The following is a 141,288-nucleotide window of genomic DNA, read 5'->3' on the forward strand; positions in this document are numbered from 1 at the left end:
AGGCTCATGGCAGGTAATGCCTTGGTCAGCCTGTAAACTGGATTCTGGAAGTGTGGTAATTTCATGAGGCTCAGGCAGCAAACATCATGCAAAGCTGTTAGAGGCTGTCTGTGAATCCTCAGAAGAGGCAGGGATGCTCTCTCTTGGTAGACTGGGGAGGGAGCAGAGGTGCAACTGAAGGATCCTTCCAAGGTGCCCAAGATGCCTCCATGCAAAGAGTTCTGTGGGTTTGGGGTGCCAGGGAGAAGCTGCAGACACAGCCTGGCTCAAGGAGATGTCACAGCAGGAGCTGCAGATGCTGGGTGTGTCTCTGGGCACAGACGGTGTCAACTCCTGTGGTGTCACTTCATTGTCCTGTGCTGGCAGGCTCCGGTGGTGCTGATGGTGGCAAGGGGCCAGGGAGCTCTGGGCTCACTGATCCCCCCGCCTGTTCCAGGGGCTCTGTGCCTCAGTTCCCCTGGCAGCCTCTGGAGAAGAGCAGTCTCTCCTCCTGGCTTTTACCCACAGTGAGAAAAGACAGTGAAAGAGGGACCTTCTCCACTGAGCAGTGACAGAGGGACCTTGCACAGGGGCCCTGGTCTGTCCTTCCCACCTCAGCTCCTGCCCCTAGGACACTCCTGTTGGCCTGTCCTTGCTGTCCTGTGTCTGTAGGGGGTGACCCCAGCCATGCTGAGGGAGGCAGAGGCACCACAGCTTCTTGGCTACATCTCTCACCTCTGCTCCTGTATCCTCAGAGCTTGTTCAGGGTGGGGAGTCCATTGCTGCACCTCCACAAAGCATTTGAGATGCAGAGCAGGGAGGTTCCAGTGCAGCTTGGAGGCTGTGACCCACCTGGATTTTGGCCTGCAGAGCTCTCAGCACTGAACCCACCCTCCCTGATGCTCATTCTGCTCTCCTGTATCCTGGCTAATGCCCTGGCCATCTCTCTGGTTTATCTCCTGACGGTGTATTGGGTCAGTCGTCTGGTGACTGCTGTGGCTTCCACGGAGCTGTTGGGCTGTTTCTCCTCCCAGGATTTGGTGATCATTCCTGAGGGACCAGGATGGATTCTGCAGCAGTGCTTGTAGAGCCACCATGGCCTCTCTGCAGGCAGCACTTGGTGCTTTTGGATCCTCCTGCTCCAGGAAGGGTTTGCTGAGCAGCTGGATGTGTCCACATCACTTGGTGGCAAGTCCTTGAGGCACTGGGACTTCATCCCAGAGCTCTCCCAGAGCCCCAGCTGCCCCAGTTTCCTGCTGGAGATGGGGTTGAACTAAGACTCCTTTCCACCAACTCTGTGGGTTGCTACAAAATCATTCCCCATCATGGGAGTGCCCTGTCCCTGCTTGGTGTACAGCACAAGGTGTTGGAGGGGAGAGGGGAGCTCTTGTCCTGGGCAGTCCTTGACCCACCAGTCTGTAGACCACGTTGCTGCTGGAGAGCAAAGGGTTGTTGTTCAGGAAACAGCTCCAGAATTGCTGTCCTGGCCCCACAGCCTCCAGGACGGGGCAGTGGGATGCTCCCAGCCAGGGTTCTCAGGTGTGTCTGTGTCTCTGGCCATCTCCTGGGTGCTGCAGGTCCCTGGAGCTGCCACGACTGCTCTTCCTTCCTGGATGTGCCCTTGGTTGGCTTGGGGTGTCTGTGTTTGCTGCCTTCACACTTGAGCATCCCCATGGACTCGCCTTTCCACAGCTCCGGTTGTGTTTGATTTTGGTGTATTTAAAAATTCTTTTTCTTCCCTCCTTTCTGTCTCCTGGCAGTCGGTTTTTTCATTGATACATCCTTTCGCAACTGTCTGCATCTTAGAGCTGCTAATTCGCTGCTGCCAACTTCCCCTGGGTTTAATTTATACAATATGTTTATTTTTACTGCAAATTTTTCCTTTTATTCCAAGCCAAGATAATTTTGAACTCAAGACGCCTTCTTTTATGATCGCAGATTTATGAGATTTTGGCAAAGCCGCCGTAAGCCGTAATTACTCTTCATTGTTTTTGTTTACATTTCCCCCCCCGATCAATTTTTGCTAATAATCCCTTTCAACTTGTGGAAATTGCCCTTTTTCCACCTCCGGGTGTGTTTCTTTTTGATGCATGCAAAAATGCCTTCCCACAGCCGTGGAACAGGATTAGGGCTGTCTGTCTGTACCTGTACCAGCGCTCATGCTCTGCTCACGGTGAGCTTTGTTCACATCCATTGTTCTGTCAAGGGAATGAGGCTCCACCAGCCTTGGGGGCTCCAGGAGCCCATCCCAGTGGCAGCCTGGACCCCGGCATGTTCTCTCCTCCAGCTCCAGGAGCCACACAGACACACCTGAGACTCCTGGCTGGCAGTGTCCCACTGCCCCTGGCAGCTGCTCACCCTGCCCCGTCCTAGAGCAAGGGCTGAGAGATTGTGGGGCCAGGACAGCAATTCTGGAATTCGCAAGCCCCTTGTCCAGGCTGGCCTGCAGAGCTGTAGGTGCATCCCAGAGTGGACATTCCCCACTCCTGTGCAGGTCCCTGATCCCCCAGCTCCTTGCTGCAGCCCCTGCAGGTGATGGCAGGTGGCCTCTGTCTGCTGGTGGTCCCACAGCCCATCTCCTGCCTGCTCCAGGGCTGCTCTGTTCCAGGGGGGGACAGCTGCTTGGACAGCACATGGAGGGATGGAGGGATGGATGGAAAGGTGGATGGATGGAGGGATGGATAGAGGGATGGATGGGTGGATGGATGGATGGATGGAGGGATGGAGGGATGGATGGGTGGAAGGATGGATGGATGGATGGATGGATGGATGGATGGATGGATGGATGGATGGATGGATGGATGGATGGATGGATGGAGGGCTGGATGGATGGAGGGCTGGAGGGATGGATGGATGATGGAGGGATGGAGGGATGGAGGGATGGATGGATGGAGGGATGGGAGAGATGCAGCACATCCCTTGCCCAAGCAGGACACCAGCACAGCGGCACCCACCAGTAGAGCATCCCTCAGTTTAACCCACTGCTTTTGAGAGTGAATGAGCGGGTAAGGGGGAGGAGGGAGGCCCTCTCCATGTTGAGGTGTTGAAGATGGGGCTTTCCCAAGGAAGGAAACATTGCCTCTCACTAAAAATTCCGCATACACACCGCTGCTGCCTCCTCTGCTCCATGGCTTTATCTGCCTTGGTGGGGTTGGAGGGCATGCAGGGTTTGCATCCCTGGAGATGGAAAAGGATGGCAGTGAGGAGATTCTTTGGCCTTGGGAGGGACTGGAGGAAAGCCAAGCTTCTTGAAGGAGTTTTGGGCTTTCCTGCATCTGTCCTGAGGAGAAGCTTCCTCCAGCCAGGAGGCTGAGCTGAAGCCCCCAGAGGATCCCTCCCGTGCTTGACAAAAACAAGGCAGCAGCTCCTCCCAAGCCATTCCCAAGCACATTTCCAGCTTGTCAGTAACAAGAGGCAAAAGTAGGAGTGTCAGGTAGATCCACAGAGCCAACATGTGTGATGGGGACCAGCCTTGCTCACCCTGTGCTCAGGTTTGTGGCAGATGCACAAGGGGGGCTGGCTCTGCATGGCACCTGCCAGAAGAGCAGGAGCATCCACAGGCTCTGGTGTTTGGGTGCCCAGGTTAATGTGGCACAAGCCCAGAGGTGTTTGATACTTGCTGTTTGCTGGGGGACCCTAATCCTGGATCTCTGGTGCAGGTGTAGCCTGGTAGCACTGCCTGTCCCTGCTGTCCCTGCTGTCCCTGCTGTCCCTGTGCTGCCATCCCCCCCCACAGCCATGCTGAGCTCTGACATGCACTTCCTGCAGGGGGAGGCTGGAGTGAGGGCACTTGGAGCTGCTGGATGAGCTGCAGGCTCTGGCAGGGGGGACAGCAGTGCTGGCAGCAGCTTTGGCCATCCCTGCTGCTCTGGGATCCCTGCTGCTGCTCTGCAGAGACCTGCTCACGGAGGGAGTTGCCCAGGTCCATCTGAGAGGCTTGGCTGCACTTGGGACTCATCCTGCTCTTCGATTCTTCTTCACTGGCCCCTGGTCCTGCATCCCCTCACTGGTGCCTCAGAGTGGCCCAGGCAGGCTGTGGGGGACAGCTGTGTGTCACTGCAGGGCAGTGGGGCTGTTGCTGCTGCTTAGGCTGCTTGGAGATAACATCTCTCCCTGTAAACGCTATTATCCTGTGTGTGTTCAGGCCAGGGAGACAGGAGGGTCACCATCTGTGTTTTCCAATAAAAGCAAATTAAAATTGAAGCCTATTAAGGATAGCTCAGTTGGGATTCTGAGCAGGACTCTGGAGCCTGCTGGGAACGAGTTGCTTGCAGCCTGTGCCACCAAGCAGGGTGACAAAACCTCATTTAGTGCCAGCAATGCTGGGAGGTGGCACTGGCTGTGCTCACTGTCCCCGGTGTGACTGGGGGTGGCCCCAAGGGGAGGAGGGACAGAGCTGGTGACAAAGCCTCGGTTTGTGTCACCCCTCCTGGTCTTCTCCATGCTCTTCACATCAGGTGATGGGCAGAGGTTAGTGAGGAAAGGGATGGTGTTGTCCAAGAGCCAGGTGTGTGCTCCTTACCCAGGGATGCTCTCCAGGCTTCCTGCTGCATCCCAGATCTCCTGAGGTCACCCTGCCCCTGTGCCTGGGACACGGGACAGTGGGCCTGGGAATGCAGGAGGGTGGCTGAGGGCATCAAAGGGGACTGGGCAGTGCTGCCCTGCACCCTGGGCATTACACCCTGTGCCAGTGGCTGCAGGGCACGGTGGTGGGAGCAGGTTATTATGGGATACAGCAGCTTTTCCCCAGGAGCTGCACGTGGCACCTGCTCCTGCACACCAGTGGCAGTGGCTCTGTGTTTGGGCAGCAGGGGTGACACCAGTGTCCATCCCCCGTGGGGTGGCTGTGCCACGCTCAGCAGGACCAGGGCAGCGCTTGGTGGAGGCTGATGGTTCCTTTGGGGCTGGGGCACCTCTAGAAGGAGCTTCCAACCTCCCAGGGCACGCCTGAGTCCATTCCCAAGAGAGGAAGACAGACCTGGAGGCTGTCTGTCCTGTTCCATCCTCTTGGAAAAAGGCTTAGTGGGGAATTGAGTCTCTGCTGGGATGAGACTGGATGCAACAGTTACCCCGGGTAACCCCCCTCAGGATATCTCACAGCCGGTGGGGTCAGTGCCACCACAGAGAGCCATCAGCAGTGACAGTAGCAGTGGCTGTTAAACGCCTGCATCTGTGTCTCCTCCGTGTGGCTCCTGCATTCCCAGCAGCAGCAGGAGGGCCTCTGCTCGCTGCCGTTTGGCATCTGCATTGTCTCTTCCCAGCAGCCTGCCCTCGCCTGAACTCAGACCACCTACAAGTCCCAGCTCCTTTCGGGACAGATGCTGCCAGTGGGTCCCTGGTGCTGCTGGAGCAGCTTCCCAGAGAGCCCTGGTGGGGTTATCCTGTTTCTGCTGCCCTCTGGAGAAACTGGGACAGACAGGATGCATCTGCAGCCGTGAGTTGGGATAACGTGGCAGCCAGGTGGAGAGTGGTGCTGCCTCACATCGAGCCTCACCTGCTTCTTCAGCAGGGGCTGAGAGATGACAAAATCAGAATTCCCTGCTGAGACTGGAGCTCTCCTTGTCCTCCCAGCCAGGCAGGTGAGAGGGACAGTGCTGGATGGGCTGAGGGTCAGCTGAGTGCCTGGAAAGCAGGACACGTGCTGGGGTGACCTGCAGGACCCCATGGGCTGTTGAGTTTGGCTTCTCCTTGTTTTGAGCTTCCCAGCAGTGGAGCAGTCAGCACCCTGCAGGGCAGTGCTTGCACAGGGAGAGGAGGAGCTGGGAAGAGGGTCTGGAAGCTGCTGGATTTGGGCTGTGACCGTGCTCAGCCCTGGCTCCTGGCTCACCCATTGGCATTGCCGTGGTCCCCATGGCCAGGTGCAGCTCTGCTCCAAGCCCAGCTTTCTGTATTTTCTGGTCTAGAAAGGCTGGGAGCCAAAGGTCAGCGGTTTCTTTCCGCACAGCAACATCAGCCCTGGGTTTGGTCTCCTGAGGATCAGACAAAGTGTGGGCAGTCAGAGTAAGGGAGGGATTTTGGTGGGAATGGGAAAGCATAGCCCAGCTGATGGCATTTCCCTTATGGAAATGCAGGGGGAGTTTCACCTGTGACTGCTGAAATGTTGTGCCAAGGGCAGGGCCTTGGGACCATCCCCTTGTTTGACAGCAGTCCTGACCCCGAGTGTCACAAGCAGCTGAGCACCATCCAGCAGCTGGGTGAGAGTGACCCAGCAGGTTCTGCTGAGCCCCACCAGCTTCCATCCCCTGTGCCCCTGCTGGCCCTGGGGCTGCTTCTTGTCTCACAGGGCTTGCAGGAGCCGTGACTGATGTCCTGGGGAGCTGAGGAGCCAGGACGGCTCCATGACTGCCCCAAAGTGAGAACATCTTTCCCCTGCCAGTGCTGTGTGGTGTCTCTGTGGTATCTCTGTGCTCTGTGGTATCTCTCCCTGCTCCATGGACCATCAGCCTGGATCCTGCTTGGCAGGTCAGAGGCACTCTGTGTGATGGAATGATGGACATAATCCTAATTCTTAGGTCTCTGAGTCTGGCTGGACCTGATTTTTCAGGGAAAGGCACTGAACGACCAGGTACCTCAGTGCTGGGGTCACACATGACCCGCTGTGGCTGTGACCTCGGGGTGGCCTTTGGGGCTGCAGGAGCGGGGCGTGCCGGGGTCCCCATCCCAGCTCAGTCCACCTCCTCTTTTCTCTCCCTATCAATCACTCTCCCTGTTGGAGCTGCAGTGGATCTCTGAGAAGGATCCCCAGTATCCCGTAGCCGTGGGCTCACAATGCAGCAAGCTGTTCCCGCGCCAGCGGCTCGGCCGGGGGGGGATTGGGTTTCAGCTTGTTCCGCTGGCCCCCGGCCAGGCAAAGCAAAGCTCAGGGCTGCAGGGAAGGGCCACTGGGTTTGCTCAGCCCCTCTCCGCTCTCGCTGGCAGAAATATCATCATCAGGCTCCAGTAAAGCACGGGAGGCAGAGAGAGGCCTTTCAACTTGGGGAAGGGTAAAGAGATCTGCGGCCAGGGCTCCTCAGGCGGGGACAGACGGGTTTCTCATTAGCCACCCCCCTGCCCTGGGATGTGGTGGCTGTGCCTGAGGCCAGGATGGGTCCGTGCTTCCAGGAGCACGTGTTCCTGCATGGAGGAGTTCATCCTGACCTGTGGTGTCTCCAGGGCAGATCCTGGTCTTGCTCCACCTGGCTGGGCTCTGACGTGATGTGTCCCTCCAGCTTGGAGCTGATGAGGTGTTTTAGGTGGGCTTCCAGGTCACGTAAAGGACGTGGTGACAAGGAGTGATCTCTCACTGTCTCTGCCTTAGGATGACTTTGTTCTCAACCTATCAGAGCAGGCTGGTAGCTTCTTGCCTGCTTTGCACATCCAGCACTGGCCACAGCTCAGAGCTCCACAAGAAGCTTGCTCCCTGCGTTGATAATCCTGGACCAGGATTAAAATCCTGGCAAATGTCCTACCCTGAGAGAGGAGCTGGCGTGAGGAGTGAAAGGGGAAGGGAAAAAGTTGTGGGTGGAAAAATGAGGGTGGAGGCTCCAGCTATCTGTGGGGCTATTTATTTGTCCAGCTGTTTCTTTATCTGGATGAGCTTGGAGCCTGTGAATGTGAAGCATTTGCCAGGACTTCTGAGAAACTCAGGTCCAGATGCTCTAAATTGGTCTGAATTGGCAAAACTCCATGGAACTTATTTTTCTGGACGGAGAGAAGTGTGTCTGCAGCATGCACAGCTCCTCTGTTAATCTCTTTCACCTCCAGCCTCTGCCACTGTCCCTTGGTCCTGCCACTCCCCATCCCTACTCCTGCCAGCAGCAGGACCCAGCATGACCCCAGACTTGTCCTCCCTTCCCAGTTCTGTCCACCACTCTCATTCCTGATCGGGCCAGATGGGAAAAGCTGCTGCAGCTGAGAACCCCACACTCATTTCACTTGTGGCTGAGCAGCAAGAAGACCCAGTGGAAGCACAGGAACCCCCACTCAGGTATTGTCACAGCAGATCCTCTGCGTGACACCGCCTTAGCGTGGCTTCGAGCATCTGGAAGTGGTGGGGTGGGGATGATGATGTGCCTGGAGATGCCAAGTGTCCCTCCAGAGCCACGGCGTGCCCTCAGAGCAGGCAGCAGTGCTGGGGACAGGCAGGAAGCTGCTCAGAGAAAACATCTTGAGAGTGATTCGGACGGGCCGTGGTGTGTGAGTGTCCCGTGGGGAGCAGCGCGGTTCCCGGTGGGAAGCGGGCCAGAGTTGCGTCTGCTGGTTTTGGAGCAGCTGCAGATTTATTTATAATGCCGTGGGCAGCATGTGAAGCTGCAGATAAACACGCAGGAGGGGAGAACAGAAACAACAACACTGAGGAGACGCTGCTGTGCGGGGAGTGCTGTGCTGAGCTGCGGCTATCGCAGCTGCCAGAGGTGGGCCAGGGGCCAGGCTCCCACCCCTGCCAGGGGTTTGCTCCGTGTCCTGGGTGCCTTGGGGATCTTTATGGAGCTGCCAAGGCACAGCCCCTCACCCTGTTATCTGGTGCTGCCAATCCAGCAGTGTGGCACGGTGACAGTGGCTGTGACATGAGTGAGGTGGCCAAGGTGGTGGTCACGGTGATGATGGTTGGGATTGGGGTTGTCCATTGATGCCATGGGGAGGCTGACCTGAAACAGAGACTGGACAGAGCTGGAGAATAAAGTAGGGATTTATTGAAAGGCCTTAAAGGGTACACCTTGGGCAGGACAGGGCCTGACCAGGGCTACCAGTTGTCCTTGATCTCCAGCAGGAAAAGGATTTGTTTTGTGCCCCTGCTCTGTGCAGAGCTGAGTGACACTGAATGTGAGGCTCAGAACTGCCCCCCTGGGCAGCATGGAATCTGAAAAACATGAAAGTTAAAACTCAAGGCATCACCATCCTGGAACTTGTCTGTGTTTTTTGTCACCAGCACAGGAGCTGGTCCTATTTTGTACTGCATGGGACAGCCCCAGGTAGGACCAGGGAAGCTGCTGGGGGAGCTGTGGCCGTGACACCCCGCCACGGGTCACCATGGGCACAGGAGTGGCAGGGACAGAGGGCAGCCTGGAGGAAATTGCAGGTCGAGGGGCTGCCTAAGGAGGATGGTGGGTTCCCGTGCCTTGGGGTTTATCACATTTCGTGTAGAACTTGTACCTGTGTCAGAACTTTGTCCAAATGATGTCCCTGGGCCTGGAGTCACCTGTCACTCAGAAGTGTCCATGAGCACCTGGAACAGGTTGCCCAGAGAGGTTGCCCAGAATCCCCATCCCTGGAAGTGTCCAAGGCCAGGCTGGACAGGGCTTGGAGCACCCTGGGATAGTGGCATGTGTCCCTGCCCATGGCAGGGGGTGGAATGAGATGAACTCTTAAAGGTCCCTTTCAAACCAAACTCCTCTGGGATTCTATGATTCATCCAAGATCCTCAAAGAGCAGCTGATGTCATTACAGAGTCTCCCTCGGTGATTTTTGAGCAGTCTTGGGATTTCAGAGAGGTCCCAGCTGATTGGAAGTTGGTGAACATTGTCCTAATTTCCAAGAAGAGCAAGAAGGAGGACCCTGAAAACTCCAGGCCTGTCAGTCTCACGTCACTGCCTGGTAAAATCAGTGGAGAGCGTTTTTCTGAAAAGTATTGAAAAACACCTGGAGGACAATGTAGTCACTGGTCACAGCCAGCACGTCTCCATGAGGGGAAGCCCTGCTTATGAAACCTGATTTCCTTCTATGACAGGGTAAACCCACCTGGTTGATCAAGGGAAGCCAGGAGATGGAATCTTTTCTGATTTCAGCAAAGCTTTTGATACTGTCTCTGTCAGGATCCTTCTGGACACACTGTCCAGCCTCCAGCTGGACAAACACATCACATGGTGGGTGAGAAACTGGCTCAGGGGTCAGGCACAACAGGGAAGGGTCTGGAGGGAAAGCCCGATGAGGAGTGGCTGAGGTTACTTGGTCTGTTCAGCCTGGAGGAGACTGGAAGGAGACCTCGTTGTGCTCTTCAGCATCCTCCTGAAGGGCACCAGAGGAGCAGGTACCAATCTCTTCACTCTGGTGAGCAGTGACAGGGCTTGAGGAAATGTCTGTCTGCAGCTAAGTCACAGGAGGTTTAGGTTGGATATTAGGAAAAGGTTTTTCACCCAGAGGTTGGTTTGGCACTGGACAGGCTCCCCAGGGCAGTGGTCACAAGGCTGTCTGAGCTCAAGGAGCATTTCAGCAATGCTTTGTGCTCTCAGGCACAGGCTGGGGCTGTTGGGGTTTGCTGTGCAGGGCCAGGAGTGGGGCTCTGTGATCCCTGTGGGTCCCTTCCAGGTCAGCCTATTCCATGATTCTGTAATTCTAAGTTGGATGGGGCCTGGAGCAACCTGGGACAGTGGAAGGTGTCCCTGCCCATGGCTGGGGATGGAATGAGTAGAGCTTTAAGGTCCCTCCCATCCCAAACCATTCTGTGGTTCCACAGTTCTGATTCACATCCACTTGTGCTGACCCTGCAGGGTTCACTGTGCTTCACACTGGCTGCACAATTATTCCATATTTTCTATAATTCAGGCACTCTGCTCAGTGTAACCCCATCTCCAAAAGGACTTCAGCTGGGCAGCAGCTTGGTGCAAAAACTGCCCCAAAAGGGGCATATTGGAGTGTTAGAACTGTGTGTGATGGTGACCACAGCCCTGGGACCCCCTGCACAATGAAGGGGGACAAAAAAGAGCCTCAAAGACAGGAACCTGGTTTAGGGAGGAAGAAGAAGGAAGCTGAGCTAATTTAGCTGTCTTGGAGATGGATCATTTGCCACCCGTGAGCAGCACAAGAGGGAAAGGTTTTGGACTGCAGAGTCTTTGTAGAAGGAAAAGGAAATCCAATAGCTGGCAGCTGAATGGTGTAAATCCAGACTAAAATTATTGGAATATCTGGTGCTTTTTTTATGGGAAGATAATTTGCCATTGGAAAAACTTGCTTAAAACCTGCAAATTTCTTCTCCTCTTTGTCTCTGGGCCAGGCAGAATGGATGCAGAGCTCCAAGGGGATCCTTCAGCTGAGGATAAGGAGGTGGGGGCAGTGGTGTACTGAGCACAACATTTCCACTGCACCGAGTTTTCATTAAGTAAAAGGCATTTAAAAATGCAAAATGCTTCAAAATACGAAGTTTATTTGGGGAATTCTTCGTAATGACTTAGAATATATCTTCTTTTCCATTTTAGTCACTGCTATTAATGTACTTACTATGCACCACTGTCATTGATAGTTAAGATAAAGTAACGAATTCAGGGTGTTTTTAAAGCTTCTTGCTAGCACTGGGTGAAAAATGTTGTTTTCCTTTCAGATCAAACACCACTGGTGTTTTAATGAAAAAGCCAGATCCTCTGATAAAGTAAACACTATTATTGACCTACATAAACAAATATTCAGTTTAGAAAGAAATTTCGTAAATCTGACCCACAACATTTCGGGATTAGCTGTTTTCCAGAACTCTTCCTAGTGGGAAAAATAGAAAAGAACTATTTTTTTGCTTTTTTTACTCTTGGAATAAAACCAAATTTCGAAATCCTGGTTTCCTGTGAACTGGAAACCGCTGGCTCGAACCGGGAGTAATGAACAAGCCACAGTCTGAGGAGGATTTACTGCCAGGGGTAGGTGCAGGGAGCACAGCGCTGCCGAGGCACTTTTTGGGGTGCCAGTGGGGAAGGGGAGGTCACAGGGTTGGAGTTGTCACCTCTGTATCCAAGCCTGGCTCTTCAGTGATGGATCTGCACAAGGCTGAGCTTTTCCTCCTTTGTTTTTGTTCAGTGGAGTGAAAGTGGAGAAGGTGGAGATGCTCTTGGGGGGTTCGTGGCTGAATGCTTGTTTTTCTGGTGGGGAGAAGGACAGCAGAAGGACATGGTTACATCCAGTAACTCTCCATTCCCGTTCTGACACTACCCTTGGCAGTGCCCAAGGCCACGTTGGACAGGGTTTGAAGCAACCCGGGATAGTGAAAGGTGTCCCTGCCCGTGGCAGGAGGGTGGTTTTGAAGGTCCCTCCAAACCCCAACCATTGTGGGACTCTACATGTGTATGGGATGGACACTTCCCAGCATCCCTGCAAGTGCAGTTGGCATGTGCAGAAATCAGAGGCAGATTCACATTGTCCCTGCAGAGCAGAAAGACAGAATTTCCTCTCTGGCTATCACCATGGTCTCAGCACAGAATCACTGGTCGTGTGCTGCCCTGTGCAGTCTGTCCCACCACACTCCCCTCATCTCCAGCCTCGGTGTTTGGAGGCCTTTGGGCAGAATTTCTCAACTGCATGTCCTAAACTCGGGAATATTGTCCTGTTTTCTTAAACTGTCAGCCGTGGGTGTGATGCAGAAAAATCCCAGTATTGCAATGAGCTGCAGACCTGGAGGACAGAGAGTTACCCACACTGTGGAAACCCCTCACAGAAGTGTCAATAAAAAGACTTTTGAGCACTCCCTGGGAAGTGTTAAAGAAGTGTGTAGATGTGCTTAGAACCATGGTTTAGTGCTGAACATGGCAGTGCTGCAGTAATGGCTGGACTCGATGATATTGGATGGCTTTTCCAATCATGATTCCATGCTTCCAGGTGTCTGTCCCATTTATTTCTGGTGGGGCTGGCTGATGTGTTCACCTGCTGATGTTGGCCCAGGTGTCAGGGTCCTCTAACCTAAGCACCCCTCCTTGTGCCATCAGTGGAGTTAAACCAACCCACAGCTATTTGGAATGAAAAGAATTCCGGTGTTGGAGATCTCGTGAGCTGCAGTAAGGGTGAGGAGGCTTTGCTGCTGCATGGCTTAGGAGGACTTGTCTGTGCTGGTTGGTGGTAGCATCACCTGACCTATTTCAACCCAAATCATCTGGAAAACCAGCTTTAACAGTGGTTTAATTTTTTAGTACTTTTAAGTCCTAAAAGTGCCGTTCCTTCCCACATTCTACTGCTTCTCTGAAGATTCTCCCTACTGTGCAAAGTGCTGAGAAAAAAAATATCCTGCTTTTGGCAAAGGAAACTAGAAGGTGATGGAGGATCCCTGCTCAGGCTGCTCCTCATGTGCAAGGGCAGAACTGGGCTGGGGGTAGCTGGATTTGGGATTGAGAGGAGGAAAATCCAGCTTGGTTGATGGGTGGAAGAGTGCCCATTCATAGCAGGAGACATTGCCTGTGCTGGGCACCTCAAGGTCCCACCTCAAATCCTGGGGTCAGTTTTGGGCCCCTAATAAAAATTAAGACATTGAGGGGATGAAGCATGTCCAGGGAAGGAAATGGAGCTGGGAAAGGGTCTGGAGCATCAGGAGTGGCTTAGGGAGCTGGGAAAGGGGCTCAGCCTGCAGAAAAGGAGGCTCAGGGGGGTCCTTCTGACTCTGCACAACTCCCTGACAGGAGGGGACAGCCAGGGGGGGTCAGGCTCTGCTCCCAAGGAGCAAGAGACAGGACAAGAGGAAACAACCTCAAGCTGTGCCAGGGGAGGTTTAGATTGGATATTCCTTCCCTATTCCTATATTCCCTGTTCTTTCCCTAAGCCCTATTCCTGGATAGGGAAAATTCCTTCATGGAGAGGGTGGTCAGGCATTGGCCAGAGCAGTGGTGGAATCACCATCCCTCGAGATGTTCAAAGAATGTGTGGCTGTGGCACTTGTGAACACGGTTTAATGATGAACATGGTTCTGGTGCTGGGCTGATGGTTGCACTTGACGATCTCGGAGGTCATTTCCAACCTAAACGTTCTGTGATTCCATGATTCTGCACGGGGGCCAGGCAGCAGTTGGGTGGAGGGACCAATACCTGGGTCCCCAGCTGAGGTGTGGCCAAAAGGCTCAGTGTGGGAAGGGCTCCAGCCCTGCAGGCCTGGGCTAGTGCTTTCCCACCTTTTCCTGTCTCCATCTTCAGTCCTTTTATCAGCATCCAGTGACTCTTTGTTTCCCCTTCCTTCCACAGAGACACTGATGGACTCCACAACGGCGACAGCAGAGCTGGGCTGGACAGTGCATCCTCCATCAGGGGTAAGGCATCACCTTAGGGGGGCCTGGAGCTGCTCTGGGGTCTCTTCTGTGTGGCAGCTTGGCCCAGCAAAAGTCAGGCACTGATGCACAGTGCCTTGGCCTTGTGGGAAGAGCACAAAAAGAGGTGGTAGTTGGGGTTTCCAGTAGTTTTCTAGGAGATGATACTCCAAAAAAAGCCCAGTGTTGGTGGGCTGTAATTCCCACCCCACAGAGTCAAACCAGTGTGGTGCTAGAGGAATCATGCTCTCCACAGAGCTGGCCTGCAGCCACCTAAAAATGAGGAGAGCAAGAAACAACCTGCCAAGGCCACCATCATTTGTCCACAGTGTCTCATTAGTTACTGCATTGCCTGTCACTTGGAGCAGGGTGAGGGCATTAGGCTCTGGTCCTGAAAGGACTGTCCAGCATCCCTGGCATCCCACAGGGAGATGTTTGCTGGCTCAGCAGAACTCTCTGCTTTACCAAGGTCAGGTGTACCCTGAGACACATCCAAAGACCACCCTGAAGAAGCTCCTTTAAAGAAGAGCTTGGGCAAAGCTTCATCATCATCAGGTTCATCCCCCAGAGGGTGCTGGGCACTGCTCAGGCTCCCCAGGGAATGGGCACGGCCCCGAGGCTGCCAGAGCTCCAGGAGTGTTTGTGCAGCACTCCCAGGGATGCACAGGGTGGGGTTGTTGGGTCAGGGTCAGGAATTGGACTCAATGATCCTTGTGGGCTCCTTCCAACTCAGAACATTCTGTGATTCTGTGATTTCTGCACCCTCCGCTCGTGGCAGAAAACCGGAGTGGAGCCACCTCTGTGTCCCTCGTGGGGCATCAAGGTGCTTCAGAGCATCCTGCCCACCTCTGCTGCAGTGACCAGAGCAGCCACAGACCCCCCAGACCTTGGGTGGCCCAATCCAGCCTGGCCCAAGCCTGGGGACACCTCCCATGCCCTGTGCATGGCAGCGGTGGCTCAGGCTCCGTCCCGCCTTCCATCCACCCTCCGCAGGGGCTGCATGAAGACGTTCCCGTGGCCCTCACCCCTGGGCTGACAGCATCCCCCCATCTGAGCCGACTTGGCAGAAGAGAAGAGAAGAAGCAGCCCAGAAGAGCCCGGTGTGGGGAGAATGAAGGGAGCAGGAGCGGCGTGGGCGCTGCCGGCCGGTCCCATCACCATGATAAAGGGCACGGCTGCCCCAGCCCCGCCGGTGCCCGCCGAGGGGGATGGCTGGCACACAATGGGCGGGAGCAGAGGTCAAGTCTTTTTCTCTCCTGGCCCAGCATTTCTTGTTTGCCGTGTTTCCATATGTGAAGCACGCCCTGCTCCCTCTCGGCAGCCCGGCCGTAATGAGGCCGGGGCCTGCTGGAAGCCGTCTCCCCGGGTTATTGTGCTGCTGCCTCCTTTTGAGCTCCCGGCATGTTAATTAGAGAGCCCAGAGAAAGGGAGAGGCTTCTAATTAAGCGTCGGGGAAGCGCAGGGGCTGGTGCACGGGGGTGATTTTCTCTCCCATCTGGGAAAAGGGAAGTCTGGAGCCAGCCGCTGGCTGTGGCAGGGATGTGGGAGGATGCTGGGGGACCCCAGCCCGGTCCCCAGGGTGCTCCCAGGTCCCTCATCAGGGTGGAGATGCTCATCTGGACAGTGCAGTGCAGTGCCAGTGGTTGGTGGGATCACCTCCTGTCTCCACCTCTGGGCAGGGCCCTCAGGGGGGGTGTGACACACGGTGCCCTGCTCTGTGCCCATCACAGGTGACAGTTCTGCAGTGCCTTCATGGCCTCGTATCCATGGGCAGGACAAGGCAGTGCATCCCATTCAGAGGTGACTGGCCAGGTTGGGTGCAGCCAGCATCACCTGGAAGACAGAAGCTGCTGTGTGCTCCTTTTCAGAGATTATTAAAGACCCCAAAGAGTTGCTTCATGTGTGGATCTGAAGCTCTTGTGGCGTTCATAGATGTCCCCAAGCCCTGCCTCCAGCTTCTCCTGTTCATCCCAAGCCCTGGAGACCCTCATTCCACAATGTGCTGCTCCTGCCTGAGCAAGGCTGAGCTCTCTGGGCTCGTGTCCTTACCCCCCCTGGGGGCTGGGCAGGTGTGGGTGGGGGGTCCCTTGGTCTTGGTGGCTGCCAAGGTGGGTGTCTGGAGTGGTCCAGGTGAGGGAGAGCCACATCAGAGCAGGGCAAGGGAAGGAATGTGCTTCTGCATGCCTTGTCCTTGATTCCCTCACCCCCCTCCCAACCAGTGCCCTGAAAAGCAGGGAGATCCTGCAATTTTCCACTAACACACCAAATTTATTTCTGGAAAACAAAGCAAATGCTCCGGCTGTGTTTTGCGAGGATGCTCTGCTCGTCCCCCAGCCCTGGCAGCAGATTTACAGCCACTGCCAATCTGAAGTGGTTGGAGCTGTTGGGGATCTTCCCTGACAGCCTTCTGTTGGGCTGTGAGTATTGATGTGCGAGGAGCAATCTGTCTCCCATCTCCTGAGCCTCTCTCCTCAGTCCTGGGTGCCCTTGTGAGCCCATTTACAACCTCAGGGGCTGGGAGTGCTCTGCTCCTGCAGGATTTTCCCTGGATTTGGTCCTGGCACTGCTGCTGGATCTGGGCTGTGCTGCTGCCCTGCCCTGGGTGTTGTGATCCTGCATCCAGGGCAGGGTTGTGCTTGGGGTGTAACATCCATGGGAAACAGCTCGGCTTCCACTTGAGGAGGTTTATGAACAAATTCAGAGGGAGATGTTCCAGCTGGCAGGGACTGTGTCACATGCCAGCAGGACTCTGGTCCCTGCTGCCAGGGTGCCCTGGGTGGGGATGGGACTGCAGGGAGATGCTCTGCACTCTGGCAGGGGCTGAGCTGGGGGAGATGCTCTGTGAGCTGAGGGTTCTTCTCCCACAAAGACCCTTCTCTGTTGCTCCTCCCAGAGAAGCAGTGGCCAGTTACACACTGCAGCTCATGTCCTGCATCCCCCACTCAGAAGCAGCCCCATCCTACACAGAATGGAGACAACAAGTGCTGGAGGATTTGAGGAAAAAAACCAGCCTGGAAAAAAGGCAAAAAGCTGGAGAAGGCCAGGAGATGTCACAGCAGCCCTGAGCTTTGTGGGGTCCAAAGGGGACAGCTGGGACTGTGTCAGGGGGGGTTTAGACTGGATGTTAGGAAAAGGTTCTTCCCCCAGAGGGTACTGGGGCACTGTCCAGGCTCCCCAGAGAATGGTCACAGCCTCAAGGCTGCCACAGCTCCAGGAGTGTTTGGACAGCACTCTCAAGCACGGGGGGAGATTGTTGGGGTGATTGTGCAGGGCCAGGAAGTTGACTTGATGATCCTTGTGGGTCCCTTCCAGCTCAGGATATTCTCTTCAGTAATTCTACAGAGCTTCCTCCAGAGCTGGCAGAGTCAGTCAGCTGGGGGGAGCTGGGCAGAGCTTCCCATGGGGAAATCTGTCAGCTCCGAGCTGTCTTGCTGGGAAGGATGTTGCTGTCATGGCACAGCTCACAGACATGTCTGCATCTCACAGATCCCGTTCAGGACAGATGGGGCTGGGAGGATCTGAGCACCTGCTGGAGGAACCCAAAGCATTTGACCCTCAAGGGGGCAGGGATAAGGGCTCCAGTGGCACTTACCCAGCACTTCCCTTTTTGGGAACACAGCGGGATTGGCCCTTCCTGTCCCTGGGAAGAGGCACTGGGTGCAGCCAGCCAGGAGGTTTTGTGGCTTGTGGGGTAGCAGGTGCTGTCTGCCATGTCTGTAACCACAGTGGCACTGGTGGGAATCCTTGTGCACAGGGCACCATGTTCCTTTGCCAGAGCACAGCCGTGGGCACAGCCCCTACTAAAACCACTTCTGCAGAGCAGTGGCCTTGCTGTCCCACCCGCAGCACAGAGGCTTGGCCGTGAATCCAGGCATGGTGCTGGTGGCACTGAGGTGGCCCCGAGGAGCCCCTTTGTCCCTACAGTGTGGAGCCTGCCTGGGGCATGGTGTGGGTCCAACCCTGCCCGAGCAGGTACATGGCACCTGCAGGGGGGTGCTGGGATGAGGTGCTGGGCACTCTGGGACAGCCTGAGGGATGGGATGGGCACAGAGAGGTGCTGGCAGAGCCTGCTTGGCACGTGGTGGGGATGGGAAGAGGTGAGGAGGGTGGGGAGCAGCCGTTCAGTGCAGCCCCTTGACTGTCTGTGTCCTGCCCGCAGTGGGAAGAGGTGAGTGGGTACGATGAGAACATGAACACCATCCGCACCTACCAGGTGTGCAACGTCTTTGAGTCCAGCCAGAACAACTGGCTCAGGACCAAGTACATCCGGAGGAGAGGAGCACACCGCATCCACGTGGAGATGAAATTCTCTGTGCGGGACTGCAGCAGCATCCCCAATGTGCCAGGCTCCTGTAAGGAGACTTTTAACCTGTACTATTTCGAGTCGGACTTTGACTCGGCCACCAAGACTTTTCCGAACTGGATGGAGAATCCGTGGATGAAGGTGGACACCATTGCTGCCGACGAGAGCTTCTCGCAGGTGGACTTAGGTGGACGGGTGATGAAGATCAACACCGAGGTGCGCAGTTTTGGGCCTGTCTCCAAGAATGGTTTCTACCTGGCCTTCCAGGACTATGGGGGCTGCATGTCCCTGATCGCCGTCCGTGTCTTCTACCGCAAATGTCCCCGTGTCATCCAGAACGGGGCCGTCTTCCAGGAAACGCTGTCGGGGGCAGAGAGCACCTCGCTGGTGGCAGCCAGGGGCACGTGCATTGCCAATGCTGAGGAGGTGGACGTGCCCATCAAGCTGTACTGCAACGGGGACGGGGAGTGGCTGGTGCCCATCGGCCGCTGCATGTGCCGGGCTGGTTACGAGTCGGTGGAGAACGGGACCGTCTGCAGAGGTAACCACGGGCTCACCTCTGCTGCTGGGGGATTTGCATCTGGGATCTGCATGAACCCGCTGGGAGGGACCTCTTTGGGCATGTGTGGAGGCTGACTCCTTCCCCAGCTCCTCACTCCCTGCCCTAGGCTGTGTGTGACCTCTGGGTCTCACGTTGTCTCACGTGTTGCTGGTGCCATCCATGCTCTCCAGTTTTTTGGAGGCACACACGTGTGGTGCATGTCACCAGTCTGCAGTGTCCTCCCAAAATACTGGGGCTGTTATGCTGTTGGTTTTGGTCTGTGCTTTGGCGTGGGCTGAATCTCTTCTTGGATGAGGGGAGTGGGAATGCAGGGCCCCAAAAGGGTGCAGTGGGAGGGAGCAGGTTGTCTACAGTGTTTTCCTGGTGTGGTGCAAATGGCCCAGGGTGGGACATGGCCATGGCTTGTTCAGAGCTACCTGACCCCTGTACTCCTCAACTGCCAGAGGTTTCCTGCCCTGTAAATGTTGTGCCTCTGGAGATGTTCTCCTGCCTCTGGAGATGTTCAGAGCAGACTCAGTGAGTGCCTGCTGAGCTCAGCTGAGCACCATGGTGCCAGTGTGGTCCCACGCCAGCCAGAGGCTCAGCACCCCCTCCCTGAGTTGATGTCTGTGCTCCTGTCCAGTCATACATGGGCTCGGGAAGGTTGAGAAAGCAGCTCCTGGGGTTGTTGGGAGGGAGGTGGGGACCCCAGAGCTGTGTGATGAGCACCTGCAGCTGTGCCATGCATGGAGCAAACCACAGAGTTTGGCAAACGGGATCTTTTTCCCCCTGTCCTGGCTGAACATCCAAATCCTTGTGCGGTTCCAATAGCATCGGCACACTCCAAGCGGAGCCAGGGCTTCTGAGATCAATTATAGATATGTCTGTGGCCACTGCAGAGCCAAGGGAGGAGCTGTGTCTCCACCCTCCTGGCTGTGAAGGGGTGGCTGAGTAGAACCAAGCACGGGGAAGGTGCTGCTAGCAGGAGACAGACACACTGGAGAGCGAAATGGACAACCTGATTGTGCTCAGTAGGGACTGCAGGGCTGTCTGGTCCCCTTGGAGAGGGCTCCATGTCTGCTTCTGGTGGCTGGGCTGCTCATGCACCCAAAACCCAGGTCCTGGTGTGCAGTGGGGATCATTTAATATCCATGATTTCAGCTGCTCCTCACTTAGCCACCGAATGCTTCTTCCCACCGAGCTCGGGCAGATCAAGTGTCTTCCAGCCTTAGCAGGGCCGGGGATGGGGACAGCAAGGAAGTTCTGCTGGAAGCTGAGCCCGGCTAATCCCTGCCTCGAAGGGCAGACGGGGCTTTTACAACTCCCAAGTGAAGCATCCGTGGCAGCCCCAGAAAGCCCCAATGGCTGGTTTTAACCCGAGCCGAGCCAGCCCTGCACGGTGCTTTGCTCTGCTGCAGCCGGGGTTTCGTGGGGAGCTCCCAAACTGCGAGCGCAGCCAAAGGGACCCCTCCTGCAGAGCCCTGTCCCCGCAGGCTGCGAGGGAGCACAGCAGGCCGAGGAGAGAGCCAGGAGGAGGGAGAGGCCGGTCCCCTCTTTGTCTGGGCAGCAGCAGGATTTTGGGAGGTCCGGTACCTCGGCAGCTGTTTCTGCAGCCGGTGCTGGCGAGCGCCGGCCCCGCGCTCCCCGCCCTCATTAATCACGCGGTGGCCGGCAGCCCATCGTCTCCGTGGGGCAGCTGGCTCCGGGCCTGCCTCCTTTCCCCTTTTCCCTTTTCCCTTGTCCCTTGTCCCTTTTCCCTTTTCCCTTTTCCCTTTTCCCTTTTCCCTTTTCCCTTTCCCTTTTCCCTTTCCCTTTCTCTTTCCCTTCCCTTTTTCCTTTTCCCTTACCCCTTTCCCCTTTCCCTTTTTCCTTTTCCCTTTTCACTTTCCATTCTCCTTACCTTTCCCCTTCTTCCCCTTCCCCTTCTGTTTCCCCTCCCCCTTCACCTTCCTCATCTCCTTCCCTTCCTATTCCCTTCTTCCCCTCTCCTTTCCTTTCCCTTCCCCTTTGCTCTTTGCCTTCACTTTCCCCGTTCCTTCTTTCCCTTCCGCTCCTCCTGCGGGGTGGAATCAAGGCTGGCTGAGCCCCAGGACAGTGCCCCACTGGGACACCCCTTCCATTTTTCCCTGGCAGCCCCAAGAAGAGGAGTGGGGACTGGGAGGAGAGCCAGACACAGAGTTGGCAGGACAGCCACGGCATCCCCATCTCGCAGCCCTCCCGGTGAGCCCCCAAAGGGCCGGGAAGGGGCTGGTGGCCCCGGCTCTGCTCGGGAAGGAGCCGCGGGATGTTTCCCTGCATCCCTGCCCTCCTGCCGCCGGCTCCCTGCCCCTGCTCCCCGCCGAGGCAGCGGCACAGCCGCCTGGCTTGGAGCGAGGACTCCCTCCTCCATGTGGCTGGCAGGTTTGCTCGTGTTTCCAGGGGTGGGAGGGAATCTGGGCCCCTCTCCAGAAGCAAAACAAAAGCAAATCCGAGCTGGCTTTTGGGGTGAAGTTCTCTCACACGCTCAGGCGCACAAACAGGACGTGGCAGGGAGCGTGGGGGGCCGTGGCCCTGCCCCACCGAGGCCTCTAGGTGCAGAAGGACATCCCAAGGAATGGACAGTCCTTCTGTGCAGCTGGAAGGAGTTGCTCATTTTCTCTGCCGGGCTTTTCATCTGGCTAATAGCGCACCAGCCCGCTGGCGGCGGCGTGCACGAGGGATATTTATGGAGGAAGTTCATGCATCTAACAGCTTAAGCTCTTCTAAGCTCGCAACCCCAGCACAAAAGGATTTGGGGGCAGTTAACAATTCTGTGTGGTTAAGAGATTTTCATTTCGCCGGGCCTGGCTCGCTGCTCCCGCAGGGCTCTGCCTGCCTGCTCCTCACCGGAGAGGGGCTCCACACACGCCCCGTCCTCCCTGCTTCACCTTCTGCTCCCTGCCTGCGTCTTTTCTCTCCATCTCCCTGTTCTTTGTCTGCGCGTCCCCCCTTCTCTCCCCTCCCCGTCCCTCCCATGCAGCACACGAAGCGCGTTTCTCCCTCTGCCTGCCGTATCCATTGGCTCCGCTCAGCCACGGCGGAGGCAGAGCCATTGTGCTGCCTGGGCAGAGGATGGACGCTGCCTGTGCCTGCTCAGGGACAGCAGCTGATGGCTGCTGCTCCCAGCAGTTCGGTCCTTCATCCTTCCTGCAGCTCCTCTCCATCACAGCGGGGATCTCTGCTCCCCGCGGTCTCTTTGTTGTGCTCCTACAGCACCGAGAGCGCCGGGAGTCCTGGTCTTGCTGGAGTGACAAGGGGTGGGTTTGCCCTGCAGAAGGTGGTGGCGACACTCATCTGACATCTGGTGTCATCCCTTGGGGTCACAGGCCTTTCTGAGGAGGAGAGGAGCTGGTGACCTGATGGGAAGAAGAGAAACCAGGTCAGACTCAGGCTGACAGCTGTCTTCTCCGTGGCTCTCTTCTCTGCCCCTCTGTTCCACTTCGGTGAGAGCCTCCTGCAATGCTGCCTTCAGCTCTGGGGCCCCCAACATCAGAAGGATGTGGAGCTGCTGGAGTGAGTCCAGAGGAGGCCACGGAGATGTTCTGAGGACTACAGCCCCTCTGCTCTGCAGCCCAGCAGGGAGAGCTGGGGGTGTTCACCTGGAGAGGAGAAGCTCCAGGGAGAGCTCAGAGCCCTGCCAGGGCCTAAAGGGGCTCCAGGAGAGCTGCAGAGGGACTGGGGACATGGGATAGAGGGACAGGACACAGGGAATGGCTTCCACTGCCAGAGGACAGGGAGAGATGGGATTTTGGGTAGGAATTGTTCCCTGTGAGGGTGGGCAGGCCCTGGCACAGGGTGCCCAGAGCAGCTGTGGCTGCCCCTGGATCCCTGGCAGTGCCCAAGGCCAGGCTGGATGGGGCTTGGAGCAACCTGGGACAGTGGAAGTTGTCCCTGCCCACGGCAGGGGTGGCACTGGATAGTCTTTAAGGTCCCTTCAACCCAAACCATTCTGCAATTCTCTGATTTTGCAGCTCAAGGAGGAGCTGGGTCTCCCCTGAGGGGAGTCCCTGGGCTCAGCAGGGTCCCCTCCCCTGCCATGACTTTGATGTCCAGGGCAGCAGACCTGTCACCACCCCACCTTGTATGGGGGACACAGGCTCAGGCGTGACAAGCACGTGTGACAACCCCTGAGCCATCCCTCCAGCACAGAGGGTGGGAAGCAGCCAAGCTGTCCTTGGGATTTGGAGGGGGCCAAGTATGTGCTGAGGGTTGAGAGCAGCTTCCCAGTGTGCTGGAGCAGGGCCTGTCCGAGCTGTCTCACACTCACAGCCCATGAGGACGTGATGTTTTCATGATAAGAGGCTATTTATGGCTCTGTGCCTGTTTGGGGTCTGGGCCTCCTCTGATAGTGCAGGACCCAGCCAATAAATTGTATGGCTCTAGGGGTAATCGAGTTCTTCCAGGAAGCATTCCTGGTTGAACTGGAGCAGATACAGCCAATTGTTCTGGAAATGTTTCCAGAGGCAGAGAACTGCCCGTTAAATGCTTCCAGAGGTTGTTCTTGCCTTCCTACTCTGCTGTGCCTGGCTCCCACCTCAGAGAACTTCATCCATCCCCACACCTCGGTGCTCCCTGTGCCTGTTTAAGGGTAGTCTTTGGCCCCTGGTCCTCTGGTAAGGTTTTCAGCCAACTTTTTTGGCTCTTTGCAGCCCTTGGCACTGCTTTATCCTTTCCCTTGGCAGATCCAGTTCCCCACATCCAGGCTGCTCATGGCAGTCAGCTGCGTGCCAGAGGGGATGCTGAGATTCCCTCTGCCTACACCCTCCCTTTGTACAACTCTTTTGGCAATGGCACTTTTCTGTGTGCTTTTGAAGGATCCTCATCTTTCCTTGTGGTACTGGGAGAACTGGGGCTGCATCCTTGTCCCTGTAGGTGTGATGTGACACATTTGTACTGAAATGCACATTCCTCGTGCCCGCTTCCCCGGGGAATCAGGATTGCTGTATCAGGATCCCATCATTCTCAGTATTTAGCACACCACAGCTTCCATGTCAACAGCTCACTTTATTGGGAGCACTTTGGGCTTTCTCCTGGGTCATTGATAAAAATGTTAAACAGCCCAGAGGCACATTTGTTGGCTGCAGCAGGAGCAGCCCCGCTCAGATGTGCGGCCGCACCGCCTTCCGCCTGCCAAGTTTTAATTCATCGAGGATGTCCCACGGTGTCGGTGGAGCCACTGATTTCAGAATCAAAATATCCCCTGTGCTAGCCAGGGAAAGGCTCTGCAGAGGTTTGGGTGTGTGGCATTAATGCCGTTACCCCCCCAGTCAATCTTGTAATTGCATCAAAAACCCATACAAGGCTAATTTGCCCTAATCTGTTTTCCCTAAGTGCACATAGGCTGGCACTACTGTCCCTACCTTCCTGTAATCCCTGGCTGACCCAGTCCTGGAGCTGTCACAGCCTCATTCGACTGGTACTGACATTGGAAAGGCTAAAATAGCCACAACTGCCTCGTTTAGCAAATAGCTTTTCCCTCCATCTCTGAGACACCCTGTTGCCTCGCGGTGTGTGGAAAGGGAGCAGTGAGCGTGCCCCAGCCCATCAGCCCTCTCCCTACACCCCTGAGGTAGGGGCTGCCCTGACAGTCTCATTTCGCCATGTTTAACTTTAGTGGCTGCTATTTAACATCTTGAGTTACTGCTGGAATGGAAAGTATTCCACCATCATCCTCGAAGATGATTACATCACCTGGCTCCTTCCCAAGTACAAAACAGGAATTTGTCTGCCTTTTCTACAGGCTTGTTGACAATATGAATGCTCCCAGCCGGCCGGGGGCTCGGTGGCATTGTTGGATACTGCTTTTGGGGCTTCTCCCTCTCCTCCCTCTCTGTCTGGGAAGCAAGAATACAGAGTCTTTCTTTCCATGGCTTTGATTCTTCTTGCTGACCTCTCCATGTTGTGAATCCAATTAGGGCTGTGGTGGAGGCTGCAGCTGCTCACTGGGAGCCACTCCACACCTGCCTGCTGCTTGTCCCCTGCACATTCCTGTTGGGCTTTGGGCTTTGGGAGGTTGGAATGGGCCCCGGGGGAGCTCGGCAGAGCACGGGGGTGTCAGACAGGGGGGTTGAGGTATTGATTTGCTGGCAGTGTGAAGCCCCAGGAGATGCTGATCTCACAGGGAGGGTCACAGATGATCCAGGAGTGAGGCAAGAGCTGTGCCCCCAGAGGAGGGAGATGGACCGCTCACTTTGGAGCAGGAAATGCAGCTTCTGAGGAGCTGCACCTTCTTGGGAAACGACAGGAATGAGAGTTCCTCTCTCATTTGGCTTTCGAGGCAAGGAATGGACTGAGACCTTCCACAGAAGTATTTTCTCTACAGAAAGGGAGGAGATGAGGTTTTCCAGGACGTGAGGGTGGATTTTGAGCAGCAGGAGGTTGCAGAGTTCTCCCAGCCCTGCTTTGATGGTGTAGGAAAGAACTCAGCAGGATGCACGAGGTGGCCTGAGAGCAGCCCGGGGAAGCCCAGAGGGGAACAGCATCTTCTCATTTATCAGTGTGGGCAGGTCACAGATCCCTTGGGTTGGAGGAAAAGATGGAGATCTCAGGTCCAGCAGAACCCAGCAGCAGTTTCCTGATGGAAATTGCTCAGAGGAACACGGTGGAGTTTTGCACTGCCTCTGTGTGCCACAGCTGCTGCTTCCCGGTGCCTTTGCCCCAGCCCCTTCATCCCTCTGCTCAGGGTCTCACAGTGATTTGGGTTGGAAGGGATCTTGAAGATCACACAGAGCTTTGGGGATGGTCTCTGCCCTCCTTCCCACCCTGGGACAGGCTGTTCCCCACATCCCACTGTGCTGGGACCAGCGAGGAGATGTGGGGAGTGAGTGAAAGCAGACCTGGGGCTGGTGACCCCTCCGGGGCACAGGGACACGCCGTAACTTTCCTGGAGCCGATGTGTACCCAGGAGAAAATCTCCCCCGGCTTATTTTTACATGATGAAACAGCATTTTGGATCAAACACCACATTCCTGATGCTGCTACACCCATGTGAGCAGGGAATAGCAGCTCTGGCAGCATCCTGTGCCAACACCAGTGGGAGAGCAGCGTTTATTCCTCTCTCTCCTTCATTGGCCTCCCCTTCCCCCTCTCCCCCCTTTTATTTTTTTTTTTTTTTTTTCTGAGAAAAGTGGTAAACATTAATAGGAGCTGGAATGAATAGCTGGGATTCAGGCCCAGGATTCCAGGATTTTAACTCATTATTGCCATAAAATGAAGGCAATGTGGGGTTTTTTTGCCATTAGTTTTTTCCTTTGATTGAAAGCGCTCAGAGATCTTGAGGGGGAAGGAGGATTTTTCCTTGAATTCCTCACAGTGCTGGATTTTTATGGGGCAAGAGGAGAATATTTTTTTCTTCTATGTTACTTGAGGAAAATTGGAGAAAATACTGCTTTTGAGGATTTTTTTTTCTTTTTTCTTTGAAATTTTTCAGCAAGTTGGGCCAAAGCCAAGAGACTGTGTTGAACATTTAATTTTGGGAAATACCCTCCAACATTCTCTGCGCTGATTTAGAGTTTTTCTGATGTCAGATGAGTCAGATGTGCTCAGTAAGATCACAGCTCTTTGATTTTAGCCACACAAGGTAAAAACCTTACAGAGAATTTAATCTATAAGCCATGATTAGCTTAATTAGCTCCAGGGAAACTCGTTATTGTTCCCCATATGCCTTAGAAACATAATCTGTCACTGGGAAGTGTACAGAAAAGTCCCCATAAAGGTTGGGAAATGGAATCAAAGTGTTCATAGCTCACACAATGGCTCTGTTAACACACACCAAGCTTCAAACGAGGTTTAATTAGGTTTGGCCAAGGAAAATACACTTTTACTGTCATGTTTTGAAGGAGACCTTAAGTTTGGTGGCGCTGCTCTGTGATGCCCAGTCCTTGTGTGGCTAGTTGGAACTCAAACACCTCCTGCCTCCCCCTCCAGACCCTTCCCCATTCCTGAGGACCTTCTTTGGATGCTCCCCAAGAGCTTAAACAGAAGAGGCTCTGAACCACATCCTGAAGTTCTCTGAGTTTTCCTCCCCTGGGGCAGCAGCCCTCTGCCCATCTGGCTTGGATGCTTTTGCTGGAGTCTGAGTACTGGGGAAACTGTAGCACCAGAGAGAATGGAAATTTGCAGGATGGCAAGTCTTGGAGACTGGAAAATGAGGAGCAGGGAATAGCATGAGCAAGAAAGGAGAAGTCACTGGGTCTGGAAAGCAGCCTGGGAGAGGGAGGCAGGAAAAGGTTGTGGTCAGACCTGGAGCCAGCAGCTCTGTGTGTTGGCACCCAGAAGGGGACCTGTGTGAACACATTGTGACAACCTGTGAAGCCTTTCCAGGTTTCTGCAGCAAGATCTTCAAAAGCTGAGATCTCTTCCTCTCCTCAGCGTGTTGAAATGACACCTGCTAAGGTGTTGGCATCTTCCTGGAGTCCTTGGAGGTAACCCAGGGATTTTGGCTTTGCTGCTTGTGTCAGAAACCAGAGAGACCTGAGCAGAAACTGGTGTTTTCAGTTGGCCAGTGGGAATCTTGAGTGTGGGGCTCTTCTCCCCAGGCCCTTGGGCTGGTCCCCAGCTCCAGGAAGGGCTGTGGGCACCACAGGGATGCAGCAGCAGCCAGGGATGGGCATCCCTGCACCATTTAGTGAGAGCCCTCTGTGAGATCCACAGGCTGGAAGTAACTCCTATGACCAGGAGCAAATTCAAACTGCATTTTGAGGGAATGTCTTGAGGATTTGGGCGCTGACAGTTTTCAACGATGACAACTTCCTACTTTTAGAGTCTTTTTGGCACTTTCAGACTATTGGAACTTCTGGAGCTCACAGAGCCCCTGTGTTCAAGACCGTTGTTAAGGCTGAAACCACAGCCAGCAATTTCCTTCCAAAACACGATGATCCCCAGAGTCCTGTGGTTGTTACACCCGCAGCTGGACAGGAACAGGAGCAGAGTGAACAATAAATGACCACGTGAGAAAGGGTTTGTCATTCAACCTGTCAAAACACCCAAACCCTCCAGATCAGTCAGAATTCCAGTGCAGCCTGAAGTGGAGCCCCTGGAGCAGTGACACTCCTGCTTTGCTCCCCCTGGCATTTCTCTGAGCCTGGATGGAAAAGGCTGTAGTGACCTGTGAGGTGGCTGCAGGAACAGCACACTCCATGGAGTGCCCCACATCTGCCTTTTATGGCCCAGGCTCTCCAGGAGGCTCCGGGGGGAGGCAGGAAGGGGCTGTGTTGGCTCTTGGGCAGCAGGGAGTGGTTCAGATGACACTGTTCCCCTTTGTGGCTGCCCCTCAGGACAGCCCGTGCTGGGCAGGGTGTCTGAGTCCCCCTGGGACCTGCAGGATGGATGGATGGGGGCTCAGGCAGTGGCCCCAAGTGCCCATGTGTGTGGCACAGGCAGGATGCAGGACATTGCTGGGCATCACACCTTTAACCTGGAATTCCTGAGGGACTGATCTCTCTCCTGAGACATTTCAGTGGAAACCAACTGGTTTTTTCCGAGCCTTTTTCTGCCCCTTTCCCTCCCCTTCCTTTTACCTTATCCCTCATCTCATGTATGGTGACAGTTCTGCAGTCCCTGTCCATGTTGCTGTCACCATGATCCCAGAGGATTATTTTGGCAGATTCCCTGTTCACTCCCACCGAGATGGTTTGGGATCTGAGAAGCAGCTTTGGCTCTCAGGGATCTCAAGGGAGGAGGATGAGGAGAAGGTGATTCCTCAGTGGATGCTGGAGCTGCTCCCTCATGCCAGCCATCACCCAGAGGATTCCCAAAGCTGAAGGCAGGAAGCTCAGGAGGGTTTATCCCAGTGGGAATACTCCTGCTGCAGACCTTTCCTTGCAGCACGGTGAGCAGAATTAATTCTGAGCCTTTCCCTGCATCCCTGCAGCCTCATTAATAAAACAGAACGAGCAAAAGCAGGGAAAACAGGAATAGAAGAAACATTTGGGGAATGACTCATAGACAGAGAAGCTTCTCATCCCCCTTTCCCTACAGTGCACCCCAATGATGGATTAAAGGCTGCCTTCCTTTGCCCGGGCAGTGCTGTTTGTCCTGGTCTGGGGACAGTGAGCGCTGCCATCCTGTCACCTCCACAGCTCCCAATGGATCCAGGCAGGAATGATGGTGTTTGACTCTCAATTTACACCCTGGGAGTGAACTTGTGGCACCAACTGAAGAGTAAGAGACGAGGGAGGCGTTGTAGGAAAAATAATAATCTCCAGGTTTTCTCCAGCTTGCTTTTCCATGCAGGCAAATCCCAGCCTGAGGACCTTCCTGGAGCGTGTCCAGAGACAGGAATAGAGCTGGGGAAAAGTCTGAAGCATGAGTCTGATGAGGAGTGGCTGAGGGAGCTGGGAAAGGGGCTCAGCCTGGAGAAAAGGAGCTCAGGGGGAACTTGGGGCTCTGCACAACTCCCTGACAGGAGGGGACAGCCGGGGGGGGACTGGGCTCTGCTCCCAGGGAACAGGGACAGGACAAGGGGAAACAGCCTCAACTTGTGCCAGAGCAGATTTAGTTGGATATAAGGGAAATTTCTTCATGGAAAGGGTGGTCAGGCATTGGCACAGGCTGCCCAGGGCAGTGGTGGAGTCCCCATCTCTAGAGGTGTTGAAACAACAGCTGGATGTGGCACTTGGGGACACGGTGGATCTGACACTTCTGATTTAATGACTGGACTCGATGATCTTGGAGGGCTTTTCCAGCCATAGGGATTCTATAAAAGGAGATGGCAGGAGGCTCTGGTTCAGCCTCAGTGAGTGCTTACTCTGCTTGGAGTTCTGCTTTCCAGAGGGGATTATGAGGCAGGAGAGGAATGCCACTCTGCCCGGTGCTCACTCACGTTGTCACCATGTGTACGGCTAATCTGGAAACAGAGTGACAAATCTGAGCGTGTGTGTCTTCATGATACCCTATAATTAGAACTGGTCTTTTTTTTTTTTTTTTTTTTTTTTTCCTTCTTTTTTTTTTTTTTTCTTCCTGAAAGTTTTGCTGTCTGGCACAGATGGAAGTGATCCCAGTTTGTTTTTGTGTCTCTTGAATTAGAGCGTGGCTGCTCTTTCCAGGATTTCCCAGGCAAAAATATTCACATGAGGACCTGCCCAACACGCAGGGTGGGTCCTCTGGGACGTGGTTTTGGGTTTTTTTGGCTCTCTGCACCTTTGCAGGAGCCATGGTGGGATTTACTCTTGTCCAAGGGCTGGTTTTCCAGCCCTTTCAGATGCAGGGCAGACATGGAGCACGTCAGGAAAGGGGACACGGGGGAAAAGAGTTGGAGCAGAGCTGAGCACAGGGTTCACGCTGAAGCCAGGTTTGCTGCTCAGTGCTGCCTGAAGAATCCTGGAATGGTTTGGGTTGAAGGGACCTTAAACAACCTCATCCAGGAGCACCTTGTCTTGGTAATGTCCATCACACCTTCCTCTACCCCAGCTTGGTCCCAGCCCCGTCCAGCCTGGCCTTGGGCACTCCCAGGGATGGGGCAGCCACAGCTGCTCTGGGCAAACGAGAACAGAGGCAGTGATGTTTCTCTGGCAGCAGAATTCCACCCTCCATCCCAGGTTTCCTGAGCCCGGGGCTCAGAAGGGCTGTGGGGAGCTCAGAAGGGGTTGCCCGGGCAGGGCTGCGGTAGCAGGACACGTGGCACCCCCAAAGCAGCACCAGACCGACTGGTTGGTGCATTTTGGGGATGCCCCCCTGCCGTGATGGGGTTTCCATGGGAACCAGAGTCGTGATTTCCTGCGTGCTGATGTGCTGGAAGGCCAAAAGCAAAGGTGGGAGGGAGGAAGCAGAGGATGGTGGGCAGCAGCTCTCCCTGGGGAGCCTCAGCCCCGGAGGATGGAGGAGAGGAGGGAAGGAGGACATTTTGCTGCTCTGAGCTGTGGTACCTGCACTTCAGGGAGACGCTGTGATGTCCCTAGTGCTCAGAGCATGGCCGGGAGCAAGGAGCAGCCCTGGAAAGGGCTTTGTGGGGACAGCATCCCTGCAGAGGAGGGGCTGGGGTGTGTCAGCTCAGGCTGTGAGCCGCGCTGGGGAGCCCAGCAGGAGCTGGCAAGGACACAGCACTGTGACAGAGCTCCATGGCAGTCCAGAGGGCTCACTAATAAGCAGGGTTCATTAATTAGAGAGGAGCTGCAGCAGCAGCACTCTTGGTGGCTGGTCTGTGGCCTGGCTGGGTGCAGTGACCAGAGCAGGGCTGAGACCCCAGCAGGGCTGAGGTGACACCTCTGCACACAGACTACGTGTCACCTCAGCCAGGTGCTCCAGGAGGGTGGCATCCCTCAGGCAGCTGCTGGGTCCCCACACGGGCACATCTGGCCCACATCTGGTGCCAAGCACCAGATCTGTAGGGGTCCCAGGCATGAAATCCTGCCTGCATCCTCCTTGGAGCGTGGGTGTGTCCCTCTCTGGGCACTGCCCTGGCACTGCCACACCTGCCCCCCGGGGCTGATGTCCCCATGTCCCCAGTGTCACCCGCCGCCTTTGAACCCCCGGCCGGGTTGTGGCTGCGGCGGCACCGAGTGCTGGAGCTGCGAGCAGACTGGAAATGTCTTTTGTCAAAGCTTGAGATGCCTCCAACCTCCTTTAATTAAAGACAATTACTGCTTTCAGCCCCTCTTCACAGCTCAGCTGGGTTGTTTGCAAACACACAGCTGCGGGAGGCTTTGTGCCCCTCTCCGAGTCCCGCTTCCCTGGAGACGAACAGAGGTTTCTTTATGATCCGCCTTGGGCTGGCAAGCAGCTGAGGGAGAGGAGGGCTGCCCTGGCTGCTGGGGTGGTTGCTGGAGCAGTCCTGCCTGCTCCTGTCCAGCCCCTTCTGCCAAACTTCTGCCTGGAGCGGCCAGCGGCTGCTGCCAGAGGCGTGGAGGGAGCGAAAGTGGGGATGGAGCGTGGGGAAGGTGCATCTTGCCCGCCAGCAGAGCAGCCCTGGCACCTCTCAAAGGGTGCTTTTCAATAACTCCGCCGAGTTAGCCGTGACTTCGCATCGCCTCCCTGCGAGAGCTGCACGGGCAGCCCAAATCTGGGCTTTTCCTCACCCGAAACAAAAGTCTGAACCCTCTCTGTGAGCAATAACCCCCTTTTTCTGTGCTTGAATAACTCGAGAGGCGGCCAAACGGAGCTCAACCAAACTTTCCAAAACATTTCAGGGCTGGCAGGAGAACAAGCAGCATCCAGTGCGGCCCTCTGGGATGCTGTTTCCAAAAATACGAGCCCCCGGCGCGTGAGGCTGTCTGGGAGCCCTGGCTGTAGTGCAGCCCCCAGCCCTGCCAAGGCCGTGGCTTCTCCCTTTTTCCAGGTGCTAATGGTGTCCTCGGGGACGGGGGAGGCAAAGGGGGAGGCCTCTGCCTGCCTTGGAAGCGTTTGGTTGTTAAATGTGCATGGTAAGTGCTCAGCCGTGGGGCTCAGGGGAGCCAAGATCCTTTTTGAGCCTCTAACAGCCTGACACTGCTCTGTCTTCTCAAATTCATTTTGCAGCTCCAATTCCCTGGCGAGCACTAATCACTGGGCTGAGCATGAAGGGAAACATACCCCTCGAATGGGAAGCCCAGAAGCTCTTTTCCCCTTAAACAGCCTCTCTGTGGACATCTTTGATCTGTTCTGGGGGTGGTTTCTTATTCCACAGCAGGCTCTGGGAGGCCAGCAGAGGATTGGAGCTTGCCTCCTAGGACAGGTTTAGATGCACGTGCAGGAGCTGTGATTTAGCACAGGGCGTGGGTGGGCAGGGTCAGGCTCCCAGTGCAGAGATCCTGCTGCTGTGCTCGTGTCCGTGGGATGCTGAGGTGACAGGGACACAGTCCACGTTCTGTAGTGTGACTTCACAGGGTGCTGAGGGCCACAGTCTGGTCCACAGTGTGATATCATGGGAAATTGGGCTTCCAGGGACAGTTCATATTGTGACATCATGGGATGCTGGGGAGGGTCTAGGGATACAATCCACACTCCATAGAGTCACCTTATGGGATGCTGGGGTCTCAGGGACACAGTCCATGGTTCATAGTGGGACACCATGGAATGCCAGGAGGTCTGTGGTATAGGCTGAACTCCATAGTGTGACATCCCGGGATGCTGTGAGCCTTGGGACGCAGTTCACACTCCATAATGTGACATCCTGGGGATCCAGGGACAAAGTCCAGGCTTCTCAGTGCAGTCTCCATAGTGCTGAGGGTCTCCTGGGGAGATGGCATCTGTCCCTTGCCCCACAGTCTCTCTGTTGGCAGCCCCTACACGATCAGTTCCAGCTGCTGGCACTGCTGACGTGGTTCACCAGGAGCTGTGTGTGGGGCAGGAGCGTGGACATCCACCAGCTTGTGTCTCCTGGAAGCTGCTGGCTGCAGCTCTTGGTAGCTGGAGGTCCCTGATGCCTTGGGAAGCTGACCTGGAACAGAGACTGGACAGAGCTGGAGAATAAAGCAGGGATTTATTGAAAGGCCTCCGGGATCCACCTTGGGCAGGACAGGGCCTGAAACTAAGAATGGTCACAAAAATGGCTGACTGATCATGAGATTTTACATTTTTATAGGTTCTGGTCCATTTGCATATTGGACTTTAAATGCTCAATTCCAACTCCAAGTTGTGAGGTCCCATCCTGCTTGTTCCTCCCTCCAGCCCACCCTTGTTTGTGCTTTGGGGCTGAAAGTTGTCCTTGGTGTGCAGCAGGAGAAGGGTTTGTTTTGTGTCCCTGCTCTGTGCAGAGCTGAGTGACACTGACTGTGAGCTCAGAGCTGCACCCCTGGGAAAACAGAACCTGAAAACATGAAAGGTAAAACTTAAAGCTTCATCCAAAGGGTGCCAAGGAGTTGGTCTGGGCAGACCCAGAACCATCCAGGAGGTGTCCAAGGGAGAGGTGCCCACACTGGGCAGGATGATGTGGGAGGGATAAATTTGACCTTTCCACGAACACGCTGGTGCTGGTTGGTTTGCAGAGTTCTCTACTGGCCAGACAGTAGAGAAATAAGGGATGGATGAGTGATGATTCTTTCTGTCCCCTGCCGTGCTGTTCATATTTCCAGTGCCCAGGGTGCCTGTGGCAGTAAGTTATGCAATTTAATTATGCACCATGTTAAAAAATATGTCCTTGCACGCTGTATGAAATTGCAAGCAATCTATTCCCATTCATGTCTCCCATATTCCTGATGGCTTTATATCCCTCCCTGAGTGGCCTCTTCTCATGTGGAAGCTCTGAGCTGATTGACTCTCCATATGGAGGCTGCTCTGTGTCCCTAATAATTTTTATCAGCTCCCTCACGCCCTTGTCTCAGGGTGACCACCACTGCCATCATGTTCCAGCCGTGGCTCTATGTATGGCTTAATGACATTCCTGCTCTGCACTGGGCTCCTTTCTTCATAATTCCTTACATTTTCTCATTTTTTTTGATGATGGATGAGCTTTGAACCGATGTTTTCAGAGCATTATCTCTAGTGCTGCGAGATCCCCTCCCTGCATGTTAATAGCTAATTTAGTGCCCATCATTGTGTTTGTATAATTAGGGCTCCTTTCCCCCAAGTGCATTTGTTTCCTTTTGTCACTGCTGAATTTCATTTGCTGTGTTCTTGCCCTGTTCATTCAGCATCTGGAGATTTTCCTGTCACTCAGCACCAGCGGCTGCAGCTCTGGCACACCCAGATCAAACCCCAAACCAGCCGATTTGGGGACGCCAGGAGGCTGTCCTGTGTCACTCCTCAGCCCCTGCCCCAGCCCCTGGGGTGCTCAGGGCAGCTCCTTGCTCAGCATCAGCAGCACTGACACCTTTGGCATCCAGCTCAGCCTGTGCCTGCCTGGGGATGTCACCCGTGCCTTGTGCAGTGGGGTCACCCTCGGTGACTGATGGGTGCCTCTGGGACAGGAGGGGGCTGAGGGGACACTCATCACAGTTACAGCTTCCTGGTGAGGGCAGAGGAGAGGCAGGCACTGATCTCTGCTCTGGTGACAGTGACAGGACCTGAGGGAATGGCTGGAGCTGTATCAGGGGGTTTAGGTTGGATATCAGGGAAAGGTTCTTCCCCAGAGGGTGCTGGCACTGCCCAGGCTCCCCAGGGAATGGGCACGGCCCCAGAGCTCCAGGGGTGTTTGGACACACTGCAGGGATGCCCAGGGTGGGATTGTTGGGGTGTCTGTGCAGGGCCAGGAGTGGGACTGGATGATCCCTGTGGGTCCCTTCCAGCTCAGCATTTTCAGGCTGGATGGGGAGTTTTGGACAGGTTGACCTCTGTTCCAGGTCTCAGCACTCGGGGGCTGCCAGAGGCCTTTGTCTCATGTCTCAGCAGGTTCTTTCCCTCCTGAGCAGCAGGGATGGACCATGTGCTGTGTGGAATGGTGGAGAGATGTGGTTTGAGCTGCTGCTGCTTTGGCTGGAGCTTGGCCCGAGCTGATTTCAGCCCAGTGGAGGGAACCTGGGGAAGGAAACCCAAGAAGGGATCTCAGCACAGCCACAGCTCTGTGTGAGGCTGTTAAAAGAGGAAGGAGCCACGCCCCTGGTTGTGCCAGGTCCTGTAGGAGGGAATAGCAGCCACAAGCTGCAGCTTGGGAGGCTCAGGATGGGCTTTGGAAAAGCAGAGAAGTTCCCAGAGAGGCTGAGCATCAGCATCCTCAGGGATTCCCAAGGCTTGGCTGCCCTGAGCCCTTCTGTGAGCTGGAGGGTGGCCTGGAGACCTCAGAGGTGCCTTCCCACCATCCCTGCTGGGATGCCATGGATGCCTCTGTGCCAGGACCATGATGCCAACTTGACCCAAGCACCACCTCTGCTCTGGAGATAGAGCAAGCCCTGGTGGGGTGCTGGGATCAGCTCAAGGTTTTGGGATCCTTCCACAAGTTACAAGTGGTGGAACAAGGGCTAAAAGCCTCAAATTGTGCCAGGGGAGGTTTCCATTGGATTTTAGGAAAGATTTCATCACTGGAAGGGTTGTAAAAAGGAAGAGGCTTCCCAGGGTGGTGGTGGAGTCACTGTTGGTGTGGCACCTGGGGACATGGTTGAAGTGATGGACATGGCATCATGGACAGTGCTGGGTTGGACTCAATCATCTCAGAGGATTTTCCAACCTGAACTCTTCTGTGATCCTAAATATGATCTTTAGGTGCATGAGGGGGCAGGGGATCCCAGCATGGGTCAGCAGCACCCAGACCTGCTGTAATTGGTGGGGAGGGGAAAATCTCTGCTGATAAAACAGCAAGTTTTGGATGTTTTGGAGTTTGTGCCAAGCCACATCTCAGATGAAGAATTTAAACGCAAAATTTGCGTGTCCTGTAGCCTGAGGTCAGAAAAATGCCTCCAAGGTGAGCAGAGCACCCTGCTCTGCAAGGTTCAAGTGGGATTTGAAAAACAAACCTGGAGGATGCTGCAGGGAGAGACAAATGTCATTCCAAGAGCCATGGAAAATGCCCCTCCGCTGGGGACTGAAAAGCGCAGTAGCTCAGTGACTTCTCATAATGAAGATTAGGTGAGATGATTACCAAGAGGAAAGCCCAGCCTCTAAAGGGCTTTTGATCTGCCAAAGGAAGGGATAACAAGAACTAGTAGGGTTAAACCGAAGTTAAACAAATTAAAAAAAAATTAGGCATGTGTTTCTAAGTGATTAACCACTAGAGCAAGCTAATGAGATGAGGGACTCCTCCGCGGTTTGGAGCGTGGCAAACAAGATGGTTCATTGCTGAGTGTTGGGCTGTAGCTGAGGACCAGCCTTTGGGGTATCAAAGAGTGGGGCAGGAGCCTGAACCCCAGATCTGTGGCAGGCTGTGCCCCAGGGGCACTGGGGATGCCCAGCAGTGTCTGTGGGGACAGGGGCAGTGTCCTCTGTGCCCTGGCCCTGCTGGCAGCACCCAGATCTTGCCAACAGCCCTCCCCATGCCTCCCATCCCCTGTGGACGTCACAGGCACTGGGCTGCTGATGCTGCTGGAGAAGGAGGGAGGTGTCCACAGGGTGTGACAGCCTTGGCAGATGGTGCCTCCCTTGTAGGAATAGAAAAAATAAAATATAAAATAAAATAGGGTTAAAAGATAAAATAAAAAAGGGTTAAAAGGTGGCCTGTCATTTCTTCTAAGTGCTGCTTACAAGCAACCTGTAAGTTCCCATATGAAGCTATTTTAAGAATGAGAAGTTCCTTTAACACAACAATCTATTCTAAGAGTAAAAAAATAAGTACACCTATAATAACAAAAAAAATTATCCCATAAAAATTAATCATATATATAAAGAATCCAAAATAAATAAATTTAATAGACAAGTAAAATGTCTTTTACTAACCAATAAAATAATTAACAAAAAAACCCCTTATTAACCAATTAAAGATTACCCTCGAAGTTTATAAAAACTACATAAAAACCAGCATAAAACCATAATAAAAGAGCTTTCTAACCTTTTATAGTATCACTCTATATATCATAACCATCCCAACAACACTCCTGGTGTCTGGGGGGAGAGACTGGAGCTCCCCTCCACTGCAGGGGGACCTGAGGACAGCAAATCCCCAGCACAGCATTTTTTACATTTTTACATCCCTTTGGATCATGGGCTGCTTTGGGATGGAGGGGACCTTAAAGCTCATCCATTCCCTGCTCTGTAATGCACACCCACAGCCCAGGACAGCTTCCCCCCCGCCCTGCTGCTGCATCCCAGCCCCTTCACCCCACCCACACCAGTTCTCGTGTCCCATCCTGCCCCCAGCCCCTGGCAGTGTCTCCTGGGGGGGATGGGGCAAAGATCAAAGGCTCCTGCGAGAGTGACAGTGACAGTGACAGTGACAGTGACAGTGACAGTGACAGCCCAGCCCTGAGGACGCTGCAGCACCAGCAGCTCAGCATCCCACCAAGCCGAGCTGTGCTCTGTGACCCCCGCCCTGCAGCAGGGAAGAGCAGCAGCAGCAGCAGTGGGCTGATTTGCCTTCATTAACCAGATTAGCTGCTTTAATCTGCTGAAAGTGAGAGCTGCTCAATCCCTGGGAGCCGCACAGGGGATAGAGGGATGGATGGATGGAGGGATGGATGGAGGGATGGATGGAGGGATGGATGGATGGATGGATGGAGGGATGGATGGATGGATGGATGGATGGATGGATGGAGGGATGGATGGATGGATGGATGGATGGATGGATGGATGGATGGATGGATGGATGGAGGGATGGTCAGTGGGAGAGGGGTGGAGGCAGCAGGGAGCTCCTGGCTGGTGCTCTGGCTGCTTCCCCTTGCAGGAACAGATTTACCCCTTCTCCTCCCACCCCTTCTCCACCCCTTCCCTTTGTGCAGAGGAAAAAGCGTGTGAGGGATTACGCTGTTCCCGTGCTGTCCCCCCGTGGATCCCCTCCACGGATGGACCCTGAGCCTGAGTGTTCGACCACCCCCAGCTTTTCTGCACCAGACAAAGGCCTGTGGGGTGATGGGTGAAACCCCGCCCTTGTTGGGTCAATTATTCTAATCTCCCCACCAAAAAATGCCCTTCCTTTGCCCAGCCGTGTGTGTCCAGCTCCAGGAGAGGGCTCTGTGGTCAGCAGGGTGCTGCCCTCGAGGCAGGAGGTCTGCCAGGGCATCGTAGGTGCCTGCACGGGCAGGAAATGTTCCCCAGCTGGGCAGCACCCCATGGCAGGAGCTCAGTGCTCTGTCCCTAGGTGGGGACAGGTGTCCTCATCACCTCTTTACAAACCACTGCTGGACCAAGGGTGCTCCATCCTGGAGAATGAAGGCTCCTCCCTACATCTGCCTCCAGACAGAAATCACCTCTCCAGATAAAAATCACCTCTCCAGACAAAAATCACCTCTCCTCTATGTTTCATTGCTGTTCCCCTGTTTCCCCTCCACAGAGCAGGGAGCAGGATTGCCCAGGGAGTGCCCAGGACTGCCTCTAATCCACTTTGGGTCATGGAATATCCCTGAAGGATATGAATTCCTGCCCACCAGAAGTGAAGGTTGTAGGTTCCCAGCTGGGAATGTGGTTTAAAAGAAAAGCCTGGGAAAATTGTGAATGATTCTGGGATCTGACTGGTTTTTTTTCCCTTGTGCCATCTGTGGTTTTTCTGGAGGAAGCCAGGGATGAGTGGAAGGTATTCCTGCCCATGGCAGAGGAGTTGGAACAAGATTATCTTTAAGGTCCCTTCCAACCCAACCCCTCCTGTGTTTCCAAAGGCTTTAAGGCACACAAGGAGTCAGGGGCAAAGCTGGGATGCAAAAGCCAAATCCCAGCCCTGAGCTCTAACCCTCCACTCTCTGCCTCACTCTGCATCACTGCTTTTCGTTTCTTGGTGCACTCCACCTCTTTTTTTTTTTTTTTTTTTTGCCCAAGGAGAAAAGGATCATGCAAATTATTTGCCCCAGGGGATTCCTGGAAGCTGTTTAAGCCAGCAAATGCCGATTTCTCCCCAGCTGTGCCAGGCAACTCCATGTGCTCATGAATTTCCCCTCCCGTAAGTGCAGGAAGGGGCTGACAGATGTTAACACACAATCAGTGTCTCAGGAGAGAGGAATTAAAGCCACACTGGACCCTTCGAAGACACACATTAGTGTCAGAAATTTCTAATCAATCAGCTGGGAGCCTCCTGGGGTCAGAAGCCTCTTTGAAATTCAAATGGAGAATGGCTCCTAATGGGTTTTATTTTGATTGCCATAAATTGATTAGCGTTAAGATAAACAAGTTTTGTTTCTTTCTGAAAGCTCTAAATACGCTCTGGGGGAGGAGGAGCAGTGGAGTCTGATTGCTTCCCATCAGGACGTCCCCTCTTGGCTCCCACCCATCACCAGTTTGCACAGCCACAGGAGACACCTTTTTCCTCCAGAGCTGGCTAAAACACAGAATCACAGCGTGGTTTGGGTTGGAAGGGACCTTAAATCTCATCTTGTTCCACTCAGTACCACTGACAGGAACACCCTCCAGTAGCCCAGGGATGGATGCATCATCCCAAAGAGTTTCTTGTGGTGCTGGAGTAGCACAGAGGTTAGAGAAGGTGTGAGTACCCCCCTGTGTTCTCCAAGGTGAGAGGTGAAGGTGCACCTCGGTTCTGGCTGTGTGCTGTGGCTGTATTTGAGGGATGTGCAAGGTTTGGGGGCTGCTACAGCCCAGCAGCTGGAATATCACTGCAGCTCCATTGCAGCTGCATTTCAGGGTGACAGCCCAGTACTTAACACTGTCACTGGGCACAGGAGCACTCTGGAGTCCCCAGGACCCTGCTAGGGGCTGTGTGGGGCAGGCAGGCCCTGTGGCTGGGGTCATACCAGGAGGAGCTCACAGAGGGCTGAAGTCAGCAGGCTGGGGGTAGAGTGGGGTACATGGTACCCATGGCTTGTGCTGCACTGTGAGTGGGAGCAGGCCAAGAGCTGCTGGTGGGCTCCCTCAGCCACTTCTGTGCTCCTGCAACCCTGTGTGAGCTCCCTTCAACCTGTGTCTGTTATCCCTAACACCCGTGTGTTAGCCCTACACCCCTGTGTGTTAGCCCTACACCGTGTGTTAGCCCTACACCCTGTGTGTGTTAGCCCTGCACCCTGTGTTACCCCTACACCCCTGTGTGTGTTAGCCCTACACCCCTGTGTGTGTTAGCCCTACACCCCTGTGTGTGTTAGCCCTACACCCCTGTGTGTGTTATCCCTACACTGTGTGTGTTAGCCCTACACTGTGTGTTTATCCCTACACTGTGTGTGTTATCCCTATAACCTGTGTGTGTTAGCCCTACACTGTGTGTGTTATACCTACACTGTGTGTGTTATCCCTATAACCTGTGTGTGTTATCCCTACACTGTGTGTGTTATCCCTACACTGTGTGTGTTAGCCCTACACTGTGTGTGTTAGCCCTACACTGTGTGTTTATCCCTTCAGCTTGTGTTTGTTATCCCAGGGAACGGGGACAAGAGGAGAGGAAATGGCCTCAGACTGTTCTAGGGGAAATTCAGGCTGGATATTGGAAAAGTTCCTTCATGAAAAGGGTGATCATGCACTGGCACAGGCTGCCCAGGGCAGTGATGGAGTCACCACTCCTGGAAGTGTTCAGAAACCATGTGGATGTGGCACTTGGGGACATGGGCTAGCAGTGAGCACAGCAGATCTAGGCTGACAGTTGGACTCGGGGATCTTAGAATTACGGAACTGTTCGAGTTGGAAAAGCACTTTTATCTCCTAGTGCCTTTTCAAGGTTTAGGATGAAGAGAAACAAGGTCTGTCCATCTTGTGGAGGTCAGTGGGGGCCAGTTTTAGGGAGTGCTGTGGGTGGGTACTGGGCACCACTCAGCTTCCTGACAGTGACACGGGGGATGGTGGCCATGAAGGACCTGGCCAGTGCTCCCAGGGGGTGCTGGGGGGCCCTGCTGGGCATGGTGGGGTGGGATGGGACCTCCTGGCTATGGGCCACGGGGTGGGGACAGCATTTTGGTGGCTGTCTCTGTGCTGGGTGGTGGTGAGGGTCTCACTGTTGATGGTGGTGAAGGTCTCACTGGTGGTGAGATGGTGGTGAGCGTCTCTCTGTTGATGGTGGTGATGGTCCTGCTGTTGGAGGTGTGGTGACACTGCTGTTGGTGACAGTGTCTCTGTGGGGTGGTGACAAGGCAGGACGTGCCCCCAGAGGAGGTGACCGAGTGATCCCGTGTGCTCTGCTGCACGTGAAGCCCAGGAGATCAGCGGTTCATATTTCTGTACTGAACAGGGAGCTGACATTAATGAACAGCTAATTAACATCACAGGGCTTGATGGTTGCAGTGTCAGCGTCCCTAATTAGTCTCGCACTAATCTGCTTTAATTAACTGTCCCTGTCGCGGTTTTAATTTAATTTTCAGCTCTAGACCACGGAGAGCAGTCCTGGGAGCATCTGGGTTCCAGTACCATGGCACTGCGTGTGCTGGGCTGACTGGAGGGCAGTGGTGGCCAGCACAGGGCCCTGCTGTGCTCTGTGTGCAGGGGCTCCCCAGGGTGGGCAGTGCCCCCCAGACAGGCTCTGGGGGCTGAGGGACACACCACGAGCTGCCTGCAGCCCTCTCCTGCTCTGCTTTGTGCATGCAGCTTGTTGTGTGGTGTGCTGATCCCTGCTCTGGGGCACAGGGAGGAGCAGGGTTTCCCTGGGCACGGCTGTGCCTGCGTGGCTTTGCTTCTCATTGCTTGGCTTTGCTTCTCATTGCTTGGAGGGGCCAGGCAGAGAATCACAGCAGGGGTTGTGTTGGAAGGGACCTTAAAGACCATCCATTGCCACCCCTGTCATGGGCAGGGACACCTGCCACTGTCCCAGGGTGCTCCAAGCCCCATCCAGCCTGGCCTTGGGCACTGCCAGGGATCCAGGGGCAGCCACAGCTTCTCTGGGCACCCTGTGCCAGGCCTGCCCACTCTCACAGGAAACAATTCCTGCCCAATATCCCATCCAGCCCTGCCCTCTGGCAGTGGAAGCCACTCCCTGTGTCCTGTCCCTCCATCCCATGTCCCCAGTCCCTCTCCAGCTCTCCTGGAGCCCCTTTAGGCCCTGGCAGGGGCTCTGAGCTCTCTCTGGAGCCTTCTCCTCTCCAGGTGAACACCCCCAGCTCTCCCAACCTTTCATCATAGAGGAACCCAGTGAGGTGAGGTAGGAAGAGTCAAAGCACCCTGAAGATGCTGGAGAGGCTTGTGTTTAATCCTAACAGAGTTGCTGATGCCAAAACAGGGTCTCCTGGTCGTTCTCTTGCCAAGCAGAGCCCTGCCTTGCACACTGCCTGCAGTCAGTGAGTGTGTCCTTGCCCATGGCATTGCCTTTCTGTGGAAAGCCAGGCTCTGCAGTAGTGGACATGGAGCCAAAAGAAGCAGGAGCAGGTTGAAAGAGTCCTCCAAGACCATCAGGTCCACCACTAAATCCTGCCCCTGAGCACCATATCTAAACCTCCTTTGAACACTTCCAGGGAAGGTGAATCCAGCTCTGCCCAGCGCAGCCTGGTCCAATACCCTTTCCATGAAGAAATTTTTCCCAATATCCAATCTGAACCTTTCTTGGCATGACTTGATGCCATTTCCTCTTGTCCCTTCACTTGTTACTGGGAGAACAGTCCAACCCCTACTTTAAAACCACCTCCTTACAAGTAGTTGTTGAGAACAGTGAGGTTCTCCCCTACTAATAAGGCAATTCCTTGTTAACATCCCCGTGCTGCAGCATGTCCCTGCTGGGATGAAGGATGAGGATGTGTCAGGTTGGGGAATTTCAGGGGTTTGCACTCCGCTGGTGAGGATTACAGCAGGAGAGAGCTGGGATATGCATCCAGCCTGGCTCTGCTCCCCTCTCTCTGCTCCACATCCTTCATCAATCACAGCTCAAATCTTCCCAAACAGGAGTGTCTCCCCACGGGACCCTCTCGGGGCTGGGTTAATCTGTGTGAGCAAGTGGGGCCTTGCAGGCGGGAGCTGGAGCTTGGCACAGTCCCAGGGAGCTGAGCAGGGCTGGGCTTGGCTTGCCCGTCTGGATTAGCAGGGCTCTGCCATCTGTCCTGCTCCCAGAGCCTGGAACTGCTCCAGGAGCCTCCTGCTTTGAAGAAAACCCTGCTCTGACCACACAGCCCCTTTCCCAAATAGCCCAGCTGCTTCCCACCGAGGCGGCGTTCCGCTTCTCTGCAGACAGGGGAAATCCTGGGGTCAGCCCCAGCCCTGCCATGGGCTCTGGGAGGGGCTAACCTTGGGGAAGAGGCAGTGAAAGTCCCTGCAGAACAACTGCTGGGAGCCCTCTTAGCCCAGTGAGTGTGATGCTTGGGCAGTCTGGGGATGGAGAAGGCCAAATGTCTCTCTGTTTTCACGCGGCTGCAGAGGGAAATTGTTGCTTGTGCCACGCTGCCTGTGCAAGTTCTCACATCACACCATCCAGGCCTGGTCCAAGGTTTGGGCATTTTCTGCCTTCAAAGGATCCCAAAATGGTTTGGGTAAAAAAGGGCCTTAAAGTTCATCTCATTCGAACTCTGCCATGGGCAGTGAGACCCTCCAGTATCCCAGACTGCTCCAAGCCCCATCCAGCCTGGCCTTGGACACTTCCAGGGATCCAGAGGCAGCCACAGCTTCTCTGGGATTTCCAGCCCAGCCCCTCCCCACCCTCCCAGCCAGGAATTCCTTCCCAAGATCCCAGCTCAATCTCCCCTTTCCCAGTGGGAAGCCATTCCCTGTGTCCTGTCCCTCCATCCCATGTCCCCAGTCCCTCTCCAGCTCTCCTGGAGCCCCTTTAGGCCCTGGCAGGGGCTCTGAGCTCTCTCTGGAGCCTTCTCCTCTCCAGGTGAATGTCCCCAGGTCTCCCAGCCTGGCTCCAGAGCAGAGTTGCTCCAGCCTTCAGAGCATCTCCATGGCCTCCTCTGGACTTTTCCAGCTGCTGGGGACTCCAGGGCCAGAGGCAGCATTTAGTGGGGTTCTCAGCAGAGCAGAGTGGAGGGTCCTCTCCATCTGAGACCCATTGCTGCAGCTCCATGCTGGGCCTTCACCCTCAGCCTGCTCTCTGCAGCCCCTTGGCTGATTCCCATCCTGCTCTCCCCAGAATGCCAAGCCCATGTTGTGCAGAGTGGGGCCAGGAGGCTGCTCTGAGTGTCTGAGCCCCCTCTGCAGAGCCACACAACACCCAGAAAATGCACCAGGGGTCTTTACTTCGAGTCACTTGTTGCACTTTTCACCCCTGGCAGTCCATCACCTTGGCCAGGAGAGCTGAGCAGCTCCTGCCCTTGGAGGTCCTTTGGCATGGTGTGATCCATGTGTGCTTCCCTGGAATGGCCTCACAGAGCTGGATTTCAGCAGCAGCAGCACAGAGTTTCCTTGGCTGAGCCTTAAAGCTCTTGGGTCCCAGTTATCTAATCCTGCTCTGGGAGCCCATAGCTGATATTCCTTCTACTTCAGGAGGAATGGAAAATTTTAGGGAAGCGTTGGTTATGAAACAATCCCTCTCCATGCACGCACTGTGATTAAATATCCCTTCCCTTCTGTGGCACGGTGGATGATGTTCCCATATTTTGGGATTTTCCCATCTCTTGGCTGTGGCTTCATTTTTCTTGTGTCCTTGATTTCCATCTTGTTGCTGTTAATCTTAAGGGCCCTGTTCTTTCCACTGCTTTTACCAACTGCTGTATTTCCTGCTGACTAATTTAAAGCCACTGCTGCCACTTCATGACTTTTTAAGATGCATTTTCACTCCTTCGCTGTCATTTTTGGTTCAGAATTAATTTTTGTTATAAAAATACGAATTGCCTTTTTCCTGAGGGGCAGCAGCAACTTTATTTGAGGCTATTTTGGTGATTATTTACAGTGGTTCATTTATACTCTGTCTTTGATGGCCTTGCTGGCATCTCTGGGAACCTTTTCCATGCTCATCCTGGGGCTGACAGCCAACCCTCGAGCACAATGGGAGAGCCCTGGAAATTTGGGGAATAGGGAAGACCCTGATTCACAGAGAGTTATAAATGCACAGAGGCAGGGGTTGGGTTCAACCTTCACACACCTGACACCAGCCAGCATCTCCCAACCTCCTCTGTGAGCAACCTCTCATCTTTCCCATCTCCAGTTCCTTGCACTGCCTTGCAGTGGGGTTAGGAAATTCTGGCAGTTTAGGAGTTTGGAAGTATGAAATCTGGTGGAAGAAAGCTTTCACATGTGGAAGGTGCATTTTGATGGATGCAGGCAGAACCCACCCAAATAATGGGAATTATGAGCTGTTGAAAATTGCCTCTTCCCATCTGTTTTGCAGCGTGCTCGGCTCTCAGATCCCTCCACTGAGCCCTGCTCCTGATGGATTTAGAGAGATAATTATTTGCTGCTGTTTTTCCCTCATCAGAGCATCCTTTTAGAGAAAGTTATCAGTGGAATGGGGGCCTGGGGACCGAGGGCTCAGCCTGCTCCCTCTGATGTTGATCCCTCACAGCCCTCAGTGCTGCACGAGCACTGCAGCCCAATGACACATGGAGTGCACAGGGAATGTCGACACTGGGAATTGCTCCTGGGTGTTTGTTCAGCCATGAATTGTGGCAGTCATTACACTCGTGCAACACAGGGAGGCTTTATAAAAGATTTCCTAAGAAATAATGTCTAAAATCCCTACTTCAGCTTTCCTGACGTGCATGTCCCTGGCTCAGGGTGATCTTGACAAGGCCACGCTGGTGGGTCTCATGTACAGGGTGCTTCAAGCTGCTCTTTGAGAAGAGTTGAAGGTGGCAGTGGTTTTCTCCGACTTCATTGTACAGCCCCACATCAAATTTCCTGTTTTCTGTCAAAATTTCATGTGCTGATTCCAGGGATTTGTCTTCCTTCCATGGATTTTTTTTTTCAAGGGCTTGGAGCACAAATCTCATGATGGACTGGGAGGGAGCTGGGAAAGGGGCTGAGCCTGGAGAAAAGGAGCTCAGGGGGGACTTTGTGGCTCTGCACAGCTCCCTGACAGGAGGGGACAGCCAGGGGGGGACTGGGCTCTGCTCCCAGGGAACAGGGACAGGACAAGGGGAAACAGCCTCAGGCTGGGCCAGGGGAGGTTTAAGTTGGATATTAAGGAAAATTTCTCCCCAGAAAGGATGATCAGACATTGGCACAGGCTGCCCAGGGCAGCGGTGGCATCCCCAATCCCTGGAATAGTTCAGTGGATCTGTGAATGTGGCACTTGGTGGTGGCCCTGGCAGTGCTGGGTTGGTACTTGGATTTGAGGATCTCAGAAGGTTTTTCCAGCCCCAATGATCCCAGCCATGAGGGGCTGGTTCAGTTTTTGGCAGGCTGGGTGCCTGCAGACACAGAGATTTTGGGGTATCTTTGCAGTCCCCTTTGCAACAACCAGCACAGAGCTCCAGCCTCAGCTCACTGGGATGGGGCTGCTGCAGCTCAGGTTGCTGGGGAAGCCCTGGGAACATCTGAGCAAGGAGTGTGGCTGTTGGGACGTGAGGGAATCCGAGGTGGCAGGGCCAGATGGAGCTGTGGAGCAGAGCTGGAGGCTCAGGCTGGCACTGCAGCCGTGGTGGGGACAGCACCGAGGGGCTCCACTCTGGGGAAGGGACCTTGCTTCAACTGGGGCTGCTTTGGCAAAGGGAAAAGGGAATTTTTACCCACTCTGCTCCTGCAGACGATTCCTGGACTGTGGGAAGTGGGTTTGTAGAGAATTCTTAAAGTTTGGTCGAAGGCTCACACAGCATGTGTCTGTATGTAAACTTTGAGATAAGAAGTGCTGACTTAGAAATGTTATAGAATAGGACAGACGTTGTTGGGAGAGAAATGGAATTAGGAACAAGTTTCAAAGGATGGCTTTGTAAATAAGACTGGATGCTTTAGAGAAATAGAACTATGAAAGATGGACCCACGAGGGGTGGTTTTAGATGATTGGCTTTAAGGCATCAACAGCATCGTGTGGCAAAAGCTGCTTGGCCAAGAAACACTTATAATGTGTTGTAATTAGGAAATAGTTTAACTTCTGATTGTGATGGTGTGAATTATAACATCTCTATTGTCTCACCCTTCTCATGAGACTGAAAATGGAATAAAAGTTTTTAAAACGCCTCTGGGTTACCCCATCTCTGGGTCAGAAAAAGGTAAAATCTGACTCTGGACCTTGAGAGGTGGGAGCTCAGTTGGCTGTAGGCAGCTGCAGGGACAGGAAAGCAGCTCAGTTCCCAGGGAGAGGCTCTGACTGTCCCTGAGGATGTGGATCCCTGTGCTCCTGGTCCCTCCTTCCAGTGCTTGACCTCCCTCATGGTGAAGAACGTTCTTGTGTCAAGCTGGAATTTTCCATGTGCCAGCTGGAGTCTTCTCCTCCTCCTGAGGTCCGGCTCCACCTTCCTTACACGCTGCAGGCAGCAGCAAGGTGTCTCCTTTGCCTTCTCTTTCCCAGGCTCAGCTCCATCCTCAGCCTCTTCCTGCCCACCATGTGCTCCAGCATTCCCTGGAGTCCTCCCTTGTACTGGGGAGCCCAAACTGGAAAAACTCTTCATTGCCAGTGCACTTGGGAGCCTTTTTGTTGTTTTGGAGGGAGGTTGGTTCCCCTTGGGTTTTGCCTTTCCAAGGCCTCCTTCAGGGCGTTTTGGGAGCACAGCTGGACAGTGTGTGCCCTTCCCAGGGTGTGCTGCCTCCCCACAGCTTCTCCACTCACTGCAGGCCGGGAAGGAAAGGTTCTGTGCAGTTCCCCCACCACAGTGGCCCGTTTTTAATCACCCTCCTGCCAGTTCTGCTCAGCACCAAGGGCTGACACAGAGCAGTGTTGTCATCTGGAAAGTGGCTGCTGGCTCCAAACCAACTGGCACTTTGAGCTTGTCCCGACTGGGTGCTAAGGAGCATTAAAATGTGGTGATTAAAGATGCCCATTGCCATTCCAGGGGTTCCTGGCCACCCCCAGCTCCATGTGGAAAAGCTGCTTGTGCCCTGGGAATGGCACCTGGAGGGGTCTCAGGGTCTGCTGGAGATGGGGAGGGGAGTGTGGGCTGGGAGGGCTTCTGGTGCTGGGGAAAGTCAAGGCAGAACACTTTGGGAATACTGCCACTGGCTGACACTGCCTGGGGTCAGGTGGGGGTTCCTTCAGAGACCCCATCTCAGGCTCAGACACTGCTCCACCATCTGAGACAGGGGAGTGGAGACAAGACAGGTAAAAACACTGAGCAGCCCCCAATGCACTTGGAGGAGCTGGAGGAGGAGGCACTAATCTGTCCCAGGTCTGATCCTGGCTGTGCTCAGGGCTGGGGCTGTGCAGACACTGTCTGGTCCGTGCCTGCTCCAGTCTGTGCCTGGTCCTGGGGGCTGTGCCTGTCCCCAGCATCCCCACAGGGCTGGGGCTGTGACCCCAGACTGGCACCAGCACCACGGGGACTGGGGACATTTGAAGGGAAAAGCTCCCTTTTTGCTCTCCTGTTTCCTTTAGGATTAAAGTTGTGCTCCTCGGGCTGGAAACATGGAATGTTTGTCAAGTTTACGAGGGCTTTTAGAGAGACTTTCAGAAAGAACATCCTATCCCTTCTTTTATAGGGCTGAGATAAGATTATCTTTGTTTTAACACCAATTAAAGCAGGAAGGGTTTATGGGATTAGGGGGTTTCCATCAGTGCAACTTTGATGTCACCACTTCCCTGCTTAGTTTGTTCCTTTCCCTGCCTCAAGTCCTTGGGAAGTGTTCCTGTAATGGTTAACATCGCCTCCCTCCCCAGGCACAGCTCTCCCAGGCAGAAGCTTTGGGAAACAATTCAACAAGACCAAACAAAGTAACAAAATGTGAAGGTCCTAAATTCTTTAGGAGACCTCTTGGAGAAAGCTGGCTCAGAGCAGTCAGTGTGAGTCTGCAGTGCTTCAGTGTTTACACCAGGAGAAAACAGCTGTGCTGCTGCCCTGAGCGGCATGGTTAAAATAAGAATATAAAATTGTAGACTCCCATAAGGGTTTGCATTGGAAAGGACCTTAAAGCTCATCCAGTGCCACCCTCTGCCATGGGCAGGGACACCTGCCACTGTCCCAGGCTGCTCCAAGCCCCATCCAGCCTGGCCTTGGGCAATTCCAGAGATCCAGAGGCAGTCACAGCTGCTCTGGGCACCCTGTGCCAGGGCCTCCCACCCTCACAGGGAACAATTCCTTCCCAATATCCCATCTATCCCTGACTTCTGGCAGTGGGAAGCCATTCCCTGTGTCCTGTCCCTCCATCCCTTGGCCCCAGTCCCTCTCCAGCTCTCCTGGCGCCCCTTTAGGCCCTGGCAGGGCTCTGAGCTCTCCCTGGAGCTTCTCCTCTCCAGGTGAACACCCCCAGCTCTCCCAGCCTGGCCCTGGAGGAGCTTCAGCCCTTGGAGCATCTCTGTGTCTTCTCTGGACTCACTGCAGCAGCTGCATTTCCTGTGCTGGGACTGCAGGGATGAAAGCAGTGCTCCCCTGCTCCATGCAGGTCACCCTGGGGCTCCCAGGCAATGCTCTGTCCTGCCCCTGGAGCTCTGGGTCCTGCTGTGTGTCACCAGCTCCCAGACAAGGTTTGGAGGTTGACACTGTGCAGGGTCCTGCTCTCCCCGTGCCTGGCACTGGGTCAGCATCACCTGGCATTCCTGGAGTGGGGAATGTCCTGCTCCAGGAGAGCACTGACCTACTGAGCTTGGCCTTGGAGCAGCTACATCCTGGGCTGCTCCTCTGGTGTCTGCAGGAGGCAGGAGTTTGTAGGGATCTGCTGCCACCAGCACTGTGCTGCTGGGCTCTGAGCTCACCCCTGAGCTTCAGGGGGTGTTTCAGGGTTCATCTTCCCACGGAGGCTTCTGGAAGTGTGCAGTGAGCTGAGCCTCTGGGCTGCAGCCACCCCTGGCCTCCAGCAGCGTGATGGACACACAGATCCATGTCTACTTGGGATAGAACCAGAGAATCACAGAATCATTAAGGCTGGAAAAGCTCTCTAAGATGGAATCCAACCATTAAACTAGCACTGCCAGGGCCACCACTGACCCATGTCCCCAGCTGCCACACTCACACAGGGTTTTTTGAACCCTTTTTGAACCCTTCCAATGATGGTGACTCCACCACTGCCCTGGGCAGCCAATACCTGACCATCCTTTCCATGACAAATTTTTCCTTAATATTCACTCTAAACCTCCTCTGGTACAATTTGAAGCTGTTTCCTCTTGTTGTTTTGCTTGTTTCCTGGGGGATGACACTGTCCCCAGGCAGGCACAGGGAAGTCCTCTCCCCTTGTGCGTGCATGGCCCTGACAGGATAAATGCTGCATTATGCTCCTCTCCATCTGCACCCTGAGGATGCTGGCGACATCCCAGTCCCACATGCTCAGGCAGGGACAGAGAACTCCCCATTTCTCTTTAAGAGCCCGTGGCAGGCTGGGGAGGCTGAACCAGGCCGACTGGGCAGGTGAGAAATTCCAGGCGTTTCTCTGTGACAGCGAATCCCATGGATGTGATGGATGTGCCCTTCCCCCCAGCAGCTCAGGGAACTTGCAGGTGTGCTGCCCACAGGTGTGCTGGGCTCACCAGATGCTTGAACTTGGGAGCAGCGCTGGAAGGGAGGTGACCTTGTGAACCCTGGGAACCTGCAGGGGGGTTTGCTGGGAAGCCCCCAGCACACAAAGCCTCTCCCAGGTGAGAGCTCAGCACAGGGAGAGCTGCCTGGGCTGGGACAAGGCTGGTCCTGCCCAAGGTGGGGATGCTCTGAGGGGAGCAGGGAGCTGTACCTGCCTGGGTTTGGTGTGTGATGAGCACTCTTGGTTTGTCTCATGGTGTCCAAAGGCTGGGTCCTTGATCCTTGGCCCTTGGGCTGGCTCTGTGGAGCTCTGGGCTGGGGACAGCCTGGCCAGAGTATATTTGCCCCTTGCCAGACCTTCCAAAGACCTTGTTTTGGGCAGCTCCCAGAGCAGGGCATCACTCTGCCCTGCCCTGTCCTCTCCAACCCTCTGTGAGAGCCCAGCACTAAGGTCCTGTCACAGCCCCACGCTGTCCCAGCACTGCCCAAGGACCAAGGGACACAGGAGAGGACACTGAGAACGAGCTGTGAGCTCTTAAACTACCATGAGCAGCGGGCACATGGAAGTGAAGTCCTTGGGAGGGCATCTTTGAGGGAGTTGAGGGAGCCTGGGATGGATCTGGGGGCAGGGGAGGCGGCTGGTGGGCAGCACCATTGCAGGGAACGTGGCCTTTGGAGTGCCTGTGGGCAGGTGATGGGACCCAGGTGATCTCCTGGAGCTGCAGGTGAGGTGCAGGGTGTTGGCCCTGTCAGTGGGGATGTGTCTACAAGCCAGGAGGATGTTTTTGCAGCCTGTGCTGTCTTACTTCCATTTCTGTCCCGTGGAGAATGATGAGGTTAAACAGGAACATCTGCATCGGGACCATTCCCTTTATTGACAATTCTGTAATCCACATCATGGAGGTTCCCCTGCAGTTAATCTCATTTAACCCTGTTTTCCCTCCTGTATTTCCCTCCCCTGCTCTCCAAATGCTGTCAGAGCTGTTGGCAGTGACAGCACCTGGCAGTGCCATTAATTGCTTATCTGAGGATGAGGTAACAGCACGGGCTGCTAATTAAATTTATCCCTAAGGAAACCAGAGGACCCGTGTGGCCCCAGGAAGGGAGAGTGCAGAGAGCTGGCACCTACAGGTCCCAGCTCCTGGCTCTTGCCAAGCTGGCAGCCAGCTCCAGTAGCCAAAGGGCTTTGGTGTCACCACCTGCCTCCTCAAGGCCTGAGTCCTGTTCCCTGCACTCTCCAGGCTGGGGCACCAGGGGAGAGTCGGAAGTGGACCCAAGCACTGCTGCTTTGGGTTGTCCAAAGGCCACCCACTCACTCAGAGGACAAACCCCATCAGGTGAGGGACAGGAACATGCAGAGGAGGGACAAATTTACAAGTGAGACAAAGTGAGCCCTGTTTGGATGCAGAATTGAAAAGCAAAGGTCAAGGTGCAAGGGAGAAATGGAGCAGAAATGGGAAAAGTGACAATGTCATTGCAGCACCCACCTCATCTTCCAAGCAGGGTGTGGTTGATGAAAGAGGGGGAAATTCAGAGCTGGTGAGACATAATAGTTCTGCAGAGAACATAATAAATGGCTTTAAACTGGAAGAGAGTAAATTTAGATGGGATATTGGGAGGGAATTCTTGGCTCTGAGGGTGGGAGGCCCTGGCACAGGGTGCCCAGAGAGGCTGTGGCTGCCCCTGGATCCCTGGCAGTGCCCAAGGGCAGGCTGGACAGGGCTTGGAGCAGCCTGGGACAGTGGGAGGTGAGCTTTAATGTCCCTTGGAACACAAACCATCCTGCCATTCCATGATTCCATGCAATAACCCCCACACCAAGAGCAGAGAGCCAGAAGTGCTGGTCAGGGAGGGTCTGGGGTCTCATGTCCAGTGCCCATTTGCACTGTGGCTGCCACCAGCATGAGCTCAAGGCAGCCATGGAATTCTGCTGCATCTACCCCAAGAATGGAACCCTCCCACCCCTCTCCCAGGTCAGCACATCTTCTGGAGAAGTGGCTTTTCATAATAAGCTGTCAGAACTTCTGGTCCTTGTCCTGTCTTGCAGAGTCTGGCACCCCGAGAGGTGCTTGAGCCTATCTTCAGCAGGTGCAGTTAGATCTCCCCTCACCCCAGGATCCCCAGTTAGCCCATCCAGCTCTTCCCACCTCTCCTATGCCCTGTTCCCCAGAGATGACCGTCTGGGTGACCCTCCACTGGCCTCTCCTGCTTCTCCACGTCACCCTTGAATTGGGCAGCCCTAAGCTAGCCATGGCAGCATTCCCAATGCCTGACAAGGGAAGGGAAAACACCTCCCCCAGTGTCCTGGCCGTGCTCCTCCTGCCTTGGCCCAGGACACTGTTTTCCTTACTCTCCATCAGAGCATAGCTGTAGGACTCATTTTGTGTGGGTCGGCGTGGGAGCAGCACTATGGGTTGGGGCCAAGGCACCCTTAGGGTTTCTGGGGTGAGGAGGGTGCCAGTGGGGCAGGGACCCCAGGAGCATCGAGGAGGGATCCCAACAGCATGGAGAGGGACCCCCAAAGCCACAGAGGAGGGCGAGAGGCAGGATGTGGCCAAGGGGACTGGCCCAGCACCAGGGAAGCTGCAGAGGCAGCCCCCAGCCCCGGCCCCGCAGGGAGAAAGGAGCCAGTGGGGAGATAAGGCTGGGGATTTAAGGCTCCTGGCAGATCCTGACAGCCAGAGCTGCCTGGTTTCCATCAGCCTTTAAAAATGCCTCGCTGGAGGCCAGGGATCCTTGCTGCCAGGAGAAACAGGGCCAGGGGAGGGGGCGAGGAGAATCCTTCCTTCCTCTGAGCCCTCAGCAAGGGCTGAAGGTGCCATTTGACGAACTTTTATTGCAGGAGGGAGCTGTTTGCTCAGAGCTGGCTCCAGAAGGGGCCTGGGGTGGGTTCTGGAGACCAGGGCAGCCTGGTTGGAGCCTGCCCAGCTCGCAGTGGATTAATTAAACATTTGGTTAGGGAGAGACAGTGAGACACAAAGGAACAGGGAACCCCTGTGCAGCCCCTCCTGCACATTTGGCCAAAGGCTTTCCCTCAGCCATGGGGTGCCTTTCCCTGCTGAGCTGCCCCGGGACAGGAGGGCTGGAAGCTTGGTGCCAGCAGCAGAGGTGGCCTTGCCTCCCACATTCTCTGCAGAGAGGGCAGATCCTTCGTGGGTCCTTCTGATGGCATTCCCTTCCCTTCAGGAGCTGGACTCCGTGATCCTTGTGGGTCCCCTCCAACTCAGTTTATTCTGTGATTACCAAAGTATGTGTGTGCCCAGGCAGGACCACCTTTCTGTGCCCTGGGAGGGAGGGAGTGGGAAACAAGGAGCTCAGTGCTGCTCAACGCTCCCAGCCTTGTTGGAGAAACCCACAGCCAGTCCTCCAGGCTGCCTTTGGGGCTGTACCCCAGTGGGGCAGCCATCCATGGATCTGTGCAGCAGAGGGGCAATTAATTCACAGAATTCACAGAATCACCAGGTTGGAAAAGACCTTCAAGATCATCCAGTCCAACCCAGCCCTGACACCTCAACTAAACCCTGGCCCCAAGTGCCACATCCAGTCTTTGTTTAAACACATCCAGGGATGGTGACTCCAGCACCTCCCCGGGCAGGACATTCCAGTACTTTATCACCCTTTCCATTAAAACTTTTTTTCTAATATCCGACCTATATTTCCTTGGCTCAGCTTGAGGCTGTGTCCTCTTGCTCTATCAGTGCTGTCTGGGAGAAGGGACTGATCCCTCCCTGACTCAGCCACTTTTCAGGGAGTTGTGGAGTGATGGGGTCACCCCTGAGTCTTCTTTTCTCCAGGATAAACACCCCCAGCTCCCTCAGCTGTTCCTCACAGGGTTTGTGCTCCCAGCCCCTCACCAACCTCAGTGTCCATCCTAAACTGAGATCCCAGAGCTGGACACAGCACTCAGTGTCCATCCTAAACTGAGGGGACAGAACTGGACACAGCACTCGAGGTGTGGCCTCTGTTCATCTGTCCAAGGTCCATCTGTTCCCTGTGAACCCCTGTCAGCATCCCATTGGTGCTGGAGGTGCAGGAAACTGCTGCAGTGATGGGGCCAGAGCCACAGGCACCAAAATTGCCCTCCAGGGATGAAAGATGCTTGGAGAAAGTAGAAATTTATGTGCTTTCACTGTTTCAGTTCCAAGCAGGAATTTCTAGGGATGTCCTTGATGCAAGCCTAAGGAAAAGCAGCGATGTCCCAAAGCTGCTGTCAACCTTCCAGGGCAGAAGACTGGGGTGTCCTCCTGTCTGTGTCAGGCTGGACATGAGGAAAGGCTCTTCCCAGGCTCCCCAGGGAATGGGCACAGCCCCGAGGCTGCCAGAGCTCCAGGAGTGTTTGGACACTGCTCTGAGGCACAGGGTGGGATTGTTGGGGTATCTGTGAAGGGCCAGGAGTGGCACTGATGATCCTTCTGTGTCCCTTCCAGCTTAGGATATTTCATGATTCCGTGATGCTTCCAGCATTGCATGGTGAGAACATTCCCATTGTTCAGGCAGGAGGGGTTTCAGCCCCCTCGGTGAAGATTTCACTTTTGATTTGCAGTTTACTCTGGAAACAAGAAATTGGGTGGATTCCTAAAGAAAATCTGTTTTCTCACCCAGGGGAAGACCTGGAGAGAGCAGAACAGTTTTGAACACAGTGTTCATTTATTTTACTTCTTGAAGTTGTCATTACTTGAGAAAAAAATCAATTAAAAAAAAGACTTTGCATCAAATTTCAGTGATTTTCCACATGATTTCAGAACATTTAACTTCAGAGAAGTTCTGATTTTTCCCAGATTATTTTATCCAATGCAGGACCTAGTGGGGAGGAAGGGACTTGCCAAAACTCCTGGCTGTGTTTCGGTGGCTCATGCAAAGAGTTTCAGTGTCCCAGCTCAGCAGTTTTGAGGAACAACCACTGAGCCTCGGTTTTTATCCCTCTCCAGACATTGACCTATGCCAGGGTCAGTGTGGGGAATGTTTTTATCCCTTGGAGCAGTCACTGCATTCCACAGCCTGGGCACATTTCAGATGTCTCTCTGTCTTGATGCAGAAGAAGCAGGATAGGAAAGTAACTATTCTTAAAATAAACCTCAGGAAGGTGAAAGAGGCTCCTGTCTGAAACCATCTTTGCTTCAATGACCCTGCATTTCACCCGGGCTGTCAGATGAGAGCAATTTTATGTGTTGGTCTTTTGTGTGTCTCAAATATTGGTATTAGTGCAGGAAGCCTGTTATCATGTCCCCATCACTTCTGGGGAATGCAGAACTGCCCAGCCATCACCTCTCCCAACAGCTTAACACCCTCTGAGGTGGGCTGGTCCCGAGGGAAGTGGGTCAGGAATGGAACTGAGCAGGTGAGGGATCGATGGAAAGATCCAGGAACATGAGGAGACTCCTGGTTTTCACCAGCTCCTTGACCATAAGAGGAAGGAGGAACAGTGTAATCAGGAGGACTGATGGAAATTTTCTGTAGAGCTTTTCTCACTAGAAACTCAGAATAATTCTGGAGGAACGGAGATGAAAACTGAAAAAAAAAAAACCGAAAACCCATCAACAAAAAACACCTTTTTTTTCTCAAATAAGAAATAACTAGTTCTTAGCAATGGTTCTTGCTCACAGCAACCCCAGTGAATGTTTTTCCCAGGCTGTTTTCTGATCTGCCTCATTCCTGGGAGCCTTGGCAGGCAGCTGAAGGAGAAGTTTGTTAAACTTGTTTCAGCACAGGAACCACCTGCCTCCCCCCAGGCTCTTCAGGCTGTGTAAGAATTAACAGCAACAGAAAGTCTCCCCAGGAGTAACCACAGAGGAACAGCCTGAGCTGAGCTTTTCCTTGGGCACTGATGATCCCTGGGCTTGGAAGGGACTTTCTGGTGTTGAGGGCTTTTATCCATGGATCTGTTAGTGCTGGATCTCAGCGTGGTCCAGCTTTCACCACCACCTGCTGTAGGGCCCCCATGTCCCCCTGGCCCACCCTGTGGGGCTGGGCACAGGATTGAGTGGCTGCTGCTCATGGAGCATCTTCTTCACCTGTGAGGGGCTCAGAGAGAGCCCAGGCCGCTGTTACTGCTCAGCAGAACCCACAGTTTATTTGTAATGTTGAGTCATTAAATCATTAAGGTTGGAAATGCCCCCTAGGATCATCAGCCCAGCGCTGCTGTGTCCTCAAGTGCCACATCTATAAAGTCATGAAGACAAAACTCTGTGGAGAGTTGCAAAAGGACCCTATGCACAGCCAGAGAATGAGAAGGCAGTTGGAGTTCAAAAAGACTTGAGGTGATGCAAATGGGAGAAAACAACCCCAGGTTCACGGAATAGTGGGATCAAAGAATGGTTTGGGTTTGGAGGTGCCTTAAAGACCATCTGCCTTGGGCAGGGGCATCTTCCAGTAGACCAGTTCACACCTGCACAGAGATGAGCTGGGAGTTTGCCCCAGTGTCCCTCACAACTCAGATCTTGGGGCTTTCACAGTCAGTGCAGTGGTGGTTAAAAAATAACGTGGGCATCGCTGAAAAAAGATAATAAAGCAGTAAATGTTGTCATGTAGTGTGGAGCATGACAGAGATTTGGCCAGCTCTAGAGGTCGTGGACAAGGCAAATAGTGATTGAGTGTCCATCAGCAATGGGAATGTGGGATGGCATCAGGAATGGCAGCTTGGCTCTGAAGCAGACAGCAGCAGTTTCTTCCTGCAGTGTGTGGTTACAGCACAGGGCTCTTTACGGGTAAAACAGGAGCAGGACATTTGCAGGGAATAAAAAACCGAGTGGGTAACACAGTGGGAGAAACACCCACGTGGGGTAATGAGGGCCAGGAGCTGTGTCTGAGAAAGGAATTGTGAAGTGTTGTGGGCAACACGTGCCCTGCTCCTTGGGTGGCCATGGAGTCATGGAGTACCCTGACTTGGAAGAGACCCACAGGGATAAAATCCAAGCCTTGACCCTGCACAGACATCCCAACAATCCCACCCTGAGCATCCCTGGAGTGGTGTCCAAACACCCCTGGAGCTCTGACCATTCCCTGGGGAGCCTGGGCAGTGCCCAGCACCCTCTGGGGGAAGAACCTTTTCCTAATATCCAGCCTAAACCCCCCTGAGAGTCACTACTGGGGGGAGGATTGTGGTGTCCGTGGTCTGACTTGGTACAGCCACTCATATCTTACATGGCAGTGACTAAAAATCCCCTCTGCACTCCTACAACCCCTATTCTGCTCTCATGGTTGGGGAATGGGGACAGAGGTGTCTACATAGGGACCCATCTCTGCAGGTGCCTCCTCAGGGCCTTCTAACCAGCTGCTCCTTCTCTCCTGTGCTCACCTCCAGCTGTCAGGATTCCCTCTGGACTCTGCAGAGCCCCCAGGATGGTTTTGGCAGCAGTTCTGGGCTCCAGGCATCCCCCCAGCCCCCTTCTCCCTGCTCACCACTGCTCTCCTTCTCTTCCAGGCTGCCCCTCGGGCACGTTCAAGGCCAGCCAGGGGGATGAGGGCTGTGTCCACTGCCCCATCAACAGCCGGACAACCTCCGAGGGGGCCACGAACTGCGTGTGCCGCAATGGGTATTACCGCGCGGACGCCGACCCCGTGGACATGCCCTGCACCAGTACGTGGGGCTGGGCAGCTGGGAGGGGGCCACGGGGTGGGGAAAGGGGATGATCCTCAGAGCACCAGGGGGTGCTTGGCAAAGGTCTCTGTCCCAGGGGGGTTTTGGGGAGCTCACGGGTAAATTTTGTTAGGGCTGTCACACAACTGAATTAACCTGGGGTTGTTCGGACTCAGTGTTTATTAATTCTTACCTGTATTACAGTCTCACGAGTCTCTAACTAGCAAGGTAGTAAATGGAGGTATCTCTAACTCTTTCCCAGGTTATTTAAGCTCTAATCACCCAATAATGAGGTGACACCTGTATTATTTATACTTTAGATCCAATAATTGACCACACAAGGTCCTCAATGCAGACCATTTTCACTCAATTAGAAAAAAACACCCGAAACCAAGAAGAAGAAGGTGAAGAAGAAGGATTTAGACAACACCTTAAATCCTCTATCTTGCCCCATATACACCAGTATATACTAAAACCTTGAATTCTGAGTTTGTCACCCTGTGAGATCACACAATACTATTCAAACTACACACCCACAGCTCCAGTGCCATCACTCAATTTCAAAAGCCTGTTCCACGACCTCAGGTCAAATGTGGCTCTTCCTTGAGGGTCAGTGCCTTTTAGCAGAGAAAGGCTGAAATTCTCAGGCTCCAGGGTTCCAACATGGGGTAAAAAGACTGTTTCAATTCCCACTCTTTGGAATGTCCAGCTTGCTACACACACACATCCCTCCCACCAAGACAAAGAGCCAGCTCAGCTCTTGCAGGGTCCTGCCTGGGGGTGGGGATGGGGATAGGATGGGGATGGGGATGGGATGGGATTGGGATGGGATGAGGATGGGGATGGAGATGGGATGGGGATGGGGATGGGGATGGGGATGGGGATGGGGATGGGGATGGGGATGGGGATGGGGATGGGGATGGGATGGGGATGGGATGGGATGGGATTGGGATTGGGATTGGGATTGGGATTGGGATTGGGATGGGGATGGGGATGGGGATAGGATGGGGAGGAGTAGTGGGTGCCACCATCTCACCCTTTCCCGTCTGTTCCCTTCCCAGCCATCCCGTCCGCCCCGCAGGCCGTGATCTCCAGCGTGAACGAGACCTCGCTGATGCTGGAGTGGAGCCCCCCGCGGGACTCGGGGGGCCGGGAGGACCTGGTCTACAACATCATCTGCAAGAGCTGCGGCGCGGGCCGGGGCGCCTGCACGCGCTGCGGGGACAACGTGCAGTTTGCCCCGCGCCAGCTGGGCCTCACCGAGCCCCGCATCTACATCAGCGACCTGCTGGCACACACCCAGTACACCTTCGAGATCCAGGCCGTCAACGGCGTCACCGACCAGAGCCCCTTCTCCCCTCAGTTTGCCTCCGTCAACATCACCACCAACCAGGCTGGTAAGGGCCACGTCGAGCTCCTCACACTGGGCTGTGTTGGGCTGGGCTGGGCAGCATCTCCGGGTGTTTGTCCTGGTTTAGGGGAAATTTGGGAGGAAACCCAAATAGGGTCCCTCTGGGAAGCAAATCCAAACAGCCCGTCCCACAATCAGTCCGGGAAAAGAACTTCCTCGGAGAAAGGTGGAAAAAACTGTTTGTTTAATGAACAAAGTGCCCACGAGCATAAAGAATGAATAATATGGAACAATAAAACCTCTTGCTGTTCTGAAGAGAGATGGTAAACTCAGAGAAGGTCCTTGCTGTGGGTTAGCTTGGCTTGCTCTGTCTCTTATCAGTCCCTCTGGCACTGGAAAATGCCGTCCCGGGTCATCTTGTGAGCTCCCAGTGCTGTTCTGGGTTTGTCAGTCCAGAGCAGGTTAATATGAGACAATAAAACCTCTCTTTGCTCTGCTGTGAGATGGTGAATTCAGAAAGTCCTTGCTGTGGTAGCTCAGCTTGCTCAGGCTCTCATCCTTCCCTCTGGAATGGGCCCCAGGTGTGAGCTCCTGGTGCTGCTCTGGGTTTGTCAGTCCAGAGCAGGTCTAAACAGTCCCAAGAAAAAGAAAAAAAAAAAAGAGTTCAGGAAACTTCTCTGCCGTAGCTAGCTAAAACTAACTTAAAGCAAAAAAGATCTCTGTCCCAGTGCTGGTCTGTACTTCAGATGAACACAGCCCAGGAGAAGGAATGCAGAGGAGTGAGTGCAGTTTTCAAAACAAACTCTGTGCTTCTTCTCCCTGCTTCACTCTCAGAACCACTGTTGGAGGTACAGAACACAATATCCAACACAAACAGAACAGAGGGCTGGGGATACAAGCCTCACAAAGTCACCCCAGGACAGCAGTGCTGGCTGAGCCCCTGTGGGCTGGAGGGGGATTAGGGGTGGGGTGTTGTCTATTCCCTGATGTTGGTGCTGATGGAAGTGCCTGGCGGTTCTGAGTCAATCCCAAGCCCTCGGTGTGAAAGTTTCCCTTATTTCAGTGAAAAGCTGGAGCATGCCCCAAGGCAGAGCTGCCTCCCCATCGTGGCAGCAGAACAGCTCGTGGCACTGTCCCCTGGTGTCACAGCATCACTCTCCAGCAGCGGGCCTGAGGCTGCTGCCTCGGAGCATCATTGCAGGCACCATCAGAGTGCTGCACACCCCTGCTCCCTGGGGAGGGAGGTGAGGAGGCTCCAGCATTTTGAGAGGAGCTGCAATCCCTGCTTGGACTGGAGAGAGAGCCAGGACAGAGAGAGCAGAGAAAGCAAAGGAGAGCTGCACAGAAGAAGGGCTGGGAGATGGATATTTGGGATAATGGTCTGGGAGTCTGCTCCAGTTCTTGTGCCACTGCAGAGTCACTTGGTGAAGCAGCTGAAGCACAGAGCTGGGAGGATTTCATTTGGGTCTCCAGCTCTGTGCAGGGTGGCTTTGCTGGGGGCAGGAGGGATGCTCAGAGTGGCTGGTAACGCTCCCAGGAGGGCCCGCAGCAGCCCCCTGGAAGCTGTGCTGGTGGCAGGAGCCCCAGTGAGCTGCTGGCTGGTGGCTACCTTCCCAGCCCACCTGGAAGCCACCTGGAGCTGGGCACAGGCAGGGCTGCGGCTTGGCTTCACGGGATTGAGGTGGAAGGATGCCAGTGAGGCACAGCCCTGAGAGATTCTGGTCCCTCTGAGGCTGCCCTGGACACCCCCTGAGCGCCAGGGCTGAATTTGGCAGCAGTGGGTGAATTGCCTGGAGGCCGTGGTGTGTTCTGGCTGCTGGGGATGGTGGGTGGGGGAAAACAGCAGCCGGGCAGGTGGGAATCACTTGGGCATCACTTCCAGAGCCTGAGGACAGAGGGAAACTGCAAACATGTCTGGGTGAGCCGTTATGGTGCCATCTGATCTGGAGGTAGCTCAGGAGCCGGGCCAGGGTGTTTTTGAAGCCCTGAGGGCAGGTCTGACACGGGCTGAGCCCTGCTTTGGCCCCAGGCAGGGACAGGTCTGCCCCCAGGGAGGAGAGGGAAGCAGGTCTGGATGACCAGCTTCCTTTTCCTGATGGAGATGGGGTGGCTGGAGTGCTACCTGGAGCTGGGAAGGGTCTCTGCAGCCTCCCACCGTGGTCCTGTACAACGGATTAATAATTTGATGCTCATATTTCCTACTTTCATTTCTCTGCTGTGCTTGAACCTTCATGTATCACCCGTGGCTGCTCCCACCTGAGCAAAACCAGCAAACTGAGTCGAAGGCGAATCCTTTTCAGTCCCCTGGATCCTCCTCCTTGTGTTTTCCTGGTTTGACACTCCTTTATTATCAGGGCTCACACTTCTCAGCCTGTGTGATGTCTCTCTTAATGTATCTATTCATTAGCACTAAACACTAACTGTCTGCTTGCTAATTCCTCTGTAATTAGAGGCTCTGAATTCTTCTGCTTGCACTCCCCACCGCCTGGCAGCCTTGATGTAGATCATTAGCAGTTGGTAATAGAAGCTGCAGACACAAAGGCAGAGCTGGGACAGGAGAATGGAGGGTGTTGGGGGAGAGGAGAGGGAGCAGAGGGAGGATGAGCCTCCCTCTGTCTTGGCTCTGGCTGGAGGAGCCAGCTGGGGTCCGTCTTGAATGTGTGATGGGGTTGTGCTGCTGCCGCAGCTGGACAAAGCAAAGTGACCAGCACCCCTCGGGGTCCTGCAGGAAACAAGGAAAATCCCCCTGGTTCCCCCAGGGGCACAGGGTGACTGCTGGGGACCCTCTGTGCTGCAGGACTGAGGAGAGATGCCCCATCACCAGCAGCATCCAAAACCTTAAGGTGTCACCAGTGCTTCAGCACCCACATTTTATAGGGGCATGGAGTGCCAGGACAGGAGGGAGTGGCTCCCCACTGCCAGAGGGTTGGGTTAGATGGGATATTGGGAAGGAATTCTTCCCTGGGAGGGTGGGGAGGCCCTGGCACAGGTTTGCCCAGAGAAGTTGTGGCTGCTCCAAACCTGAAATTGCCCAAGACCAGGTTGGATGGGGCTTGGAGCAGCCTGGAATAGTGGAAGGTGTCCCTGCCCATCTCAAGGGGTGATGAGCTTTTATGTTCCTTGCAATCCAACCATTCTGTGATGGCAGCAAAAATCTCCTGTAAGAGTAAGGAAACAACCCCTCTAGAGCAGCCAGAGGGAAGGAAGGTCCTGAGTGTGGCCAGGTGGGTGGCACAGGGTGGGTGATGATTTGGTGACCATCATCCCATGGCCATGGCCCCTTCCAGCAACTGGATCCCCATCAACATGATCCACCTGCCTTCCTGGGCAGTAAATACGTCCTGTGCCCTCTGAGGCCAGGCTGGGTTTTCTCTCTGCTCTTCTCAGCAGGCTCTCCTCCACCTCCAGCTCCATACTGTGCTTCTCCATCTCACCTTTTCCCTCCTGCTCTCACACCCTGCATCCCCAAAGCTCAGCATCCCTTCAGGAGTCAAATCCAGGACTCTCCATGTGCCACAGTCCTGTCTGAAGGTGCTCTGACAGAACGTGGGTGCCACCAAAAGCCTTTTCCCAGCCATTCCTCAACAAATGGGCTGTGCCAAGAGGGTGGCTGAGAGCCATGCCAGCATCCCAAGGGGTCAAGGAGCTGAGCCTGGCCCGGGGCTCCAGATAATGACACTTGACTAATTGAGAGCCATGCCAGGCACCAGCTCTTGCTGGCAGCTGCTGACTACTAATTCTTGGCCTTTCTTTGGGGAGGGGAGAGTCTTGGTGCCTTGAGGATTTGCAGGCTCCATCCACACCCTGGATAGGCTGAGTGCCCTGGGAAAGCTGAAGGAAAAGGCTCAGTGGGCAAGGGATGGGTTAATAGCAATGGGAAGGGCACTTCTGGTAATGGTGGGAGAGGCAGATGAGCCTCCCTTCTATGACCTGAGAAGGGAGGAAGAAGCCTTGGGCTCTGGAGTATCCAGAGACAAATTCAAGACCTCCCAGTGGTGGGGGAAAGCATCCAGGCTCTTGGGAATGTGTCCCTTTTGTGAGCAACTCTTGTCACAGGGGATAAGGAGGGAGGATTAGTGCTGATGTCAGAGGCTCTTGGCTGCAAACAGAGCCAAGAGCTATAAATGGGCCTTACAGAGGGAATACAAGGAGTGTGTGGTGAAGGAAACAGATCCATTCCCAATAAACCCATCAGGATGATTTTTTTCCCCTCCACTGATCCAGAAAAGTTGTTATGATTATTTGCATTATTATTCTGGGTGGCGTTTTGCAGCAGCGTGTCACGACATGGTGATGTGGGTTAGTGCACAAGGTGGCATTCAGTCAAAGGCTGGACTTGATGATCTTGGAGATCTTTCCCCATCTTCCACGATTCTTTGGGTCTCTTGGCCAGGAAGATGTGCAGCTCACACCAGGTGCATGCCAGGCAGTCGGGTTTGAATTTCAGTGGCTGTCCCAGCCCAGGTTGTGTCCCAGGGTCTTTGGGGAGGGCTGTCCCCACAGGACTTGGAGCAGCCCATGAGCTCAAGGACAGGTGACACAGCCCAAAGCAAGTCCATGGGCCATGGCCCTCCTCTGCTGGGAGTCTCCCAGCACTGGACTGAGCCCAGCCTGATCCTGGTCCAAACCTTGAGGAATTCATCCATGAGTGATGGAGCACAGGCCAGGCAGATCCCGGGATGTGCAGAGAACCAGAAAGGAGGATGTTTTTTCCCCCTCACCTTCAATCCAAACCGTTCCCTTGCAGCCACGGTCCCAAAAGCTCTGCTGGCAAAGGCAGCAGGGGGCACAGAGAGGTCAGGGAGCAGGCGAGGTGAGGGGATGAGGTGGGTAGGAGCAGACCTTCTCACCAACCATCCCAGCCTGCTGTTTGCTTGTCACATTAGTGATGCTGCCAGCTAGACAGGGGCGGGAGAGTTGTACTGCCTGGGGCACAGGGAGTCTTGCTTTTATCTTCTCACTTTCACTGTGCATCAGAGGATGGTTCCCTTCTTGTGAGGGAGGCACAGCAGAGCCTGTGCTGCTCCGGACACAGGCTCCTCCTGTTCTCTCCTGTGCTGCTCAGCTGAGTCCTGCTGCAGCCAGGAGTTATTGTCTATGAAACCAGAACCTGGGAAAGAGCAGAAATTACCTCAAAGGGCTGGAATGAGCTTTCCAGAGCTTCAAAGCTCCTAGTATTGTTTATAATAGAATCCCAGAATGGTTTGGATTGGAAGGGACTTTAAAGATCCTCCAGTCCCACCCCCTGCCATGGGCAGTGACACCTTTGACTGGCAGAGGTTGCTCCAGGCCCTATCCAAGCTGGCCTTGAACTTCAACAAGATTTTGACATTCAACTTTCCTGTTACTTCCAGAATAAAAGGCAGGAGGTTGTAACATTTGAGTATCTCAGATTCCTCATCCAGCATCCCACTCAGGGCTCCTGCCAGCAGCACATCAGGGAAGTCATGGCCTTGGGGAGACAGCTGTTGGTTATCTCCAAAGGCAGAGCTCTCCCCATGGTCCCACTGACTTGTCCCAGTTCTGCACCACACTCCCGGGGAGGGAACTTCTTCCCATGTCCAACCTGACCCTCCCAAGCTATGATTTATGCCCATTGCTCTTCCTTCGACTAAGTTTCAAAGGTTCTAGCCCAGAGATGTTTTAGATCAGCCTGAATACCAGTTCAAATCCCAGAATCCCACAATCTGGTTTGTGCTGGAGGGACCTTAAAGCTCAGCTTATTCTACCCCCTGCCATGGGCAGGGACACCTTCCATTAGACCAGGTTGCTCCAAGCCCTGTCCAGCCTGGAACAGGGCACTTCTAGGGATGGGAATTTTCCTCCAGTTTAGTCCTGGCTTTAGCTAAAACACCTTTCAGGAAGAAGGAACTAGTCTTGAGCCATCAAGAGACAGGCAGCCCATCAGGTCCTTGTACTTGAGCCTGTGTAGCTCGCTGCTCTATTTCCCAATGAAATCACAGTTTTTCTAAGGAAATACAGGAGGCTCTGTCTGTCAGGACACCAGTAAGACGTTTGATTTGGAAAACTGCAAGCTGGAAGTGGTTTTGTTGAAGTTCTGTACAGGAACTGCATAAATGGGAGACCACAATGACCCACATGGGGAGACCTCAGCTCAACTGAGGTGACTGAGGTTCATGAGAAGTAGACACATACTTCTTGATGTTTCAGGAGCTGGTAGGGTAGTTCTTGTGCAGAAAGCTGACACAAAACGGGGAAAAGCAGAAATTTCCTGAGCTTTGGAGGAAATGGAAGATCCAGGACAGAGCCCGTGTCCCTGTGTGACAGAGCAGGCTGGAGCATCTGCTGGGCTGAGGTCACCTAAATCCCATGTTTTGGGGATTTCACTGGCTGTGTTTCTGTGACAATTCAGCCTGTTCCAGGCTCCAAAGCTCCTGAAACTTTGACATCCCCATGGCTGCTTCTCTTACCCCAGTGAACACCCAGACCTTGCCTTCCATGGACCTGTGTCACCGTCCTGCTTCTGTCATCTGTCTTCTCTTCTCTTCTCTTCTCTTCTCTTCTCTTCTCTTCTCTTCTCTTCTCTTCTCTTCTCTTCTCTTCTCTTCTCTTCTCTTCTCTTCTCTTCTCTTCTCTTCTCTTCTCTTCTCTTCTCTTCCACTCACCCACAGCTCCCATCTTCACCCTGACTGCCACCAAAACATGATGTGGCTTGGCATTTGCTGCCCTCCTCCCCTCACTTCTTGTCCCAACCTGTTGACTTCACTGCATCCCCCCAGCCTGGAGCAGCTGGCAGCGAGTGCCCACAAGGGATCCTGCCATGCCTAAATCTCTTCTCCTCTGCCACTGGAGACCATCTGCAGCAGATGGAAGGAGCTTTGCCAGCTGCTGGCTCTTCAGGAGCCTCTTCCCACTCCTGTGGTGGGCAGTTGGGGGATGTTGGCAGAGCAGGGGTTGGGCTGCACTGCTGGAGCTTCCCGAGCAGATGCCCTTCCCTGCCCGTCCCCGTCTCTGTGGGCTCCTCCTGCTCACTCCCAGGCTTCCCTGTTGCATAAATTACACCATGAGTCTGAGGATAATTTTTTCCACCCCTGCAAGGGGGTTCAGGAACCTGTTCCAGTGCATTTGGAGCTGACTTTGGTCAGAAAACAACAATCTGTCCATGATGGATGGGGTGGAAAGTCCCTTCTGCTGAACCAGAGGCTCCCCCAGTGTGGCACCATCCGTTCTCTGGGCTGTGCTGGGAGCTGATGGGAAGGCTCCAGGACTCACCTTTTCCTCCTGTGTTCCAGATGGCTGATTTATCTCTCCTGCTGCCCTTGGCAAACACAGCCCTGGGGCAGTGCCCTGGGGCAGGTGGGGAGGCTGGCAGCTGTAGCAAAGGGGTGGCTGCAGCCTCCTGGGCGGGTGCTCTTCAGTCCTTCTTGGGGTCCCTGGGGGTTGCTGGGGTCCCTGTGGGAGGGGATCAGTGTCTGTGTGCCCCTCAGATGCTCACAGTGCCTGGGCCCCCACAGCTGCCCGTGGCCATCCCTGCCCTGCCTGGGCTGCAGGAGGCAGCTGCATCATTGGGGCTGGGCAGGGAATGCTCTTCCCCAGAGAAAAAAACTGGGATTTCCAAAATTTCACCCTACACACAAAGAACCTGGTGGAGTTTGCCGTGCAAGAGAACAAAGGAAAAAGTTCAGTCACAAATTAGCAAGACCTAGTGATACTCCAAGGGCTGGAGTCCCTCCAGAGGCAGGCTGGGAGAGCTGGGGGTGTTCACCTGGAGAGGAGAAGGCTCCAGGGAGAGCTCAGAGCCCTGCCAGGGCCTAAAGGGGCTCCAGGAGAGCTGGAGAGGGACTGGGGACATGGGATGGAGGGACAGGACACAGGGAATGGCTTCCCACTGCCAGAGGACAGGGATAGATGGGATACTGGGAAGGAGTTCTTGGCTGTGAGGGTGGGCAGGCCCTGGCACAGGGTGCCCAGAGCAGCTGTGGCTGCCCCTGGCAGTGCCCAAGGCCAGGCTGGATGGGGCTTGAAGCACCCTGGGATAGTGGAAGGTGTCCTTGCCCATGGCAGGGAGTGGAAAGGTCCCTGCCAAGCTGAACCATTCTGTGATTCCATGGATGCTCTGCAGCAGACATCACTCTTTCAAGGACTATAGCTCCAAGCTTTCCATGTTTGGAATTCTGAAGTCAGGTTATTCCTAAGGCCAGTTTTCATTGCTGTTAATTGGCACTTTTGGGGAAGGTATCATGTTGTGGAAAATCTGGGGGGCAGCTTGGGGGCCTGGGGGTCTGGCTCCCACCATGTTCCTGCTTCCCAAGAGCCTTTTGCTTTGGACATGCCGTGACCTGGAGCAGAGGAGTTCTCCACGTGCAGAGAGGTGCAGGAGCACCCTTGGCACTGTGTGACCCCAGTGCTGCTCTGGCAGCATGTGGAGGTGCCAGGATCCTCTTGGGCAGCTCCTCCATGTGGGAACAAAGCCCTTCAGGCTGGGTGGCACATGCAAATGGGACTGCAAACCCCACTGAACAAAGAGCTCAAACACAGCCAAACCCTCAGCTGCCCGGGCCAAGTCGCTGGGCTTGTGGCATTAGCAACTGCTTTAAAGGCTGTAATCTACACCAAAGCCTGCCTTGATTCAAGTGGGGCCGCAGCCAGGACCAGCTTTGGGCTGCTTTGCCATGTTTTTAAGATTTTCCAGCATTTGTAGATACAGACTCAAGGAGCTGCAGGCTGGGCCCACTGGGAACTTTTCCAGACACTTGACACAGCGACGTGGGCCACCTTGCCAAGAACCTCAGCAACAAAAACCTCACACACTGTGAAACACCAATTTTCCAGAGCTGCAGCAAGTCCAGGAATATCCCAGACCTGAGAATTTTTACTCCTTTAAGGGCAAATGTTGCTTAATTAAGAGCCCCAGTGCTGCCATCCCTTGCTTTCCTCAGCTTCTGCTGGAGAGAATTGGTTCCAAAAGTGTGTGGCTCCTAAACATGTCACACAGGGGCAGAACTGGGAACAGAGTTGGGGGGACAAATGTTGTCATAGTCCAAGGAATAGTGAACCCTTTTAGCAGGAGAGTCACACAAGTGCTGGTGGAGGGGCTTCTGGAGGTTTCCAGCCTCACCTCCCACACAAAGCAGGGTCACCAGGATCCCCATGGAGGGCAGGTCAGGGGAATCCTCCCTTCTTCCCTTCCTCATCCTCGCTGTGGTGCACTAAGTGCTCGTGTTGGAGGAATGCATCTGAATTCAGGTTCTCCAGGAGAGCCCATGGTGTGAAAGTCTGTGATGCTCAAATGGCAGGAGAGAGATTCACCCAGAAAAGCCAAGTATGAGGGAGCTTTTAACCAGAGAGATCGATTTTCAGTTCGTGGATGTGTTTGGATTCTGAGCTGTACAGGAACACAAAATCTGGGGCCTTGGGGTCAGCTGTGGGACCTGCAGTGGGGACAGTTGGACCACTGTACAGTGACAGTCACCTGCTGGGGACACTGTGGGACTGGGGTGCCGTGGGCAGGGAGGGATGGTTTGGATTAGGTGTCCTGTGGGTGAGACAGTCATGTGAGACATCCAGGTCTCTGGGAATGTGGGGTCAGTTGTCCTGGCTGTCCCCTCTGCCCGTGCTGGGGAAGCAGAGGTCACCCCCAGCCCTGTGCCTGCTCCACCTGGCTCTGCCTGCAGCCTTGCACAGAGGCTCTGTGTGCTCCTGCCACTTCAAACACAGCTTTGCAGACTGCTGGAGCCTGGATCCCAGCCCAGAGGTCTCCAAGCCCTGTGGATTGAAGGTCAGGACAGCCCTTGCTCCGTGACTGATCACAGCACTGTCCTGGCTGCTCACAGCATCACCTCCCTGCAGGGGCTGGGGAATGCCGTGCTCTGCAGCCACAGGGAATCCTGTTCCCCATCTTTTTGGGCTGTCTGGGTTACACTGAGTCCCTGGGTGAAGGCAGTGAGAGAGAAACTTCCCTCCTTTCCCCAAGCTTTTCCAAATCTCCCCCTTTACCCCAGTGGCAGGACAGTCACAGGCATCCCCCGCCAGATGCTCTGACAGGAATTCTGCTCTGACAGAACCTTTTCTCCCCCACATCTCCCCATTCCCTGCCCTGTCCCGTGGCCTCTGGACTGGCTGGTGCCTGGCAGCATCATGGTGCATTTCCCTGCCCCTGTGTCTTCAGCCGCGGGTCAGCCAGTTAATCCTGACCCCGATGGCAGCCGCTGCTGCTCGGGGTAATTGAAAATGCCAGAATTCCCTGCTGACCCTCCTATAATAAAAGCAGTTCCCCCCTCTCCCAGCCGTGCGGTAACCTGACACTCCAGGGAGCGAGATCTGTCAGGAGGGCTCCGAGGAGATGCTGGAAATGTCCCAGCTGTTGGGCTCGCTTTTTCCCCTGGGTGATTTCAAAGTGTTGCCGGGGAGAGGCCACGGGCCAGGCTGGCTTTGCTCTCTCTGCGTCGGGAGTGTTTTCCAGAGCAAATGTTGACTCTGTCTGACATGACACGGGTTAGTGGAATTAAAGTGATCAGAGATAGGGGGTTTGCTGCCTGTAACCTGACTCTCCCAGCTAAGCTAGCAGAGGAACGGGAGGCTTTGATTTGACCAGCATCTCCCAGCGCTGCCCCTCTAGGCAGGAGTAAGGGCTGAGCCTTGGGACTGGCAGGTGACGAGGGGCTGGCTGCAGAGTGGGGGTCTCAAGATGATGAAAAAGAAGCTGTGGAAAGATCCTGGTGTCCCCCCTGCAGGCTGGAGCCACACAGTCCCACCAGACATTCCCAGAAGATGCTGCCAGAGGAGTCTGAGCCTCTGGGCTGCTCCCTGCAGTGCTGCCCTGGCTAATGGCAGCGTCTTCGCCCATTTTATTCCCTTTACAGCAGCGGTCCGGTTCCCAGTGTGACTTTCCACAGGTCACAGCAGCACCAAGGCTACAAAGTGACCCTGCAGTGCCCTGAGCATTTGTCCAGTGTGTAGCTGGATGTGGCCTTGGTTCACTGGGAGCCAGACCTAAAAATCCACTGGCAGTGGTGGTGGCCCAGGAGTCAGGACTGACACAGAAAATTGGCCTCTGCTGTCCAAGTCTGTTAGACAAGGATGCCCTGATGGGTCCTTTGGGATGGGATGAACCAGGATATACTGAATCATAAAATCACAGACTCCCAGACTGGGCTGGGTTGGGTTGGAAGGGACCTTCAAGATAGTTTTATTCCACCTCTGCCATGGGCAGGGACATCTGCCACTATCCCAGGGTGCTCCAAGCCCTGTCCAACATGGCTTTGGACACTGCCAGGGATGAGGCAGATTGGGTGGGATAAGAAGGAGGTGACCTCAGGATGCTGAAAAAGCAGGGCTGGGACAAAGGAACAGCTCCCAGATGGAAGCTCTTGTTGAATAAAAGAGGAAGATGTCCTAGGAGATGTCCTGGGCTCCTGGAGCTGTTCAGAGTTGTCCTCTTGTGGGGATGGGTTGGAGAGACAAACACATGAGCAGCTTAAGAACCCTCAAATCAACTCAGGGACATAGAAGCAAGGAAGAAAATGGGCCTATTTCTTTCTCATTGCCCCAAAACAGTTCTTCATTGTGTGATGCCCCCCTGCTGCTTTTTGTCAGCTTTCTCCTGATGAATTTCCCTGAGCTTTAGAGGGAGTTTTACCAATTACACCAATTTTGGATGCATGGAGGATATCTCCTCCTGCTCCCAGCAGAACTGGGATGATAGGAAATGCAGGAACAACCTCCTCCCTTCCCTCAGCTGGGGGCACAGCCAAAAATACCCAGTGGGAGTGCCCAGTGGAGAGGGAAGAGCAGCTGTGCAGGACTGAGCTGAGGCAGGGAAGTGTCACCTTGGACACACTCAGGGGAATATCAAACCTCAGCAAGGAGGTGGATGCTGGCTCGGGAGCTCAGAGATGGATCCTGAGTACTGAAGTCACTTTTGAGTTTTCTGTTTGGAAAGGAGATTAACAAAGAATTGGAAAAGGTAGAGGAGGGAGTCCTCAGGCTGATAAATGTGTGAAGTGCTCAGGAAACCACTTGGATAACAGAAAGGACTCACAGAATCATTGGCTGGTTTGGGGTAAAGGGGACTTTAAAGACCCTCCAGTTCCAACTCTCCATGGACAAAAAGGAAATACTTTGATTATCTTTCAGCTCTTCCATGATGACAGTATTCTTTTTCTAGACTCCTCCTTCATTTTAGCTACAAAACCCAGAAAAGTTCCTGCAGTTGGGAATTGGAGTCCATAATTTTTAATCTCAAAATAAAAGGGGCATTTTCAAAGAGAGTTTAAGGGAAACCTCCCCAGAGGCACTCTGGGCTCAGCATCATCTGAAGTCCTCAGAGGAAGCAGGGGTGTGTCTGTAGCATACTCAGTGGGTCAACCACAAGTGTTTCAGCTATTTTTAACTCTGCCTGGGTTTGTGCAGATGTTCAGACCTGGGTGTTATGGAGCTTTTCCCAGTTCTCTCTAAATTGCTGCGTTGTTGCGCTGCCCTGGGTTTGATGTGACCTTCTGCAGGTTTTCCTGTGATTAAAAAGACATTGTTCCTTCTGGAAAACTCATCTTTTTGTTCCTTCTCATTTTCTTCCATTTCCTTCTTTACCTTAATATTTTTCATCCCTTCCAGCAAGTCCCAAAGAAGCAACTATTTGTACGAAAGTCAAATTCTGGCTATGCCAAGCCTGAGGCTTCAGGGTGCAACCAACTACCCTGCTTTATCCCTACAGGAGATCAGGCAAATCCTTACTTACAGAACCCAAAGCCTCTTGTGGAGGATCAGTGCTGGTTAAGCTGCCTTTGTGTGATGGATCTGTGCCACCTGGGGTTTGGTTTCCCTTAGCACAGGCTGCTGAAGTAGCCTTGAGGTGCTGCTCTGGAGCCATGGAGCTCCCTGGTTCCGTGCCCAGGGAGGTGTTATCCTCCTGTCACAGCATCCTCAGGGAGCAGCTCTGTCACAGGGAAACCTGGACATGCTTTCAGTCAAAGATGTAAAGCTGAAAAGTGCCTGGCTGGGATTCATAGGAATGGCTTCAGCTCCATAATCAGGGCTCAGACCATCACTTGTGATCTCTTCTCTTTTTTTTTTTTTTTTTTTTTTTTCCTTTAGAAGACATGTTGTAAATGCTGGATGTGCCTCAGCTACAGTGCCTGGGAGGCAGGACTTGGTGGGGCTCGTTTACAGGGATGTAGCAGAGAAGGAATGTGCTTTATGATCAAAAATTGGGATTTCATCTGGAGCTAATCAGAAAGACTCAAGGGTGCTGATACAGAGGGGCTGCTGAGGGAAGCCCCATCTTTAGAGTTTTAAAGATTCACCTAATACAGCTTCCCTTCCCTGGTGTGGTGTTGGACCAGGAGCTCTGGGAGCCCCATCCCAGCAGCATTCCTGGGATTTGGTGCTCTAGGGAACTGAAGGGGGCAGTGGGAGAGGAGGGCTCAGTCCTGTCAGCCTTCACAGCTCTTCTCTGCTCCTTGTGGAGGCACCTGGGCCTCTTGGGTCAGCCCTTTCCTCAGCAGGAATATCAAATAGGATATATAACATATAATAGGAATATCAAATAGGATATTTGGAGTGGAATGGAGTGTAGAATATTTCAGTGGGAAAGACCTACAACGATCATCTGGTCCAGCTGCTGCACCTAGACATGGATAGTGATGCTGGGAGAGGCCAGAGCAGCACAGCCTGGGCTGTGGGTGTCCTGCTGGTACTGACCCCACACCATGGCTCTGGCACCAAGCCCAGCCACAAGAGGACAGGATGCATTTCCTTGGTTGTCACCCTTTTGTTAGGTTAGAGCATCAGGATAGATCAGACCCACCCTGACACAGCCAGATACCACCTCGTGGTACAAGGAGCATTGGCCTCTGTGAGGCTGAAGCTGCTACACTGATTTTAGGAAGGTCCAAAACAGCCTGGTGGCTTTGGTGCTTCCCTTGCCAACCCCACTGCCAACCCACACGTTTCCTCCCCAGTGGGTATTTGAGCCCTCCTGGGAGACAGTCAGGCAAGCAGGACTTAAGATCCAAGTTTTTCCATAAGGATGCCTTCATGGAAAATATACTGTGTAGTGGGATTTGAGACATGCCTGGCTATGGCCACCTTGTGACACTGAGCCAGCCTGGTTTGAAAGGACAGTGTTATGAGGTGTCTTCAAATCCCAGAATGGTTTGGGTTGGAAGGGACCTTGAAACCCATCTCATTTCACCACCTGCCATGGGCAGGGACACCTTCCAATGTCCCAGGCTGCTCCAAGCCCTGTCCAGCCTGGCCTTGGACACTGCCAGGGATCCAGAGGCAGCCACAGCTGCTCTGGGCACCCTGTGCCAGGGCCTGCCCACCCTCACAGCCAGGAATTCCTTCCCAATATCCCATCTAACTCTGGCCTCTGGCAGTGAGAAGCCATTCCCTGTGTCCTGTCCCTCCATCCCATGTCCCCAGTCCCTCTCCTGCTCTCCTGGAGCCCCTTTAGGCCCTGGCAGGGCTCTGAGCTCTCCCTGGAGCCTTCTCCTCTCCAGATGAACACCCCCAGCTCTCCCAGCCTGGCCCTGGAGGGACTCCAGCCCTTGGAGCATCTCTGTGGCCTCCTCTGGACTCACTCCAGCTCCTCCATGTCCTTCCTGTGCTGGGAGCCCAGAGCTGGGGGCAGCACTGCAGCGGGGTCCCTCCAGGACCCTGCAGAGGAGCAGAATCCCCTCCCTGGACCTGCTGCCCACGCTGTGGGATCAACCCAGGACACAGATGGTTTTCTGCCATTCCAGCCCTGGCAAAGCTCAGGGGTGATCCCTTCAGGGAGGTGATGGCCATGCAGCTCTGCTGGCAAGACCTGAGGATGGGGGGGACCTCCTGAACCCTCTCCTTGCTGAATGTTTCCAGTCCCTGAGCTCAGGCAGCACTCTGTGTGTGCTGCAGAGCAGCCCCAGCAGCAGAGCTGTCAGCACCCCCACACTGATCCTGCAGAGCTGCCCCGAGCCACAGAAGCCTGCTCAGCTCCCTGGATTAAGATAAACTGCCAAACCCCCAAGCACAGCCTGGGCAGGGCTCTGGCTGTGACCAGTGTTGTGTGGCCGTGCAGGGGCTCGGGGTGGTGACCACGGAAGTGTCACTGGCATCCCTGCTGTGCCTGTGCCCCAGAGGGGTCACCCTGTGGGACATGTTGGCTTTGTGCATTAGTGGATTTTCATTAAGCTTGTTTCACACTCCAGTGGTGGTTTTGGTGAGGTTTATTTCTCCAGCAATTCGCAGAAGCCACAGGGCTCCACTGTGAGGAATCTGAGGAATCTGAGGCCATCCCTGAGCAAGAGGATGCAGAAAGTGCCTTTCAAGGGCTGCAGTGGTTGGGTTTGCCTCACTGCCCAGGGCTGGTAATGCCAAGGGTGTGGGTTTGATCCCCAAAAGGACCATTCACTTCAGAGATGGACTCAGTGATCTTTGTGGATCATTTCCAACTCAGCATACTCTGTGAAATCAAATGTCATTGAGGCTTAAGGGATTCAGTCAGGAACAGTGTTTCCATCAGCTGTGGAATAAAGGAAGGTCTGTTTGTTTTTTGCACTGTTGGGACACACCTACCCCTGGAGACCCCATGGGGATAAATCCACCTCTGTTCACACCTGCATGGTGACAGCAGAGGGTGATCAAGGCTCTGAGAGTGGGAATTCTCCATAACTGGTCTGTGTGTCACAGGGCACAGTCAGCTGCCTGCGCATCCTGTCAGGAGCCAGCTGAAGCTGTTCCTGCTGACTGGACCTGAAAAAGTCACTCTGAGGTCTGGCTGGCTCCTCTAAACTGGTTTCAAGCTCAGACAACCAGCACCAGCCCATCCCTGATTCACAGGACTGGGAACCTCTCTGTACACCCCGGGCCCTCCCCTGGCCTGAAGGGTGTGACAAGGACCATGTTTTGTGGCATTGCAGAGTGCTGTGCTCCGTTAGCAAAAAATCCAGGGGAAGGATTGTTTCCATCTGTTCAGCAGTCTCAGGGACACGTCTGGGGTCCTGTGTCCTCTCTGGGGCTCCCAGTATCAGAGTCATGGACAAACTGGAGCAGGGCCAGCAGGACAGTGAGGTCAGCCTGGGGCTGGAGTGTGAGAGGTGAGGGCAGCTGAGAGCTGGGTCTGAGCAGCCTGGAGAGGAGGAGGCTGAGGGGCATCAAGGGAGAGAATGGTGGAAACATCCACAAAACACAACCAGCAAAATCCCAGTGGCATGTGAGGGAAAGTTTCTGCCCCACCAGAGCAAGGCAGCTGGGGGCTGCTGCTCAGAGAGCCTGGGGGTGCCCCATCCATGGAGATCACGTTCACTAGGTCTCATCTGGACACAGTCCTGAGCAAAATTATCTGATTGTGAAATTACTCTGCCAGAAACATCCAGAGGTCACTTCTGACTTAGGCCTTCCTGTGATTTCATTCCTGTGCACTCCCCTGGGTCTGTGATGAGAGGAGCAGTCACTGAGGACATGCAGTGGGGAGGTTCCTGCCCTTCCAGAGCCACTCCCTTGCCCCAGGTGAAGGAAAGGCGCTGAGGTTGCTGTAGTCATTCATCTCACCTGCCTTCTCCCACCGTGCAGCACATTTGCCTCATTAAGCTTGTTAGATGAGCCCCACCTCATCCATTTGGGTCTTTTGCTGAGCCAGACAAGAGCAGGTTCCCCAGGTACCAGCAGCACATGAGTCACACGTGTCCTGCTGTAGCTGTTGTCTTGTACATCTCCCTGAGCAGAGGCAGGAGATGCCTTGGAGAAGTCCTGTACTGCCAAGCTGGGGTGCAGTGCATGGAACTGGAAGAACATCCCAGAGACTTCACTCCTGCCAGGGGGGACCTGGAGCTGAGGAGTTTCTCCAGCTGCAAGGCCACTGAACCTGTGCCTAAATCATGGGATGTTGCCACATCCCAGTGTTGTGGTGGGACAGCTCTGGCTGTACATGGCCCCCGTCCTGGAAAACCCCAGTGTGTAAATGTGGGGTCAGTTCCTACAGCAGGTGGCAGAGACGCCAAGGGCTGTGTGCTCCTGATTCCTAAAGTTTTACCTTTCATGTTTTCACATTCTGTGGTGCCCAGGGGTGCAGTTCTGAGCTCACAATCAGTGTCACTCAGCTCTGCACAGAGCAGGGACACAAAAAAAATTCTTTCCCTGCTTAAGACCAAGGACAACTTTCAGCCCCAAAAGCACAAACAAGGGTGGGCTGGAGGGAGGAACAAGCAGGATGGGACCTCACAACCTGAAGCTGGAATTGGACAGTTAAACCTCAATATGCAAATGGACCAAAACTTATAAAAATGTAAGATCTTGTGACCCGTCAGCCATTTTGTCACCATTTTGGGTCCACCTTGGGTGTAGCTCTGTCCTGCCCAAGGTGTATCCTGGAGGCTTTTCAATAAATCCCTGCTTTATTATCTTACCTCTGTCCAGTCTCTATTCCAGGTCAGCCTTCCCAAGCCATCACTCCCCTCAGTCCAGAGCTGTCCCTGCCACAAGGGCAGCACTGTCCCATCTTCCTTCTTTGCCTTGTCTCCAGAGACAGAGATGTTTGTCTCGAAAATCACAGATGTCCTACACAATCTGTGTCGACAAGGAAGCAGCGAGCTCTGGCAAGAGCTGACAGGCTCCAGAAACATTACCTGTGTTTTATCTTCACGCCAGCATGAGAAACTATTCCCGGGAGTTTGGAAAGATGTGGCCTGAAGCAGTGGGACAGGGATGTCAGGGCGGGAGGGGAGGGCTGAGGTGACACAGAAGGTTTCAGACTGTTGGGTAATGGGGCTTTGCTTAAGCAGAAATGGATGGAAGGACTGGCCTCAGGATTTATTAGGATCATGGAGTGGTGTGGTTTGGAAGGGCCCTTAGAGATCATCTCATCCCACCCCCTGCCATGGGCAGGGACACCTTCCACCAGATCTGGTTGCTCCAAGCCCCATCCAGCCTGGCCTGGGACACTGCCAGGGATGGAAGTTCTGTGCTGTCCTTCTAGTTTTGTTCTCCTGGACAAAACTAGAGCTCAACAATACTGCTGAGGTTAACCCACATGATGAAAATGGAGCAGCAGTGTGGTGGCACATCTTGTGTTGCCCAAACCCAACCCCTTGGCACCCAGACATTAAAACATCCAAGAAACTGCAATGCTCTGAGCCAGTGCAGCAGTGAAGAGACAGACAGTGGATCAGAAAAATGGCTTTTGGTGGTGTGTTGGAGAGGAGCTGCTCAGTGGTAATTCATTGTGATGTGCAAGAACATGCTGGGGCCATGCTCATCCAAGCACCACGGTCCTGCCACTGCAATCCCAGCTGGCACAGCTCCTGTCACTGCCCCTGATGCCAAGGGGAGCCAGCCTGGAGCTGGGTGAGAGGTGCCTTCCTTTGGGTGCTGCTCCTCCAGGCTGTTTCTCAGAGCTGTCAAACGAGTTGTTCTTCCATGAAATATTGTTAGGGGTTGGGAAAAGCCCATCTGAGTGCAAACCTCTCTGCATCCATCTGAGCTGGCATACACGGGATGGGGCAGCTTTCATGCTACCACTCTCCAGTCCTCTCCCACCCCTGAGGCTTCCCCTGTGCCCTGAAGCTGTGCAGTGCTGAGGCTGTGCTGGCAGATGTGCCAGGGCCAATGGTGGACTGCAGCTGGAGCTCTGCAGGGCTGGGCTGGCAGCAGGGGAGCTCTGGGATGGCCCTGCAGTGACTGGGATGTGCTGGCAGTGCCAGGCTGGGCGTGGGGAGGGCACGGACACGTGCTGGGCTCACTGCTCTGGGATGTGGGGAGAGGAGGCAGCGCAGGCACCCGTGGGTGTCAGCCCTGCAGCAGGGGTGGGTGTCAGCTGCTCTGCTGTCAGCACCCAGAATCAGAGAATATCCCAACTCGGAGTGGACCCACAGGGATCATCCAGTAAACTCTTGTCCCTGTGCAGACACCCCAACAATCCCATCCTGGGCATCCCTGGCAGCGCTGTCCAAACACCCCTGGAGCTCTGGGGCCGTGCCCATTCCCTGGGGAGCCTGGGCAGTGCCAGCACCCTCTGGGGAAGAACCTTTCCCTGATATCCAACCTAAAACCGCCCTGACACAGCTCCAGCCATTCCCTGGGTGCTGTCCCTGGTCCCAGAGCAGATTTGGAAGCTGCAGACTGCTGAGTTTCCCAATCCCACAGGACTGAAAGCAGCCCGGGCTGTTGGCTCACCTGCCCTGTCAGAGTTTCCCAGGGAGGTGGCAGCTCCATCTCTGGTCTCTGCCCCACGGGCTTGTCAGCACAGCTCCTGGGCAGCCTTCCCACGGCTGTGCCTGGTTCGGTGTCCAGGGCTGCTGCTGCCCGGGCCGTGTGCGGGGCCGCGGGGACGGGCGGCTCTCCATTGTCAGCGTGTCAGCTCAGCTTTGTGCTGCCTGCTCGGGCTGCTGGGTGCACCTCCCGTGATGGGCATGTGCAACTTGCAGCCGCGGCCTGCCTGAGCCTTGGGAAGCTGCTCTATGCAAATGGAAAAGTAAAAAAACCCACCCATTTCCCCCAGGCAGACAGGGAGGAGTGCATGGTATGGGGCTGGTGGGGTTTTTTCCAGTGGAACAATGCTGTGCCCGCTCCAGCTGTGGGTTCCTTTTGCCGTTTTCCTGCTTGAGACACTGTCCTACATGTTTTCTAACTACCAACTCAGCAGAACCAATTTTTTCTCCCGTCACTGCTCTCTACAGACAGTAACATCCAAGATGTCCTGCCCCTGCACAGCTCTCCCAGTGAAGGAAGTGAATTCCAAAGCTCCAAACTGCAATAACCCAGCTGCCCACCTCCTGTCAGGATTTAGGTCCTACCTGTGCAGGTGTCTGACTGTTCCCTCCTCTCTCTCTTTTTTCCAGCCCCTTCTGCTGTGTCCATCATGCACCAGGTGAGTCGCACCGTGGACAGCATCACCCTCTCCTGGTCCCAGCCTGACCAGCCCAACGGAGTCATCCTGGACTATGAGCTGCAGTATTATGAGAAGGTACTGGGGTACCTTGGCAGGGGTCATCCACAGCTTTTGGGGAGAGGATGGGGTGTAGAGCTTCACTTAAGGGTGTATAGTTGTTGACCAACAGGAGACTCCTCTTGCTGCATTTGGTCATGCAGTGACAGTGGCCATCAATCCTTGGGTCCAAGTGATGGTTCCAGTGGCCCAAGTGTAGAAAATCATTCAGGAGCTTCTCTTGTCACCTCCACAGAACTGGTGGCAACTGGACCCATTGCAGGGGAACAGGGTAGCCAAGGCCCAGGGTCTATTTTTTCCTTTTTGTGTACTGGAGCATTAGTAGGAAATGGGAATGACAGGGAACATCCAGTCCCAGCACACTCAGTGGGTTCCAGTCTTGGAGATTTTCTGGAGTGCTGTCCATGGGTGCATTTACACCAAAGGTGAGTTTGGGATCTCTTCAGCTTCCTGAGCCCAGATGTTGTACAGGGAGAAGGTGTCCCATGCTCCCATGGAGGGTCCACTATGGAGTCAGTGTGAGGGGGTCCCACAGCACTGGCTCTTCCATCCCTGAGGAACCTGCTCCTTCCATAACCTCCCTGTCCAGGCAAGCAGAGGGATTTCAGTCTGGAATGTGCCAGTGTGTCCATCCCACCAGTGGCTGCTCAGAGACCTGAGGACTGAGTGAAAGTTGGTCCTGGGACCTGCCAGGCTGAACTTCATCTGTGCAACCCAGGGGACATGGGGAGCAGGAGACTTCTCCTTCCAGGAATCTTCCCCCTTGCACAAGAGCTTATAAGCTATACATTATAAATTGCAAACTAACTAATTAAAAAGCTTTATGATTAAATGGAACTGAAAATATTTTTCCCAGCAGTTGCCGGAAGAAATGATTAATCCCCCCCACTGCCTGCCTGTGACCTATTTTCTCATCACCAAGAGCCAGAGGGAGAATAGGGAGGAGGGGGGCTCCTTTGTAAGCTGTTAAATAGGTCCTGACCTATATTGCATAAATCACAGCCATTTATTTTGACCCTTGGAAACGATCCCAGAATACATGGCAAGATGGATGAGTAGATAACAAGACAGATCTGGGAAGCAAGAGGGGTCCTTTCCCTGGGGACCCTCAATGGAGAGGCAGAAGATCTCAGGGAGTACATTCTCCTCCTCTTGCTTTATCTTAGTCTCTCACTCTCTTTCTTTCTTCCTTCTCCTCTGTTTTCTGAGGGAGACTGTAAATAAAAGGAATTTTTGTCTAAAAATTGGTGCTGCTGTTGGTGGCCAGACTTTGCAGGCAACCACATCTTCCTGTCCCATTGTCATAGTTAGGGCACAGCATGTCCCTGATGATGGGGACAAGTGGCCCCACTCTCAGGCAGTGCTGTTCATGGAACACTAAGCCTGGCACAGAGGGCAGAGCTGGGCTGAGGTTCTCCCTGTCCTGGTATTTCAGAGAACCATGGAAGCATCCCAGAATGGTTTGGGTTGGGAAGGACCTTAAAGCTCATCCAGTGCCACCCCTGCCATGAGCAGGGACACCTGCCACTGTCCCAGGGTGCTCCAAGCCCCATCCAGCCTGGCCTTGAACACTGCCAGGGATCCAGGGGCAGGCACAGCTGCTCTGGGCACCCTGTGCCAGGGCCTGCCCACTCTCACAGCCAGGAATTCCTACCCAATATCCCATCCATCCCTGACTTCTGGCAGTGGAAGCCATTCCCTGTGTCCTGTCCCTCCATCCCATGTCCCCAGTCCCTCTCCAGCTCTCCTGGAGCCCCTTTAGGCCCTGGCAGGGGCTCTGAGCTCTCCCTGGAGCCTTCTCCTCTCCAGGTGAACACCCCCAGCTCTCCCAGCCTGGCCCTGGAGGAGCTCCAGCCCTTGGAGCATCTCTGTGGCCTCCTCTGGACTCACTCCAGCAGCTCCACATCCTTCCTGTGCCGGGACCCCAGAGCTGGGGGCAGCACTGCAGCGGGGTTTCACCAGAGCAGGGCAGAATCATTGGAACCCTGTGGAACCTTTTTTTTTCACTGGTTCTTGGTTTGAAGGAGGCCCAGCTCTATCTCCCCAGCCCTGATGTTTGTTATGTGCACAGGGACATTGGGTCCTGCTCTGGCTGCTGGACACAGCTGAGTCCCAGGTTAGTCCAGCCATTGCTGTGCTGCCTTTTGCAATCAAAAGGCATTTCCTGGATCCCTGGAAACAATCCCAAAATGCAGGGCCTTGGCTCTGCCGTGCTCTTCCCCTGCTTCCCATTAATCCAGCGGTTGGATGTGGCGTGTGACACATCCCAGGTGTGTTCTCACTCCACTGCCAGTCTGTGCAGAGGTGATTTCCTTCCAAATATTTCATTACAAACTGTCCCATGTGCTTCTGAATGCTCAACAAAGATCTCTGGAGCCGGTTAAGTTGTTTCTGGCGGAATTTTTTTTTTCCCCCAGTAGAAAATTGCATTTTATTTTCATGAAAACAGCTCAAATGAAGAATAGCAGCATACACATTATATATAAAAAGCACCTTGGCTCTTCATTTTTAATAGCTTCTCTTCTATTTAAAGATATAAATTAAATTTAAAAAAATAGAAGAATTTATTTCAGCGTTGACAGAAAAGAACTGTTACAATACCTGAAACAAAGGTGTATTTTTCTTTCCTTTTCACAGATTATTTATAACGCTGCTATTCTTAGATGCCATCAAAAATGCCTGTACAAAGGCAACATTATGAGTTTCTTTACGTGGAGTTGGAGCAAATCCACGCAGATTGTTTCACAAACACTGCCTGACGTGGCTGCTCTCTGCAGCCCTTGCCTTAATGTGGTTTTTTTTTTTCACTTCCAAGAGGCACCTGCCAACGTTTCTCTTATTAAAACAGTCTGTGTTGTCTTCATTTAGAAAGGGCATAGCAGTTTTTATCCAAAGTTGCCAGACTTATCCCAGAGTGTGGGAACTGGAGACCCACTGCAGTGTCAAGCCCTGCAAAGAGTAATTAGCCCTCCTCATTATGCAAAATGGTTGGGTTTGATGATGCTCAAAGTCACCCATTTTATAATTGTTTGGAGAAATTCAGCCCAATTTGGTCACCAGTGCAGGATTTTAGGAGGCAAAGGAGCCCTTTGATGTCTGCAGCCAGTGCTGGAGAAGAGCCTGGGCTGGCTGGGAGTGAAGGGTGGGGGAAGGACCTGTGGAGGTGGAACTGGAGGTGGAGCTGGAGCCTTCCTGGTGCCCAGGAGCTTCTGGCCAGAGCCCAGCAGCCCAGGACAGGATGTCCCCAGGGCTTGGAGCAAGGATGCTGCTCCCAGGCTGACTGAGGGGACATCCCTGCCCATCTCAGGGGGTTGGAACAAGATCGTCTTTAAGGTCCCTTCCAACCCAAACCATCCTGGATTCTCTGACTTTTGGAGTCTGACTTTTGCAGTGTTGGACACCAAAATCGCCGAGCCTGGAGCCAAAGGTGCTGCCTGATGTTTCCCAGCTGTCCTGAGATGGGGCTGCCCCTTCACCCAGTGCTGCCCAAATCCTTGAAGGGGGCTCTGTCCCAGGAAACTGGGAGTTCCAGGAGATGGAGAGGAATCTCTGCCAGGGAGGCCTGGGATAGCCTACCTGCAGTCCCAGTGCCTGTCCAGGGCCACACTGGAGCTGGGCACTGTCCAGGACTGGTTTGGGAGAGGCAAACACTCAGAGAATAATTAGAATAATTAGAGAAGCCCTCCAAGATCAATCAGTCCAACCTTCACCCTGACACCCACCAAACCACATTTGCAAGTGCAGCATCTCATTTTTTGAGCACTTCCAGAGATGGAGACTCCACCACTGCCCTGGGCAGCCTGTGCCAATGCCTGAAAACCCTTTTAATGAAGAAATATTTCCTTATATCTAACTTGCACTTCCCTTGGCACAACTTGAGGCCATTTCCCCTTGTCCCACGTGATGGGATACCTGGCTGGGGCACAGATGTTTTTGGGCTGTCCTCACAAGTGGTGGATCCCTGTGAGAGTCCAAGGGCTGTGGATCCCACAGGCGCAGCCCCAGTGGGGCTGGCAGGACCCTGCTCCCACGGGTGAGCATCCCAAAATGCAGCTGTGTGATGGTTTGGCACCCAGCCCTGGCGTGTCCTGCTGTGTTTGCCCCCAGGGCTGTGGCAGATGCCACTGTGCCAGGCTCACAGGAACTCTGCCAAATTCACTCAGCCGACTTTTTTTTTTTTTTTTTTTTTTTATGCGACTTTTTAGAAGCAATTTTTGTAAATCCTTTGGGTGTCTCACAGCCTACCCATGTTTCAAGAGACTCTTTTTTTTTGTTGATCAGACTTTGGTTTCAGCTTCAGTTGGACTCGTGGGAAGGGGAACCAGATGAGGACTCAAAATCAAACCAGCAAGTTATTCTGAATTAGGATTTCCAACTCAAAACAAAATCAGTAGGAAAAAAAACCTCCAGACACCACAAACCTCTGCTTGGACTTGGGCTTTAAACCACCTGGGATGCACTTGGCCTGCTGGAGGAACCCAGAGAGGTGAAAGGGGAGAAGTGTTTGAGGTGAATGTGCAGGTCCTGGAGAGGTGATGCCAAGGAGAAAGAGTAGCTTTGATAAGGGAGGGTGGAGAGGTGTAAATGGTTTTTCCTCGTGCTCTGGGTTCAAAGGAGAGCACATCACAAGCACACCTTGCTCAGCCAGGAAGACATCAATTTCCCAGGCTATCAACCACCCTGTAGGCTTGGCCATTACATTCCATTTAAAGTCCTCCAGGAGCAGGGATGAGGCTCTCCAAAAGAGTTGGACAAGTGATTTTAAAACAACTGTGTTGTTGTGAGTGCCCTCCAAGGGCCTGGGAGGATTCATCCAAGCCCTTGAGCTCTAAAACTGTAAACGTTTCCTGACCTATTTCTCTCCTTGCCTGCCTGGGAAAGGTCCAAGGGAGTGCTGAGGACTGATCAGACAAATGAGGCCATGAGTTTGCTGTGTGCTCATCCTCCCTTGGTCCGTGTGGATCTGCATTTGAGCTTTTCACTGTCATCAGTCTAATTACCCGAGACCCCAGTGACAACCAGGGACCTTCAGCACCAGATTCAGATGTATAAAACAGATATTGTAGTTTTTAGAAGGGAGAAGTATTCCTGAGTAGTGTTAATAGTAGAGGTCTCTGAGGTGTTTCACAGAGTCCCAGAATGGTTTGGGCTGGAAAGGACCTCAAAGCCCATCTCATTCCAGCCCCTGCCGTGGGCGGGGATCCCTCCCATAGCCCCAGTGAGGCTGCTCCCAGCCCCATCCAGCCTGGCCTTGGACATTTCCAGGGATCCAGGGGCAGCCACAGCTTCTCTGGGCACCCTGTGCCAGGGCCTCACCACCCTCACAGAGAGAAATTTCTTCCCAATATCTCATTTCCTGCTCTCTTTCAGTCTAAAGCTGTTCCCCCTTGTCCTATTCCTCCATGTCCTCACGTGTAATGCTGAGCTCCCCTGCTCTCCTGCAGAAGGATTTACCATCAGCATTTCCACCCCTGGGGTTTGGCCTTGAAGAAACACATTCCTGCCAGGCCCCTCTCTTACCACCACCCACACCAGAGCACTGCTCAACCAACCAACCACTTAGGTCTCTTCAAGGCTGGGTTGGATGCTGTGGGCAGGCCCTGGCACAGGCTGCCCAGATCAAGTTGAACACTTGATCTAGTAGAAAGTGTCCCTGCCCATGGCAGAGGGTGGAACTGGATAAGCTCTAAGGTCCCCTTCCAGCTGAAACTGTTCCATGATTCCATGACAAGATCCCTGACAGGATGGTGCAGCTGGGTGGGTGTCAGGCTCTTCTTCCAGGGAAAAAGCAACAGGGCAAGAGGACATAGTCTCAAGCAGTGCCAGGGGGGGTTCACGTTGGACAGCAGGAAGAATTTCTTCATGGAAAGGGTGCTCAGACACTGGAAGGGGCTGCCCAAGGAGGTGGTGGAGTCCTCACCCCAAAGATGTCCAAGAAATGGACATGGCACTCAGTGCTCTGGGCTGGTGACAAGGTGGAGATCAGTAAAAGGCTGGACTTCATGATTTTGAATGACTTTTCTAACCTTACTGATTCTGTGGAACCTTCCTTCTGCCTGATTGCCCCTTCATTACCCTCTGTCCATCAGCACTCTGCTGCAGAAGTTGGTGAGGAGAAGTAGGTGCTTTCTCTTTTCTGGGAGTTTCACTCTGGCCCCTCGTTCCCATGGGAAAAGCAGAAATGTCTCCATGCCACCCATGTCATGTCAGGGCTGGGACAGGGGTCAGTGCCCTGGTCACACGCTCAGTCACACTTACAGAGTTCCACAAACCTCATGTCTCACTTTCTGCCAGTCCCTGCCAGAGTCTCACGCGGTGACCCCTCCTCACTGAGGGTGCAGGCGAGGTCCTGTGCAGTGACCTGAAGTCAGCAGGTCTCAGGGACTCACTGGGAACTTGCCAGCTCAGATTTTGAGCTTTGCTCCTCTGTTCCATCCTGTGATCTGCCAGGGCAGCCTGACCTGCCACACCCGAGGTACAGGCAGGACACATGAGCACCTTCAGTGTCACTACAGCCACTGGATTCCAAAACCTGCATCTCCTTTTCTCAGGTGCTTACTTACAGCTGGGCTTTGCTGAGAGCTCTCTGGTTTCCAGAAGCATTGTGCTCTTGGCATTGCTGTTTTGCTCTGACTTTTGGGGCTTCATGGCAGCCAGGTTCTTGGCCACCTTTCTCTGGCCACAGTCAGGACCCTCTGTCATCCTCCTCTGTTGACTCCACGTCCCTGGGAGATGGGGACTATCTATTCTCTTGTGTGAAGAAATCCTGCCTGCCCACCAGTGCTGCTGAAGGGCACAATTCCTAAGGGCAGCGATGGATCTGTCACCTACACAAGTGCAAAGCCACCTGCGCTGTTGGAATTCTGGAAACTTAGATTTAAGATTTTAGCTTATAGTAATACACATGAGTCAAGATGGAGGACTCTGGGCATTGTCTGGGTCCTTCTTCACCTTCTTCTTCATGGGTTTGGATGGTTTTCTGTGATTGGTTCATAGTGTCCACGTTGTGGACTTCTAATAGTTAGTTATTGGGTTTAAAGTAAAAATAATTTAGGTGGCATTTCATACTGCACCAGTGTGTGACTGCTCCAGTCCTCAGCTACAGAACTGCAGACAAGGGGCAGAACAAAAGTTTGGAAATAGTCTCATTAAAATACTTTGAAATATGCTCTTGGGGTCCCCTTAGAATCTTGGCTGTGGCCTCTGGAAAAGCAGGCTCTGGGATGGGAGCAGAACTTCTCCTGAGGTCCAAAACCCAGTGTTCAGGTGGGCTTTACCTGCTGGCAGAGGAAGGTGGGATTGGGGAAGAGCAAATGGACTGTGCTGAGGCTGGATAAGGCACAGCAGGAGGGGATGGGAGAGGAGGAAAGTGCTAAGAGAAAGGCACAGAAGAGAGAAGAAGTTCCCATCTCCAGTGACCTCAAGACTTAGAGAAGCAGCCTGAGTTTTGAAGTTACTGCCTTCTTTAGAGCCTTTTCTGAGAGGTGGTGGAGCCTACTCACGTCCCTGAGTCTGTGTCTCCGTGCCAGGACAGACCTGTTTGTTCAGACCTCGGTGGTCTCTCCACCCTGCTCTCCTGTCCTTACTCCTTCCAGAGCTGCAACACCTGACTCTGGACTGAAGGTTCTAATGACAGATTTGTGTTTTCTCTGCAGGATCTGAGCGAGTTGAACTCAACCACAGTGAAGAGCCCCACCAACACCGTGGCAGTGCAGAACCTCAAGGCTGGCACCATCTACGTGTTCCAGGTGCGGGCGCGCACCGTGGCCGGCTACGGCCGCTACAGCGGGAAGATGTATTTCCAGACCATGACTGAAGGTGAGCCTGCAGCTGCCCTGTAAAGGTGACTCAGGGTCTGGAGAGATGTGGAGATAGACACACAGCTGGTCCCCTTGCTGTCAGTCCCCTCAAGGGTGTGTTGACAAATCACATTCAAGACCTGGAAAGAAGCCTGGTGATACAGTCTTACAGCAGGATAGTGTTTAATGAGCCCCATGAAGATGTATCAGGTCCTGAGGGCTGACCTGCAACCTCCCAGAGTGGCTTTATAATATTTGGGAGAGGGCTCTTCAGGTGTGTTTCGTAAAGCAAAGGTTTTAACAAATGAGAAAATAACAAATGATATAGAAACAAAACAGAAGCGTGCTGAGGCGCAGAGAAGCCCTTACACCTGGCTGAGACACCCCAAAAAGCCCTGAGCACGTCTGTGCTCCTTCTTAAATACTTAATGTTTTAGGAGGGCTTTTGGCTTGCTGCCCATCAGAAACTAGCTGTACTTCAGAAGAACAGCTACAAAGACCAGCAGGTGCCTCTGTGCTGGCACAGAGCCAATGATCATTAGAGAAACACAGAACGTTCTGGTGCTTCTCCTTAAAAGTTAGGGGTGAAACTGGAACCCCTTTTCCTTATTTAGAAACATTTGCTTGGGTGTGGAAATGCACTGCTACAGCCTGGGTGCTTGTTCCATGCAGGGGAAGCCCCAGTTTCTGCCCAGCTTTTCTGTTGTGGGGATATGTCTGCTCAGCTGGATGTACAAGAAGCAAAATTTATATTTTCTACCTGCACAGCTGCTGATGACAAACGCAGAGCCATGTCTTCATTTTCTAAATTTGTGCTGCTAAATAAAACAGGCCAAGCCAGTTTTCTGGCCCTGGGGCCAAGGACAAGGCACAGCACGCTTCCAACAGGACTAAAAATCCCTCCCAAAAGGAACAGCTCCATCCAAACTTCCTTTTGGGACACATCCCCCAACCAGAGGGGAGTCCTGACTGTCCCAGACCAAAACCATGCCAAGAATCAACCATAACCTGTGCTCAGGGCTGTCCTCTGACTTCCATAACCTGGTGAGGGATGGCACATCCTGTGCCACAGTAACCTGTCCCATTTTCCCCTTGTGCCAGCTGAGTACCAGACCAGTGTGCAGGAGAAGCTGCCGCTCATCATCGGCTCCTCGGCGGCGGGGCTGGTGTTCCTCATCGCCGTGGTGGTGATTGGCATCGTGTGCAGCAGGTAGGGCAGGCTGGGACACCCCCAGGGCACTGGGGACACGGGGAGGGGACAGAGGTGCCCCCTTGGGAACAGCCAGAGGGTCTGTGGGTCCGACCCTGGATGCTGCAGTCTTCCCAGAGAGAGAGGTCTCACTAGAGCCAGGGACCTGGGGCAGTCGTCAGGCCACCACATAACCTCAGCAAGGTGCAGTCTGTGGCTGCAAGTGATCAGGTCTTAGGAGTGATTTCAGCCCTTAGTGATTCCAGCTCTTTGCAGTGATTTCAGCCCTTAGCAGTGATTTCAGCCTTTAGCAGTGATTTCAGCTCTTTGCACTGATTTCAGCCTTTAGCAGTGATTTCAGCCCTTAGCAGTGATTCCAGCCCTTAGCAGTGATTTCAGCCCTTAGCAGTGATTTCAGCTCTTAGCAGTGATTCCAGCTCTTAGCAGTGATTTCAGCCCTTAGCAGTGATTCCAGCCCTTAGCAGTGATTCCAGCCCTTAGCAGTGATTTCAGCCCTTAGCAGTGATTTCAGCTCTCCCTTTTGAGGTGACCCAGGCTGACTTAGAGGGACAGGAGTGCTGTGTGGTGATTCCACAGGGCAGCCTTTATTATCCCACACCCTGCGAGGGAACTGGGCAAACTCTGGGGTATTTCTGGGGGAAATCCAGGGTGGTACCAAAGGGGAAAGACCAAAGGGTTAGAAAGAATCTACATGGGTATGTCAGAGCACGATGGGACCTCACCATGACCAGGGAGAACAGCCTCATCTAAGGGTTATCTCTCCCAGAGAGGGTTGGGATGAGCTTACCACAGTCCATTCAAGGGACACCCCTCCAGGGCAGTGGCTTGGCAGGGTCACCTGCCTCCACAGCCCCTCAGCACAGCCCCAGCCCTGAGGGGCCCATGCTGTGCCCAGGTCTCAGTCCCCAGCCCTGAGGGGCCCATGCTGTGCCCAGGTCACCTTTCCCCAGCCCCAGGAGCCCATGCTGTGCCCAGGTCACCTTTCCCCAGCCCTGAGGGCCCATGCTGTGCCCAGGTCTCAGTTCCCAGCCCTGAGGGCCCATGCTGTGCCCAGGTCTCAGTTCCCAGCCCTGAGGGCCCATGCTGTGCCCAGGTCTCAGTTCCCCAGCCCTGAGGGCCCATGCTGTGCCCAGGTCACCTTTCCCCAGCCCCAGGAGCCCATGCTGTGCCCAGCTCTCAGTCCCCAGCCCTGAGGGGCCCATGCTGTGCCCAGGTCACCTTTCCCCAGCCCCAAGGGCCCATGCTGTGCCCAGGTCTCAGTTCGCAGCCCCAGGAGCCCATGCTGTGCCCAGGTCACCTTTCCCCAGCCCTGAGGGCCCATGCTGTGCCCAGGTCTCAGTCCCCAGCCCTGAGGGGCCCATGCTGTGCTCAGGTCACCTTTCCCCAGCCCTGAGGGGCCCATGCTGTGCCCAGGTCACCTTTCCCCAGCCCCAGGAGCCCATGCTGTGCCCAGGTCACCTTTCCCCAGCCCTGAGGGCCCATGCTGTGCCCAGGTCTCAGTCCCCACCCTGAGGGCCCATGCTGTGCCCAGGTCTCAGTTCCCACCCTGAGGGGCCCATGCTGTGCCCAGGTCACCTTTCCCCAGCCCTGAGGGCCCATGCTGTGCCCAGGTCTCAGTCCCCGGCCCTGAGGGGCCCATGCTGTGCCCAGGTCACCTTTCCCCAGCCCTGAGGGCCCATGCTGTGCCCAGGTCTCAGTCCCCACCCTGAGGGCCCATGCTGTGCCCAGGTCTCAGTCCCCAGCCCTGAGGGGCCCATGCTGTGCCCAGGTCACCTTTCCCCAGCCCTGAGGGGCCCATGCTGTGCTCAGGTCTCCCTTCCCTTCCAGAAGACGGGGCTTTGAGCGGGCAGACTCGGAGTACACGGACAAGCTGCAGCACTACACCAGTGGCCACAGTACGTACCGGGGTCCCCCCCCGGCCCTGGGGGGCCCCTCGCTGCTCGGTTCGTGCTCCTGCTCACTTGGGCCTTGAGGGGTGGGCTGTGGGCAGGGTGTGTGTGTGTGTGTGTGTGGGCAGGGCAGCTCCAGATCCCCCCAGACACTGATCCCTGCCCTGCTCTCTCAGCCCTGCACGCTGGCAGGTGCCTGAGTGTGTTCTCCAGACCTCTGTGACAGCCAACACCTCCTGAAGCAGCACTGTCTTCTGTGCTGCAGCCTCTGCCACCATGCACCATGTCTTGCTCCTCCTGAGCTTTGCCCATCTCCTGAGCAGGAGTGAGACCCCTTCCCTCACCTCTCCCTGTCAGCAGAGTTCTGTCCCCCTACAGGAACCCACAGACCTTTGCTAGAGCCCATCCCAGTGCTCCCAGATTCCCAGAAGATGTGAGATATATCTATATATAAGTATGTAATACAATATCTAACATGCCCTCTCTTGTAGCCTCCCTCTTCCAACATCCCTGTGCAAGTCACTCCCTCACACGCAGCATTCCTGCTCAGCCTCCCTGCACACCCTGCTTCACCCCAGTGCATCCTTCTCCCCCCACCCCTGGCAGTGTCCAAGGCCAGCTTGGACAGGGTTTGGAGCCACCTGGGGTAGTGGCAGGTGTTCCTGCCCATGGCAGAGGGTGGAATGAGATGAGGTCATTTAAGATTCTTTTCAACCCAAACAATTCCATGATTCTATGGATAACCCCTGCTTTCATGTCACTGAAATTCCTTCTCCCCCTTACTAGAGACCTGTTGCTCTAATCTTGCTTTAGTCCAATCTTGGTTGGGATTTTCCTCATTGTTCCACTTGCAGCTTTAGGATTTCTGCCCTTTTAATACCTTGTTCCTGTACAAATCCAGGCCTCGCTCAGAGCATGGAAAACACCAGTAGTGTTTCCACTCAAGACTCACTGTTGCTCCTGCTTTTACCTGGGAAACAAGTCCCAAAAGTCAGAGCTGCAGCCCTGTGCCCCAGCAGCCTGAGCTGGCTGCCTCACTATCACTTACCAGGAAAAATGACACTTTTCAGGAGACATTATGCAAATGCAGCTCTCAGTTGTTTGCCAGGCTGGGCTGCAAACACACATTCACACATTCTCCCGGGGCCTGGTGTGGGATGTGACAGCTCCAGGCTGGGATGGGTTTAATCACTGTGCCTGCACCATTTGGAACAAGCCTGGTGGCACAGGCTGCAGCAGGGCTGATACAGCCTGGGGTGCCTTTTAGCCCCTTCCTCACCCAGCTCATCTGGCCAGGGCTCAGTCCCCAGCAGTGATTGCTGTGCAGACACTGCAGCAAATTGCCAAGGCCCAGGGAGCCTGTGAGCACTGCAGAACCCCCTGAACACACCCAGCGTCCTGGAGCTGGGAGTCACAGTCTGGGGCTCTGTGGGGCTCCTTCTTTAGGGAGCTGTGAGCTCTGCTCTCCAAATGGCCCGATTTGGAGTGAGCCAGGGGCCAGAAAAGGAGTACAGAAAGGGGAGATCACAGGTAAGAGCTGTCCCACAGTACAGCTGGCTGGGATGTGCAGCAGCACTCCAGCCTCACCAGGTCCTTGGCCACTGCCTTTCCCATGACGGATCACTGTGTCCCCTGCTCGGCCTGCCAAGAGGAACCTGTCGCTTGTGATTTTCCTTGTGTGTCTCACTACTTCTCTTGGGGCTCCCAAGAGGGAAGCCAGCCTTGGGCAGGGGTGCCAGCCAGGAGAACAGGGCAGACTGGACTGTCCCTCCTGCTTGGACAGCTCCTGGAAGGGTCACAGATCCCCCACAGAGGAGCTTGTGGGCCGGTGTTCATTGAAATCAGCTTTAACAGTCCTGTGAAACAGGGCTCTGCATGTTCTTTCTCAAACTGTTTCTTCTCTGTCTGTGTCTTGATTATGCACCTTGCTGAGGTAAAAAGACTGTCACTCAAACAGTTTCCTCTTTTCCTTGATGCCGACCATTCCAGTTGCATCCGTCTGTCTGACTCTCTCCCTCACCTTTCACACAGTGACTCCAGGGATGAAGATTTACATCGACCCTTTCACCTACGAAGATCCCAATGAGGCTGTCAGGGAATTTGCAAAAGAAATCGATATCTCTTGTGTCAAAATTGAGCAGGTGATTGGGGCAGGTAGGTGACCTGGGAATGGCTGGCTGGCCCTCAGCAGCACAAGCTCCTTGATGGTGCCAGGAGTTGGGAGGATTTAGCCTGATGCCACTAGAGATCTTACTTAGCGCCAGGCTGGACTAGAAGGAGCAGGGGAGATCAGTGCAGGAGAAGCAAGACCAACAGTTCCCATGTTCCCAAGCATATAATTCCATCTGTGCTTCTCAGAGATGAGTGCAGCTGGAGGATGAAGGGGGAGGGGACACGGATCAGGGGGTGGGTGCTCAGCTCAGGGATGGGCAAGGCAGGCACAGCTGGGGCCAGGGTCCCTTGGGGGCACGGCAGAGGTGGGGGAGGCTCTCAGGCCCTGCCTTGTGTTCACAGGGGAGTTTGGCGAGGTGTGCAGTGGGCATCTCAAGCTTCCAGGCAAAAGAGAGATCTTTGTGGCCATCAAGACCCTCAAGTCTGGCTACACGGAGAAGCAGAGACGGGACTTCCTGAGTGAGGCCAGCATCATGGGGCAGTTTGACCACCCCAACGTCATCCACTTGGAGGGAGTGGTCACCAAGAGTTCTCCAGTCATGATCATCACTGAGTTCATGGAGAATGGTTCACTGGACTCCTTCCTGCGGGTATGAGATCTGGGATGTGCAGCTTTTAGAGGCTGTGCTAGCACAGAGGGGATTTGGGGGAAGGTTTCCTTCCCAGTGGCATTCCCTGCCTGGTGTTCCCTGTCACAGGGGCAGCTGCTGCATAGTCTAGAGGTCTGTGTTTTGGGAACAGAGCTGGGGATGACAGCCCCAGGGCTGTCATTTACATGTCTGTCCACTCATCCTAGGGTTGACAGCATCAGGGCTGTCATTTTTACATATCTGTCCATTCATCCTAGTGAGAGCTGTGCCTGCACCCACAGGTGCACACCCAGACTGACCCGTGGAGGCACAGCCTAACTCAGCTTTAACCCAGCAGGGCTCCACCTCCAGCTGCTCTGTCTAAATATTTCTAGTTTTGGGTTTGAAGTGGGTAATTGACTCTGTTGAAGGGAAGTGGCCTGGTCAATAGGAATAGATTGTCCCTTCAGAGCTCTCCTGTGCAGGGTGGGTGCATTTTGGGGTGACAGCAGCTGCCGTAGTGGTGCCCTTGGGATGTGTGAGATGACCCCCAACCCCTGTGAACTCCGCACTGCCCACCCTCCCTGGGAGGGAACATACTCATGGTGTATCCTGCCATGGGTGTGGAAAGACCCTCCTGGCCATAAAGGGGCTGTGAATGTGCTGCTGTTGGTCACCTGTGTCCTGTGTTCCTCAGCAAAACGACGGGCAGTTCACGGTGATCCAGCTGGTGGGGATGCTGCGGGGCATCGCCGCGGGCATGAAGTACCTGGCCGACATGAACTACGTGCACCGGGACCTGGCCGCCCGCAACATCCTGGTCAACAGCAACCTGGTGTGCAAAGTGTCTGACTTCGGCCTCTCCCGCTTCCTGGAGGATGACACCTCCGACCCCACCTACACCAGTGCCCTGGTAATGCTGCTCCTCCAGCCAGGGAGGGGGAAAGGGGGTGAAGGAAGCAGGGAGAGAGGGAAAGGAGGGATCTCGCCCTTCATGGCATGTTCTGGTTTAGGGCAGATTTGGGGGGAAAGCTCCACATGGAGTCACTCTGGGGAGCAAAACCAAACGGCCCCTCTCCCAGCTGGTCTGGGAAAAAAATCTCCTGGAGAAATGTGGAACAATCTGGTTTTTAACAAAGTGCCCACAAGCTTAAAGAATGAATAATATGAAACAATAAAATCTCTTGCTGCTCAGAAGAAAGATGGCAAAATAAAGTCCTGCCATGGGTGTAGCTCTGCTCTCCCAGTCTCTTATCAGTCCCTCCAGTGCTGGAAAATGCCATCCTGGGGCCGAGTGGGCCACAGGTGTGAGATTCCAGTGTCTCTCTGGGTTTTCAGTCCAGAGCAGGTTTAACCAGTCCCAATAAAAGGGGAAAAAACCAGTCCAGGAAACTTCTCTGCCTCAGCTAGCTAAACTAACTAACAGCACAGGAGATCTCTGTCCCACTGTCTGTGCTGCAGACAACACAGTCAAGGAGCAGAATGTAGAGGACTGAGTGCAGTTCCTGCAAACAAACTTGGTGTTTCTTTCCCCCTTTTCGCTCTCAGAACCAGTCTGAAAGGTACAGAACACAATATCCAACACAAACAGAACAGAGGACTGGGGATAGAAGCATCACAAAGTCACCCCGGGACACGGCAGGCAGCACTTTTTCAGGGTGTCAGCAGTGGAAAGGTCCCAGATGAGAAAGACCAATGAAATAAGATTCTCCCTTGCAAGGTCCTGTCATTCCTATGGAGAGCTGAGCCTTCCTCCAAACATGTCTGCAAACACACACATGTCCCTGGAAAGCCCTTGGTTGGGATCATGCTCTGCACCCTCCCCATGTGAGTCACCTGGGATCCTTTGAGATGAGATGCTGCCCTGACAGATTTGTTGCCAGGGCAGCAGCTCTGGGGTTTTTACCATCACTGTCCAGTCATGCTGCCCTGCTGTGCTTCCTCATATCATCTCACTGGCTTAGCCCCAGCAAGGACAGACTGAAGTGTACTAAGTGTGGGTGAGTGCCAGATATTAGATACTGATCTTCCAGAGAGTATCCAAATTAAACAGAAAAACACTCCTAAAAATGACTTCCCAGGAGCACCTTGGTGCCACAAGTGCCACCAAGAACTCAAGGCTCATGTCAGGCTGCAGAAGGTGCCCCAGGACCTGAGGATTATTTAGTTTTGCTCTGTGAGAGCTCAGCCAGGAGTTCTCATAAATAGCACACAGAAATGTTCTGCACAGTGCATCACGATCAATGCCCACGACAGGAATTCTTGGAAATCAGTGTTGCTAGAGCTGGGGCATGACCTGTAGGAAATCACCTCTCCTGGGTCTTTTGAAGCTGGCAGTGATGAGATGCCTGGCATAGCTCTTAGTAAATTTTATCAGTAGCTGAATACCTGACAAACACCTAAAAATGTGTGGGTTTATTCTCATCCGTGTCGCTTCAGACATCAACTCGTCCATCTTACACAGCCATCAGTGGTTTTTACAAACACTAATAACATTTCTTTTTCACAACATGTTCCTTACAGCCAATTAAATTTCACTTTCTTTACTAAATACATGGTGTTTACTACTGTTCTCTATCCCTGCTTTTGTGCCTGTAGCTTTTCTCTCTAATAATAAATTTGTCATCCCTAATTTATTCTCCTTTGAACTGTGGGCACTGTAACAGGACATTTATTAGCCATAATGACAGATTATGTGCACCTACTGTATCAGAAGTATCTTCCTCTGCAAAATGGTTTTTACAGTCATTCTCCCAGTGACCTTGTGTCCATAGGTGGCAGAAGCCACAAGCTCTGGCCTGAAGAGTTTCATGCTGGACCTTAGAAAAGTCTTCAGGGTGGTGAAGCTCCAGGTCAGACCCCACAGAGATGAGAGGTTTCACTGAAGTGAGTTCCCACAAGAATCCTCCAAAGTCTGATTCCCACTTTAGGACTTTTTAGCCATTTTTAAAAATCCACTACTTGCCAGGAGTTCTATCGAGAGTCCTTCTCATGGAGAGGACATCCTGTTTGGTATGCGTTGCTTCTTCTTCCCCCCTTGTGAAAAACAGTGTTTTGTCTGAGGTTTGTGGCTGTGGGAAGATTAAGGAATATTATCTTTTTTCATTATTCTGGCATGTACTAGGCCTGAGTACTGTGAAGTCCTGGGAGACCCTTAATAAGACATGGCAGTTGTTCATTGACAAAATATAATGTTTTTTAATCTTCTCACCACCACAAAGCACAGACACTTCTGCTTATTTCTTTCCAGCACAGGGGAAGATTTTCCCTTCAGAAGGTCCCTTGAGCAAAGGGCTCAAGTCCAAAGCACCTAGTAGAAAATCAGGAGGCAGAAAGGGCTGAAGCAGAACCTTCAATCCCTGTGTCCCCATTTGTGTGTGCCACTCCTGTGCACAACTCCTCAGTGGGAGTGGAGACTCCTGATTTCCCCAGAGCTGGGTGACAGACCCCAGTGCCCACCCCAGTCCATCCCATTTCCCACCAGTGACTCCCCCATCCCATACTGAGGGATCAGAACCTGCTGGATGGGGTTATCCACAGACAACTGGGACACAAGAACTCAGCCCAGAAATGGCGTAATGCTGACTTCAATGAGTGGAAGCTGTAGAAGGCTGAAGAGGAAGGTGTTCTAATTCCCTTTATTCTGCTCTGGAGGCAGCCAGGTGACAGCAAAGGGATGAAGTGAGATCAGTTTGGGTTTTTTACATTCCTGGCCATTCACTTTCTGCCAAAGACCCTGTTAGCACCATGGGCATTCAGTCATGCTGAGGATCACTGGAGCAGGAGGCAGGGGAAAGGAAGGAGCTGGCCTTGGTTAAGGTGATGAAGAGAAGACTGAGGAGACACCTCTAAGTGACCTTCAGGGCAGTAATGAAGAGACAGAGCCAAACTCTTTGCAGTGCCACCAGATGATACAATAAGGGGTCATAGACAAAAACATGGCTGGGGAGGTCCAAGGTGAACAACAGGAAAAGCTCCTTCCTCAGGAGGGTGTTGGGACAGGTCACCAAATGGGGAAAATCATCATCATTGAAGGCTTCCAGCATGGCTGGACAATCCACATCCACCCTGAGGGACAGACAGTCCTGTGCTCCCTCCCTTCTGGGATTTTACCAAAGGATCACAGGCAAATATTGCAGACACTGCAATTTCTCAGTTGCTGCTGCTCTCTCAGTTACCATGCCCTGTTTTTGCCCTGCAGGGGGGGAAGATCCCCATCCGATGGACGGCCCCTGAGGCCATTCAGTACCGAAAGTTCACCTCGGCCAGCGACGTGTGGAGCTACGGCATTGTCATGTGGGAGGTGATGTCCTACGGAGAGAGGCCCTACTGGGACATGACCAACCAGGATGTGAGTTCTTGGGAAACCAGGGGCAGAGACACTGCAGCAGGGAGCATTGCAAGGCCAGAGCCTGGTCACAGCCTGTCCCGGCCTGTGGTGTGTCCAGAGCCTTCTCTGTTGTGGCAGATGTGTCCAAGGTCAACACCTCTGGAAGCAGTAATGGGAATAATTTGGGGATTTATTCTGGCCCCGTGGTGCTGCTGTGGCAGAGACCCAGGGGTGTTGGCAGTGCTGAGAAAGGGAAGCAGGACAGAGGTGGAAAGGAGATGTCCTGACCTGAGAGCCTCTGGAGCAGACCATCATCTGCTGGGATCACAGACACTCCAGGAAAGCCTCTTACAAAGCCACACAGTGCCTTGGGTTGGAAGAGACCTTTAAAGATCATCTTATTCCTCAATCCAACCCCCTGCCATGATCAAGGACATCTTTCACTAGATGGTCATTAAATCCCCCATGGGAAGCCTGGGCTGTGGTCTGTAAGAAGCCAAGTAACTTAGACACAGCTAGAAACCAAAACCATGAGGTACTTCAGAACATGCTCAGTTTTAAATCTTTCATTCCTCTGCTCAGATTCGGGTCAGTTACATTCACTCCTTGCTCCTGGGGATCCAGCAGGTTCCTGCAAGGATGGTCCCTGGCTGCAGTCCCTGCCCTCAGCACAGCAGTGCCATTTCCATTCCCCCTGGTGCTCTTGGTGTGGTACCTGGGGCTCAAAGCCCAGCTGGCTGGTGGCAGTGAGTGCTGTGAGAATGCTGCACCCGCATGTGTGTGTCAGAAGGGCTCTTTTAACTCTGTGTCTGAGAGCAGCTGCCCTTCCTCACCTCATGAATACTCAGGTTGTAACATGAAGGTCCTGGGTGAACCTAGGGGACACAGGAAGCTCATCCTGGCTCTTGCAGGATCTGCCCGGCTTCTGGTGTGTCTCAGAGAAGCCTCTGGGGAGTCCCTTGGAAGCCCTCAGACATGCACTTCCATCTCCACCATCCTGTGGGCTCCTAAGGCCTTGCCTTACAGAGAGAGGGTGAGAGCCAAGCTCCCACCTGACCCCTGTCCCTCCTCCTGTCCGTGTGGCAGATCAGACCTTTTCCACCTCAGCAGATCTCCATCCACACCACGTCAGGTTTCTCCAGAGTGGGACAACTTCTTCCCTAATGCCTGGTGGGAAATTTATTCCCATGAATACCTAAGCCTGGAGCAGATGAATGATGCCTTAGAACCTTTGACTGTTCACAGAACCTTTGGCTGTGCCACACCAGGAAAATGTTTTCCTCAGTTCCTGGAGGCAGAGGGACGGGACTTGGGTGCCTGCCTTTCTCAGCAAGGACAATTCCCTTCCTGCTAAGCCACTGCTGTCACCTCAGTTTCAAGCACGTCCTGCACCAGGTGTCCCTCTACTTCCCTGTCCTTTGCCCTTCTGGAGCTCTTCCCTGGTTTCTCCGGGCACAGTGCCCGTGCTGGGGATGGCCGAGCTGTGCCTGTCCCCTGGCACCTCCCGCTGCGCCTGCCTGTCCCCAGCCCCTGCTCCCCCTTCCCGTGCCGCAGGACAGCGTGGCACAGAAGCTGTCAGCACTTAAGCACAGCTGGTCCTGCTGTGGAGGAGCGTGGCGGATATTGAGGGCAGATTACCCTCGTGACCCTGGGGTGTGAGCGCCTGGGGCGGCCGCCGGGAGAGGCCAGGGAGAGCCGGGGCGGCTGCTGGGAGGTGGCTGATGGCAGCAGGGCTGCCTGGGCACAGAGATGACTGCTTGGTGTTTGCGTGGTGCTGCTGCCCTCCCCGCACCTCCCCTGCCGCTGTGCTGGGCAGAGCTGACACCCAGGGAGCTGGGCTGGGGCTCAGCACCCCTTGGGAGGATCCCTGAGCTGCACAAAGAACATCAGGAGCCATGGAATCCTTGAGGTGGGAAAAGGCTCTGAGATCGTTGAGTCCAACCATCAACGCAGCACTGCCACATTCACCCAAAACATGTCCCCAAGTGCCACATCCACACACCTTCTGTAGCCTTCCAGGGATGGGGACTTCACCACTTCCCCGCCTGTTTCAGTGCTTGACAACCCTTTCCATGAAGAAGTTTTTCCCTGCCATCCAATCTAAACTTTCCCTGGTGCAGCTTGAGGCCATTCACTCCAGTCCTGCCACTTGTTACCTGGGAGAAGAGACCAACCCTCACCGGCTCCAGCCTCCTGTCAGTGATTTGTAGAGGAGTTACCTCTGGTCAGACCTACACAGGCCCCATGGGGCCACCACTGTGTCCAGCCAAGGGCAGCAGAGCTGGGGGAGGACTCTTCCATCTGGCAAATTTAGGCAGCAGCAGTGAGTCAGCAGCATCCTGAGTCTCAGGTCAGCCCACCCAGCACCTTGGCCACACACAACAGTGCCTGCAGCACCTCCCAATCCATTCCCTGCCTGGAGCCACAGCCCATCTCAAAGCCTGCCAGATGCCTCACCTCACACTCTGGATTGTTTGGCATGGATCAGCCATCAGCCCTTCCCTGCTGCTCTCTCATTCCCATCCCCTATATCCTCAGTTTTCTCTGTGTAGTCTCCCTACTCAACAACATGTCCACCACCATCAGTGTCTAGACTTCCCCAGGATGGGGACACAGCCCTAGAGAATCCCACCAGGAAGTTCTCTGTCCTTGGAATTGTGCAAGACACGGCTGGAGAAAGCCATGGCAGCCTTGATCCCATGGTGAGAATAGCCAGAGACATTGAGATTCTTCCCTTGGGATCCCTGAGGGAGGTTCTCTCCCTCTTCCCTTTTCCATTTTTCCCATGGAGAGTTGGTCATTTTGAGCTCTGCTCCTGATTTCTGCAGTATCAGTTCTGGATTTTGTCCTCCTGGGTTTTGTTGCCGTGCACGAGCCCATCTCTGGTGTTCAATCCTCCTTCTGCTCGTCTTTCAGTGCTGTGCATGGCCAGGGAGGCAGGAGAATCCTGATTCTCCCAGGAGAATCCTGCCTGTGCAAGCCTCTGTCAGAGGAACAGATGTTTCTGGGAGAAGTGGAGCAGCTTCATCCTTGTTTATCACCCAGGAGAGGATGGAGGGCTGCAGGTGCAGAGTGGCAGGGAGGTGAAGGTCCCCCTTGAAGAAGATCCTCCAGCCCTTGTTCCAGTGGACATGGCAAGACCAGACATTTTCCTGGATTGTGTGGAGCAGTAAGGAGAGACCAAAGCCTTTTTGGATGAGCCTGGAGCTGCAGTGTGGTTTTGGCAAGATGTGCTGCAGCTCTTCTGTGCACACTGCAACCAAGTTCTCCTGGGCCTGGCTCTGCTGACTGGGGTCTGAGTCCTCCCCGTGTGTTTTGCACTTACACAGGCCTGCAGGAAGATCCAGCTGTTCCTACTGACTGAGCACACCCAGGCCATGGCACCACCCTGTCCCTGGACGAGCTGGTTTGTGCCAGGAGCACAGAACACCACTGGAGGATGGAAAACACAGGGACAGGCTCCCTGTCTGTAACTCACCCCCCCATTCTCTGGATGGGGATGTTTTCCCAGCAAGCTGCTGTGCTGTGTACAAGGGAAACATGATCCCTTCTCTCTGACTGCCCTGCCTGGAGCTGTGGGATCACACATCCTGTCAGGGCAGCAGGGATGCTCCTTTCCCCAGACCAGGAGACTGCTCATGACAACCAGCCAGCCAGGCTGGGTGGCTGAGCAAAGCTGGTGTCACCTCCCAGGACACCTCACAGCTCACCTGACCTGCTGAGGGCTGGAATTCCAGTGTGAGGTGGGGATGGGGTGGGAGGGCAGCAGTGAGTACAGGCTGCAGGATCAGCCGTCTCATTCACCCTCAGGATCCAAGAAGAGGCACGTTATAATGAAATAGGTTTTTACAGAGCTGTACTGATGCCTCTCTCTCTTCCTGCAGGTGATAAATGCCATCGAGCAGGACTATCGGCTGCCACCACCCATGGACTGCCCAAATGCCCTCCACCAGCTGATGCTGGACTGTTGGCAGAAGGATCGAAACCACAGGCCCAAATTTGGACAAATTGTCAACACCTTGGATAAAATGATCCGAAATCCCAACAGCCTGAAAGCCATGGCACCTCTCTCCTCTGGGTACATGTCCCTGTCCTCCTCTTGTCCCTTGGCTCCTCTGAACAGCTCTGGTGTCTTCTGAGTCCTGGTGGCACCATCCCTGCACCTCTCAGGAGCTACTTTAGGGCTTGGCCTGTGTTTGATCCTTTATAGGGAGAGCATTAAAAGATTATAAAATCACAAATTGGGGTGGAAGAGACCTTAAAGCCCATCTCATTTCACCCCCTGCCATGGGCAGAGACACCTTCCTCTATCCCAGGTTGCTCCAAGCCCCATCCAGTCTGGCCTTGGACACTTCCAGGCTTGGGGCATCCACAGAGTAGGGATACAGATGTCAAGGTCCCTCTCCTTGGGCAGCTCTGGTGAGCACAGGGAGCTCTTGGACAGGGCACTCTGCACTTAGAGGAGCACCTTGGTTTTGTGCACATGGAGATGCTGGGGCAGTGGGATTGTTCTGGAATTCCAGTCCCACTTCACTGGAAGCAGATAAATCCCCCTGAGGCAGTGTGGAGTTTCCCTGGGCTGGGTGGGTTATGCCAGTTTGTGGGAATCATTGTTCCTATATGAGAATGAGCTTTCTCCCCATGTGCAGCCAGGATTTAGAGCTGCATCCCATCATCTCTGATGGCTCCTGCCTCTCCTGCATGAACTGCTCCAGAAAGGCTTCCCTGATGCTCTGCACAGCCCTTCCCTGGGCAGAACAGTGATTCCTGGGGGGAATTCCACAAGACAGGGCAGTGCCTGCAGTGTGAGTGATGCTGATCCAGTGCCTCCAGCTGCTGGAAGGTGCAGGGAAGGTTGTGCTTGGTCTGTCATTGCCCATTTCTGTGTTTCAGGATGAACCTCCCCCTCCTTGACCGCACAATCCCAGATTACACCAGCTTCAACACTGTGGATGAGTGGCTGGATGCCATCAAGATGAGCCAGTACAAGGAGAGCTTTGCCAGTGCTGGTTTCACCACCTTTGATGTAGTTTCTCAGATGACTGTAGAGTAAGTGGCCAGGCTTTTGACTCCCAAAGCACAAGGGAAAGTCCCAGCAGTTTTGCAACAATTGGTATTGAATTAGATTTTATTTTCATATGATGTAGTTTTACTTTTATAGAATTGTTGCTTTGAGGAGACACTTTTAATCTGTTCAGTCTCCAGATCATGCGTCTCTGCACCTGCAGAATTCCTCTCCCCACTACCACTCTGAAAATGAACACCTCAGCAAGGGTGTGCAAACCCCCACATGGAACAAACAGAGATTCCAGAAAGGAATCAGAAAATTCTCCAGAACAATTCTGAACTCTGCCGTCCTCCTGGATGGCTGAAGTATTGATGGAGACAAACACGGTGCAAAGTTCTGCCTAAGAAAGGCAGAATCACAGAGTGGTTACAGTTGAAAGGAACCACTGGAGGTCATGCAGTCCAACCTTCCTGCTCAGCTCCTCACTCAGGATTATGTGTGTGGGAGGAGATTTCACACCCTCTCTGGGAAGCCTGTTCCACCCACACAGTAAAGAAGTTCTTCCTCATGTTCAGGTGGATCTTTCTGGGCATTGATTTCTTCCCATTGCCTCTCATCCTATTGCTCTGCCACATCAAGCAGAGCCTGGCTCCTGCCTCACACACCTCAGTAAGATCCCCTTGTTGGGGGTGGTTTCAAGTTTGTGCTGCATCCACTAAAAATGTCACTGCATCCTGCAGTGACAAATTCTTAGCAAGTTCTTCAGAGAAATCAGGCAGCTGAAATCCCACTTCTGGTAGGTTTTGAAATCCCTTGGGGCTGGCTGGGGCTTTGATGCCTCTGCTGAAAGATTTGTGCCTGGCTGCAGGTATCCGTAGAAATCCTCAGAAAGGGCCAAGCATTAGAGCTGACTGTAAGGGCTGCAAAGTCTCTGAGCCTGGTGGCCAGAGAGGCTTTTGCATTTGGTGCTTAAATCCAGATCTTAAATCTACCAGTGAGTCAGAATCCATTCATTGAAACAGCCACTGTGACCTCTGGCTTTTTGTTCTTATTTGCTGCTGGGAAGTGCCCATGGCAGTTCTGACTGTTTGGGGACATCTGTGGTACAATCCCAAAGCCATGGGGGTGATTTTGGCACAGTATTGGCTGTGTTTATACAACAGAAGGAGAGACAGTCCACGAAATCTGAAGGGTAGGGAAGAACTTTGACCAAAGAGAGGTATCAGACCACAGCCCACCCCTGCCTGGGTTCTGCTCTTTGCAGTATTTGACAGCAAGCAGGATGCAGACAGCCCAGCTAATGCTGGCTGTTCTGTCACAGACATCCTCAGTGTCCCTTAAATGCCACTTCTCCCAGTCCCTTACCATGTCCTTCAAGTCCTCTCCAAGAGCCTTCAGCACAATTCCAAGCACCAGTTTTGGCAATTTCTACATTCCTCACCTGCTTGGCTGGATGAGCCAATAGAGAGAACAGTCCAAGTCCTTTTTCCTTGGAAAATTGTGGTGTAACGGGACTTGACACCACCCCCTGATGTTCACTGGCCTTTGCAGAAGTTGATAGGATTGTCAGTGGAGCTGCTGGTTCATCCAGATTTGGAGATCCAGCAAAGGGTGAATGTTTCCTGAAAACTGCCTCAGTTCACCAAATCCACATGGTCCCAACACTGACCTACTGGAAATGGTTCTCACTGGTTTGTCTGCAGGCTGGGACACCTGAGGCACTGAATTCTCTTTCAAGAATCACAGAACCATTTCAGCTGGAAGGGACCTTAAAGCTCATATAAAGCCATAGCCTTTAAGACACCTTCCCCTATCCCAGGCTGCTCCAAGCCCCATCCAGCCTGACCTTGGACACTTCCAGGGAAGGGGCAGTCACAGCTTCTCTGGGCAGCCTGGACAAGGGCCTCACCACCCTCTGAGCAAAGAATTCCTTCCCAATATCCAACCAAATATTTAATGTCCAGAGCAGAAAGCTTGGGATCACAGTCTTATTCTGGTTTACAGACACGAGTGAAGAATTTTTTCCACCTTTTGGAGCTTCTCTTTGCCAAATAACCTCCACTCTAAACATGGCAAAGGTTTTGCCACTCTTCCCCTTAAACATCTGTTCCTAACACTCAAGGACCTGAAATTCCTTCCAGTCAGGTTCGGGTCATGTGGCCTCCCAGCCCCTGATGAGAAGGAGAAGATCTGAAGATTTCATGACAGATTCATTCACCAAGGGGGAGATGACGACAAACTCAGCTGGAGACATGGATAGGACCAATTTAAAGCCACACTCTAAGTCTTGGAGTTTTATTTCTCTCACATGTCTAAATCTATAAAAACCAGGAGTTGTCCAAAATGAGATTGCCATGATTTAATGGAAGGATTAGTGCAAATATTGATCACTTCATGGTCTTATCAACTCAAAGGAAAAGCATCAAGAACAGCTTCATCTGCCTATAGGGGTGAGATCTGCACTGGGGAGGGGCAGGACATCCCTGTCCTGTGTCTCCAGGGGTAGAAAAAACAGGTTAGTGTGTCACAAAATGAAAGAAAATCCAAAATAGTACAAAGGTAAAAAAAACTAAGACAAATTGACTCACAAGTAGAGAGCAGAGCCTGTGACATTTGGTTTCACACTGTCTGTTGAGGTTCAGGACTCTGAGGGTGCTGCAGGTAGGTAGAAAGTGCAAAGATTGGACAATAAGCAAGAAAAAGTGAAAGAGTAGAAGTTTCACAGGGTTTGCATCTGTTTGTTGCATTCATAGAAGAAATCTGTTCATAGTTTGGCTCCTCCCTACATACCGTTCTCATGGAGTCATAGAATCAGGGAATCACAGGATAACAATCACAGAATAACAGAATCACAGAATGGTTTGAGTAGAAATGGACCTTAAAGATAATTTTAAATGCCATCTATGATCTTGTTCTGTTCTGAGAAAACATCTCCTGATCTTTGTGTTTGTTTCCTTTCCTCCCAAAGGGACATTCTGCGAGTCGGGGTCACTTTAGCAGGCCACCAGAAGAAAATTCTGAACAGTATCCAGGTGATGAGAGCACAGATGAACCAAATCCAGTCTGTGGAGGTTTGATAGCTGCCTGTCCTCCCACTCCTCCTCCTCAAGGCCCTGCTCCCCTTTGCCCCTGTATGTCCAAGCTCCAGTTCCTGAGTGTTCTGCATGGACCAGAGACAGGCAGCTGCTCTGAGGATCAGGCAGCAGGAGGGAACACCCTGTCCTCAACAATGAGAAGTCACCAAGAGCTTCTAGAATTTAAGCAATGGAAAAAGGGAACAAAAAAAAAAGAAAAAAACTATTTTGAAAAAAAAAATTAAACGAACGAACTACAAAATATTTTTAAATAATAATAAAGCAATTGCATTCTTGAAAAGGGCTCCAAGACCAATGGGAGTCTCCAAAGGAAGAGAAAAGAGCAGCTTCATGTTTCCTCTTGCACAAGGCTGCTGCAGCTGGACCCAGGCACCTCTGGAGCAGTGGGACTTCTCCAGGAAGAGGAATGCAAGGAAAGGTCACGAGAAGCACATCTCTTCCTCCCGTGGGCTCTGGGAAGCCAGGTCCTTCCCCAGAGCCCCTGTGAGGAGATCAAAAGGGGAGAGCTGAAGCTCTTTGGTGCTGTGGAACCAAGTGCATCTCAGAAACTGACGGACTTCTTCAAAAGCTGAAGACTTTTTTTTTTTAAAAAAAACAAAACAAAACAAAACAAAAAACCACAAACACAACAAATAAACTAAGACTAGAGGAGGCTGTTTCCGACAAACGAGAAGGAATCTGTAACGCCTGGGGGGGTGGGGATGGGGAAAAGCAATCCTTTTTACATCTCTTATTTTCTCTTGTCATGGAACAGTTTTGTGAATGACAGTTTCCTAAAGGGTCCGTCCATCCACCCTCCAATGGCATCGTGTCTCATACATATCATTGCTCAAGACTTTTAGTGATATCCTTTCTAGATGCCAATGATCTTTTCCCAGAAGACTTCCCAAGTACAGTATGTAGTAGTTTTTGATTACAAATGCTGACGTGTACCTTTATTTTTCGGTTGTCATTGTTGGGAGATTTGTCCTTTTACATTGTTTTGTTAACACCAGTTTGTGAGTTTGGGGTTGGAAATTTTCGGTTGGTTGGGGGTTTGGTTGGTTGGTTGTTTTTTTTTTTAAATGAAAAAGAAATGACATCTCCAAGCATCATATCATCCAAGAACTTAAATCCCTCCCCTGTGGAAGGAAAAATTGCAGCTTACTGACCATATGCCAGGAGAAAAAGGTTTTTTTATATGCACATTTCCTCCCGTTTGCTTATTTGTTCTTTCCAATTGGTCGTGGCACGAGAGATGTTTGTGGCTGTTGGGGTTCCAGGTGTTTGCCAAGGTGAAATGGCCACCAGCTCAACTCGAGGGTGAGCAGCATCACAAGGGGGGTTGGGAGGAAAAGGTGGGAGGGTTGGATGGGCTTTGTGAGGGAATGATGACTCCACAGCAGGTTTCAGAGCCCTTTGGGAATGTCTGGCTGCTGAGGAAGGTGTTGGATTGGTGCATGGGGAAGGCAGGGCAAGGCCAGTCCTCTCAGAAGAGCTGGTGGCACGGCATTTTGGAGTGGGGGTTGTGTGATCTGCAGGTGGGGAAGGGTCCCTGCAGTGCCAGGGGGGCTCTGTGCCTTGGGGACCCTGTCCCTTCACTGGGTGATGCAGCTTCAGGCTCAGCCCCTCTTGTCAAAGAGAGACCAGGACAGCAAAAACCCCAATCCCAGCTCTCCAGAGGCAAAATGCTGTGATTGAAGCTGAATGATCAGTCAATGAGTTTATAAATAACTGAAATAAATTCTTTAGTTACTGACCAGGCCTTTGGGATGTGTGAATGCCACCAGCAGGGAGGTGCAGATGAGAACCAGCTTGTTCTCCCTGCCCAACACCACCTGGCATCCTTTTGCAGCATTCCACACGTGGCATTTTCCCACCCCTCTCCTGGTCATGGCTCAGGAGTGTTTACAAGCCCTTGTCTGCCATTGCCATGTCATTCCTGGGCTCCTCCTCTTGTTTTTGGCAGCGAGGAGTGTTGAAGGCACGTTCACTGGGAGCTGCCTGGCTGTATTTTCCAGGAGCTGAATCCAAGAGGAAGTGTGTCTGCTGTGGATGAAAATCCCAAGCTGTCTAGACCTCTGTGGCCAGACATCATCTCCCCAGACTGCTTGTAAAATATGAGGCCATTTATTTAATACTTCTAGCATTTTCTACTGCCAGACCACATCCAACAACAGAGCCCCTGCAAGTGGCATCAGAGCAGTCCCTACAAGTGAGACTTCTTCTCTCCTGAGCTCTTGCCCTGTCCCAGGGTTTGGTGCTCCAGCAGCAGGGGCTTTCAGTGGAGGAATTGTCCCTGCAGCCCCTGTTCATCCAAAATCTCCAGTGCAGTGTTGTCTTTGTGTTTGCATCCAGCCCAGCCCTGGGGTTGCAGTCTGTACTGATGGGAACAGGGCAGGAGGAGTGTGCTGGGTGCCAGGGTCCTGTCCTGAGCTCAGTGCCCACAGGACATCCCCTGTGACAGCCCCAGCACGTCCCTGCGTGGCTGGCAGGGGGCACAGAGTGGTGTGGAGCCAGGGGCTGTGGGTGTCAGGTGGTACCTGCATGGCTCAGCTCCCTGCCCTAAACCCAGCCTGCTTTAGCCTGTGTAGCCAAAGGGATGCTTGCAATGCCTTTGCATCCAAAAAGCACTTGCTGCTGGTCAGGTGATGGGCTCAGCTTTGAGAGGACATCAGAAATCACTGGAGTTGGCTAAAGCACAGGAAGTGTTTGCAGAGGGCACACAGGGAAGCCAGGAGCTCCCAGTGTGGTGTGGGAGCCCCCCCTGCTGCTGTCCCTCATGGTGGTGGCTGTGCTTTGACAAGGAGCACTTGTCCCTGTGTCCCAAAGGCGTGTGAGGCTGTGTGGTGGCAGTGCAGGGTGAGGGCAGGATGGTGCTGTGCCAGTGCCCAGCCACAGCCAGCAGTGACCTCGTGTCCCAGAGCTCTGCCAGGAGAACTCTGCCTACAAAACTCACCAGCAGATTCCCGTGGGGCAGCCATGTGGAAGGAGCACATGATGCCCCTCACTTGTCCTCCCCAGACAATTCCTGACTGTTCTCTGCCACCCTCTACATTCCTGCAGACACTAAGGAGGAGTAATGCCCAGGCAGCATCCCCTCAGAGCCACCCAGGCCTTGGAAGGGCACTTCAGGTCTTCTTCATTTGGAGATATTTTGTCTCAATGCACTGAATCTCCTTGCTGGCTGCTTCAGACACATCTACCTGCTAGACCCAGCCCACTGTGAAGGACAGGTCCCAGTGCCACAGCCCCCAGAGCTGTGGCAGCCATCTGCAGGACAGAGACATCCTTGTCTCCTTCTGACCAAAAATCACATGGTGGTGGTACTAAAAGTAACACCTTCCCATCTGTTCATAGCAGACATGGCTGTGACATCTGTGTTTGGCTGTGTAGGACTAATGGAGAGCTGGACTAAAATAGACATGGTCCAGAAAACACTGCAGTTTTCTGCATCCCTCAGCTCTCCTGGGAGCGCGAGGAACCGAGTTCCTGTCAAGTGCTTTGGTTGTAAACGCCTCTGGCACATGCTGCAGAGCGAGGGCAGAAGCACTGGAGTGACAATAACATATTTATTTCATGGGTCTCCAATGAAATGGGAGTCTAGTGGAGAATTCAGCGTGTTCCAAGGGGAAAAAGGCACTTGCTAACATTGACACTGTGAAATGCTGTTGTGCATGTGCATGTGTGCATGTGTGGGTACTTAACAGAAATCATCACATGGAGATTTTTCAGGCAGCTTGTTGCGATTTTCACATTTCCCCTCTACCTTTCAAGCTACCTCCCAGCCCTTCCCTTCTCCCATTCCCATCTCCTGCTGAGGGTCAGCCTGTGGATGGCGTTCAGTGGGAATGCTGAGCAGGTTGGAAGTTCTCAGTTGGTTGGACAGTGATAAGTTCAAATCTTGCAGAGCATCACAGGGCAGAGAAGAGGAAGCAAAGCGCACGTGGACAGTAAAAAGTCAAAATGTGTTTTGTGGATCGTTTCCAGCTGTTGCCACCAGCCCATTTGCTGGAATTACAGCCCAGGGGTGTGAAGGAGGAAGGAAAAGCAAACCTGTAAAGATCCAGCACTGCCATGAGGGATCACTTGTCCTTGTGGCCGTGGGGACACAAAACAGGGCACTATGAGCTGCACATCCCCTCCCTAAAGGATCTGCTCTCCTCCCCAGTAAATCCCCAGAGCTGCCTTTCATGAATTAGTGGAGATTTGTTCTTTCCAGCAGCTGAGGAGCTTCTCCTCACCATACCATCCTCACTGCCAAACAGCAGCTTCCAAAGGCAGCAATCCGTGCTGGGGCTTCCAGGTGACAGGGGCTGTCCCGGGGCTTAGCGCAGCTGCAGGGTTCCTTTAGTGCTCCAGTCCCAGTGTGGGCTGGGATCCATCCCCTGGCTCCCCTGCAGGAGGCTCAGAGTGAGGGAGAGCCATGGCAGGGGCTGCAGGACCTGGGGACACAGAGAGCTTCATCCTTGTGAGCTCTGCCCTGCAAGATCCGCCCCACGGGGGCTGCTGGCTCCTGTTAGCGCTTTCCCAAAGCAGCATCCTGCTCTCTTCCCCGGCTGCTGGAGCACTACCTAGAGCAGCTCCCTCCTGGCCTGAGCTGAGCTGAGCTGAGGGACCTTCATCTTCATCAGCTGCTGGCTGCACTACAGGGCTTTTCCCACACTCCCTGAAGCTGTTCTTGGAATTTGGGTTAAAGGAAAGGTTCTTTTCCCAGGAATCATCACCCAGGCTGTGGATTAGCCTGTAGAGAGAACCTCTTGGAGGATTTGAGCAGCTGAGGAAACTTCTTGTTATATTTTCCAGGCTGATTTATATGAATCCTGGAGTCAGGGCTTGAACTCTGCTGCATTGTTAACAGTTGTATCCTCTGATGATGCAATAAATCTGGGACTGCCTTGAATGTACAAATCCACAGCACTGGAAGTGTCACTGCTGTCTGGTTTGGTTTAGTGGAGTTTATTGTTTTAATGTAAATCATCATCTTTCCTGCATGTCTAACTCCAGGCTGATTTAATGTAGGTCTTTTTCCATCCTCAAAAATGTTACTTATTTGCAAGTTCTTCACATACAGGATCCAACTTTTTTTTTTTTTTTTTTTTTTTTTTTAATCTAGAGTCACGTTTTGGCCTTTTTTATTTAAAGTTTTTCAGGATGTCTTTGCTTCTTGTAATTCTTTGCCCTTCCCAAAGACAGGACACAACCTTGGCCTGTGTTTGCTTCCATATGCGTTCCAATCTTCCACTGCTCTCCTAGAAAACTCCCTGCACTCTTCAAATATTTCCTGGAATTTTCCTCCTTGCTGTCCCTGTGTTAACTTCTGCCAACTCCACTGACAAATGTTATTTGCAGAAATTTGGGACTGGAAGCAAGAAGTCCTCTCTTCCCCACAAATCTTTTCCTGAATGTGCATTCCTGCTGTCTTAAAACTTATCCAGCAGTTTCTCTCCCATTTTTTTCTCCTTTTTAAATTCTGCAAGAATTTCCTCAGTGAGCTCTGCAGGAGTGCAGCAGCAGTGCCACTGTGTCTCCCTGTGTGATTCCCCTGGGACATCCCAGTGCCCCCATTGCCTCAGTTTTTATCAGGAACTCTTGATTTGTCCTCGTGAAAAGAAAAAAAAGAGCAAACGCTTGGCTGATCCATTTCCAGCTCTTCTGTTCCAGTAAACTTCAGGAGTTTTTCACTTGTTTCAGCTGTAGCTTCTACCTTGGGGTCAGTCTGGGGCTCTTGCACAGATGTCGTGCCAGATCCTTGGGTTATTCCAACTAAGTCTGGGAGGAAAAGAAGAAATTTTGTCTTTAAGGGCCAAACAACTGTGTTAGGAAAAACAAATGGAAGGGGTTCAAGGAGGAGAGTCCTGCCCATGGCAGGGAGCTGGAGCAAGATGATCTTTAATGTCCTTTCCAACCCAGGCCATCCCAGGGTTCCGTGAGGACTGGGTACGTTACTCTACCTGAGGATGAAGCTGGCAGTCAGATCCCTCTTTTCCCCAAATTGCCTTTGGTCTGCACTTCCAGCTCACTGACTCCAGGTTGAGTGGGCTGGGCTGGGAGATGGAGGCTGATAAAATCACCAGTCTGGGACAGATGGTGTGGCCAACCCACAGCCTGGCTTGGCCTTTTGCTGGTGGAGAATAAACGGGAAATCTCTGATTGCCATCAAATATTGGCATTCAGGAACCTTCACACAAGGTCATGAGCCAGTGAATTTTTGATGTGCTGGCTCTGCAAATGCTGGAGGACGCTTTTGTTCTCCTCCACTCAAAAGGGATACACAGAAATGAAGAAATAAATGTACAGATAGGTGCAGCCAGATCAGGGCTCCTGTAACAGCCAGAAGTCTGTGGGAGGTATAAAAGATAAATAAGATTTTGATTCTTGGTTCTGGCAGAGGTAAACCACAATGATAAAAATTTCATGCCCTTAAATGAGGAAAGATGTGAGAAAGCAGCAGTCACTGTTTCTGACAGTAACAGCTCAGAGGCAGGGGAAGCAGAATATTCCTTGGCACAGCGATTGGAGGGTGGAACTCGTGGCTGGAACATGGATACCCAGCACTAGATGGATTGATAGGAAAAGGAGGAATTACTTTTAGCTAAAAGAGGATAAGTTTAGATTGGATTTTCAGAAGAAATTCTTCCCTGTGAGGGTGGGGAGGCCCTGGCACAGGGTGCCCAGAGCAGCTGTGGGTGCCCCTGGATCCCTGGCAGTGTCCAAGGCCAGGGCTTGGAGCACCCTGGGACAGTGGAAGATGTCCCTGCCCATGGCAGGGGTGGGACAGGATGAGCTTTAAGGTCCCTTCCAACCCAAACCATTCTGGGATTCAAAAGATGACTGGACAAGCTTTTAAAAGAATAATCTCCTTGACACAAAAAAACCTCTTCCAGTTTTTCTGGGTCACGGATGCCTGAGGCCACAGGGTGTATAACAGGATTCCTGCAGAAATTCTTTTATTCGATTGCATTCTTGGGACTGACACATTCTACATCTCTTAATAGCCCAAACACTCCATCAGGCATCATTGATTTTCCATTTTCACTCTTTGTGGGGAAGGATTTCAGCGTGGAGCCAGAGGGCTTCCCATGGCAGAGGAAACCACTCGCTTCCTCCTCCCAGTTCCTTCAATATCCCAAGGCATCCCTGGGGCTCCGAGCTGCAGTGGGACATCAGTGCCTCAAACAGCTGCAAAAGCACAAAAAGGGAGATTGACTGGCTGATCCATCATGTGTTGGATGTGGGGGCTCTCTGTGGAAGCATTTTTACCTCAAACCTTCTTCCATGACCCAGAGAACCTCAGGAGTGCTGAGAATGAGAGATCCCTGTCCTTTCCTTCCTCTGCTCTGGGATGGTTTCTGACAGTGACATTTGTCCTTCTGCCTTGGCTGGCTCAGCCTTGTGTCCTGCTGGTTGGTTGGGAATCTGACCAGGAGTCCAAATGGACGTGCCAGAGCCGCCTCAAGGGTTAAAATGCAGGAAAGGAGACTGGGACAAGCTTCTAAAATGGGCAGAAAGCTCGTGGAGTAAGTCAGGGCTGGGCTGGGGGCGTGCAGGGAAATCCCAGGGGGGTCCCAGAGCAGACACTGAGTGTTGAGGGCTCCAGGACAAGATCCAGGCAGGGATTAAGTGCAGAGTTTCGTTTTGAGTGCTGGCCCAGCTCCAAAGATCAATTTATTCTTTACGTCCTGAGACAACTTAGATCCAGACATTAAAACCCTTTGTTGCTTGGTCTGCCTTGATGGCACGGGGGAAAAGCTCTTTGACATGGGCAGGGATTTCTGTCCCTCTGCAGAGCAGCTCAGGAATGTGCAGAAGGGTCAGGCTGGAGCTGAAGGGTGACTGTGTGTCCCTGGTCCCCCCTGTGTGTCCCTGGGAGCTGCAGGGAGGGGACAGCTTTGGTGCACTTGTGCTTCTTGCTTGGCCCAACCTGGGCTCTGATATCCAGCAGGAACTGATGAGTTTATGAGCTCTCTGTTCTTTTTCCCTCTAAAAATCCCAGCTGCTGTGTCTGGGATCCCAGGAGCACTGGGATCATAGGAAAATCCCAGCTTTTAGTGAAGGACAGCCCAACCCTCACGTGAGGTGGCCAGGGTTCAGGGCTATGGGTTTCATGTTGGCCAGCTCCCAATGACCCCTGTGTCCATTCCCACCCTACCTGAGCACCTCCTGGTGTGTCCTAGAGCCCAGCCTGGGCTTTCCACAGGGCTGAAGTACAGAGGAATAAAGTTCAGATTGCAGGAGTTCCCAAAATCCTCCAGGGTTCTGGAGTGAGGACTTGCTCAGGGTGAGGCCATCAGGTGTGGCTTCTCAGGTCTGTAGAAGCATTGACCATCCATCCTTCAAGCTCCAGAGTTTTCTTTCAAGCTGTTCAACAGTGGAGGCAAGTGAAACAGCCCAGCTCCCCCTGCCCAGGATCTGTCATGAGCAGAGGGACAGGCAGATGACAGTGTGGTCGTCCCTGTCCCTTCCAGCAGTGGGATCTGGGCGCTGAAAAGCCTGCTTTGAGCAGGGGAGGGAGGAAAACCTCCGTGCAGACACTGAGCAGGAGCTGCAGCCTGTGGATGCCCTGATAAGGAGAGCAATCCCTGGTGGGCTTCTGCATCACCCCAGCCTCTCCTGCTGAGTCCTGGCTTCACTTCTCCCCTCTTCAGGATGCTCCTGCAAGACCCCACATCAGTGCACATGCCATCCTGCTGGAGCTGGAGGGGAGAAATCAAGGATCAGAGATGGGGGCTTGCATCTGCTTCTTCTTCTGTGGCTCTGCAGCCCTGCACTGGAGATTTCTGTTCTCCATCCTCCAGTGGATCCTTCATTCACTTTGCAGCCTGTGACTCTTGTGCCCTTTCCTTTCATTGCTTTGCCTCCACCTTCAGCTCCCTCTCTCTCTCTGCTGGTTCTCTGTCCCCTCCCCAGTGAGGAAGGGCTGGATGGTTTGTTCAGGTTTGGGCCATCACCAGGGATTCCCTTCCTTGGAGCTGGCCCAGCACATCTCTGCAGGGAACCTCTGCTTAGCTACATCTCTTCCCATGAAAGAAACCTCCCCTTTGCCTCCCTTTCTTTCTGAAAACATCCACTTCACATCACAGATCAACTTTCCTTTCAGAAAGCAGCAGAAGCAGCAGAAAGCAGCAGAAAGTTGTAAGTGAGCAGGTCTGGTGTGTCAGGATCCCTGGCCTGTGTTCCCTGGCCTGGGACAGTTCAGGGAAAAGGCTCCAACCCTCCTCTTGCCACAAGTGAAGGAGCACATCCATCAGTGTTAAACTCCATTTGTATTTCCAGGTTTGCTTTGGAAAGGCTTTGCTGACCTTGTGTGCTCCCTGCTGTGCTGTGTAAGCTCAGTCTGCCCAGGGAGAACTTTGAGGCCCTGGTTTAAGTTTGGGGAGCCTGGGGGTGTTCCAGCCCCTGGAGCCAGAGCTGAGGTGACACAGTTCTTGCTGAATAAATGAGCCTGGGGCTTCCAAGCCCATCCCAAATAAAGGTATGACTCTTCTCACTTCCCCAAGACATGGTCTGAGAGCACTGGGGAGCAGGAAACAGGAGTTTGGAAGCTCAGAGATCTCCTCTCAGGATGAGCCAGGCACAGGAATCCAAACCTCCTTCCTGTGCCATCACCTACCCCTGGGCTTCTGAGGAACTGAAGAGCCAACGCAGCTGTCTGTGCTCCCTTCCTTAGGGAAGATCTTTCCTAGCTCAGACACCAAATCCCAAGAAGGTCCCAGAGGGAAAGGAGGAGTGACTGAGGTGACAGGTGGCAGTGAGGGAGATGCTGCAGGGAATTCTCTTGTCCATCAGGGCATTGGTTCCTGTGATCTGCTCATGGGGACATGATGTGACAGCATCTGCTGGAAAATGCCCTTCCCTGGAAGATTTGTGGAGCTGCCAGTGGCACAGGGAAGGTTTGCAGGGACAGGAGGTTTGTCAGGCTCTGACCTCACGGTCGTGGCTCTGGAAGGAGCTGGAGAGTGGGATGGGGGAATGGGGTGAGTCCTTCAGCCCCCCAAAGACAAAGGTGTCAACACTGTGTCCTGTCCTCCCCTGCCACCAGCCCCAGGATCCGTCTGCTGGGCTCCAGGGTGTCCCCAGCCCTGGGTTCCTGCTCTTCCCATGTGTTGGCCATGACCTTGAGGACAACAGAACACTTTTCATGACAGTACCTGTATTCTTTTTTTTGTTTTAATTGTGAATGGGGAGATCGTGTGCAGGTCCTTGTTACACAGGGATGTGTCTTCCATTCAGCCCAGGGCTTCCCTGGCTTTGTCAGATGTCTTTCAATGTTACTGAGAATAAAGAAATAAATAAATGAATAAATAAATCAGATGTATTTATAAAGGAAACAGAAACCTGCTGCTCCAATGCCTTTGTAGGAGTATTTTTAACAAAACATTTTTTCAAAATAAATGTGAATTGTAAAGTTTGAAGCATTTGCTTGTGGCTTTCCTTTCTATGGGCTTTGTCCAACTTTTTCCCTTCCCAATAATCCTGCTTGGGTGTAAATATGAAGGTAAAGAAACAAGAGAGATATTGATTACTTTAAAAGGGGAAAGCATGCCCAGAATTCATTTAGTGCCTGGTAAATGACTGCAAGATAAACAGATATCATTGTTACCCTGCTTAAACCATTTAGGCTGAATAATTAACCCTCAAGTGTAGCAATAAATTATCCACTCTGTTTGTCACTAACTTGTTCTTTAGTTAAAAATTGCTGCCAGTTTATATTGTTTGTTATATCGTTTGAGTATTTTTAGCTGATTTTCCTTTTCTTCATTATTCATGGAGGTATCAAAGCCCAATGGATTGACAAGCAATTGTAAAGAGGAAAAGGAAATTCAAGGCATTTCAGTGTCTAAGCAACCAACCCCCAGCTTGAACCTTGTGTTGGGAGTAAATCACAGCTGTTTTCATGGGAATCTTGTTCCCTTGACAATCCTGTGTGTAAAAACTAAAAAAAAAACAAAACCAAAAAACAAAACAAAACAAAAAATCACATATGTAAAGGATTACTGTAAATGAGTGAAAGGATCAAATCCTATGGAAATGAATTTGATTTTATCTTAATTACCACAAATTCTTCTCTGCAGTCATCTCCCAACCCTAAAAGAGCCCCCATCAAAAGAACGAGGTGTAGTTCAGATGACTGATATAAATAATGCAGTGAACAGTCTGCACAGACCATTGGCTGTCATAATCCAACATTCAGCTGCAATAAAGAGTTCAACTCATAAGAGGAGAACATCAATAATTTAGTTCATAGTCACAGATCTGCGTGTCTGCTTCTGTCACCCTCCTACTTCTTTTCTGAAGGAAAAAGGAATTTCTGCAGGGATTTGTCAGGAGAAGCTTGAGTTTGATGTTTGTAACTGAGGCAAATATTTCTGCAGTCTTAAGACACTTCCGTACAGCTGGAACTGGGGATCCTCCTGGATCTTTGGGTGTCTTGGTTTGGACAGACAGGTGTTTGCCAGGGAAAAGCCAGAGCTTCCCTTGGAATGGAGAATGTAAACCCCCTCCCTCCAAATTATTATAATTTTGAAATTAAGGGGCTTTCAGGCAAAAATATGGGAATAGGAATAACAGTTCTTTACTAGGAACATTAAAAAATAAAAAATGTAGTAGTATCAAAAAAAGCAAACAAACAAAAAAATAAACCAGTGACAGAGTCAGAATATGACCTGACACCCTGTTGTTCAGGGTGTTGAGAGCAGTCCAATTGTGTCCTCCTGCAGTGACTGATGTGGTTCTGTTGGAGCAGAGATGATCCTGGAGAAGGGCCCAGTGGTGCTGAGATGGGTCTGATCTCCCTCTGGGAATCCAGTGCACACAGACTGTGCTGGGGTTCTGAATCCCAGGTTTGATCCAGGTGGGAATGCTGGGCTCCTCCCCCTGGGTGGAGCCTCTCCCAATGGGATGATGGAATTGTCTCAGCCCTGCAGTGAGCCTGGATGGCCCATGAACAGCAGATACCCCTGGAGGGAGGATGGGATGGAAGAGATGAGGAACACTGCCCCAGCTGGTTTGAACATCTGAGCCATTAACAGAAAGACACGTGCCCTCTCCACCCCACCCTGGAGTCACCAGGAATGGGTCACAGAAGAGAAAAACACCTCCCCAGCCACTTTCAAGAGATGATAATAGAATACACACTTTTGGTTAAATATTGCATAAATAAGCACAGAGGAGGCTCTAGGAAGGCAGTAAAGGCATTAATTGACTTAAATTAAATTAAACCTCACTTCCCACCCTACTGGGCACTTCAGTTTATGAGGGATCAGTGCTGTCTTCATTTGGGGTAAAACCTGATCTCTGCTGGAAACCTATTGAACAGATGATGGGGTCAGGATCAGCTCCCAGGGTCCTCTCTGGGCACACCTGAAATGCTTCCCAAGGAGGCCACACGTTCAGCAGTCGTGGTGCCGGGCTGGCCTGGGGCAGTTCCTCCTGGCTCTCCCCTTGGACCATGAGCTCTCTCAGCTCCCCATTCCTTCTCCCAGCCCCACGTGAGCATCAGGTCACTCCCTTTCCCCAGGTGCCTTCCTCCATCTGCACCGAGTGGAGAAAGGAACAATTCAGGGAGGCTCCCAGAACCATTTGACAAACCTGAGAGAGGTGACACTTCACAGGAGGTGAAACACTTTTACTCGAAGCTGGTAATAAAAACAGAGCAATGGGGCTTTCATGTAGCTACAGGCAAAATATCTGGCACAGGAGTGTTTGGACAAAGCTCTCAGGTACAGGGTGGGATCCTTGTCTTTTGCAGAGTCAGGAGCTGGGTTCCGTGATCCTTGTGGGTCCATTCCAGCTCTGAAGATTCCATGATTCCGTGGTTCTGTGACTCTGGGGAGGGGATTTGCTGCTGTCCAAGTGTGAAACTGAGCTGTTTGCAGACTGCTTCCTTGCTCTCAGAGCAAACTATTAAACAGAAATCTCAGCTGGATGGGTCTGGTGTAAAAACTTAAGCTTCCCAGGCTCTAAGCTTTTCCTTTCCTGTTCCAGGGAGGGAAGGTGACAGCACAGTGCTGTTCTGGCCCCTACCATCCATTTCCCCAGTAAATGCCCTGCCTTGAAAACCAGCTGGTGCCAGCAGCAGCCCCAAACCCCCCACAAGCTTCTCTGCTACACCCCAGGAAGACACAGCAGTGAGTGCTGAGTAGCTGAGAATTCCCTCCCATCACACTGATGCAAGTCAGGCAGAACTCAGTGGGAATCAGTGGGATAACACTGAGAGGAAACTGCTGTGTAATCAGAATCTATCCTGGGAGTGCAGAGCTGCAATTTCCAGAAGTTATAGAGACCTAAAGAGTGAATTTGAAAGAGATCCAGCTCTAGGTCTCAGCAATCCCTATCTGAGACCCAAATATGAGCTCAGGCCCCAGAGGGCTAAGTTATGATCCCCAGAATTGTGCAGAATTTAAGCACCTGGATTTCTGACCCTTAATTTGCTGGACTTCAGCTCCAGCCAGTACAAAGCAGGGAGGCATTGCTGGGGTCAGTTTTACCTTTCATAATCACACCCACCCTGAGGGGCAGCCTTCAGCTTGGAGAGGTTCTCCTGTGCTCCTGAGTTCCTCTTCCCAGTCACTGGTGAGCCCTCGGTGTCTTGGTGTTTGTGCTGAGACATGGTTCATGGAATCACAGAATAATCATGGAATCAGGGAATGCCAGGATGGTTTGGGCTGGAAAGGAGCTTTAAAGCCCATCCAGTTCCATCCCTGCCATGGGCAGGGACAACTTCCACTGTCCCAGGTTTCTCCAAGCCACATCCAGCTTGGCCTTGGACACTTCCAGGGATCCAGTGCCCAGCACTGGGCACCTCTCTCGGTGCTTTCCCATCCCCACAGTTCCCTGGAAAGATCCCAGCAATGCTCCTGGGGCGTTTCCCTGTGCCACAGCTGCAGTGGCTGATGCTCTCTGTGACACCAGCTCCTGCCAGCTCAAGGTTCTCACAGCCTATTCAGGGTCCTCTCTGTGCAAAAGGAAGTGTGGGGGGTCAGTTCCAGTTTGGAGCTCTTGGCTCTGAAGTTACACCAGTATCTGCAATTCTGGGGAGCAGAAACGATTTCTCCCTTGCTGCCAGATGCATCATCCTGACTGAATATTTTATGTTTGCTTACCCATTTCACTCCTGTGGGTTTGTATGGAATATTTCTCTCTGATTTCATGTCATCATTCCTTTAATTTACTGCTGAAAGTAACGATTCTTGTGTTGTTTGGCCGATAAATATCCTTTCTGGTGTGTTTGTGTCTTACACTGCCTTAGACCCTGCATGAAATTTTAATTTCTCTTTGCTTAGCCCTGGGTTTGCTTTCTCCCTCGGCACAATGCAGTGAAGTCTTTGTAGCTCTGCTCGTTCACAGAGCATTGATGTTGACTTCCCATGCAATTTCCTGCTTGTTTGTGTGCCTCTGCCTGGTTTTTTCCTTATCTGGAACTAGTCAGAGCTGTAAAAAAAAATATGTCTGCCTTTTTGGAATGTGCTGGTGTCATAAATGTATAAAATCTGATATTTTGAGGTACTGCTTCTATTGTGCTTTCTTTCCTTGGCTTTTTCTGGTCTGCAGACTCCTGTATAATAGTTGATTTTCCAATGATTATTAGATACCAGGCTTTTTTCTTAAGGCATTTTACCCATTGTCTGCAGTGTTCCTTCTTTGCATATTTATCTCCCCTCTTGTATATTTTCTTACTTGCTTTTTCACATTTCTTATTTTGGTTTTGACACTTTTTATTTTGCTGCGGAGTATTCCAGACTGGTTTGGGTTGGAAGAGACCTTAAAGCTCATCCAGCTCATCCCTGCCATGGGCAGAGACACCTTCCACTGTCCCAGGGTGCTCCCAGCCCCTTCCAGCCTGGCCTTGGGCACTGCCAGGGATCCAGGGGCAGCCACAGCTTCTCTGGGCACCCTGTGCCAGGGCCTCCCACCCTCAGAGGAACAGGAATTCCTTCCTAACATCCAATATTTTCATGTTTTCTCCAGCTCACTCCGAGTCTGCTCCCCTTTATTTTGTGCTTCCCAGCCTCTGTCATCCCTCTGCCACCAAGAGAAGCCATTGAGAGCCTCGGTTCTTCTCCTCGAGGCACTGGTTGTTCTCACCAAGGCTTTTTTTATCCTTTATTCTTTGCTTTCAGGGCACTCAGCGGCCAAATCAAATACAAGGAGCATCTTGGCTCATTGCTGGGCCCTTTTCACCACGAGCTCACCCTTCCCAGGATGTTTTAGCTCAGGGACACACCAAGCACACGTGAACTTCAACACCCACCAGCAGCTTTAGGAGCTGTGACTCCTTTCCAGTGCACTTTTAGTGACAAAACACAAGGAAAGCTTTGACTCCTCAGGTCTTCCCAGGCACTGGGAAGGGAATCTGCAGTTTCCATGAGTTGAGGGTGAATTCCCACATGTTCCCAGGCACTTTGAGGTCAGGGCACTCATGGCTTTGTGCAGGTGAGTCCTGGAGCCCAAATGGGGACATCCCCCTGGACCAGGGGCTGCATCATCCCCTCAGAAATGACCCTTTCCCAACTCCAACCAGACACTCTGAGGCTTCATTCCTTGGCCACCAGCCTTCAGATAAATAGAAATAAATATTATTCTTTAGAGGGACTCAAATGAAAAATTGTAGTGTTCTATCAAACTTTGTCCTTCCACACTTTCATTGATTATTGGCACTGAATTTGGACCTTTTTCCCTCGTTTTTTTTTACATTTCTAGCCAAACTGTTTCACAGTTCTGACTATTACTAATTTTATTTACCATTGTATCAAACTTCCTTTTATTATTGTTGATGCGTATATATTTTAGTAAGAATTTTAACAGTATTGGTTTGCATTCTCCTCTCTTAGTCCTTTATGCCATGCTTTGTTTAACATTTTAATGTCTAAATAAGGTTCTTTCTTGTGATCTTAATGGAAAATCCATTAATTTATGAAACGCAGCTCAACTTCAGTGAAGATCCAGGCTCACTACAAGCACAGTAAAATCCAACCACAGCTCTTTGGATTTGTTGATAAAAATCAATTAAAAGTGTATTTCAGGTCAATCTAATATATATAACTGCCAGGATGAGATAACATAGATAATAGGATGTTGTGGATCTCAATTAATCAGATCAGGCCACATATATGAAAGTGTCATATTTATGCTGGTTAGTACATTATTCATGAGAATTTATGGAGCTGGGAATGCTCTCAATGGGAAGATTTGCAGAGAGGGAAATAAATGCAGTGTCAGTGGTCGTGCAGCAGAAAGGAAATAATCAATTGTTCATTTACCACACGAAGGGGAGAGAGCAGGATGCTCAAATCAAAATGATGATTTTTTTTAATTTGGCTGGGTTTTGTTGGTTTCGTTAAATAAAATAAAAATTAAAACAATGCACACGATCCCTGAGGAATTCAAAGAGGCTGAAAATGACCCTTTTTGGTTCCACAAATTCATGAATCTCACGAGTAAGAGTAGAATTAACTAAAAATTCCAAGTGTGATTTCTTCTTCTTGTTTTCCAAATGTAAATATCTTACAGCTGTTATTCTGAACCAAAGGTAGGATCATTTCATGTGAAAATGTCACAAGTCACTGGTCTGGCTGCTCAGGCAAATGATTCCCTGTGCAGTGGTTGGAGGAGGATTGGTTGGACTTCAAAAAAAAAAAAAAAAATCCTGTTTTTTCTGGTTGAAAAGATTCACCACACAATGAGGGGGTTTTTTTACTAATTTCCATCCTTCCTGAACTCTTTCTTTTTCCTTTGCAAATGTGTTATTAGCAGCAAACCTGGACACACGTGGAGGTGTGTGTGCTGGGGGAGTGTCAATAATTGCATTTACTGAGTGCAATAAGCCCCAAGTCCTCCCCCCAGCCTGCCTCAGTTCTGAGCAACTGTTGGGGGGAAACAAAGGATGAAATTGCCATTAGGAAAAAAAAATAAAAGCAATGGGAATTTATAGAGAATAAATAATGTCATAAATCCAGGGATGGTGTAGAAAATGGCAGTGGATTTTTTACAAAGAAAACATGCTCCAAAGCCTGGTAACAGCCAGTGAGTCTCAGTGAGCTGTGGCGTGACAATAAATCCACATGGACAGCACAGCCTGGTGGAGTGAGAATGGCAGGAGGGACTAAATATGGGAAATCCTTTTGTTCAGATTAAAATGTCCTTTTTATATCTGTTTACTGGGGAGGGGGGAAAGAGGAGGAAGATTAAACAATAATTAGTTTCTTTCACTGGAGAGATGTAAATATATTCATTTTTTCCACTGGCACATGGAAAGAAAGTTTGAGTTTGCACTTGGTTTTTAATAAACAAAAGATGTCTAAAATCTGAAGACAGGAAATAATTATTCGTGTACATTTCTGGTTTTTTCTGCTGCCTTGGTGTCTGGAGGAGAGGCTGCTCTGACTTATTTCCTCCCTAACCTAAATTCTGCAACTTTTCAAATCACCAAAAGAGGTGTCACAATCTGTGTCACTTAGAAGGAAGCTGGTTTGGAAATCTCCTGCTCAGTTTTTTTGCCACTCTCAATTAGATATAATGATTTAAGGTGTCTTGCTCTTTATATCAAAATATTAAATTTATTCAAAGCTCTGTGTTCCCTTTCCTGTGCCTTCTGCTGTACATCCCTATCCAAGCACAGCATCTCCAATTCAGTACTCTGCTTGTTGCACATATGCCAGATAATTCTCTAATAATTTAGTGCTCCACACTGAGCCTCAACTTCCTTTCTGCTGCTTTTGTATCCTTTTATATTTCCCTTTTTTCCATTGCCTGTCTTCATTATGGAGCTGTGCATGTCAGCTGGGTATTCCAGGCTGATCCCATAAGTGTGCTGCTGGTCCCTCTCCCACAGCAGATCCTTCACAGAGCTGCCTGGTCTGGACTGACACAAAGCTCGTGATAAAGGGGGTTTTAATGACCCCACATTTCTGATTTCTGATCCCATCCTCAAGCCAGCACATTGATACTCCTGCAGGAAACATTGCCTGGAGCTGTTCCCTGCCCCTTTTACTGACACCCTCCCTCTGAAAGCTGTGGAGGTGGTGGCTGACTCCCAGAGAGAGGAATATTCACACCTTGTGGGTAAGAGTTCCATGGTGCATTTTCTGTTCCCCATCCAGATATATTTTGACAAGACTTGGGAGCTGGGTCTGGCGACGAGGCAGCAGCGTGGGGCTGTCTCCAGCTGGGACAGTTTCTTTCCTCCTTTCCATCTCCCCCTTGTATTCCCACACAGCTTCGTGAGAGGGAAGTTGTTGTACAAAGAGCAAATGTAGATTTTCAGCAGCAGGAGTAGGAGCTGGTGTTGGCAGTGAGCACATGGAAGCAGGGAAGGGGTCCCTCACCAAACAGTGCAGAAATGGGGGTGCAACAATTCCAGCTTCCTTAAGTTCCACGTGATGGTGCTTTACCCACATTATTTACCATGTGTGTGTGTGTTTGAAAGAAATAGGAGAGTCTCTCTAGGGATTGAAGACCAAGAAGCCTTTAGCTCTCTTCAAATTAACATCTCCCACGGTCTGTTTTAGACTTGAGGCTGTCAGAGTAATCTCATCCTTAGTGCAAGACCACGATCAACATCCTCCTGGGCTTCCCTCAGCCTCCCCAGGGCTGTCAGTGACTGGAATCTCTGCCCTGCTGTGGTGTCTGTGATGTAGGATTACAGAGGGGCTTGAGTTGGAAGAGACCTTCAGGAGCATCATTCCCATTCCATCCACAGCCTTGTGGGCAGCAGTTTTGTCAGAGGGTCTCTGGAGTCTCCCACCACAGACAACACGGGGCCCGTGAGCCTGAACTCGCTTGTCTTGTAGGTCATCCCTGACAGAATTCCTGGGACAGCACTGGAAGTGCTCCAGAGAATTTTCTTTGCACAGGTGCTGGATTATGCCCTTTTCTAACCCAGAGATGGGGCAACTGAGAGTTTAAAAACTTTCATTTTATTTTCAGTCTCACGAGAAGGGTGAGACAATACAGATGTTATAATTCACACCATCACAATCAGAAGCCAAACTATTTCCTAATTACAATCCATTATAAGCATCTCTTGGCCTATCAGCTTTTGCCACTCAATGCTGTTGATGTCTTAAAGCCAATCATCTAAAATCACCCCTCGTGGGTCCTACTACAATGCACCTTTCATAATTCTATTTCTCCAACGTATCCAGTCTTATTTGCAAGGCCATCCTTAGGAACTTGTTTCTAGTTCCATTTCTCTCTCTGGACAATGTCCATCCTATTCTACGGCATTTCTAAGTCAGCATTTCTTATCTCAAAGTTTACATACAGATGCACATTTATGTGAGCCTTCTGCCAGGCTTGGAGAATCCTCTACAAACCCATTTCCCACACACAGGTATTGGCAGCAGCAGCTGCCCCACACCCTAAGTCCCAACATTGTCTGTGGTGGGAGACTTTGGAGACTCTCAGACAAAGCTGCTGCAAGGATGTGGCCCACGGGGCACATGGATGGCACGGGAATGGTGATCTTTAAGGTTCCCTCAAACCACTCTGTGATTCTACACCACAGAGACCACAGAGGGGCAGAGATTCTGGACACAGATACAGCACCAGGGAGGCTGAGGAGGGAGCACAGGAGGATGTTGACCATGGACTGGTCTTGCACTAAGGATCAGATGACCCTGACAGCCTCAAGTCAAGAACAGACAGTGGGAGATGTTACTTTGAAGAGAACAAAAGGCTTCCAAGTCTTTAATCCCTAGAGAGGGTTGGGGTTTCTCCCACCCACTTCCTCCTGCTGCTCCTACCAGGAAGATTTTTCCATCAGCCTTTGCTTTGCACAAAGAGTACACACCCGCTGCTCTGCACAAAAGGTAGGAAATCCCAATGTTTGGTGATTCCAGTGGATTTTTCCACCCAACTTGTGTTGGGAAAAACATTTCAGGAAAATAAAACCACAACAAATCAAGGTCACAGGAGAGCTCGCCAATTCAGACTGCTCAGTGGCCTGGATTTATGATTTTTTTTCTTCTCCAATTAACTTCACCTTCCCTAAGTGGGGATTTCACACCCCTCGTGTTAAGCAAATTGGTGTCTGGATTTTTATGAGCTTTGGCAGGAAAAAGTATCCAGTCAACCAAGAAAAATCCCGAGCTTTTGGATGGGGGTACCCAGGATTTCAGGCTCACATCTGAACCAAAGGAATGCTTGTGAGACGCTCTTTGATGAGTAAAGACAATCATTTTGATGCAGTTTATAATTAAATATTGTTGTGTATCTCCATTCTTCCAGAACCTCCCCCTACCAGTAGAGTTTCATGGGGGTTATTTATGCATCGGTGATATATTCTGAATGCCTCACTAACATTGACGGATATTACACTTGATGTTTTTCCTTATGTCCCTTTGGTGGTGCAAATGTGAGAAAGGGCAATGAACTTTGGATGACTCTCTCGTAAAAAAAAAAAAAAAAAAAAAGATTTTTTTCCATCGGGTTCAAAAGTTCAGCGCGTCAAGAGGAATCATCTTCTTGGCGCCATGGCGCGAGGGGTGGGCGAATTTTTGGGGAAGGTTTTTATCCTACAGCGAGAGAGAATTGTTCTGGGGTGCAAGTTTGGAAATTGTCACCGCCGACTGGCTTTCGCACGACCACGGTGATGAATTATTTGTCGCGGTTTTTCCCGTCCTCCATGAGCCACGGGGTGGGTTTGCCATGCTGGGAGTCGCTCGCGTTGGAGGACAAAGAGCTCTTGGAGCGCCATTCATCGCGGTAAGAGCGCCTCGGGGTCCCTCCGTCTGCGCTTTGCTGAGGTTGGGAGAGTCAAAAAAAACCCCAAGGTCTTTGCGTTGACAGCAGCGGGCATGATGGGGAGGGAGCATGGAGAAAGGGCACGGCGGAAAATCCCAATGATTCCATCCCTCCCTGCGAATTCTTGCTGAATTCGGGGCTTGGGCCCTTCTAAAAGCAGCGTTTCCTCAAAGCACACTCATCAGGAGGAACTGAAGAGCAATTATGTCTAAAAATGTGTTGGCAGGAAAAGTTCGTTCTGGAAAAACGCCATCATTTTGGGTGGCCAAATAAAACCCCAACCAGCTTCTGTGTATGGTTAGAAAAAGCCAAAACAACAAAAAACCCAAATGCTAACGTGCAGTGCAGTTAATAGGATCAGCTTTTTACAGAAGGTGTCTTCTCTGGATGATGGGCCACAGATTTAAACAGAATCATAGAATCCCAGACCAGTTTGAGTTGGAAAAGGACTTTAAAGCCCATCTTGTTCCAGCCCCTGCCGAGGGCAGAGACACCTTCCACTCTCCCAGGTTGTTCCAATCTCCATCCAGCCTGGTCTTGGACATTTCCAGGGATGGAGCAATCCCCATCACACTGCACAAATCTGGGCAGAGAACCCCTGATGGTCACTTTGATCATCATTCAGCCCTATTATGGGACCTCAGCAACAAACCCGAGGCTCCTCCTCAGCCAATGCCATTTTCTCCATGAAAAGGTCTGTGTGCAGGGTGGAGCAGGGTGGTTTTGTCCAGCCATATCTGTTGGGGCAATGCTGCCCAATGCTTGTTGGACAAGGGAATGTGGAGATCAGTACTGGGGCAGGAGTGTTCTTCCCACTCCATCCTGTGTGTTCTGTTCTCCTTCTGACTGATCCTGGCTTTGAGACCCCTGCCACTGACCTCTGCTAGTCCTGATGGACATGGCTGAAGCAGGATTGTTTGTGACAGGAGCATCCTGGAAAGCCTCTGGCAGCAATTGCATCGTCCTGTGTGCACAACAGCTCCAAGGGCACTCTGCTTCCGGCTCCAATAAAACATGCAGCTGATGCCACATCTGAGCACCCTCAAAGCCTTGAAGTGGCAGAGACAACCATCTGCCCCTGCAGGAGGGGCTGGGAGTGAGGCTCATCCCACACCACCACAGACGTATCTGCAGACACACACATTTATTTTAAAGAAGAAGGTAAAGCCAGGTGCACCTGAGCAGCCTTCTCCACTTGCTCAGGTTTGCCCATGCACTGCAACACCCCAGAGTCTGAACGGGGCCAGCTCCCTCGTCTGACAGCCCTGGATTCTCTCAGTCTTGCCAAAAAGTCACAGGTCCTGCTGAGGGAGCCGTGGATTTCAGGTGGGATGTCTGCCAAGAGCTTGATCCCATTGCAGATGAGGTAAACCATGGCCTGGGCAACATCAGAGAGTTGTGTCCAGCAGATTAAGGGAAAGTCTCTTCCTCTCTGATCAGTGCTGGGGAAGACAAATGGGACTTACTGTGGCCAGTTTTGGGGACTGTCTCCAGCTTCCAGAAGGATATGGAGGTAAAAAAAGAGAGTGCAGAGGGTGATGGAAAGGGTCAGACCGAGGGGGCAGGCCCACAGGCAGGGCTGGTAACCAGGGGACTCCAAGGAGCAGCTGCAGTAGCCCCAAGGCTGTTACAGAGAGGATGCAGCCCAGTTCTCAGGGGTGTTAAACAACACAGGAAGTGGCTGTAGCCAAACATTGCTGATGAGGAGGTTCACTTTGGACACCAGTAGCAGCCCATTCCACTGCACTGCAGGTGGGGCCTCACCCCCATGATAGGCAAAAACTCTGATCATCAAAACCTTCTTCTGGCTACTCCTACAACTGGCGTTACAAAGCCTTGTCCTGCCACCCCCTTCCAACACTTTGGCTCTCATTCTGATCCCCTCTTTCTCCCTGAAAATTACAGAATGCCACATTTGTGGCAAATTTACCATTTCATCTCATCTTCTGTTTTGCACTTCTCTTTTGAACTCCCCCAATGCAATTCTATGCAAATACCCAGACCTTGTATCTCTAACTTGGCTATCTGCAGTCTGTCACCTATTTTTCAATCAGATCTTCTTTAACACAGCAGCAGCATCCCCTGGACCCAGGTGAATGTGCCTTGACCACTGTACTGGAAGCAGGGATTACTCTCTGCACTATCATCCACATGTTACAGGGCTCTGACTGGGAGCTCAGCAGCTTCCTCGTGTTGATCTAAATCATTTTCCCTCTGTGAGTGTTCTTGACTGGATGGGAAGAGATTGTGCTGTTCCTTAGGGATAACACATTCCTAAATTTCAACTTCCAGGTCATAATACCTGCAAAAAACCCTCCTTCAGTTACAGCAACAGGGACACCAATAGTAACAGGGATGTTGTCTGGGCAACACCTCAGCTTCTGTCAGATCACCATTGGCATCTCTGCAGCCAGGCAGACCCAAATATCCCCAGGACAAAGGGTGGCTCCTGCTCCCTTCTCTGTGATTGTTCTCTTTGTGACGTGTCTCAGAGAGCCCCCCCAGCTCTTTCTGAGCTCCAGGGGTTGCACTGGCACAGGTCACAGGCCCCACCACGGCATCTGTGACTCTCCAGGGGCCTTCATGTCTCCCTTGATATGAATGTTTTTGCAACAACATTCATTGGTGGGTCTGCAGGTATCTGCTGGTACCCAAGTGTTTCAGGAAAAGGGGCATTAGCTGGATGTTGTTTCTGTGTTTGCTGGTGATGCATCTCTTGGGGAAGAGCTGGAACATTTCCACAGTGACTCTCCATGCATCAGCTGGTGTTACTCCTTCTTGACTCCATTGGGGGTTGAGGCATCCTGAGACAGACTTCAGGACAAACAGAGAGCATTTGCAGGACTGCCCTTGCCACAGCTCACCACGAAAACACAGATTGAGTGTTTAGGAGTGACTCTGAGATAGATGCAGCCCTTTGGGCTCCTCCACCTGCTTTGGCTTGGGCAGAAGAACCCCACAATCCTATCACAGAATCATAAAATGGTTTGAGTTGGAAGGGACCTTAAAGGTCATTCTGAGCTGGCACTTCCACTCCACCTGCACCATTCCAGGTATGACAGCTCCAGTCCACAAATCCTCACACCTCCTGGGTGCTCTGTGTCCCGGTTCTTTGCAGTGCAGGAAAAAATGGATCTTCTCCATCATACCACCAGTCAAACCACTCATCTAGGACAGCAAGGACTCCGTGGAAAAATTTAGATGGGAATCTTTGGCTTCAGGAGACGAGATTTCTCTGGGATGTTCTCTGTTATGGCTGAGCAAGACACTTCACAAGTGTATGCACAAGTGGTGTGTGGAGACAGCTGTCTGTTTGCATCCCTGGCATATTTGGGAAAGCTTTTTCTGGGAGATAGGTTCAGCTGCTGGTGGTACTGCACTGGCTCAGCAGAGCAGCAGATTGCCTTTGTTTGGAAAGTGGGAAAGTCATTCCCAACACTTGCTGAGACATTTGCAAAAACGATTGTGCTCATCTTCATAAACTGAGCTTTGAAGGGTTTTTGGCTGGAACGAGCCAGTTGCAAGGAGTGTGAGTGCCAGTGAGGGAGATGGAGTTTAAATTTTTGAGCAGCAGAGTGATTGGACCAAAAAAACCCAAAAAACCAAACCAAAACAACAATATTTTGAAGACTGCGTTTGCCAGCACTGAAGTTTAGCAGTTTCAGAGCAATCTTTGTTGGTTGCTGTTTCAGGGGCCAGCTCCATCCCTGGTCATTTTTTTTTCTTCTTGGTTAGTGCTCCATGACTGATGAGGATCTCAGTAAAACACAAATTGATTTGCTTGGCTTTCATGGTCACCTCTGGACTGTAATTACTCAGGCAGGAAAAATTAATTAGTCCAGTGTGGGCCGACTGCTGCTCTCCAAGCGCTGCTGAATCTTAATTGGAGAGCTCCAGAGAAAGGTGCTGATTCACACCATGGCACGGTGGGGTGGGGAATTTTCCAGGGACAGAGGGTGGAGGAGTGAAGGGGGCTGAAGGTCAAGAGGAGATATGTTGTCTGCTCCTCCATCAGCAGCTGGACTTTCTTTCCTCTCCTCAGCTGTGATAATGAGCCTCTTAAAGCCAATTTGCCTCTTTCAAACAGCAGCTGAAACAGGAGACTGTGGATTTGGTCATGAAATATCTGCACCGATCTTTTTGGAGAATGCAAAGCTCACTAGGAAAAAATAAACCAGGACAACACAGTGGGAGTTGATCTCTGAGACACAGCAGTGATTAATCTCTTAGACTTTCCATGATGATGCCATTTTGAGGATGGTGTAGCACTGACATCTCTTAGAATCACAGAATGATTTGGGTTGGAAGGGGCCTTAAAGTCCATCTCATTCCACTTGTGCCATGGGCAGGGACACCTTCCATGATCCCAGGCTGCTCCAAACCCCATCCAGCCTGGCCTTGGGCACTGCCAGGGATCCAGGACCATCACAGCTGCTCTGGGCACCCTGTGCAGGGCCTCCCCACAGGGAACAATTCCTTCCCAATATCCCATCTAAATCTGTCCTTTATCAGCACAAGGCCATTTCCCCTTGAAAGGCTTTTGAGATTCACTCTGCTGTGGTTGGGAGTGTGCAGACACGAGCTGCTGGCACAAACTCCCAATGGCTCACGAGGAGCTCATGGCAATGGGAATGGCTTTGCTGCTGCTGCTGAATTATTTTCATTTTAGCATCTGTCTGCTCCTCTCTGTTCTGCAGTTGCTTGGTGCAATCTGATGCAGCGAGGTCGCCTTTAGCTGTGCAGTGAAAGAAATACTGAAGGTGCTGGTTTGTGGAGAACCAAACAGTGAAACATTGCTCAGCCCTCATTTGAAAACTGGTGTGGGAGACTGCCTGAGAAAAAGATGGGGAAATTAAATTCAGTTTTCCAGACAGTTTTCAACGATTACTGCAGCTTGGCTGTGGGCTTGTTTCACTTCCCTGGTGTTCCTACCCGACAGCAAGCATGAGCACAGTGAGAGCCAAACGGGATTTTCTCATAGCAGATCAGCCCTGCTCACAGATTTGCTAATTAAATGAAGTCTCATTAGCAAAAAATCCTTTACTAAGCTCTAAACATTTCCATTTTGGGGTTTGTTTAGAAGGATCTGACGGTTGCTGCACTAAATCTCTAGTGGGGACGTGGTGCACCCCTGCCTGGGCTCATGATCATGGCACAGAGCCTGGCATGTTGCTCATTAGTGCAGCAGACACCTACATCACCTTTACTGCTCCTGTTCACTCAGAAATTTATTGTCTCAGAAGCACAGTTTTATTGAGAAAAGATAGAAATCCACATCTAATTTACTGCTCCCAGGCTGGCTGCTCAGGCTGCAATAGGGAACAGGGCTTATGTCCCTCCACATTAAAGTAATTGCCAGGTGGGAGGAGGAGGGTCACTTCTGGTTTGTCATTCTCAACCTTTCTGAACTTCAAATCATAATCATTTTAATCCAGAGACCAAATCTACCTCTGGCTGCCCATCTGAAGTTCAAATCTCCCACCAAAGCCTTACGTTTTCCAAATGAGAATTTATCTTCATCTAACCAGTGTCACCATATCCTTTTGAAGGTGGGGGAAAAAAGCTTAAAATTCAGCAAAACCCTAAGAAGGTGAGAAAAGGCCCTGAAAAATGTAGGTGTGGTTTGATACACATCAATTCAGCATGCTGTTCTTTTTATTGATTCAGGTAAGAATCAATATTCCACAATATATTGGGCAGGAAAAATGAAGCTTGGAGACAACGCCGTAGAAGAGACCTGGGAAGCAGTAATGGGTCCTAAGGTGAATGAACACATTGCTGCTGGAAGAGAACACAGAGGAAAAAAACAAAAACATTTATATAGAATCATGGAATCACAGAATCCCACAGGGATTTGGGTTGGAAAAGAACTTAAAATCCATCTCATTCCACCCCCAGCCATGGGCAGGGACATCTTCCTCTATCCCAGGTTGCTCCAGGCCCCATCCAGCCTGGCCTTGGACAATTCCAGGGATGGGGCAGCCACAGCTGCTCTGGGTAAATCTCTCTGTGCCTTTCTTTCAGCGTGTGCAGTGACGACCATGTGCTCAGAAAGGGCAGGATCACAGTGGGAATAACATGCTGATTTGGAGAGCTGGGGGAGAGGCAGACCAGTTGGATAGAGAACTACAAGGGGGGAAAAAAAGGGGATTTGAGATGTTTATCCAGAGGAAGAGCTGATTTACACAAATAGCCTTGGTTCCAAACCCATTATGGATAGGACAGAAACGACTCAGTTTCATTTGCATAACAGGATTTAGGTCAGAGTCAGCGGGGAGATTGTGGAATATTTTGATGTAGAGATTAGATGAATATTTATCTGGGGAGATGAATGTGCAGAGCTGCACCAGCAGGCTACAGATCCCCACAAATTCCTGCTCTCGGATTCCGGGCTCACCAAACCCTCTCAGGCTGGAACAGAAGCCCTGGAGTGGCCTGGCCTTGGCTGCTCCATGGATGTGCTGCTTTGGCTTTGCCTTTTGCCAGTGACCTTCAGCTTCATCCCCGAGCAAAGTCTGTCATTCCCACAGGACAATTTTCCAGGCACGTTGGTGTTACTTGGGCATCACCCACACAATAAAACTCTTCTCTTGTGGAAGGGGATCCACCCATATTTCATCTGACAGAGATGGGCCCCTTTTCTGTCTTATAATGATCCAGCTGGGTCACCAGCTTGACCTCAGTTCTGCTCTGGTTCCATTGTTTGAGAGCCTGAAATTTTTATATGAAAAGGGCTTTTCATTCCAAATCATTTGTGCAGAATGAAACTATTTCTTGAAGAAAAATTCATTATCATTTAAACGCTGTGCTTTTCACAAACTTACTGGTATCTAAAATTGATATTTTAATCAAAGCATTACTAAACATCTATCAAACTAATTTAAATAATTACTGCTTTGCTGTCTTTACAGTAGACACAATTTTCTGTAAGCAAATGCAAATGAGCAGAGTGAATATTTCAAAAATGGTTTTATTAGCTTTAGAAGAAATCTTCCTTAAAATCTGATAGATTGTGTAGAACAAGGAGCATATGTTGGATCCAGTTAATGGAAAGCATTTCATAATCTTGATAAAGAGTAATTTTCCCATTTTTGCCAGTTTCCCTCTATCTAAAGCATTTTTTACATTAAGGACTTGATAATGGCCTAACCACCTTGTACCTCTTTCTAGTAGATAAAATGCCTCTCTATTATTGTGAGCATTTTCACTCAAACATTTGCTCCTGCTTCGTGACACCAAATGTGACTCAAGAGGGAAAAGCATTTTCTCTGGGTTGATGGGTTGAGCAGAGCAGCTCCTGTAGCAGTTTCACAGCGATGGTGAATTTTAAAAGCTTCAGAAAATGCTCCAGTATCAAAATGAATGTTTTTTATTCCACCTTTGCCAGCAGCCCCACCAGGAGCTCTGTTTCCCTGGTATCATATGTGTCACAGAGGAAGCCACAGGACTGTGATTCATTAAAAAAGGCACTAATTGTTCCACATGAAGCAGGTGGGGTCCTGCATCCACAGAAGGATGAAGAAATGCAGAGGGAAGGAACAACCAAACCATCTGTGTCCCACACGACACGGGGATTGCAGGATTACTGCCAGGCTCCCTCAAGGAGGAGCTCACAGGATCACAGGTCAATCAAAAATATCAGTCACAACCCTTGTGATTGATAAAGGCTGGAAATGACCTCTAAGACCATTGAGCACTGCCAGCACCACCACAAAACCCAGGTGTCCCCAAGTGCCACACACCCTTTGAGCACTTGCAGGGGTGGTGACTCCAGAACGGCCCTGGGCAGCCTGTGCCAGTGCCTGACAGCCCTTTCCAATGCACAAAAATGTCCCTGGTATTCCATATAAACCTCCCCTGGCCCAGCCTGAGGCTGTTTCCCCTTGTCCTGTCCCTGTTCCCTGGGAGCAGAGCCCAGTCCCCCCCTGGCTGTCCCCTCCTGTCAGGGAGTTGTGCAGAGCCACAAGGTCCCCCCTGAGCTCCTTTTCTCCAGGCTGAGCCCCTTTCCCAGCTCCCTCAGGTGCCCTTGGTGCCCCAGACCCTTTCCCAGCCCCATTCCCTTCTCTGGACATGCTCCAGCCCCTCAGTGTCTTTCTTGTCAAGAGGAGCCCAGAAGTGACCCAGGGTTCGAGGCAGGACCTCAGCAGTGCCCAGCCAGGGGACAGTCACTGCCCTGGTCCTGTGGTCACACCGTGGCTGGGACCACCTGAGTGCCCTTGGCCTTCCTGGCCAATGCTGTTAGAACATTTCAGCCATGTAATGAAGAACATGCTGCAAGAACACCCAGGTGCTTCCCTGACTGCTCTGAGACCTCTGCTGAGGGAAATTACCTGTGACTCTGATCCCAGTGTTTGCCACTGGGGCAATGTTAAATTGGCCACTGGGTTTTAGGTGAATGCTGACTTGACATCCAAGGTGCACTTTATTCTTGAAGTGCGAAGGTTCTCCTAATTCCAGTTCAAGCTGGCTCATGATCCACCTCCATCCATCGTTGCAGTTCCACCTCTCAGTTCCTACTGATACACAAATGGGATTTATGTTCTGTCTGCCACATGAGCATTTCTCCCTGGAGGAGTTATGAACACCAGGGACAGAACAACCTGGTGGAAGGAGTCTCTCCCTCTGGAGTGAGATGGGCTTTAAGGTCCCTCCAACCCAAACCATTCTGGGATTCTTTAACTGTACAAGAAGTCTCGAATGAGTGTCAGAGCTGGTTGGTCCAGTGTTAAAAATTAAAAGCCATATGAAACTATAAATGCTGAAAATTTTTCCACCTTCCTCATGCCTGTAGTTCATGCATTTTTATTTCTTAACTCTTGGCCCCCTATTTTACAGCAAGTATCCAAAAAGACAGTCTTGGTTGAGATGCTCTAAGGACATGAGTCTGCTTTGTGCTCCTGAATGTCACCTCATTCAAAAGGTGACCCACTTCAGAGTGAGATCCAGTTCTTCTGCCAGTCTTGGAAACACTTCCCAGTTTGGTGTCACATTACAGCCGTGAAGCTCAAACCTTATTTTTAGCCTTTGCTCACCATCCCATATGAAAGATTTCCCTTTGCAGTCAGCTTTGCCCTAAGAGGAGTTTTCTCTGCAGAGATCTTTCCCAGGACACTTTCCCCCACAAGTCCATGTCCTGTTGAATTCAGAACTGTCTCTGAGCACCACCATTCCCTTCTGTGGTAATTCCCTGCTCAGAGGGAACATTTGCAAACTCCTTTTATTCACTTCCAGCTCCAGAGCCCAAATCCATGGCTAATTTATTAGGATCTCGCAGAAAGTGAGAAGGATTTAGTTCATGTATGTCTTATGCATGGCAGCACTGATCCTGCCAGGAAATGCTGCTAAATTATCCAGAAACAATTTAGCTTTGTTAAATTATCTTGTACTTTATACATTTCTCCCTGCTCCTTTGGTTTTATCTGTTCTCGTGCCATAACTTTGTCATCCAACTAAGAGCCCACGCTTGTCTGAACCACGCTTCACCCTCTTCTTGACAGAGGTGTTTTATCTCTTACCCCATTACAAACACTACCCCTGATTTCCATAATCATTGTCCATGGTCCTGCCTCGATCTGTTGTTCAGACAGTGCTGTTACTGGTCCAGGTAGAAATCAATGGTTTTTATTTTTCACTTGAATCAGCCCAAATTGTGGCCTCTCCTCAGATGATGTCAGGCTTCGTGACCCATCCTAATTTACCCTGGGATTTCTGTTAATGTCCTTGATATCACCTTGGTGCTGCTATTAGTTGTGATAAATAAGATTTTCAGGCTTGCCAACAGGTAACTTCTGATCTATTTTTGTCTCAAGTGTGCAACTGTCCTAATTTTCTCTCAGCTCCTCTTAGTTTCTATGGCTTAAGTGCCATTTACTATCATTAATTTTAATTTCCTACGTGAGGTGGGTTTTTGGTCATTCTAACTTTCTTTTTCAGTTTGTAACCTCTCAAACATTCCTCTTCTCGCTGCTCTCTCTCCCTTCAGAATTTTGAATTTTAAGTACCTGTGCCTTCTCTGTTCCCAGACCCCAGAGCTGCTTAGTCAGACTCAATAATTCATTTCCTTAGATTTCAAAGTTTGCCTTTCTAAGCTTCCAGACCTTCATTCTAGACCTACTTTTGCCCAATTTGAAAGTTTAAGTGAGAAAAGGCAGCTCAAGATCGCACTTTATTCAAATTTTACTACCTTTATAAGCACACAGGAATGAGGTTTAAAGCACTGTTATACTTGACTTTTGCAAAGAAATCCATCACCTAAAATACCTGAGCCAATATGAGCAGTAATTACCTTTCAATCCATTTTTGAGACATTAGAGGCTCCCATAATTCCCATCAATGCCCATGCATTTGATAACTGCAGGGGACTAATCATGATTAGATTGGAGCTGGGAGTACAGAGGCAGCTGTTAAGACTTTCCTGCCCTGTCCAGCCTTCTCCCCTGGCCCTCTTGTGCCCCTGCCACAGCTTAGGATTTCATTTCCCCACATTCTTCCTGCTGACACCTTCCTGTCAACTGGTTTCCAATGTCCCTGAGGTTCCCATTATCTGTGAGCCTTCCATGGCTCTGTTCAGCCTTTCATCTGCCACAATCCTGTGCCACGTGCTGTGGGACGACCACAGGACCTGTGGTCCCTCCCAAAATGACCTTTTGTGGCGCTCAGAGCAGTGACTGCTGCAGAGTCCTGCACAGGAGAAGCTCCAGGTGTCTCTCAGAGCTGGGTCTTCCTTATGCTGTCACCAAGAGTCACTTTTAACAGTAATGGGGTTTGGGTTCACCTCTCAGCTTTTGTGCTGGGGGTCAAATGATGCCTTAAGTTTCAGCTTTCATGTATTTCACATTCTGTGCTGCCCAGGGGTGCAGTTCTGAGCCTCAGTTATGTGCTGGTAGCTCCCTTCACAGAGCAGAGAGACAAAATAATATCTTTTCCTCTTGAAGACCAAGGACAACTTCTCCTGATGAAGACCAAGGACAACTTTCAGCCCAAAAGCACAAATAACGTTGACTGAAGGGAGGAACAAGCATGATGGGACCTCACAGCCTGGAGCTGTAACCTCCAATATGCAAATGGACCCAAATGTATAAAAATGTAAGATCTCGTGACCATTTTGTGACCATTTTGGGGCCATTTTGTGACCATTCTGGGTCCACCTTGGGTGTAGCCCTGGTCAGGCCCTGTCCTGCCCAAGGTGGATCTTGGAGGCCTTTCAATAAATCCCTGCTTTATTATCTTAGCTCCGTCCAGTCTGTTCCAGGTCAGCCTTCCCATGGCATCACCACAACCTCAGCCCACGCCATGGCCACCACCTGAGGCCTCATTCTGCCCATCTACCCTGCCAGGAATCAGAGAATCCTACAAGTCATTAAATGGGTTGGGCTGGAGGGGCCTTAAAGCCCATCCAGTGCCACCCCTGCCATGGGCAGGGACACCTTCCACTGCCCCAGGCTGCTCCAAGTCCCAATGTCCAGCCTGGTCTTGGATACTGCCAGGGACCCAGGGACAGCCACAGCTTCTCTGGGCAGCAGCAGGACCTCGGGGGGACCATTTTGAATCTCCTGGACCCAAAGCTCTGACATGACACAGCGGAGCCTAATGGGGCCCAGGTAACCTCCAGGAGGTTTATGGAATGGAGCCTCACAAAACTGAGGCTGAAATTTGAAACGCCTCATGGAATGCAGGAGACACTGCTGGGAGGTTATGGAACCTGGTGGAACCAAGGCTCAAAGGTGACACAGAGGGGCCTCAGGGAGCCAAGAGACCACGGTGAGGTTTTGGAACCTCATGGAACCAAGGCTCAAACGTGACACTGTGGGGCCTCATGGGGCCAAGGACACCATAGTTGGGTTTTGGAACCTCACAGAACCAAGGCTTAAATGTGACACTGTGGGACCCAATGGAACACAGGGAGACCACACTGATGCTGAGGAATCTCAAGGAACCAAAACGCTGAAGTGACACATCGGGGGGAACCAGTGTAACCCAAAGCCACAGTGAGGGTACGGAACTGCACACAGCCAAGGTTCTAAATGGACACAGTGGGCGCTCATGGAACCCAGGAGATGCTGTGAGGTTCTGCTCCTACAGGGAACCAAGCCTCTTCTGTGTCACAGGGAGGCCTAATGAACCCTGGAGACGTGGTGAGGCCATGAAATCTCTTGGAACAAAGGCTCTAATGGGACACAGCACAGCCTCTTGGAAGCCAGGAGGGCACGGTGAAGTTACAGAACCCAACAGAACCAGGGCTCTAATGTGACTCAGAGAAGCCTCACTGAACCAAAGATACCACAGTGAGGGTATGGAAGGAACCTCATGGAAACAGTGCTCCAGGGTGATGCAGTGGGGCCTTGTGGAGCTCAGGAGACTTTTCTGAGGTATTGAAACCTTGTGAAAGCAGTGGTCTCATATGTGCTACTCTCATGGGTGCCAGGGCCTCCCCACCCTCATAGGGAAGGATTTCTCCCCTGTATCCTGTCTAATTCTGCCCTCTGGCAATTCTCCCTCATTCTGGAACTCCAGGCCCTTGTCCCAATCCCTCTCCTGCTCTGTTGGAGCCACTTTAGGCTCTGGAAGGGGCTTTAAAGACTCTTCACTTCTCCATGCTGGACACCCCCAGCATTCCCAGCCTTTCCTCACAGGAAGGGTGTTGGGATTGTTCTGGTATCTCTCCAACCATCCATACTCCCTGAAAGACAATTTCTATCCCTTAAATTGCAATTGGCTTTAGAACATCATACAAAATTAAAGAATTTTTATCTTTTCATACTCTTCTCACTTGGAACAGGGAAGGATTTTCCTCGGCTTTCTAGCAAAGCTCTGAAATCCTGTGCGATCTTTTGCAATTTCATGGTCTGTTATATTCTTATTTCCAGTGCAGGTCACCATGAATAGTGTCAAGGAACCAGAAACATGACCATGAAAATGGTATTTTGGTGTAGAATGGAGGTAAGAAATGTTCACCTTTTCCAGTCAGAGCTAAGAAAAACAAAACAAAACAAAACAAACCACCACTGATCTAAGCCCTAAAATGCCAGAATCATGGCCAAAGAATTTAGAGAATTGGTATTTTTTTCAAAGCTGGGATGTTTTCCATTCCCCCAGCTGGGTGGGCAGAGCACTGGAGACCTGGATGGTTTCAGCTCACAGCTGAAAGCCTGAATGACTGACAGGAAGCTCTTCTCCCCTCTGTGCCTCGGTTTCTCCTCCCACTCTCCCTGTCTCCCTGTCCCTTTACATCCCTGTCTCTCAAAGTGGTTTGGACATGTCCATGCAGCACCATCTCAATGTGGTTCCAGGCTCCTCCAAGGCATCCCCACCCCACAAACAACGAGCAGTGATCTTGAGTGTAATTCCTGCAGTCAAACTGCTGCAGCCCTGCATCATTAGCTGTGCCCCGAGAAAAAGAACCTTTTCATCAGTCTGATCTATCAGCTCTGCCTTCCCTCACTGTCACTGGAGATCTGACAAAGCCCTCCTTCGTGCTGCTTGATAAGAAACACCATGGCAGGCACTGTGACTGCCAGGGCTAGGGCAGCAGGGCAGTGTCTCACCAGGTCTCCTGTGCTCCATCCCTCAAGAGCAGAATGTCTGAAAATCTGCCACCTCTAGAAGGCTTTGTTCCCTCATCGGTGGTTCCCAGGTTGCTCCATTCTCTTGGCTCCCTCTCAGCTGAAGCTTGGTATGGGTTTGGTTCTGTAATTGTGTTACTTCTCCAGAGAGCACTAGAGGAAGTTACCAGTCTCTTTATCCTATTTAAAGTTCTCTTTATCATTTAACAATATTGGGATCGTTCTGGTATCTGTCACACTGCAGATGAAGTTCAGACATGAGACTTGCTGTAAAAGCATCATTGCAAAGGGGCAGGAGCAGCAGGTACTTCATGCAATCACATAAACCTCTGGTTTTTCTAAATCCCAGTCATTTCAGGTCATTTCAATCAAGTCATTTCGGCCTGCCAGCACCAGTGGGGAAGCAAGCTCTGGCCAGGCACCAGCACAGAGGTTCAGTGGCGTCTCTGTCACTGGGGGAGGTCAGAACATGACTGGACAGGACTCAAGCAGCAAGATGGGTCTTTAAAGACCTGCTCAGGCTATGGGGCGACCACGAGATCTCCGTGAGTTCTTTCCAACCCAGGATTTGTCTATTATTATATGACATGAAAATACATTGACCATTTGTCATTATTCCTGTCTCGGGAAACATCTGACACCTGGGAATGGTTATCACAGTGCTGACAACCTTCATGGAGAAGGCAGGGGCATCACATTTATACTATTTCTACTGAAGCATTTCTCAGATATGTCTGTCATTCCCTAGTTCTTCCCTTTGAGGGTAGGAGGCTGTCCTGGGTTGTAGTTTAGGATGTATTCTATCACCATCTTCAGTTAATGGCCCATCAATGCCTTTTGCATGACTCAGAGGGAGGGAGTTATCTCTCTCTTTAATGGGCCATTAAGGCTCTCTTCCATGACTCATCATCCCATTGGGAGATGCTCCGCCCATGGGGAGGAGCCAAGCATTCTCACTGGATATAAGCTGGGATTTGGGACAGTAGAAGCAGCCCTCACCCACTGGATTCCCAGAGGACTGGAGCTACCAGACCTTTCTACAAGATTTCTGTTTCAGGAAGACCACCTCAGACCACCTCGTCTGGACTGTTTCCATCACCCTGATCAGGTTGTATTCTGACTCTGTCAGTGGTTTTTTCTTTTTGTATTTATTTTATTCTATTTTATTTTCCTTTTCTTCTCATTAAATTTTATTTCTGACTTAGAGCCTCTTACTTGGTTTGTTTTCAAAACCACAACAGAGGCCCTGGCACAGGGTGCTCAGAGCAGCTGCCCCATCCCTGGCAGGGTCCAAGGCCAGCTTGGGTGGGGCTTGGAGCAGCCTGGGATAGTGGAAGGTGTCCCTGCCCATGGCAGGGGTGGAAATGAGATGAATTTTAAGGCCCCTTCCAACCCAAACCATTATGGGATTCTTTTCTGTTGTTTTGGTTTTGCTGCATTTTTTTTTTCCCCTCAGGAATTCCAAGACAGAAGTGGCACAACACCCACCTGGATGGGATACCTAAAATA

At 52.2% G+C, this 141,288-nt stretch overlaps 1 protein-coding gene across 2 annotated transcripts; it reads left to right on the forward strand.

Annotated features, from left to right (window-relative positions):
• The first annotated feature begins 13,870 nt into the window (after positions 1-13,870).
• On the forward strand, positions 13,871-106,550 carry EPHB2 (EPH receptor B2). Of its 2 annotated transcripts, none has more exons than XM_066334392.1 (15): positions 13,871-13,942; positions 18,099-18,783; positions 58,033-58,188; positions 59,250-59,585; positions 79,315-79,439; positions 87,077-87,239; positions 88,322-88,430; positions 90,258-90,325; positions 92,351-92,473; positions 92,834-93,081; positions 93,758-93,973; positions 97,262-97,411; positions 101,275-101,468; positions 102,284-102,439; positions 105,367-106,550. In XM_066334392.1, the coding sequence occupies exons 1-15, from the start codon at positions 13,886-13,888 to the stop codon at positions 105,473-105,475; spliced, it is 2,895 nt and encodes a 964-aa protein (XP_066190489.1). In that variant the 5' UTR covers positions 13,871-13,885; the 3' UTR covers positions 105,476-106,550. The 2 variants fall into 2 exon arrangements, with proteins under 2 accessions (XP_066190489.1, XP_066190490.1); XM_066334393.1 differs by having other exon boundaries at positions 90,261-90,325.
• The last annotated feature ends 34,738 nt before the right edge of the window (positions 106,551-141,288 follow it).

This window comes from Sylvia atricapilla, chromosome 22 (genome assembly GCF_009819655.1).
Source record: "Sylvia atricapilla isolate bSylAtr1 chromosome 22, bSylAtr1.pri, whole genome shotgun sequence".
In the NCBI taxonomy this organism is placed as follows: Eukaryota; Metazoa; Chordata; class Aves; order Passeriformes; family Sylviidae; genus Sylvia; species Sylvia atricapilla.

Coding starts and splice junctions, on each gene's coding strand:
- EPHB2 (XM_066334392.1), top strand. CDS start 13,886: ATGGACTCCACAACGGCGACAGCAGAGCTGGGCTGGACAGTGCATCCT. Junction 88,431..90,257: donor ATTGGCATCGTGTGCAGCAG/GTAGGGCAGGCT, acceptor CTTCCCTTCCAG/AAGACGGGGCTTTGAGCGGG. Junction 93,974..97,261: donor CCACCTACACCAGTGCCCTG/GTAATGCTGCTC, acceptor TTTGCCCTGCAG/GGGGGGAAGATCCCCATCCG.